The 144,179-nt window shown below is 49.8% G+C and overlaps 2 protein-coding genes, 2 long non-coding RNA genes and 1 pseudogene across 6 annotated transcripts; 3 read left to right on the top strand and 2 right to left on the bottom strand.

The window, feature by feature from the left end:
* The first annotated feature begins 10,966 nt into the window (after positions 1 to 10,966).
* Positions 10,967 to 11,335, top strand: LOC118472972 (uncharacterized). Its single transcript, XR_004851521.1, has 3 exons — positions 10,967 to 10,982; positions 11,065 to 11,177; positions 11,261 to 11,335. It is a non-coding gene; the product is annotated as an uncharacterized lncRNA (long non-coding RNA).
* A 9-nt stretch (positions 11,336 to 11,344) lies between these two features.
* Positions 11,345 to 12,076, top strand: LOC118472971 (cyclin-dependent kinase 12). The gene is made up of 3 exons (XM_035961034.1): positions 11,345 to 11,474; positions 11,561 to 11,674; positions 11,752 to 12,076. Exons 1-3 carry the CDS (start codon positions 11,466 to 11,468, stop codon positions 11,893 to 11,895), a joined length of 267 nt encoding a protein of 88 aa, XP_035816927.1. The 5' UTR covers positions 11,345 to 11,465; the 3' UTR covers positions 11,896 to 12,076.
* Positions 12,077 to 36,136: 24,060 nt separating this feature from the next.
* On the top strand, positions 36,137 to 40,150 carry LOC103632888 (uncharacterized). Of its 3 annotated transcripts, none has more exons than XR_002748881.1 (5): positions 36,137 to 36,417; positions 36,870 to 37,035; positions 37,458 to 37,652; positions 39,549 to 39,653; positions 39,728 to 40,150. It is a non-coding gene; the product is annotated as an uncharacterized lncRNA (long non-coding RNA). The 3 variants fall into 3 exon arrangements; XR_002263672.1 differs by having other exon boundaries at positions 36,137 to 36,749; XR_002748882.1 differs by lacking the exons at positions 39,549 to 39,653; positions 39,728 to 40,150 and adding an exon at positions 38,975 to 39,320 and having other exon boundaries at positions 36,143 to 36,749.
* A 1,976-nt stretch (positions 40,151 to 42,126) lies between these two features.
* Positions 42,127 to 44,149, bottom strand: LOC100272620 (uncharacterized). Its single transcript, NM_001147083.1, has 3 exons — positions 43,829 to 44,149; positions 43,364 to 43,716; positions 42,127 to 43,251 (listed from the first exon to the last, which is right to left on the bottom strand). The coding sequence occupies exons 1-3, from the start codon at positions 43,881 to 43,883 to the stop codon at positions 42,874 to 42,876; spliced, it is 786 nt and encodes a 261-aa protein (NP_001140555.1). The 5' UTR covers positions 43,884 to 44,149; the 3' UTR covers positions 42,127 to 42,873.
* A 624-nt stretch (positions 44,150 to 44,773) lies between these two features.
* LOC103634181 (dicarboxylate transporter 2.1, chloroplastic-like) lies at positions 44,774 to 104,589 on the bottom strand (annotated as a pseudogene).
* Between the last annotated feature and the right edge of the window lie 39,590 nt (positions 104,590 to 144,179).

The raw sequence follows: 144,179 nt of genomic DNA, 5'->3' as shown, positions 1-144,179 counted from the left end.
CCCCTCTCAGGGGTCACCATAACTCTGCCTCGCCCCAGCCTGCCCTCGAATAGGATGTGTTCTCGGGATAACCCTCGTCCGGTCGTCCCGGCCGAGGTCCCTTCTCTCCAGAACGGCAATCTCCGTCTCACCAAAGCCTGTCTCGGGTAAGAAAGACAAACCCAGGGCAAGACTCAGCCGAAGTCCACAAGAGACAGAAGCATTTAATGCACATACCAACCCTACGCAGGGCTGCAGGTGAACAGGAGAAACAAGATCGCGGACCTATCAAGCTTCACCAACTATGATGACGCATGCGACCACTGTTCCCACACGTCGTGTGCCAACCCTCGATTGGACATACAATATGGCAAGAGTACAGGCTGGCCCTTAGGCACAAACTCTGCCTCACCCGATGTAGACTCCGGCCTCGGAACAAGCTCCGCCTCGCCCGACCTCGGCTACCTGCTCCTCGCAAATCACGTAGGAGGCCACTCCTTCAACTATGGTGCGCACGTCTTCGAATCCTAAAACGAGCTCGATCGCGACCTCAGGCGGACTTCCGACTCGTCCGAGCCTGACTGTGACCTCGATATCCAAAACAGAAAAGGTACCCAACGTCACTATATACTGCAGAGCTGACGTATTACCAAGAGGCTTTTTGACATACTCAGTACTACATCAACCACTACGGCATAGCAACCCCTAGTCAGATCCAAAACCAAAGAGAAAATATAAAAATAAATATGGTACACATAATATCCATCTATATCCAATGCGACGATAACACGGCTCACGTAGTCACAACTCACAAGCAAGCGCCAGTGAGCTGAGCTCAGGCGCTCCGTGGAACGGAAGACGCTGGAGGACGATCCGGCCCTGGATCCATCTCTTGCTGCTAGCCCGCTCGGCCCCATGCGCCGGACGCTCGTGACTCGCGTGGTGCCAGGACACGGGGCGGTGGCGGCATGGATTAGTTTGGCGCTGAACTCCGACTGCTAGCCTAGCCAGTAGCCACTGCTTTCGCAGGTCGTCAAAGCTCGGTGGGGGCGGTCGATTCTCTGAAAGCATTAGGAAGGCGACCGGGCTGTACTTTTGTCCAAAGCTGACGCGCACTGTATCCACTACGGAGAAAAACCAGCCAAGAGCAAGTCAAATCAGACAGACGACGGACGATGGGGTGCAATGGAAGATAGATACACACAATACAACCAAAGCTGCTAGGCCCCAACTTTGTGATCGTGCCAAAGGGGGCGCTCGTTTTCTACGTCTACGTCGTGTTTTTCCCCCACAGCAACAACCAACCATATGCTCTCCGTGTCCGTGGACGTCTACTCCTACTCGTTTCTGAACGGCACGGTCTCAGGCTCTCAGCTCAGGTTGTTTGCTTTTTGGTACTGTATCCGTAACCAACCCCCCGCGGACCGATTTCGCTTCGGCCTGTGGACTTTTCGGCGGTCTTCGTTCCATTCATTGATCGACTTGTCCAGTACGTCAGTGCCGCCGTGCAAGGCGCGAGCAGGAGCCGAAAACGTCCACGGCGAGAGGCCACCTGCTCTCCCGTCTCCGGTCTCCAGTTTGAAGTGGTCAGCAGCAACATGGTCCAATCAGCGACGGCAATGGTACTTCACTTTGACGTTGAGAGTAGCGGAGCAGCATCAGCGTGTGGATCTGCCTCTTTTTTTTTTTAAAAAAAAAAGAAACGCGTGTGCATCTGCTGACGCAGAGAGATCGGACTTCGCTGCTCCGGCCCACGCCTTGAGCAATGGACCATCGCTGGACGCACGATTTTTCGGCCCGGTAACCATCTCCTGCGGATCGTCCCGTCTAGCTAGCAGCGCGATGTAGAAGAGGCGTCCCTGCCAAGCGAAACGGCGAAAGGAAAACTTCTGCAGTGGGCCAGATGGGCCCAATGTACGATTGACAGTGGGGCCAATGGACGCAGCGATAATCGTCAGGTGCTTACTGTTTAGGGAGCAACTTTTGCAGCATAGACGGACTAGTTTTGTGATCCTTGTTTCCACTTGGCCCATGGGCCCATTTTGGACTTACTATTTGTCCGTTTGAAAAGGACAACATGATTTGCTCGCTGTTCGAGCCTGACGCTTTGCTTTGCTAATCATCGAATAGCATGCCGCATGCGACATGCGTGACGCGTAGGTTTTGTGAAGGAAAAGCTTGTGGTTAGTCAACTGCTCCACTTTCCCCAGCTTGCCTCTGTTTTCCCCCTCCTACAAGCTGAGCTAGCATTTTATTAACGAGCTAGTTATGATGTATGCATAACTAGGATATAGAATCCAATAATTGATATATTTTGTGTGTTGTTCCTAGCTCTTTTTTTTTTGGTTGCTTCATCTATCTATAGTTAAACGGACGTGTCACTACCGTAGCCTAGTGTGGTTTGGATTTAGCCAATAATTGATGCATACAAATGGCTTGGTTTTGGCAATAATTACTATCTACTGTGATCGTACATCTTCTAGCTGTCGGATTTCTCCAGCAACAACCATAGGCGATCACTATCATGTTGCATGACATATATGATGTGTCGTGTTTCCTGAACAATTTCTAGGCCTAGACCAGAGGCAGATCTAGGATTGATGTCAAGAGTAGGTTGAGCTTCTTCTTCCTCGTCCAACAACCTATTCTTCTTTCTCCACTTTTCCCTTCTATCTCTCTTCTATATTTCTCTATGATGTGCAAGGACACTACTGAGCATAGTATAAAACCGTGTCGTCGTTCTTCTCTTCTTGGTTCTCTTCTCTAGATCTCATGTTTCTCCATGCTTTTGGACTAAAAAAATATAGCTAGGTACAAAATCTATTTGCAGTAGGTGGAGTTAAATTGGTACCAATCAAGAGTATTCTCTCTCGATCTTACAATCTCTACATGGATAATACATGAAACCTATTTTCTTGTGCCTCTTGTATGTCTTTAGAAAATAATAAATGTCTTCAATATATTATTTAGAGCGTCGATATATGTTGTACATTCATTGACGGTCCATTTGCATTATTTTTATAAAACATTGTTGCCACAATATCTTGTAAACTTATATTTTTTAAAAAACATACTTTGATTATCTAATTGTCACTATTATTTTATTTATAACTAAATTATATTACCTTCAGACATAATACTACATGTATAAGAGGATAAATTTACTAATTTCCCCCTAAATTATACAAATTAACCACAAAATTCAAGAAATTTAAACAAAGAAATAGCTATTTCAACTATATTATATAAGAGGATGAACTTGTTAACCTTATCTCACATATAAATTAGTGAAATCTACAGCAAGTTCTTTTGAAAATATTGGACAATGTCTTTCCTCTTTGAAGCTTATGGCAACAAGAATACATGAGAGGATTATATTACCTTCATACATGATACACAACATATGAGAGGGTTATATTACCTTCATACATAATACACAACATAACATATGGGAGGATTAACTCACACAACTCAAGAAACATTACACACTAACTCTCTTTCAAGCTTACATAGCCAATGAATAGAGCTCCAATCTGATTTGCTACTAATTTCTATTACATTCATACATATTACTATAACACATATAAGAGAATGTCCTTACTAATTTTCAACTAATAATACAATCAACCATAAAATTTAAGAAATCTAAACAAAGAAATAACTATTTCAACTCTACATATAAGATGATGAACTTGCTAACCATTTTTGCACTTAAATGAGTAAAACATTTACTAAATTCTTCAAAAAAAAATAGGACAACACCTCTCCTATTTGAAGCTTCTTGGTGACGGCTCGAGGAAGAAGAGGGTTTATAAAGCAGGAACATTAGTATCCGTTGGAGGTTCCAACCGGTACTAATGTCAAGGATTTAGTATCGATTGAAGACATCAACGCCTCGATATTACTAACGGTTGGAATCACCAACTGGTACTCATGCTTCGGTTAGTTAAAACAGGTACTGAAATTGTCGATAGGACTTCCTTCCATTAATTTTAGTATTGATTCTTAAGAAACATATACTAAAATTAAGGGATGAAGGCCCTTTTCTCCGGTAGTGTATCGAGGTTAGATTGGACTTGACAACTCCCTTCCTCCTAATTTTAATTGGATTTACCAAATGAATTGTGCTACATCTAGGTACATGGTATAATGTATGGTTGAAAACCAAGTTAGATTTAGATGGATGGTTTCAGCTATGGTATCTCTACCTCTCTGTCACCTCGATCTATGCATTTATTTGATAGCGTTGCCGTTGCATACCATACAAAGTCATCATGTCCGCATCCTTCATTAGTGTAGCTACGCTTTCGTTTATGACCTTCGACAGAGATCGAAGTATACTTGGCTACGTGCATGCAAGTTGAGCAACAACCGTGCTTCACACGTGCAATTTTAAATCGACAAAGTCAAATATATAATCTGCATTGACAGTCACGCCATGATGGCGTTGTATAAGTTATGTACTTGCCATACATCTCCGGCTGATCAGTGATTGATGAGGAGACCAGAATGTCTGCCGTTAGTTCATGATAAGTATCATTTTGAGTTAGAACTAAAATTAGCCACAAGATTAGGTACTTACAATCTCCGATTCGTGGGGTAATTAGCACACGGCAAAGCGGAAGCTGTTAGTCCGTGCGGCCAGACTGTACCAATCCACCGGCAGCTTTATTTTTCGAAGGGACAGTATCCATGTACTGACAGATTAAATTTCCGGTAAGCATACGCGTGGTAAACTGTTTCGTCTGGTGTCACAGCACTACATGAAAATGATATATTTCCGACGGCCACTATTATTTCCGACGGTTCTTAGGGTACCGTCGAAAATAGCGCTATTTCCGACGGCCCCAGGCCAGCCGTCGGAAATAAGTCTATTTCCGATGGCTCACCAGCCCCCCGTCGGAAATAGGCGTATTTCCGACGGCTGACCACCTAGGCCGTCGGAAATAAGTTTAGGCCCCCTAACGGCCGTTACCCCGCGCGGCCCCCTGGCCGCGCACACAGCCAACGCACACACGTTCTACACTCCACGCCGCCGCCGCCAGCCACCTGCGCCGGACCCGGCCGACGCCACCTTCGCCGGCCACCTGCGCCGGACCTTCGCCGGCCATCTTCGCCGGCCACATGCGCCGGACGCCACTGTGCCCCGACGCCCCGATAGCCGCCCGAAGCGCCGCCGCCCCGACGCCCGCTGTCAGCGCGCCGCCGCCCCGACGCCCGCACACAAGCGCCGCCGCCCCGACGCCCGCACACCTGCCCCGACGCCCGCACAGCGCGCCGCCACCGCCGACCCTCGAGCCGCCCGCGCCCGGCTTTGCCCGCCGCCGCCGCCTTCCGGGTAATGGCATCACTGTCGTTTAGTTTTCACTTATGTAAATAGTTTTTTTAATATAATTAGATTATAGTCGTTCGAATATTTGATGTGACATGGAACCAAAATACCCGTGCAGTGCACATTGGCACGCTGCATCGAGCCGAGCCGGCCCGGCCCGGACTGCGTGCTGCATGGCTCCAACGAAAATAGAATAGAACCACTGCTAGCTAGGTCGACAACTGGCGCCAACATGCTTGGCCATCATGCCAGACACGTAGGCAAGCTAGACGCAGTGGCGGCCTGTGACTCTCACCGTCTCCATCTACCATTAGTTTAAAGAAAAAATGGAGCAGAAGGCAGTACTGGCTGTGCGCCTGTGCTAGTGCTTCTCTGGTAGCGATAGCAACTGGCATGGCGTTAACTATTAGCTTATCCAGTTGGAAGCACTGCTCGTTTAGAGAGGTGAGTAGACAGTAGTTAACGCATCGACTTTCATCTCTATTCCAAATCCCAGGTAACGATGGGTGATAGTCGTCGCTGGATGTATGAAGGCTGGCGAAAAAATGATCCTTCGCTTGAGTGGATACAGAAAACCGAAGATTTTATCAATCGTGTTTTTTCTTCGTCAAGAAATGGTCGAGTGTGGTGCCCATGCAGTGTTTGCAAAAATTATCAACGCCAAACCAAGAAAGAGATGTCTGGTCATCTTTGCAAAAATGGCTACGTGCCAAATTATGAAGTTTGGGTGCATCATGGTGAGGAGCTTCCCCGTGGATATGCTCCAGAAGGTCAAGACGATTTTGACCCGGATTTAGACCGAATGGAGGAGATGGTTCAGGATTTAAGAGAGGATCCCGATTTAGTGTTTCCAGATAATCCTGAGGATCCTCAACCGCCGGAAGTTAAAAAATTCTTTGAACTTCTCAAGGCAGCAGAAGAGCCGTTGCACGAACACACGAGAGTAACTATTCTTGCTTTTGTGACGCGACTTATGGCTATCAAGTCTAAGTTCGCATTCTCCATCAACTGCTTAAATGAACTTTTGAATTTGATCAGCGACGTATTACCACCAGATCACAAAATGCCCAAAGACGTGTATCAGTCAAGAAAGTTACTCTCTGGCTTAGGTATGGAGTATCAAAAAATTGATGTTTGTCCAGATAACTGTATGCTTTTCTGGAAGGAAAATGAAAAATTAGACAAATGTTTGAGATGCAGCAAATCAAGGTTCGTTGAGGTCGTAAATGAAGATGGAGATAAATTGACAACAGAAGTAGCAAAGAAGCAACTTCGTTACATGCCTCTCACGCCTCGTGTAAAACAGTTGTTTCTCTCAAAAAACACCGCTAAGCAGATGAGATGGCACAAAGAACGTGACCGCGAGAACCCTCAAGTTATGATGCACCCATCTGATAGTGATGCGTGGAAGGCGCTTGATGATTTTGATTCGGATTTTGCTAGTGAAGCTAGAAATATTCGAATCGGGTTGGCGACGAACGGGTTCTCACCTTTCAATATGACCGCATCGCCGTATTCTTGTTGGCCTGTATTTGCAGTTCCATACAATCTTCCACCTCACCTTTGCATGAAATACGATTACATGTTTCTGTGTCTAATCATTCCTGGACCAGAACACCCTGGAAAACATCTCAATGTAATGTTGGAACCTTTAGTCGATGAGTTGAAAAAATTGTGGGAAGGAGTCGAAGCTTACGATTGCTACAAGAAAGAGAGATTCAATCTTCGAGTTGCGTACTTGTGGTCGATTCATGATTTCATGGCCTACGGTATTTTTGCTGGATGGAGTTGTCATGGAAAGTTGACATGTCCAATATGTGGTAAGGATACAGATTGTTTTCGTCTTGAGTTTGGTGGGAAGATCTGTTACTTTGATTGCCACAGATGTTTCTTGCCTCTCGATCACCCGTTCAGATTTGAGGCAAATCAATTTCGAAAAGACACCATTGTTACCAAAGGCCCACCGAAGCGTTTGAGTGGCGCAGAGATTCATGTTGCGCTCGATAATTTGAAACCAGACGGTACTGGTTACCTGGGATTTGGAATAGAACATAATTGGACACATAAATGTTCTTTGTGGGAACTCCCTTATACGGAGGCCTTGATTTTGATGCACAACATTGATGTCATGCACCAAGAGCGGAATGTTGCTGAAAGCATTATTAGTACATGTATGGATTTTCCCGATAAAACCAAAGATAATATAAAGGCCAGAAAAGATTTACAGAAAATTTGTAACCGACCAAGCCTAGTCTTGCTTCAGAGTGGTGCTAAGCCACGTGCGTCATTTTGTCTAAAATCTAAGCAAAAGAAAGAGGTGATGGTGTGGTTGAAAAACTTAAAATTTCTAGATGGGTATGCCGCGGGATTCAGAAGGTCCGTGAATTTGAGGACAGGAAAAATGAATGGATTGAAGAGTCATGATTATCACATTATTATGGAAAGATTACTTCCTGTAATGTTTCGGGGTTACTTGAATAATGATGTGTGGACGGCGTTAGCTGAGTTAAGCTACTTCTATAGACAACTTTGTGCTAAAGAAATTAAAAAAGATGTGATGGAGAAATTAGAGAAGGAGATTCCGGTCCTTATTTGCAAATTGGAAAAAATATTTCCCCCTGGATTCTTCAATCCGATGCAACATCTACTTGTACACCTTCCATATGAAGCTAAGATTGGGGGTCCTGTGCAGTATAGATGGATGTATCACATAGAAAGGGCACTTAAGAAGCTTAGTGCAATGGTTGGCAACAAGGGAAGAGTTGAAGGGTGTATTGCTGAAGAATTTAAATATAAAGAGATATCAGCCTTCACGAGTGTATACTTTGCAGAACAACACAATGTAAATGCACCTACATTAAGGTATAATGTTGATCAAGCTGGTCCATGCAGTAAACTCAAAATTTTGTCATTCGAGGGAAAGACAGTTGGAGCATCAACTGAATATCACATTGGACGTGAAGAAAAGTTGGATGCATTACTCTACATGTATGAAAACATGGAAGAGATGACTCCATACTTCAAGTAAGCATAGATTTTCAAAATTGAAGAGCAACATGTGCTCATTACTCCTCGTAACTCTTTTATTTACTTTTTTTCAACAGAGAGTACGAACGACAGAATAAGGGTAAACTGTCGACGAGGCTGTATGAAATCATGCTTCGCGAAGGAAAAGAAGGCACTCCCAATTTCATTAATTGGTTTCGAGTTCATGTAAATATCACATCTGTTTTCTTATGTGTTCATAGTTTATCTTTTTAATAGTTCCTCCTATTGATCTATATTCGTAACTGACAGTGCGAAAAAACTTCCAACGTTGACGAGGACCTACGTCAGATGTCACGTGCACTTGTCAAAGTCAGAAGCTATGGTCGTTATGATGTCAAGGGATATCGTTTTCGTTCAACCAAATTTGAATGTTCTCGACCTTTAGCTGCGACAACAAATACTGGTGTGGTATGTTGGTCTTTTGATGAGCAAGGAAGGGAGATGAATTATTATGGAACTATCAAAGATATATTGGAATTCGACTTCACTGGGGGAAAAAATCTGAAAGTTATGTTCTTCAAATGTGATTGGATCGATCCTAAACATGGGATACGACAAAACCAATTTGGTATGGTAGAAGTCAAACACGAGCGTATAATGACTCGTGGTTGTAGTAAATTTGTTCTTGGTTTTCAAGTGGACCAAGTGTATTATATGTCATATCCCTATATCGATCTTAAAGACTGGTGGGTAGTGTACAACGTAAATCCCCGTGAAAGATTATATTTAAAGGGTGATACAAGTTATCGACAAAATGAGGTGGAAGCTGATGTTGAAGAAATTTATCAAGAAATTGAAGTTCCACCCGTTTTTAATATAGAAACAACAATGGAGCCAGATTCAGTAGCGGGCGATCTTAATGATGTAATAGTTCCTCCAAAAAGGAAACGAAAGTCGAAGAAGAAAAAGACGCCCGAGAGAAAGTCGACGCGCTTGAGAAGACAACAAATTAATCCTGATTTCGAATATGATTAAGAAGTAAATATTTATTTTGATGAATTAAAATTTAATTTATTGTTATACTATGTTGTTATCTCTTTATTGTTATACTAATATGATTTTCAATATGCAGGATGGCGGCTCGAAAGTTGAAGAATTTTGTGAAGGGCATGACGAAGGGCTCTTCTTCTTCTTCAGGAAGAAGCAAAGCACAGGAGTGTCTGTTCCAGGGTACCGAGTCGCTCTCGAGCAACAGACGACAGGCTTTGATGGAACATCTTCCACCTGATATGCAGGGACAGGTGTGATTACTCTAAATTATTATTTTATTTCAATATAGTAATGTTTATATGAATCTAATGATTAAAGTGTTTCATGTGCAGGATGTTAACGAGACTCGAGAGGAGGAGGCGAGGGGTGAGGATGCGACCGATTACGATGCGGCTGATGCAGACTATGAGCAGGAAGATGATGCTGGAGGTGGAGCTGGAGATGGGTGGTCTTCCGGTGGTGGTCAGTTTGAGGGTGGAGGGTCAGCAGGCGGATGGGACTCATGGCCTAGCAGTGATGCTGGAGCTTCTAGTGGTGGAGGGTCTTCTCGGGCATGGAAGTCGAGGAAAACACATTGGGTGCCTCCTCCTAAAGTTCCTGCTCGTGAGGAGGATAAGATTCTGATCGTACCGTGTGGCGACGAGTGAGTTGATTCTAATCTTAAATATTTGTTCATACATTATATGAAATTTGTTAATGCTTCTTTTGTACAATGTGGTTGCAGGTCTTGGATTGATGCATCTTTTCAAGGTCAAGGACGTCGCACACAGGTGAATAAAGTTTTGGGAAGTATATGCAAATATCTCTGGCCTGGTGTAGTGATGGAGAAAGGCATTGAGGTGCCTTGTATGTCTTGGGATCAGTACGGGCTCGCGTTCAATGCGGAACATAGGAATGCCCAAGGTGCTGTGTGGCATGAGTTCTGGGTATGTTCTCTAGCCCAACTTGAATTGATTCAACTATACAATGTGCTAAAAATCTTGTTTCTTGTTTTTTTCAGAAACGTTACAAGTTGCCTGAAGATGGAAGTATGAACGATCGTGCACGTATCGTTTTTAACAAGAGCGCGACTACCTTGGTTAGGGATCAGATGTATTATGCTCGGATCCAGGTCACTTCTGATTACATATTAAGGCAGGAAGGACGTCGGCCACGTTCCAAAAGTGAGGCATCAAACAAATACTTAACCGAAGAAGAATATCTTGAGGTAAATTATTTTTATCCTAATTCATGTCCAAGTGTTAGTACTAACAATACATTGGATCGAAATAAAGTTTTCAGACTCGGTGCCATGGATGGCATCAAATGAGGCTGGTTGGCGGGCTGTATGCAAATATTGGGCAACAGATGGATTTAAAGGTGTTTCATTGAGAAATAGCTCAAATCGTGGGCATGATGTTCACCACAGATATGGTGGTGATGGCCACGTTCGTTTGGCAAAGCGCATGGTAAGTGTAACTTATGGTCGTGCATATCATGAATCTTCTATGTGTTTTATGTTATTTTCTTTTGCCTGTAGGAAGCTAGTTCTGGTGTTACGCCGAGTGATGTTCAGGTTTACCTTAGAGGCCACAGGGGGTCGGATCCTACAAATCCAGAACAGTTGTGTTCTGAGAGAGCTGCTGAGCGTGTGGTGAGACTTTCGCAACTAGTTACAATGCACTTCTATTCTAAGAGTTGAGAAAAATATAACTGCATTGTTTATTATTTGTCAGGCCTCATATGGTGCTTCCATGATGTCGGAGCATGGGCAAGACTATGATTGGATGAATCAGCCTATCGATCCTCAGGTTGTGTATGCTAGTGGAGGCGGAAAACCTCATGGACGGTGAGTTTGCTATTATTAATTCGTCGATTTGATCTTTTCTAACATGATGTGTTGCGTGTTTAACTTCTTTCTATTTTTTCTAGTTACCCCATGTTTGGTAGTGTTATCGACTCGACTCAGGTGAGGCCTGAAAGGTCTCGTCCATCGAGGTCGTCTAGTCGTGGTCCTCGCTCTAGTACCCAAGGAAACGCCGAGCTGATCCGGGTGCAGGAAGCTTTGAGGCGGCAGGAGGAGTATAACAAGCAACAACAAGAGTACTGGGCTGCTCAATTTGCACGACAGCAGGAGATGATGCAGGTAATTAGATCCTCGTGAGCCTCTACTATAATTGGAGCACATATTTTCTAATATATCCTCGTAACATAGCTTTCAATTTCTTTCAGCAAATAGCACTAGGGCAACGTCCAGATTTTTCAGCGATGACTATGCCACCTCCTCCACCTATCCCGCAGTTTGTACCGACTCCACAATTTAGTTGGCCCACACCTGCACCTCAGGTTATATTACTTGACTTTTTCTTTTGACGTTGCATAACAAGAATTTAACTACTAACACATTTTTTTGAATGTTGTAGGTCCCTCCAGGAAACTTGCTAACTCCGGGAAATGAGGACTCTGAAGATGCGGTCGCTTCTTTTGTGGACGGTCTTCTAAACAGTGGAGGAGCTAGCGGATCAAATCAACCACATCCATTTGATCAACCTCCTCCATTTGAGTAGTCTGTCTGCTTGTGTTTTTCTCGTACTATGGACTTGTGAACTTGTGGTATTGGGAACTTGTGTTATTGTGAACTTGTGAACATGTGAACTTGTGAACTTGTGCTTTAATTTGTGGACGGGTGAACATTTTGTGAATTTAATTGTGTGTTTCATGTGAAACGATGAATTATGGATATTTGTGGTATTGTATGTGATTCTGGATGAATTATTGAAAACTGGATATTGTGTGCAGATTGAATTTGTGTGATTGTTTGTAAAACAAAAAGCAGGAAAATTCTGATTCTCTGTTTTTTAATTACTTCTGACGGCCTCTTATTTCCGACGGGGCCGTCGGAAATAAGCTGTGACGGCGTCAGGCGCCGGCGACCGGCCGTCTGCGGGGCCCACCTCACTTTATTTCCGACGGTCCCACCCTGGCCGTCGGAAATAAACTTACTTCCGACGGCCCCGTCGGAAACGCGGGTACTTCCGACTGGGTATCCCCTACGACGTTACTTCCGACGGGACCCGCCTTAAGCCGTCGGAAGTAACTACTTTCGACGGTTCAGGACTTATTTCCGATGGTTTAGGCCGTCGGAAACTGGGCGTTTTCCTGTAGTGCAGATAGACTTAGGTCCCTTTGTTTCCCAATTTAGCACTTTTTTTTGCAAAAGTTTAGCTTCTAGGCTACGCCTTATTTGGTTACTTTAGCCAGTAGACTACAAAAGTTTAGTCGCTAAAGTACACCGTTTGGTTTCAATGACTAAACTGTACTAAAGACATTAATTGATGTGAATAATGACTATATTATCCCTATTAGTTAGTGGATATTTGCTGCAAGAAGAAAGTGGAGAGGACAAATAAGATAAAAATCTTACTTTAGTTCCTTTTAGTCACCCCTTAGTGACTAAAGAACTAAAGTTTAGTAACTCTAATTTAGTCACCATGTTTGCTTTTTTAGGGATTAAAAGTAACTAAACTTTAGTCACCCAAACCAAATGGAGCCTAAACGTGCTATGCTAAAGTTTATTATCCATTACTAGCACTTTAGCTCCACCAAAGATACTAAAATATGGTAAAAGTGGTCCTCCAACCTCATTCTCTCTTCTTTCTTTCTCCCCCACTAGCCCATTGAATGTCCCTTCTCTCCTCACCGGGACATTAATTAGAGGTAATATACTATAGTTTAGCACTAGTATCTAAACAACTCACTACAGTAAACTAACAAACATCCGACGGCCGCCTTATCTCCGACGGCTGTGTACGAGGCCGTCGGAGATAAGGTTATGTCCGATGGCCACAACGGGCGCTCGGAAATAGTGCTTATCTCCGACGGCCTCGTACACAGCCGTCGGAGATAAGGTTATCTCCGACGGCCTCGTACACAGCCGTTGGAGATAAGGCGTTTTAACGCGGATCCGCCCCGCGCGCCGTTTCATTTTCACCCGCGCGCCGTCCGTTTCTCTGCCCGTGCGTCGCCGCCGCCCACAACCCGCCGCCGGTCGTCCCGTCGCCTCGCCCGCCGCCGGTCGTCCCGTCGCCCCGTGCTCCGGCCGCCGCCGCCCCGTGCTCCGGCCCGTGCTCCGGCCGGCGCCCCATGCTCCGCCCCGTGCTCCGGCCGCCGCCGCCTCGTGCTCCGGCCGCCACCCCGTGCTCCGGCCGCCGGCCCCGTGCGCCCGCCGCCGGCCCGGGCGCCCGTCGCCAGCCGGCTCCCCACGCCCGCTAAGTGAGTATTCTTAACAATATTGTTTATTAGAATTGTATGCATGTATTAATGTATTTGATTAGAATTGTATGTATGAATGCATTTGATTGTTTAGTTTGTTATGTCCGACGGCTAAAATTTGATTACGTAATTAAATTAGCTTGTTTTAGTTTATTTAGTGGTGCTTTAGATAATTTAAATTTTTAATTTCTGAGGGTAATTATTATGCCCTCGGAAATAAGGTCATTTTATATGATTTGTCATCCATAACAATGTTATTTCGTATGTAATATTGTATTGTGGTTTATTAGTTTAATTATTTAATAATGCACGATGATTATAGTTAATCATAGTGTATCGTAGTGTGAACAAACGAAACCTAGGCGTCACCCGTTTCGGCCCAACACACCTTACAAGAGACGCATGTGAGGTATGTTGGGCCGGAATTGTCCCTTTATTGGACAGCCTCGGGGTGACCGACAGAGTCCGTGTTTATGACAAAAGCATGTGCTCCTGCTTAGTTTCGGCAGCATAACCTCTCTGTTCTCCAATTGCACCATTTTTAGGCGTGCGATTGGAGAACAGCGGGGTTATGCTGCCGAAATTTCGCACGACCACATGTCTTGTCATAAACACGGCCTCGTCGGTCACTCCTGGGTGGGTTTAGGACCTATCCTTTCCTACAGATGTAGGGGCGTGATTTCTTCGTAAAAACGGATGGTCCGTGCATTACTTATCTAATTAAGTTAACGTCTCGTATCTAGTATGGAGGAGAATCGTCGATGGATGTATGAAGGTTGGAAGAAAAGAGGTGCTCTATTAAGTGAGTGGGTTGCCAAGACTGATGCTTTTCTCGACCGTGCTTTTGCTCGGTCAGAGACTGGAACCGATGTTAGGTGCCCTTGTAGCAAGTGTCGGAACATTAATTTCCTTGACAGGAGGACTATGTCGATACATATTTGCAAGAACAGTTATATGCCAGGCTATGAGGTGTGGGTGCACCACGGTGAGGACCCACCTCCTCGTATTGTATCGAAAGTTCAGTCACATGAAGAGGAGGACTACGATAGGATGGAAGAGATGCTTGACGATGTACGCCATGAGCTTCTAACCGTCGATTCGGAGAACCCCGGTCAACCCACCGAGTTTGAGGATCCAACTACACCTGAGGTTCAGAAGTTCTTCGAGCTCCTTAAAGCTGCCGAAGAGCCGTTGCATGAGCACACAAAAGTGACCGTCCTTGTATTTGTGACTCGACTTATGGCTATTAAGTCTAAGTTTGCATTCTCAAACAACTGTTACAAGGAGCTTTTGAACTTGATCAGTGATGTACTTCCGGAGAATCACAAGATGCCAAAGGACATGTATCAGTCTAAAAAGTTGTTATCTGGCCTCAGTATGGACTACGAAAAAATCGATGTCTGTGAAAATAATTGTATGCTTTTCTGGAAGGAGACCGCAGGTGAGAAGGAGTGTACTGTATGTGGTGAGCGTAGATTCGTTGAGGTTGAAAACGACGATGGTTTGACCGTGACTACGAAGATTGCACGTAAGCAGCTTCGTTACATGCCTCTTATACCCCGGTTGAAATGTTTGTTCATCTCCAAGAATACAGCCAGACACATGAGGTGGCACAAAGAAGGGGTACGTGAGAATCGAAATGTCATGGTGCACCCAGCTGATACAGATGCATGGAAGGCACTAGATGCTTTTGATTCCAGCTTTGCTGATGAAGTGCGGAATGTTCGCTTCGGTTTGGCAATAGATGGTTTCTCGCCATTCAATCTAACTGCAACGTCGTACTCATGTTGGCCCGTCTTTGCTGTTCCATACAACCTTCCACCAGCTCTTTGCATGAAATATGAATTTATTTTCTTGTGTCTTGTAATACCTGGTCCGGATCATCCTGGAACAAAGATCGATGTGATGATGAGGCCCCTGATTGAAGAATTGAAAATTTTGTGGGAAGGAGTCGAGGCGTACGATTGTTACAAGAAACAGAAGTTCAACCTGAGAGCCGCGTTTTTATGGTCTATTCATGATTTTATGGCTTATGGTATCTTTGCTGGATGGAGTTGTCATGGGATTTTGACATGTCCGATATGCGTTGAAGACACTTCATGCTTTCGACTAAAGTTTGGTGGAAAGATATGTTACTTCGATTGCCATAGATGTTTTTTGCCAGAGGATCACCCATTCAGGTTCGATTGGAACGCTTTTAAAAAGGACACGATTGTGACGAGGGGACCACCCAAGCGTCTAAGTGGTCCAGAGATTCTTGCGAGACTTAATGATTTGAAACTAAACGAACATGGAAATCGTTTTGAAGGTTATGGAACCGAGCATAATTGGACTCACAAATGTGGTCTATGGGAACTCCCTTATATGAAAGCCTTGATTCTAATGCATAACATTGATGTCATGCACCAGGAACGAAATATGGGTGAAAGCATTATCAGCACTTGCATGAATATCACTGACAAAACAAAAGACAACCCTAAGGCAAGGAAAGACTTGGCCTTAATCTGTAGAAGACCAACTATGGAGATAGGAGAGAATCAGAAGAAGCCACGTGCTCCTTTCAGTATTAAACCTAAAAGGAAGAAACAATTGATGAAATGGTTGAAAAACTTAAAGTTCCCAGATGGTTACGCCGCGGGCTTTAGAAGGTCTGTGAATTTGAAGACGGGCAAGTTTTCTGGGTTGAAGAGTCATGACTACCACATAATAATGGAAAGACTCCTTCCTGTTATGTTTCGTGGTTTTGTAAAAAATGATGTCTGGAAAGCATTAGCGGAGCTAAGCTACTTTTATAGACATCTTTGTGCCAAAGAAATAAAGAAAGAGATGATGGAGAAGCTTGAGCAACAAATACCGATTTTGGTATGCAAACTTGAAAAAATATTTCCACCAGCTTTCTTCAATCCGATGCAACATCTACTTGTTCACCTACCATACGAAGCTAAGGTAGGAGGTCCTGTGCAATATAGATGGATTTATCACATCGAAAGGACACTAAAGAAGCTACGTGCAATGGTTGGTAATAAGAGACGAGTTGAAGGGTGCATCGCTGAAGAATTCAAATATAAAGAGATAGCATCGTTCACGGGCCTGTACTTTGCAGAGGAACACAATGTCAATGCCCATACGTTGCGGTATCATGTCGACGAGCCCCCTATCAGTGATATTGAAATTTTTCAATGGAGGGGCAAAACTGTAGGACCCAGCACAACATACTGTTTCACCAACGACGAATGGAAGACTGCTTTACTGAAGCGTCCCGATCCTTTGGGACTCAAATGTGAATTAATTACTAGTCCCAGGAGGCTAGTAAACACATTCCTTACTTCAAATAGTACAGAGTTTAGATAAATTTATTACAATACCAGGGTACAAGCTCGAGAGAGCCAAATAGAGAAGCGCAGAAGGAAAATACACTAGCCCAAGCCACAGGCAGAACTGGGTGCAGACACAGCCCTCTTAATCAAGCATAGCAGAAAAGAAGTCCTCGGCTGCTGAAAAACATAAATAAACCTGGGTGAATACACTAGGTATTCCGCAAGCCCACCCCGCTCCCGTAGAGAGAAAGAGACCTATGATGTACATGCTCAATTTGGTGGAGTTGTAGTCACTCATCATTTTCTTAGAGAGAGGCAGTTGCTTGAAGGTTTTCCCATGATATTATAAGTAACCAAAAACTCAACCACCACTGAGCTTCCCGCTCCAGTGGCTTTGTTTCTTCTTTAAAACCTTTTTAAACACACCTTTTTCCTTGTTAAGAAATTTAGAGAAAAAGTTCTAATTGCCATGCCATACCAGACCCATCCATACCAGTGGACACGGACTATTCGAATAGATTTCAACTCTGCGCAGAGGGGTACACTTTACCCACTAGCCCGGTTTCTGCGATCTCACTGTCGCGAGACCCGAATGCCGGATCTCTTTCCTTACTCGTGCATCCTAACCTCAACGGTTATCCGGAAGGAGTCAGGCCACCACCATGCCCAAACCGGACAAAACTTTCCCCCTCCTTATCCTCCCGGTGCTCCCCAGCCTTCTTAACCCTGGGGTCGGACCACACGAGTTCGGATTGAGTGACTGCCCACACAGTCTCGAGTGGTTGTACGACAAAGGAGTACAGGTAGTGAAAATGACAAACCGGTCCTTATATGAGGGGACAATCCTTCTGCTCACGCCTAAACCAGCTGAGCCAACACCTTAGGCCCTCCCCTAAACCAGGGAGTCCCTGATCATCCCACTCCTAGGGTGATGAGGGTGAGCACCCTTCATCGCAAAACTTAAGAAGAGACTTTATTAGGGGAAACACTTTGCCCTTCTTTCCAAACCACAATACGTACCCAGAAAGTATATGATAATGCGGGCCATCTCTCACTCACAATGCAATATTTCCCCGTGATTCCCGGCCTAGGCAGTAGTAGAGAGAATAGGTAATTTATGCATCAAGGGAAGGATGGACTTGCCTTCGTCGAAGCTTTCCTGGCACAGAAGTCCTACTTCCGGAAGTTCGGGCTCTGGTCCCTCTTCCGGGGCTACGGGTTCTGGATCAACGATCCCCGCTTCTTCTAGGAAAACAGGCAATAAAACAATACATCAACAGGGATTTACAAATTATAGTGTGTCATTTTCTAACATCAATGTTGTATGAGATCTTTAGAAATCATTTGGATAATTTTTGGTGCATAAAATATTGAAGAATACTAATTAAATGGAAAAAGGGGGTGGAAAAGAAAAGGAGAAGGGATTTCCCCTTATCTGGGCTGGGGGCAAGAATTCTGGCCCACCCCGGGCGCGAGCGCGCGCGCGGAGGCGCTTTCGGCCCAGCGGCGGCCCACGAGCGGGGAAACGGCGCGGCCGTGGGAGGGGGAGACGGCGTTGCGCAGGGCCCGCTTGCCAGTGAGAGGGGGGGGAAGGAACGGCGTCAGGTTGACGGGGGGGGTGAACCGGCCGTCCGCGGGGAGGACCGGCCGCCGGTGAGCTCGGCGGCGGTTCGCCGCCGGTGGCCCGGTTCTAGGACAATGCGCAGGTGTCTTAGCACGGGGAGGGGATGGCGGACCTAGAGGTGGGCTTAATTTGGCTAGAGGAGGTCGGGAGGGGGCTGCCTACGGGGAGGTGGCGGAGCTTCGCGGCGGGGTTACCGCCGGTGAGCTCTGGGCGAGCCGTCGAGGTGGGGGAGGGGTGTATTGTGTTCGCGGCAAGGTGAGGAAGTTGCTAGGCTAACTCAATTGCTTGCTGGGCTAACCGAGAGGGAGAGAGAAGAGGGGGATGGACTCACCGGAGAGGGGGAAGATGGCGGCGCTTCGCGGCTTGGGCTCGGGCGAGGGGAGGAGGGTGGTGGTCGAGGCTGGTGCGAGGAAGAAGGGGCTCGGGGCGAGCTTTTTATAGGCGCGCGGGGGCGAGGGGAGCGGTGGAGCTCCCTGACTCCGGCGAGCTTCCCGGTGCCGCCATTAATGGCGCACAGCGCCGCCGAGGGGACGCTACGGCGGGGCAGTACTGGCGAGGACGCTGGTCAAGGGGAGGAGGACGGAGCGGTGCCAAACTTCCCTGTGCGGCGAGGAGACGGCGATGAAGAGACGGCGATGAAGGACGGCGGTGAAGGGACGGCGGGGCGTCGTATGCGGGGAGGATGACGAAGCGGCTGACCGGTGGGGCCGGTCTGCCAGTGAGAGAGGTCCGCGCGCGTGAGAGAGGGGCGGGGCGCTGACGGGCGGGGTCGGGCTGTCAGCGGGCAGGAGTGGCGCGCGGTTTGGGCCGCCTGGGCCGGAAAGGGAGGGGAGGGAGGCGGGCGCGCGCGAGCTGGGCTGGAAGTTGGCCCAGCCGCGAGAGGGGAGAGGGATTTCCTTTTTCTTTTCTTTTTCTAATTATTTCCTTTTTCTTTTCTACTTTTGTGTCATTTTGTTTCTTTTTCTCTTAACAAAAATTCTCTAAATGAACTTGGTGATAAATGTGGTCTATGTGAGGTGCTTCAAATCAGTTTAAGTATATGCAAATGATTGGGTGACCTAGGGGTAGGGTTAGGGAGAAGAATAAAACCAAAGGGGGGGATTAGGGGGGGGTTAGGGTTTCAAACCTGGGTTGGGATTTTGGAATGTTACAAACCTACCCCACTTAAAGGAATCTCGCCCTCGAGATTTAGACTGTATTTGGGAAAAGGTAAGGGTATTCCCTCCTCAAGAAGTCCTCACTCTCCCAGGTGGCTTCCTCTTCCCCATCTCTGCTCCACTGAACCTTACAGAGCTTCACTTCTGAATTGCGGGTCCTTCTGACTGCTGAGTCGAGAATCTTCACTGGCTTTTCCCGGTACTGGAGATCTTTTTGAATCTGAATTGCTTCTGCCTCGATACGGGTTTCTGGTACTTTTAGGCATTTGCGGAGTTGGGACACATGGAACACATTGTGAATATCTGACATGGATTCTGGTAGCTCAAGACGGTATGCCACGGGTCCTATTCGGGAAATGATAGGGTAAGGACCGACGAAACGGGGTGCTAGCTTTCCTTTCATCTGAAACCTCTTGACACCACGCATTGGGGAAACCTTGAGATAAACAAAATCTCCTTCCTCAAATCTGAGTTCCCTTCGCCTATTGTCTGCGTAACTCTTCTGTCGACTCTGAGCTTCAAGTAACCTTCTGCGGATCAAAGCAACTTTTTCTTCGGCTTCTTTAACAAAGTCGGGTCCTTCTAGTGTCCTCTCCCCTACATTGGACCACATTAGGGGAGTCTGGCATTTTCTTCCATACAGTGCTTCGAATGGTGACATTTTGATGCTGGCTTGATGGCTGTTGTTGTATGAGAATTCGGCGTACGGTAAACTAGACTCCCAATCTCTGTCGAAGGCTAACACGCAGGCCCTGAGTAAATCTTCGAGGACTTTGTTGACTCTTTCTGTTTGACCATCTGACTGGGGGTGATAAGCAGTGCTGAAATCTAACTTGGTGCCCATTGCTTGCTGAAGGCCCTTCCAAAATTTTGAAGTGAACTGCGTTCCTCGATCTGATACTATCTTCCGTGGAATGCCATGTAGCCTGACTATCTCTTTAAGGTATAATCGGGCAAGGGCTGCTCCTCCAAAAGTGGTCTTTACTGGAATGAAATGGGCCACCTTGGTGAGACGATCGATGATTACCCATATGGAATCATTTCCTCTTTGTGATCTGGGTAGTCCGGTTATGAAATCCATGCCTATTTCTTCCCACTTCCATTCGGGTATTGGGAGGGGTTGAAGTAGGCCTGCAGGCTTCTGATGTTCGGCCTTTGTTCGCTGGCAGGTGTCACATCGGGCCACATACTGTGCTATTTCCCTCTTCATCCCTTTCCACCAATATCTGGCCTTAAGGTCTAGGTACATCTTGGTGGTCCCTGGGTGGATAGAGTAAGCTGAGTTGTGGGCTTCATTGAGCAGGGTTTCTCGTGTTTCTCCCACTGGTACGCACAGGCGATCCCTGAACCAGAGGGTTCCTTGATTATCTGCCCTGAGGTCCGGAAGTTGCTCCTTTCGTGCTCTTTCCATAAGCTTGGTTGTTTCTGCGTCCATGCGTTGGGCCTTGCATATGAGATCTTCTAGATTGGGCTTGACTTCCAGGCTACCGTTGTCTCCCAGACATGCATTTAGCTGAGCAGATTCTTTCTTCCAATCTTCCAGAAAGTTTGCTCCCTTAATCCCAAAGGGTTTTCTGCTGAGGGCGTCAGCTACCACGTTGGCCTTTCCGGGGTGGTAGTGGATTTCGAGGTCATAATCTTTGATCAATTCGAGCCACCTTCTTTGACGGAGGTTGAGGTCCGGCTGCGTGAAAATGTACTTTAGACTCTTGTGATCAGTGAAGATGCGGCATTTGTTCCCAATCAGATAATGCCTCCAAATTTTTAGGGCGTGCACTATGGCTGCCAATTCCAGATCGTGGGTAGGGTAGTTCTGTTCGTGCGGCTTGAGTAAGCGAGATGCATAAGCAATGACTTTCTCATTTTGCATTAAGACACACCCTAAGCCTTGCTTGGAAGCATCACAAAAGATGACGAAATCCTGGTGTATGTCTGGTAGGGTCAGGACTGGTGCAGTTGTAAGTTTCTCCTTGATGATTTGGAAACTTTCTTCACGCTTGGGAGTCCACACAAACTTATTGTCCTTTTTGAGAAGTTCGGTCAAGGGCTTTGCTATGCTGGAGAATCCCTTGATAAAATGGCGGTAATACCCTGCCATTCCCAGAAAGCTTCGTACTTCGCTGACATTGGATGGTTGCTTCCAATTTGAGACAGCTTCTACCTTGGATGGGTCCACTTCTATCCCTTCTGCAGTCAAGATATGCCCTAGGAAAGCTATCTTCTCCAACCAAAACTCACACTTGCTGAGCTTCGCATAAAGTTGATGCGCTCTGAGTCTTCCGAGGACGATTCGAAGGTGATGCTCATGGTCCTTGCGATTCTTTGAATAAATAAGGATGTCGTCGATGAAGACCACGACAAACTTATCCAATTCTTCCATAAACACCTTATTCATGAGGTTCATGAAAAAGGCGGGTGCGTTGGTTAGTCCAAATGGCATCACTGTGAACTCATATTGCCCATATCTGGTGACGAATGCAGTTTTCTGAATGTCTGCCTCTTTGATTCTCAGTTGGTGATACCCTGACCTGAGGTCTATCTTGGAGAAGTATTTGGCTCCTTGTAGTTGGTCGAAGAGGTCATCGATCCGAGGAAGAGGGTACTTATTCTTGATTGTAACCTCGTTCAAGGATCGATAATCAATACACATCCTCATACTCCCATCCTTTTTGGTAACGAAAAGAACGGGTGCTCCCCAGGGAGACGAACTGGGACGGATGTACCCTTTTTGTTGTAGTTCCGAAATCTGAAGCTTCAATTCTGCCAACTCAGTGGGGGCCATGCGGTATGGTCTCTTTGCAATGGGTGCAGTGCCGGGAATGAGATCTATATAGAACTCTACTTCTCTTTCTGGTGGCATCCCGGGCAGCTCTTCTGGAAATACATCTTCAAATTCCTTGATTACAGACATGCTTTCTACTGCCAGATTAAATATCATTGGGTCATTTGCGGGCGGTTGGGCTTGACAGGAAACTGCCTTTCCTTGGTGATCTATGAGAAGAACAGTCTTACTTGCGCAGCTGATAACACCCTTGTGCTTAGCTAGCCAATCCATTCCTAGGATTACATCAATTCCTTGGGATGGCAAGATGGTTAAGTCTGCCAGGAACACTACCCCACTTAAAAGAATTCTGACTTGGGAACACCTGAGTTTGCACAGAAGGTCTGACCCCGGGGTTCGGGTGACCAAAGGGATAGCTAGAGGTGTAGAGGGTATGCCATGTTTCTCCACAAACTTAGCGGCTATAAATGAGTGGGATGCTCCTGAATCAAAAAGCACAGAAGCGGGAGTAAATTCAACGAGGAACTCACCGAGCACTACTCCCGGGGCTTGCTGGGCTTCCTGCGCGTCGACGTGGTTGACCCGGGCCCTGCCCTGGTACTGAGTCCTGCTCTGCTGGCTGTTGGAGGGGAGCGCCTTGGGGGTGGGTGCTGATGGAACCTTGGGGCCATTCACCGAGTTGGAGTAGGTTGGCCCTGGTGCCTTCAACTGGGGGCAGTTGTTTTTGAAATGACTGGGGTCCCCGCAGTGCCAACAGGCGTTTGCTGGCGGCTGGTTGCTTGCAACGGAAGGTGCCTGATGGGAGCTCTGACTCTGCTGACTGAAGCGTGATGGAGAGGGCCCAGATTGTTTATGAAAGCTTGGACCCCTGGGTGGGAGCCCAAAGGGTCGAGCTCTCTGGTGACGTTCTTGCTGTTGTGCTCGGAGGACCTGGAACTTTCTCTTGATGTGCCCTTTTTCTTCCTCTTTTGCTCTCTCCACTTGAATAGCTTTGTTGGAAAGGTGAGAGAAGCTGTGGAAGTCCTGGCTGGCGAGGATGGTCTTAAGCTCGGGTCTTAACCCTCTCAGAAAACGAGCCATCTTTCTGGCCTCGGTGTTGACATCCTCGGGCGCGTAGCGGGCCAACTCTGTGAACTTGTGCACATATTCACTGACTGTTCTTCCGCCTTGGGTTAGCTCCCGGAACTCATCTTCCTTGAGTTGCACTATCCCCTGGGGTACGTGGTGCTCACGGAAGGCTGCTTCAAATTCTGCCCAAGTAGCGTCTCTGATGGCTTCACTGAAAGTGTCCCACCATGCTAAAGCCATTCCTGAAAGCTGATGAGCTGCCAGCTGAACACGTTGATTCTCAGGACAAGCGATGGCTTCCAACTTCCTCTTGATTGTGCGAAGCCAGTCATCTGCATCGAGGGGATTGCTGGACCCCGCGAACGTGGGCGGCTTCAGTCTCAGGAATTCTCCCATCCTGTCCTGGGGCCTTCCACCGCCTGGGCGCTGGTTCTCCAGGCTTCGAGTGAGGACTTCAATGAGTCTGGTTTGATTGGCCAGAATTTGGGCTAGGTCTAGTGGTAGTTCTGGAGGTGCGGGGAGGTGGGTCTCACCCCCTTCTCCGCCAGCCTCTCCCTCAGCTCCTAGAGGAAGTCTTGCTCCAATCCCGGAGGCGGTAGGCGTGGTTCTATCCGAAGCCATCTGCCATGGGAAGAGAGTTGCTATTATGCACATGCCATTTTTTTTACTAGTTATTTTATTCATTACATCAAGCCATTACATTACATAGCACACCACTACCACAAGCTTATTACACATGAGTGCTACCTAGGGTACCCCCGAACTCTTTCTCTAAGGTGTCACCAAATTCCAAGAGAAGGTCATCAAGACTGGCCAGGGACATGTCCTCGGGGTCGGACTGGTTCCTGGGAGGGTTCGCTTCCTGCTGCTCAGTCTGACATCCTTGGCTTTTGGTCTTCTTGCGGGTTTTTCTTGCGGGGGCGAGCTTCTTCAGTTTCTTGTCGTAGTCCAATTTGAGGGTGCGGTAAGCTTCACGGGTATTGGCCTCTTCGCCTTCAGCTAGCGAGAGGCTCTCTTGAAGGGACGCTTTTTCTTCTGAAAGTTCCCTGACTTTCTGCTCCAGGCTTTCCACCTGGGAGGTTAGGGAGGTGCAGTGGAGGGCGAGGTCATCATATTGGTTATCAAGGGTATGAAGGTATCCTGCCATGTAGACAATGGTGGGATCATTCTCAATAGGATCTCCTCCTGATAGGGCCTGAAGTCTTTTCCTCCAGGTGGGGGTATTCTTGTTGCTGGGTGGAAAGTAGCGAAGGGGGGTTTCAATGATTACTTTGTTGTAGTTCTGACAAAGCCGTCAGAGGGCTTTTCGGGCGACATTTTGGCAAGCATCTAGGAAATGGGCTCCGGTAAAAGTGACTTGGAAGGAACGTTGGTTGGGATAGCTTTGGCTCTCCCCCAGGTAGACTGCCATAGAGCATCTTATCATTCCGCCCTCGAGATGTTCCGTCCAGACGTATTCCGGCTTCTTACGGATTCCCATGCGGAGCGCACAGCTTCGCAAGAGGCGTGGGAACCCTTCCACTTCCGAGCAGTAGGATGACTTAATGGCCAGAGAGGCTTCCATCTGGAATAGGTAAAGAAGGATCTTGTTAAAATCGGGGAAGAGAAAACTTTTCTTGAGGTAAGAGGTATTTTCTTTTTAGAGTAAGTTTTAGGGTCAGGGCTGCGACCTACGGCCAGTCCTATGGGCTTTGATACCACCTGAAGCGTCCCGATCCTTTGGGACTCAAATGTGAATTAATTACTAGTCCCAGGAGGCTAGTAAACACATTCCTTACTTCAAATAGTACAGAGTTTAGATAAATTTATTACAATACCAGGGTACAAGCTCGAGAGAGCCAAATAGAGAAGCGCAGAAGGAAAATACACTAGCCCAAGCCACAGGCAGAACTGGGTGCAGACACAGCCCTCTTAATCAAGCATAGCAGAAAAGAAGTCCTCGGCTGCTGAAAAACATAAATAAATCTGGGTGAATACACTAGGTATTCCGCAAGCCCACCCCGCTCCCGTAGAGAGAAAGAGACCTATGATGTACATGCTCAATTTGGTGGAGTTGTAGTCACTCATCATTTTCTTAGAGAGAGGCAGTTGCTTGAAGGTTTTCCCATGATATTATAAGTAACCAAAAACTCAACCACCACTGAGCTTCCCGCTCCAGTGGCTTTGTTTCTTCTTTAAAACCTTTTTAAACACACCTTTTTCCTTGTTAAGAAATTTAGAGAAAAAGTTCTAATTGTCATGCCATACCAGACCCATCCATACCAGTGGACACGGACTATTCGAATAGATTTCAACTCTGCGCAGAGGGGTACACTTTACCCACTAGCCCGGTTTCTGCGATCTCACCGTCGCGAGACCCGAATGCCGGATCTCTTTCCTTACTCGTGCATCCTAACCTCAACGGTTATCCGGAAGGAGTCAGGCCACCACCATGCCCAAACCGGACAAAACTTTCCCCCTCCTTATCCTCCCGGTGCTCCCCAGCCTTCTTAACCCTGGGGTCGGACCACACGAGTTCGGATTGAGTGACTGCCCACACAGTCTCGAGTGGTTGTACGACAAAGGAGTACAGGTAGTGAAAATGACAAACCGGTCCTTATATGAGGGGACAATCCTTCTGCTCACGCCTAAACCAGCTGAGCCAACACCTTAGGCCCTCCCCTAAACCAGGGAGTCCCTGATCATCCCACTCCCAGGGTGATGAGGGTGAGCACCCTTCATCGCAAAACTTAAGAAGAGACTTTATTAGGGGAAACACTTTGCCCTTCTTTCCAAACCACAATACGTACCCAGAAAGTATATGATAATGCGGGCCATCTCTCACTCACAATGCAATATTTCCCCGTGATTCCCGGCCTAGGCAGTAGTAGAGAGAATAGGTAATTTATGCATCAAGGGAAGGATGGACTTGCCTTCGTCGAAGCTTTCCTGGCACAGAAGTCCTACTTCCGGAAGTTCGGGCTCTGGTCCCTCTTCCGGGGCTACGGGTTCTGGATCAACGATCCCCGCTTCTTCTAGGAAAACAGGCAATAAAACAATACATCAACAGGGATTTACAAATTATAGTGTGTCATTTTCTAACATCAATGTTGTATGAGATCTTTAGAAATCATTTGGATAATTTTTGGTGCATAAAATATTGAAGAATACTAATTAAATGGAAAAAGGGGGTGGAAAAGAAAAGGAGAAGGGATTTCCCCTTATCTGGGCTGGGGGCAAGAATTCTGGCCCACCCCGGGCGCGAGCGCGCGCGCGGAGGCGCTTTCGGCCCAGCGGCGGCCCACGAGCGGGGAAACGGCGCGGCCGTGGGAGGGGGAGACGGCGTTGCGCAGGGCCCGCTTGCCAGTGAGAGGGGGGGGGAAGGAACGGCGTCAGGTTGACGGGGGGGGGGGGTGAACCGGCCGTCCGCGGGGAGGACCGGCCGCCGGTGAGCTCGGCGGCGGTTCGCCGCCGGTGGCCCGGTTCTAGGACAATGCGCAGGTGTCTTAGCACGGGGAGGGGATGGCGGACCTAGAGGTGGGCTTAATTTGGCCAGAGGAGGTCGGGAGGGGGCTGCCTACGGGGAGGTGGCGGAGCTTCGCGGCGGGGTTACCGCCGGTGAGCTCTGGGCGAGCCGTCGAGGTGGGGGAGGGGTGTATTGTGTTCGCGGCAAGGTGAGGAAGTTGCTAGGCTAACTCAATTGCTTGCTGGGCTAACCGAGAGGGAGAGAGAAGAGGGGGATGGACTCACCGGAGAGGGGGAAGATGGCGGCGCTTCGCGGCTTGGGCTCGGGCGAGGGGAGGAGGGTGGTGGTCGAGGCTGGTGCGAGGAAGAAGGGGCTCGGGGCGAGCTTTTTATAGGCGCGCGGGGGCGAGGGGAGCGGTGAAGCTCCCTGACTCCGGCGAGCTTCCCGGTGCCGCCATTAATGGCGCACAGCGCCGCCGAGGGGACGCTACGGCGGGGCAGTACTGGCGAGGACGCTGGTCAAGGGGAGGAGGACGGAGCGGTGCCAAACTTCCCTGTGCGGCGAGGAGACGGCGATGAAGAGACGGCGGTGAAGGACGGCGGTGAAGGGACGGCGGGGCGTCGTATGCGGGGAGGATGACGAAGCGGCTGACCGGTGGGGCCGGTCTGCCAGTGAGAGAGGTCCGCGCGCGTGAGAGAGGGGCGGGGCGCTGACGGGCGGGGTCGGGCTGTCAGCGGGCAGGAGTGGCGCGCGGTTTGGGCCGCCTGGGCCGGAAAGGGAGGGGAGGGAGGCGGGCGCGCGCGAGCTGGGCTGGAAGTTGGCCCAGCCGCGAGAGGGGAGAGGGATTTCCTTTTTCTTTTCTTTTTCTAATTATTTCCTTTTTCTTTTCTACTTTTGTGTCATTTTGTTTCTTTTTCTCTTAACAAAAATTCTCTAAATGAACTTGGTGATAAATGTGGTCTATGTGAGGTGCTTCAAATCAGTTTAAGTATATGCAAATGATTGGGTGACCTAGGGGTAGGGTTAGGGAGAAGAATAAAACCAAAGGGGGGGATTAGGGGGGGGGGGTTAGGGTTTCAAACCTGGGTTGGGATTTTGGAATGTTACATTTACTCTACATGTATAACAACATGGAAGAGATGAGTCAGTTTCTCCTGTAAGTGTAAACTTTATTTTAGTCATTGCCGCTAGAATTTTTGTTGTGAGACTAAAAGGTTTGTTTCCTTGTACTAACAGGGAATTTGATTCTCAAAATTGCATCTCTGGCTGTGAACGTGACCAGATTCGTCGAGAGGGAAAAGATGGGGGACTTAATTTCTTGTGTTGGTTTCGAGATTATGTAGATAAAAATGACAATATACACCCGGACCTTCGACAATTATCCCTAGGAGCAGTAACTGGCAGACGTTATGGTCGGTATGATGTCAATGGTTTTAGATTCCGTTCCACAAGGTTCGAAGATGATCATCCTCTAGCAGCCACGACAAATTCCGGAGTTGTAACTAGAGCTGTCGATGATGAAGGGAAGGTGACTAATTATTATGGAGTCATTAATGATATAATCGAGTACAAGTTTTTTGGAGATAAACAACTCAAAGTGGTGTTCTTCGATTGTGATTGGTTTTCTCCAAACTCAACGCGAGAAAATCAATATGGCATGGTGGAAGTCAAACACAACGACAGATTAAAAGGCCACGACACTATAATCCTTGCCCACCAATGCGAGCAGGTGTATTATATGACATATCCATCTAAGAAAAAGGGTTTGGTTGATTGGAGGGTAGTGTACAAAGTTAATCCTCGTGAACGACTATATGCTCCTGGTGATGCTGGTTATGTTGAAAGTCAAATCGAGCACGAAGTGGGGGCTGCTGAGATTTTCCAAGACGAAGAACTTACAAGCACGTTTAATGTACAAACTGAAATGTTGGAAGAATCTTTATTAGGTGATCAAAATGATGTAGAGGTTCCTCCAAAACGAAAACGAGTGACGAGAAAGAAGAAAGCTACTTGGCGTCCATTAAATCGACGAAAGCAACTAGATCCTGATTTTGATTACGATTACGATTGACGAGTATGGAACATGATTTTATTGCATATTTTATTATTTTATTGCATATTTTATGATTTTGTTGCATATTTTATTGTCGATTTGTGTACTAACTTGTTGTTGTTAAAATAGGATGTCAAAGAAAATGAAGTCTTTTGCTCGTAGTTTGCTTGGGACGAGGAGTAGCTCGAGGAGCAGCTCGAGGGGTGAGGATTTAGTTTTTCAGGGCACAGGTTCTACCATGAGCAGACGGAGAGCGCTGGCAGAACATTTGCCTCCACAAGATGTAAGTTAGTTGTTAAATTACATTATTTGAGTTACTTAATATTGTATGATGTAAGGTATTTGTTTCATAGGATGCTGAAATTGAGGAACCAGTGGTAGAGGATCATGCAAGAGATGATGTTGAAGATGATGGTGGAGATAATGTGGGAGATGATGCTGGAGACGATGCTGGGGATTCTGGAGCTGGTGGAGATTCCGCAGCTGGGTCTGGAACTTCTCGAGTTAGGAGAATGAGGAAGCTGCATTTTGTTGGACCACCTCCACAGCTTCCACCCGAATCTTGGGTTTTGATAAAGCCTAGTGAAAAGTGAGTGACATGTCTTTGCTTAAATGTTATTGAAAGTTATGTTTTAATTTCCACATTGTTTATACTATTTGCAGGTCTTGGATCGATGACTCGTTCACAGGCACAGGACACTACAGGCAGGTGAACATGGTCCTTGGTAATCTTGTTCGTCTGCACTGGCCTGGTGTTGTGACTTTGCCTACTGGCGAGTCTGTCCCCGCCACCACTTGGGAGCATTATCGCTATGGTGTCTGTAGAACGTTTGGCAACACACAGGCACTAGTTTGGGATGTATTCTGGGTATGAATTATTTATACTATTTTAGTTATTCCATACATGTTTGCTTTTATGATAACACTAATTTTTTTTGCAGAAACGGTACAAGTTGCCGGATGATGGATCATATGATATGAACGCTCGTTACGTGTTTGAGTATAACGCGAACGATGTCGTTGCAGATGCAATGTACTATGCACGAATTCAGGCTATAAAGGCATGGTACAGAGCAAATGCTGATGATCGACCGATGCCAAATACCAAGGCCGAGTGGTCATCAATTTACTTGACGGAGGAGAAATACCTAGAGGTAAACAGGTTCTTGCCTCTCAAATCGCACGAAGCCATGTATTTGCTTGCTTTATTTAAAAAATTTCATGTAGGTGTCGGTGTCGTGGATGGCCACCCGATCGGAGGGTTATCGGGCATTGTGCAGATGGTGGGCTTCCCCTGAGTTTCGTGCCATTTCCGAAAGGAACAGGGGAAACCGTGGGACCGAGTCGTTCCACAACTACGGTGGTGATGGTCATGTGCGCTTGGCTAAGCGAATGGTAAGTCACAGTTTGTTGTAACTTTTGAATTACATAGAAATGTGTCATTGTAACTTTTATGTACAGGAAGTCAAATCCGGCCGTACGCCCACGGATGTGGAGGTGTATATGCAAGGGCATAGGGGTTCTGATCCTCAGAATCCTGATGTGTTATGCACTCAGATGGCCACCGACCGTCTAGTGAGTTTTTGATACTCTATTATGTGTTTGATATTGTTTGCAAGGGCATAGGGGTTATGCACTTATATTTGATATTGTTTGCCTCCAGGCTTCGTATGGGCAGGAGATGGTTCAACGCCATGGGCAGGAGTACGATTGGAGGAGCCAGCCAATCGACCCTCAGGCAGCATATGCTAGCGGAGGAGGACAAGCCCACGGACGGTGAGATTATTTGATTTGGATTACAAAATTATCATCATATGCTTGCGATTCAACTGAGGCATGAGTTACTATACTAAGTGCATGGTTCACTCTTGTAGGTTGGGTATTTTTGATTCTACGATTGATTCCAGAGAGCTGAGATGCCGTGGACGACAGTCCACATCGTCGTCTTCACAGTCGTCCCGTTCACGATCATCCGCCCATGAGATAGAGCTTGCAGTGTTGCGTCAACAGGCAGAGTACCATCAATCAGTCTTGAGGGAACAATTGGAGTACCAGAGGCAACAATCTGAGTACCAGAGGCAACAAGCCGAGTACCAGAAGAAGAGGGACGAGTATTATGCAAACCTCCAGGCCCAAAATCAATCTCTTCTCTCGGTAAGCTGAAGTAACATTTTGTAGCTTATTTTGCAAAACACTTGATGTGTATCTTATTAGCTCAACAATGACTTGTATATAATTTGTAGCAACTAGCCCAACAAGCGGGCGTCCCGATGCCGACATATGGGATGCCGCCTCCGGACTTTGCACTGCCAATGCCAATGTTGGCGCCTCCACCTCCGCCTCCGCCTCCGTCACAATTCCCTATGGTATGTACACATATGCGTGTGTGACATGTTCATAGATGTCTTATATGTTTAAATGAACAACTGAGTGGTTACTATTTCATGTGCTTGTGTTATAGGGATTTCAGACACCACCCGCTTCAGTTGCCGCACCTGGAGATGGATATGGTCAAGACGACACAACACATTCGTGGGTGAACAATCTTTTCAACACGCAGAGTCCAGCCGGAGGAGGTGGCGATGGATATGAGTGATAATGATGTAAAACACTTGTTGCAACCTTTCATGTGAAAGCCTATCCGTCGAATAATGTTCATTTTGGATTTTGGACAACTATGTTGATGTAAACAATTGTTGCAACCATTTGGAACTATGTCGTTATGTTAAATTTGTGAATGTGAATGCTTATGTGATTATATTTGTGAATGCGTATACTTATGTGAGTATATTTGTGAATGTGAATGTGTATATGTGTATGAAATCTGTTTTGTATTTGCAAATGTCAGATTTTTTTAAATTTCAGAATTTTGTGCAATTTCTGAAAAATGTTATGTCCGACGGCTTAGCGTAAGCCGTCAGATATAATGTGTATGTTATGTCCGACGGCTTAAAGCCGTCGGACATAACAGCAGTGGGCCCAGGCGGCGGGTAAAACGGTTACGACATCTTACCTCCGACGGTCCGGTGGGGTCGTCGGACATAATGCTATTTCCGACGCGTTATTCTCGACGGCTTAAAACCGTCGGAGATAGGTTAATGCCGTCGGACATAACCTATCTCCGACGGTCTGAATCTTATGTCCGACGGCCTTAGCCGTCGGAAATTCCTTCGTTTACTGTAGTGACTCACAAGTGCTAAAGTTTAGAAAAAAAAAAGTTTAACATGAGCGTAGTGTAGGAACGATTAGAATGTTAACGCTAAACCTTGTCCCAACTCATACGAGTTCTTTTAAAAGTTTAAAAATGTTCTACTTACCAAATCTAGATTTTAAATTAAATTCGGTGCACTATTATATTTGTTATAATAGAATCTTCAAAACAAGATCTCGCATAGATATGTGTAGATAAAATTTTAGCAACGAAACTTTTTATATAAAGATAAAATATTTTTTATCAAACAGATGCAATGTTCTAGGGTAAGAAAATAATATCCGTGCTCACAAGAAGAATGTTCTCAGTTCAAAAGAACTTATTTCAGATCTAAAAGAAAAATATGGATTCATATATTTTTATTATAATATCTATGAAAAAACGTAAATATAGAAAACGAATGACAAATTTATGAAAACACAAATTAGATAAAAAATGAATATAACACAACAAATACATAAGACACATCACAAATACATAAAATACTTTTATAGCTAAGTGACAACAAATAACAAATGATGCGGTATATGATATGACCTAGATAAATGTAGAAGGCATATATCAGATAAACAGATTATTTCTGTAATTTAGCAAAGTCAAATACTCTTGTATGTGATGTAACCTAGATAAATGCAAAAGATATGTAATAAAAGGCACAAATCATTTATACGATTGAGCAAAGAAAAATATTTTAGTACGTGATGTAACATAGACAAATGCAAAAAGGGAGAAATAGAAAAATAGAAGCAAGAAGGGGAAAATAAAATGATGAATATTAAAATAAATATAAAAATGATATATAGAAAAAGAAAAGAAAATATAAACAAAAGATTACATCGACACAAACATGCGCTATGCATCCACCTTCCATTCCTGTCACCATCTAGGGCATTGTTTGAATTTTTATGCTCAATTAGAGATTTCACAAGCGTACATAATTTTGTTCTAGCACTTCACCAAGGAGTATTACAAGGTGTCGCTATTTACTTAATCACAAGAGAAAGCGTTAGCTAGGATTATTATTAAATAGAATTTCTTTATGTTTACCCTAGCTTAGTATCAACTAGTGCATAAGGTAATCAAAATATGATAGAAATGTTTAAACTCCTCACTATTCTAGAAAAGCTTCAACGCATTCTAGGTTTCTCTCTTCAAGATCTCAATAGAATTAGTCCTGCTCTATGCATGCATCCCATCTCGATGGAACTAGGTGCTAAGGAGGTAAGCAACGTGATGACACAAGTTGTGAAGAAAGAAGTCTTGAAACTCTTACATGTGAGGATAGTACCCGGTAAAATGACCTATCTCACCACACGTAAAATACATCACCTTAGCCATGTTGTTCTTCTTCTTTAAAGTTGGTAGTTTTGTTGGACTTGTTAGATTTTTGTCTTTCCTTTGCCATTGTTGTTGTTTTTCTAAACCATGTTGGCACTGGAGTGACCATCGCCTCCTTTAGAACTCGTTTCCTTAGCCTGAGCTTTTTCCTCAACATTCATATTCGCTATCAGATTTTCAACTGATATCTCTTGTCTCTTATGTGTAAGATAAGCGACGAAGTTTCTCCATGAATAAGGCAACTTTACAATAATGCATCTAGCCACAAATCAGTCAGGAAGGACAAACTTAATGTGGTCGAGCTCCTTGGCAATACATTGTATTTCATGAGTTTACTCCACAATAGAGTGATTATCGACCATCTTATAATCATGAAAGCTCTTCATGATATACATTTCACTACCAGCATCCGATGCACTATACTTAGTAGTAAGTACATCCCACAACTCCTTCTCGTTTGTATAATGCATATTCACAATTTTGAATCAAGCAAACAGTTAACAAGGACCCTAAGAACTGCTCCCATATATATAGTATTGGTATCGTCGTATTTTTTCTCCTCTTCATGAGTCAGTACGTCCTCAGGTTTGCATTTACTAATATGGAACACATTCATAGCAGCAAGGCAGAGCGTGACCTTGGATTGCCACCTCTTGAAGTGCATATCAGAGAGTTTTTCTGGCTTCAGCGCGTCGGCAAAACCAGCCATAGTTAAATCAGGAAATTTCCTACAATTAGATTTTTGAATTGTTGAATAATTAGACATATTCCATGTTAAATTCCGAATATAAATTATGACCAACAATAAATAATCTAGGTAAATGTTACCTAACAAGTAATCAAATAGGTTATTAGCTAACAGACTAATCATAAAAATGCAGCACACCTCTACCATAAGAGATTAACTAAAGTATGAGGTTAAATCAGATGACGTGTGCTGATCAGACATACTGGTTGTCGATGTAGGTGGAAGCAATAAGGTCGACAACATCGAAACAACAGGGTCATCGAGAAGAAAGCGAGCAGTCGTGTGAAGGCGCTTCCAAAAACCTTATTTAATTTGCCTCCTTTTGGTGCAGAATCTCGAAGGCAACTGATTTCGGAGACCTGCTCTCTCGATCGTAGATACACGTCGGCGCTTGAGATAAAGAGGGCTACAACAATGGCATAGAAGAGAGCAGGGACAAAAATCTAACTCGCGTTGGGTTGGATTCAGGCAATATCTATTAGGTGTCTTATATAGGGTCGCGTACGCGAACTATAGCCTCAGGATCCAATCTGGCACGCGGTTAGATAAGGACTCAACCCTTATTCGTTCGTGATCGAAAAAGCTAACCGCGATCGGATAAGAACTATTATCCAACTATTCCCTTACGGCCTTACCCTATATGAGCTTTTATGATTTTTTTATGATTTAACTAAATTTCTAAATTGAGCCTAACCCATAAATCCAAAAGCTTGATCTAGCACTCGCACTAGAAGTCTAAACTACTACAAACTCTAGGCCTTCCATACTTGATGTACTGCGAGTCTTATTTAAACATGTGCTGGTAATCATTCCGACAGCCGCGGATTAGCAGTTAATAGTCGATGGCACAACTGCATTGGAATAATCTCTACCATCGCATACTAGGCCCGTACCGTTTAGATTGCGCTCGCACGCATCAGTACATTACATAACATGCACCTTTCCGTTGCACTCGATGACTTCCAAGAAAGAGGTCTGGACCTCCAATTATACTGGGATGCCGCACTATGAAGAATATTATAGTGTACTGTTTCAGCCATTCTAAATTATAATATATCTTAACTTTTTAATATGCTGTTTTAATTATGTATTTAAATATAACGTATATCTAAGTATATAGCAAAAGTTATATATCTAAAAAATAAAAACATCTTATAATATAGCACGGAAGGTGTACTTCTATTTTAGAGAGATATAATTCTAGTCTCTACTATCTATTAAGTTAATAGTGTAGACCACAGTTATGCCCCCGCTCCCCACGTCGACAGCCACACGCACACGATCTCCGCAGTCCGCGCTCTCAGGCACAACAGATTCCGCCACCCGTCCCCGCAAACGCCGCCATGGATGGCGGCCGCATCCTCGACCGCTGCTCTCGGGCGTAGCGGATTCCGCCTCTCTCCCGCGTCCCCATCTCGCTCACCCCCCTCCACGCATAGCCAGTCGCATGCCGCGCATGGCGGACCCACCTCCCCATCCACACCCTAACACTCGCTCCTCATGGCCTCCACCATCCCCTTCGTGGGAGCCGCATCCATGGTCGGGCCAGCCTCCCTCATCATCGGCCCCTACTCAGTATCATACCTCCTCCCCACTCCCGCCTCTGCCTCCTTCAGTCGTGTCATCTCCGGCGAGCTCTACACCCCATCCCACGCCGCACTCGCCGGGCTCGATGCCTTCGAGGCAAGCGCCTCGCCTCCTGATCATCAAACTCGTTGTTCCCTGTCCACTGGTTTGGTTTTCACATTTCCTATGACTTGCCACTCATATTTCCTATAACTTGCCACTCACATTTGTGATCTTGCTTGAAGTCTAATTTAATTAAGATTAGGGCACCAATCTGAAGCCATTTCTTATTTATTATGACTCATAATACTTGTTGCTGCACTCTTGAAATCTTCTGGTGTATACTTGCAAGAATTTCTAATATTACACATTTCCTTTTATAACCGCATATGACAATTCATCGAAGCTAACTTTTTATTTTTACTTTGTTTCAGTCTGGCAGGAAATAAGTTATTCTGCAATTCCTCAATTATACATGGTTGTTCAGATCTGATAGCAATGACTAATGGTAACTGCTTGCCATTGTGATAGGCATATTGATGTTTTTTTGTAAGTGTGCATTTTGGAATCATGAAAGGTGAAATCCGAGTTCATGATGGCCCCGGACACCATAGAGAAACAAGTTCAGGAGTATCATACAAAACTTGTTGCGTTGGAGGAACAATTATCTAAGCACTGTATGTGTTGGTTCACCATTATGCACACTGTATGAATAAGGTCGACTTCAGTAAAGTGTTAATTAGCTATATGAATTACAACTGTCATTTCAAGATATTTCAAACACTCAAACGTGACCCACCCTCAAAGATATATCTACAACAGGTTCTTTACATGCAGGAGGTAGGAAACTAGGGAAAACAAGTAGGATTGATGTTGCTTTTTGTTCTAAGCAACCTGGATTCAGATGTTAGCATTATTTTTCTCGAAGTGGAATCAACAAACTATAATTTATTTCTGTAGAGGACAAAAGGATGCAGCTCCTGGATAAACTTATGTACATGGAGTGAGAATTTGTAGCAACCAAAGGGTGGGAGAGTGCATTACAGGAACGACTACTAAAGGAGTACATGTTGGGTGACTATCAGGGGCGTATTGTGGTCAAGTAATGAAAATAAACGAACTTGAGGTTATCTTTTTACCCTTTGTTATATTCTTTTTGGTGGAAACCCTCTTTTGACACATGATCTATATATTTTCATTTGTTATATCCATCTATTCCTTGCAAGGAACTTCAATGCAGGAGTGCCTTGACTGCCTCATGTCTGCCATATTTACAATTACATCATATATAGCATTGAAATTGCTCTAGGTTGATACAACAAGTATCATGCTTCATGTTTGTTAGGGCGTTGTTTCCTTTCAGTGCATTGTGTCCCTTTCTCGGGGTGGAGGTAGCATAGAACATGTGTTTTTATTATGCAATGTCATGGTGGTAATCCTATGTCAGATCTATAAATTAGTGTTTACAGCCATATTTAAACTACACTTCGGTAATATCATATTTTTTATCAATGGACATGAATAGTGACATGCTTCATGCTAATGCAGGTACAACTCAATAGACCGGTTCTAGGATCAGTACAGAATCATCAATATCATCCGCGAAGGAATTGATAAAAGACATGGAAGGGGAATTTGCATCGATTATCTGAAAGCTCAAAAGGGGAGAAGAAAACCCTTAAGACGGAACTTTCATATGTGAAAGAAGACCTATCCAAATCTTCTTCCAAAAATAAAGCCGAGGTTCGTATGTTTATTGAAAGTCGCCTAGAGGGGGGGTGAATAGGCGGAATCTGAAAATTATAAACTTAAGCACAACTACAAGCCGGAGTTAGCGTTAGAAATATAAATGAGTCTGAAAGAGAGGGCGAAAAACAAATCACAAGCAAAAAGAATAGATGGCACGGTGATTTGTTTTACCGAGGTTCGGTTCTTGCGAACCTAATCCCCATTGAGGTGGTCACAAAGACCGGGTCTCTTTCAACCCTTTCCCTCTCTCAAACGGTCACTTAGACCGAGTGAGCTTCTCTTCTCAATCAAATGGGACACTAAGTCCACTACAAGGACCACCACACAATTGGTGTCTCTTGTTTTGATTACAAGTGTTATGGAAACAAGAATGAGGAAGAAGAAAAGCAATCCAAGCGCAAGAGCTCAAAAGAACACAAAAGTCTCTCTCTCTAGTCATTAATTTGTTTGGAGTGATTCCGGACTTGGGAGAGGATTTGATCTCTTTGTTAGTGTCTTGTATTGAATGCTATAGCTCTTGTATGAGGTTTAAAGGCTGAAAACTTGGATACATTGAAGTGTGGTGGTTGGGGGGTATTTATAGCCCCAACCACCAAAAGAACCGTTGGTGAGGGCTGCTGTTGTATGGCGCACCGGACAGTCCGGTGCGCCAGCCATGTCACCAGGCCGTTGGGTTCCGACCGTTGGAGCTCTGACAATTGGGGCCACCGGACAGTCCGGTGGTGCACTGGACAGGTCCTGTAGACTGTCCGGTGCGCCTTCTGGCGCTGCTCTGACCTCTGCGCGCGCAGGCGCGCATTTAATGCTCGTTGCAGACTACCGTTGGCGCGAAGTAGTCGTTGCTCCGCTGTCACACCGGACAGTCCGGTGTTACACCGGACAGTCCAGTGAATTATAGCGGAGCGGCCTCCCAAATTCCCGAAGGTGGCAAGTTCAGAGTCGATCCTCTCGGGTGCATCGGACACTGTCCGGTGTCATACCGGACAGTCCGGTGCGCCAGACCAGGGCTGCCTTTGGTATACTTTGCTCCTTTGTTTTGAACCCTTTCTTTTGATTTAGTATTGGTTTGTTGTGAACCTTTGGCACCTGTAGAACTCATAATCTAGAGCAAACTAGTTAGTCCAATAATTTGTGTTGGTCAATTCAACCACCAAAATTCATATGGAAAAGGTTTGACCCTATTTCCCTTTCATTTATACTATTGCAATATCTATTTGTGGTTGCATGTTCACTCATCTATTTTAAACATTTGAGGTTAATATGAGATCAGATAGTACTGCTCACCCTAGATTCTTTTCTTATCCATCTCCGCGTAGCAAAGAAACTAACCAAATCAGAGCAAAGAGATTGCACAAAGGAGGGAGCACCGGAGCAGCGACAACAGCAGAGAGATCGCCAGGGCCACTCGCCTGTCTAGAGAGAGGAAGGCAACAAGAGATGGACGAGATCATGAACAAGGTGGGTGTTTACTGGTTAGGGCCACCAGCCAACAAGGAGATCTCCTCGGCAGGCGATGACCTTGAAGTCTGTGAGACAAAACCATCCCATCCCTGCTCTTTCTTGCAGCTCATCAATTGTTCGGTTTCTTTTTGTTCTAGCATCGTCCAACATTCACACGTAGCATGTTTGTCCCTGCGCCCTCTGATGAATAGACCAGCTCAAAGTTAGAACAACCATGGATGGATCGGTTCGTGATTTTAAAAGTTAGAGCATCCATGAATGAATAACTTTGGTCTCTGTAATTTGTTTATCTTGTTAGGTTTAATTTAAGTTGTGATACTTGTGAGAGATTTTTAGATGGGGGAACAAAGGGAAAAATGCTTGTGCCCTTGTCTTGTCTCTTCTTTGCTGATCGCGTCGCTGATGTTTCCTAGCTCTAACTACATGCAGTCACTCTCGACCAGCGCCGAGGATGGAGCGGAATGGCTGGTGAAGAAGTTGAAGGGCAAGATGCAGAAGCCACTGGTGGACCTGCTTAGCACAACCTCCCTGTGGGTATGTTCCCATGCGAGACGACCAACTACGAATTCCCGCTGTCTCTAAGCTATGGTTTGACGTCACGGTGTCAGGTATGCTAGGCGAGGTCACCTCACGTGGAGGTGGACAGGATCAAGACCAAGGTGCTCGTCTCGGCTAGCGTCACCATTGTCAAGGCCGCCGCTGCCAAGGTCTACTTCACTACGAGGATCAAGTGGTCGTGCAACGGGATGCCTATGATGTCGTCAGGGGCGGCATCACCGTCGACGAGTTTGCTGCACACCAAGATGGACAAATGGTTGCTTTCAGTTGCAGGAATAAATCTACAGTCATTAGCTACCTGGGAGATCTGTGTGCACTGTACATCATGTGTTTTGTGCTTCGTTGTGAGAATGTGTAACACACAGAAGGATTCAGAATGTGTGCCCATTGCATATGATATATGTCTCGAATACAGTACATCCGAAGCAGAGCTCGAGTTAGCTCAAACAATCTATCAGATTTTAAACTGAAGAGTGGCAAGCTATTGCTCCATATATATGCGGTGGACTGGAATTGCGTGATGTGTGCTGACAGATTTGGCTAAGACAAAAAAGAATGCTTAGTTTTTTTGGTTTCAACGTAGATCATCTTTACCACTTTATGTAAAAATTAGATAAAATTACTACTTTATGCAAAAATTAGGTACAATTACACATAAATAGTAGTCATCTTTACCACTTTATGCAAAAATTAGATAAAATTACTACTTTATGCAAAAAGTAGGTACAATTACACATAAATAGTGGTTTGGACCTTTATTGGCTTTACATCCACACCCATCTAACCAACAGAACATATATATTTTTGTGTTTTGTTAAAACAAAGTCTATCAATAGGTAGTGGTTTGAATATTTGTTTGTTGTACGTCCACATTCATCTAACCAACAGAACTCACATATTTTCGTGATTTGTTAAAATAAAGTCTAATTATTTGATATATAGAAACCATAACAACGCATGGGCACTTAGCTATAATAAGATTACATATTTATCTCGCCAATATAATAGTTTTACGGTGATATTTTGTCACATGGATTTTACATATTATAATAATATTTATCGTTTCGTATCTATATTTTATACTATCTTTTTACTTCCGTAGCAACGCACGGGCATGGACCTAGTATTTATTTGAAGGATCTAAAGCTTGAGTAAACTCAAGATGCTGTCATCACTACTACCTTCGTCCCGTTTTTTTAAACAAATTTCTATATTCTCTTCATTCCAATTTTTAGATAATAGAACTAGATCTGCCTTATCTCTTGTCACCTAAAGAATCATAGCATTTATTACAAAAATGTCACCCACACAAATATCTTACTCAAAAAATAATTTTAAGAATATGAGGCTGTCCAAAGAAGCAAAAAGATTCATTGCCACCTCCTCTGGCACCTAAAGAATCCATTGTATCTCCCTGATGATGTGTGCAAAGAAAAACGAAAAATAATGGTTTTAACTACATAATGTATATCATCTAAAAATAACGAAGATAGTACAAACCTTTGTTACGTTTTGACGAGGATGATGACCGCCATCGGTGCCATCGATGCGGGTGTCCACGTCGCTAGTCACGCCAGCAGCGCCAACCATGCCTCTGGTCATGCTGGCCACGCACACGAAGCCACAAGCCACGACATCAACGCTGAAATCAGGCATTAGTTGAGTCGATTCGGCTGCAATCAATTGGGGATTAGGAGGAGGGAAAGGGGAGAATCGATTTGTGCAGTCAAATCCATGTGATCGGACTCCGAAGGTGCATCCATGGTGGACACTAGGGCTCCACGCAAGGAAGATGCGTTCAGGAGAAAGAAGAAGATGCGTTGGGGAGGAAATAACACAGGGAAAAGAAACATTATTTTCTTTATAACGAGCGTCATTGGTTGGTAATTAACACTAAACTTCATGTTTACATTTGAAAACAATTTTTGTGGAGTGCCTTTTTTTGATGCTCCGCCAAAATGGTGTTCACCCTAGCTCCATGTTTGTTTAAACAGAGTTGCTAGAGTTTATACCGTTTGGTAAGGAAATCGTGGAGCGGAGCATCAAAATATGGAGTGGAATTGTCTCAAACATCCCCTTAATACAGAGCATGTATCTGGCCGCTAGAATTCAATCTTGATTGAGTAGATTTACTACACCATAGGTTTATATCACATCAATAATAGCAAATCCTGGAGCGGAGCATCAAATCTTAATTCAGCGAACAAAGAAGAAAGATGTTACCTAGTAGTTCAACAAGGCCAAAGACTTGTATGATTGATGGAGAGTTGATGCAGATTGGATCCATAATGACGTTAGGATAGAACAGTGATGATGAAGTGTTTGGGTAACGACACTGTCGCGCATCTCAAATTCGAACCTCAAACACTCTCGTCGGTAATGGATGCGTGAGACCTGTTCCCGTAACGTAAACACAGAAACAAAGAAAACAATGGTAGAAAATCTTTTTCTTGCGTTATCTTTTATTCATTAGTTATTATAAAGGGCTACATATTTATTGGAGAAAAAGATAGAACCCCACACTAGCCTATATAACACCTCGCAGGGTTTTTTTTTATAACAAGGACAAGCATCTGCTCGAGCAAGAGGGCACAAAAACGATCGCCATTTCTCACGGCACGGCATCCAAACAGCTATCTAGCGGCGTCGGCGAGCATCCAAAATTAGATACAGAGACGCACGACAGGTCGACGAAGGAGCCAGAGCCACGCTTCCGCGGAAGAGGCCATTGGGGGAGCGCACGGCCAGACACGTTCACGTCGCCGATCCGCATCACTGACAAGTCCGGCGGTCAATTGGGCGCCAACAATGCCTGACTTTCACGTGGCCCTGGGCCCACTAACAGTGACATACAGCTTGTCCTTTACTCCCTACCTCGCTCAGCTCTTCCTCTACACTCCTCTTCCCACTGTCCCTCTCTCCCCTTTCTGCATCAGTGTTTGGTCTCATCTCTTTTTCTTGCATTTTTTTTTGCATTCGAGTCCAAACGCAACCAGGTACTGATCTCGACTGGGTTCCTAAAGACTACTGCTACTGCTAAAATATTCGCGCGAGAATTGACGAAAGAGGGCTACGTAAAACTCCATTTTACAAAATTTGCAGAAAAGCCCCCGCCTCTCGCTCCGAATTCTTTATTCCTCCACCGCTCGGCCCAGATCCCGAGTCTACGCTGCGCTGCATCTACCTCCGCCTCGGTTCAGTTCCAGTGTTCCGTGGGCTCGGTCCACCACGCCATCGGCGGCGGCTGCTCCACGGAGAAGAACCCGCCGCAGGGCTCATCGTCGTCCAGGAGCCCCGTCTCGTCCTCCTCCACCTTCAGGAAACTCCCGTGGAAGAACACGCCGCCATGGTTCGCCGCCACGGCGCCGGGCGCGTCAAGAAGAGTACCCCGTACCTCCGGCACCGGCGCCTCCGCCACGGGCGGGTCCGCGTCGTTCAGCACCGCGCTGGAGTCACTCTCGGACGACCCCACCCCTACGGGGGGAGGCCCGTCCGAGGCCGCCGGCTCCGCCTTGACCGACGTGAAGCTCGCCGCTGCCTCCTCGTCCCCGAGCTTCGCCTTGAGCTCCTTGATCTAGGAGAAATTCAGGCAGCCAACCGAGTTAGGGTCAGGCCGGCGGTCAGCCATTGCGCGCGTCATCGTGCTCGTCCAGCAGCTTGTATAACGGCATAACGTCGACAACTACCTCGGCGAGGAGGGCGTCCTTGTCGCGGCGCAGCGCGTCGTGGTCGTGCCGCAGCGCGTCGTAGGACTGGCGGAGCGCGGAGTAGTCGCGCTCCAGCTGCTTGGTCTTCCAGCGGGCGCGGCGGTTCTGGAACCAGACGGCGACCTGGCGCGGCTGCAGGCCGAGGTCGCGCGCCAGCCGCGCCTTGCGCTCCGGCTCCAGCTTGTTCTCCACCTCGAAGCTCCGCTCCAGCGCGCGCACCTGCTCGGAGCTCAGGCGCCGCTTCTTCTCCCCGCCGCCGCCGCACGCCATCATCTCCTCGTCCGCGTCCGCGTCTGCGTCCGCCTCCATCCCGACCACGCCGTAACCATCATCTGGGAACACGCAAGAGGACTCAATCTTCCGCACGCGTTCCGCCACGACATCACCCCCCCAAAAACAATGGATTCCCGCAGGAAAAACAAAACAGGAGAAGCTGGAAGTTACCGTTCGGATTGGTCATCGCAGCCAGAGGGGGACTGGCGCCGCGTGGCCGCTTCATGTCGTGTTCGATCGAGTGAAATTCGGAGGCCACCGCAGGACTACCTTATAGCGAGGACAGGATCAATGAGCTGGGGGGAGAGCGCCGACCTGCTCGTCTCTGTTCCCTGCCGTGACCCATGGCCAACACCATGCACCTTCGTCGGACGATACAGTTCTCTACTACAATTGCAAAATTTCCAGTGGATTCCTCGCGATCCAAGAAAGCTCTGGGACTGAGAGACAAGACAGTGTGTGGAGTGAGGCCTCTGTGTCTCTCCCCCTCTCTTTCTTTTTTGGTTTGCTTTCAGTTCCCGCAATACAGTGTGCTGTCCTCTGTGCGTTAATAAAGGGCGTGAGCGAGAGAGAGGGGGGCGACGGGGAGCTCGGGTCCGGGAACTCGGTTAGGTTAGGTCACGCCGGCAGTGCGGTCAAGCCGCAACCATGGTTAACCTTGCAAGCATCCCTCGCGGCTCAGTTCAGAAGGAAGCAAATCATACACGAGAGAGTAAGTTGTGCCTGGATTCGATCAGGGGGACGACACTTGAATTGAATCTTGCTAGGATTAAGAACTTTCAAGTTATGGAAGTATATTTTCTAAAATTAATTTCATGTTTACGCTGAAGATGTAGTTTCTACTATACTTTTTTCCCGGGAAACAAGCCCACTGCATTGCCTGACAACGTGGTTCCACTCTGAAAATACGGAAAACTTTGGCTCTTTAATACTAACTCCGTTCTCAAATATTTATCGTCCGCTAATTTATTTTAAACTTTGGCTCTTCTTTCACGTTCGAACCAAGTTGCCAACATCACCGTCACCCCTGTTTTTCTTTTATTGCTAGCGCTAGGTGCTAGCCGAGTAACGGACACCATTCCTAACGCTACAACGGAAACGAGACGGTGGTCAAGCTCAGGTCACGCCCATGAAGCCAAGTTGAACAGATCGACGAACCAAAGCCGGAGGAAGCAGGTAGGCTGCGTAGGTAGCAGGCAGGCAGGCACGGCAGCTGGCGGCCGGGGCCGGCGTCAGCGAACCGCGCCCCACCCAGCCACAGGTGCGGGCGCGGGACAGCGTGAGCGCGAGGCGATCAGCGCCTGTACTGGCCTGCTGGGTTGGCGGGGCCTGTTTTTTAATATTATTTTAGTTTTTTTAAGAATTCATATTTATAATATTTCTGAACCAGATAAACTAGTTTGTTTTTTAATTCTGAGCTCAGCGTTGTAGCTTATAGCGTCTAGCCCAACGATAAAGATAAAAATTGGTGTAACTAGCGACATGGGCTAGAGCTCGACGTGCGACACCGTAATTATGGCGCCAAGCTTTTGATTTAGTTAGCTCTGGATACTTATTGTGTCTTACCCACTGAAATTTTATCATAAAAATTATAAATGTTTACATGACTTAGATATAATAAAAATTCTAGTGTCTAAGTGGGTGTTTGTTTGGGATTATAATCTACCCAGATTATATAATCCAATAATTTTTGAACTAACTCTTAGTTCAAAAGTTGTTGGATTATATAATCTGGGTAGATTATAATCCCAAACAAACACCCCCTAAGTCATAGTAAAAGACTAGAATCTATCATATAAGATGTCTGGTAAGATACCGTAAATATTCTGAACTAACTAAACTAAAAGCTCAGTGTTGTAGACTAAGGAACCAAGCTTTGGCTATGTCACTAGCCACGCCAACTCCGACATCCACCCTCGACCCTCATAGGCATGGCCTATGACACTGAATCTAGAGTCCCAAACAAGTTTATTACCTATATGAATAAATATGATTTTTTTAAAGAGGGAAAAACACACAAAAAATATCAGTTAGGGGAGGTCGCAGGGGTCTAAAGTTGTATTAGGTGTTGCATTGGTGCAGTTGTGTTTGGTTTCAATGCGCACTGGCGATTTAGCTTGGATTCTTGTGTTGATTATATGCCCAAGCGATGATCATGATCCTTGAGAACACGGATAAGTCTTCAAAGTAAAAGCTCATATTAGCAGAAGTTTATATATGTATAAGGGCACGTGTGCACGTGTGCTAGGGTTGCTAGGGCACGGTGGCGGGCGAGGTCGCGAGCAGGGAGGGCACGGCGGCGGGCGCAGCGGCGGCCGAGGGCACGGTGGCGGTGTGGAGCAGAGAGCACGGCGGAGTGAGAGAGTGAGGAAGAAGAAGAACTGACCAGGCGCTATGTACGAGTGCTTTGTCGAGTGCTCATGATCTGGCACTCGGCAAAGATTTTTTTTTAATTTTAAAATACGCTTTGCCGAGTGCCAGATCGGGGGCACTCGACAAAGTCGTCTTTGCCGAGTGTCCCCTGGATGACACTCGGCAAAGATTATTTTTACTATTCTTTGCCGAGTGTCGCCCAGGGGACACTTGGCAAAGGCTACTTTGCCGAGTGTTATTTCTGGACACTCGGCAAATTAAATTTTTATTTTTTTATTTCCCAACCAAATATTTTGTGGTGTGTTTCTACACTATATAGATCTACATGTACCATTTTGACACAATTAGAAAAGTGTTTTCTATAGCTAGTAGATTTAGTTCGTTTATTTGAATTTCTTCGAAAAATCACATTTGAACTGCAAGTCACTCGAAACTTGGAAAACTGTGCATGTAAAAAGCATATCCATGCTATTTAGCACAAGTTAAGACCGATTTCAGGAACGGACCGGAAACTTCGAGCACCATGCTCACTCAACATGGCCGTGAACTTGCCATCCAGCTGTTTAAAATTTTTATAAAACACAAACAAACTCAGAAAATCATGAAACTTGTCCACGTGTCATGACATCATATGTAGAAGTTGTGATAAAAAATTTATAAGGTTTGGAGAAAGTTGTGAGACATTATGTGTAGAAACCTAAGAGAACTACACATGAAATCATAGAGTTTCAATGTGGATCTCTTAGGTTTGTACACATAGTGCGTCACAGCTTTCTCGAAACTTTTTCAAATTTTTATCACAGCCTCTACATATGATATCATGACACGTGGACATGTTTCATAATTTTTTGACTTTGTTTGTGTTTTATACAATTTTTAAACATGTGTGTCGGCGTTTCGAGACCGGGGGGTCCCTGGGCCGACGAGTGAAATGTCGCCGCGTGCCCTAGCCTAGATGGGTCGGCGCGAGGCCGAGCGCGAAGGGGGGAAGGAGTGGCAGCCGGAGGCGGGCGTGAGAGAGGTGGAAATCCCGCGGCCTTCGTGTTCGTCCCGCGCCCAGGTCGGGTGCGCTTGCAGTAGGGGGTTACAAGCATCCACGCGGGAGAGGGAGCGAGCGGCCTCGCGCGAGCGCCTGTCTCGTCCTCGTCCCCGCGCGGCCAACCCTCGTAAGAGGGCCCTGGTCCTTCCTTTTATAGGCGTAAGGAGAGGATCCAGGTGTACAATGGGGGGTGTAGTAGAGTGCTACGTGTCTAGCGGAGGAGAGCTAGCGCCCTAAGTACATGCCGTCGTGGCAGCCGGAGAGGTTTTGGCGCCCGGTTCATGTGGTGTTGTGGCCGTCGGAGGAGCGCTGGAGCCTGGCGGAAGGACAGCTGTCGGGGCTGTCGAGTCCTTGCTGACGTCCTCTTGCTTCCGTAAGTGGGCTGAGAGCCGCCGTCGTCACAGAGCGTGCGGGGCGCCATCATTGCCTATCTGGCGGAGCGAGCCAGATGGGACGTCGGTCTTGTTCCCCGTAGCCTGAGTCAGCTTGGGGTAGGGTAATGATGGCGCCTCCTGTCGACGTGGTCGGTCCGCGCCCTAGGTTTGGGCGATGTGGAGGCTCCTCCGAGGTCGAGGTCGAGTCTGTCTTCCGTGGCCGTGGTCAAGTCCGAGCCCCTGGGTCGGGCGAGGCGGAGACCGTCGGCTCAGGCCAGGGCTGAGTCCGAGCCCTGGGGTCGGGCGAAGCGGAGTTCGTCGTCTTCCGGGGCTGAGCCCGAGTCCGAGCCCTGGGTCGGGCGGAGCGGAGTTCGCCGTCTTCCGGGGCTGAGCCCGAGTCCGAGCCCTGGGTCGGGCGGAGCGAAGTTCGCCGTCTTCCGGGGCTGAGCCCGAGTCTGAGCCCTGGGTCGGGCGGAGCGGAGTTCGCCGTCTTCCGGGGCTGAGCCCGAGTCCGAGCCCTGGGTCGGGCGGAGCGGAGCTTCCTATGGTGCCTGAGGTCGGGCCTGACTGCCTGTCAGCCTCACTCTGTCGAGAGGCACAGCAGTCGGAGCGGCGCAGGCGGCGCTGTCCTTCTGTTAGGCCGGTCAGTGGAGCGGCGAAGTGACTGCGGTCACTTCGGCTCTGTCGACTGGAGGACGCGTGTCAGGATAAAGGTGTCAGGCCACCTTTGCATTAAATGCTCCTGCGATCTGGTCGGTTGGCGTGGCGATTTGGTCAGGGTTGCTTCTTGGCGAAGACAGGGCCTCGGGCGAGCCGGAAGTATGTTCGTCGCTGGAGGGGGGCCTCGGGCGAGACGAAGATCCTCCGGGGTCGGCTGCCCGTGTCCGAGGCTAGGCTCGGGCGAGGTGTGATCGAGTCCCCCGAATGGACCGATCCCTGACTTAATCGCACCCATCAGGCCTTTGCAGCTTTATGCTGATGGGGGTTATCAGCTGAGAATCAGGAGACTTGAGGGTACCCCTAATTATGGTCCCCGACAGTAGCCCCCGAGCCTCGAAGGGAGTGTTAGCACTCGCTTGGAGGCTTTTGTCGCACTTTTTTGCAAGGGACCAGCCTTTCTCGGTTGCGTTTTGTTCCGGTGGGTGCGCGCGAGCGCACTTGCCGGGTGTAGCCCCCGAGGCCTCGGAGGAGTGGTTTGACTCCTCCGAGGTCTTAATGCCTCGCGAAATGCTTCGGCTGGTCTGGTCGTTCCCTCATGCGAGCTGGCCGTAGCCCGGGTGCACGGTCGGGTTCCAAGTTCTCGGGCTGGTATGTTGACGCTGTCAACGGTTTGGCCGGAGCCGGGTTTGCGAGAGCAGCCCCCGAGCCTCTGCACAGGGCGAGAGGACGATTAGGGACAGACTCGACTTTTTTACATACGCCCCTGCGTCGCCTTTCCGCAAGGAGGAGGGAGGAAAGCGCCATGTTGCCCTCGGTGGGCGCCGAACATGGTGTCTCCGGTGAGCTGCTGGCGGGTAATCCGAGCGGACGTCTGTGCCCCATTTGTTAGGGGTCAGCTAGAGGCCCAGAGGCGCGCCCAAAAGTACCTGCGGGTGATCTGCCGGACCCGGTCCCCTGTCGACGGGGTCCGAGGGCTCGATGCCTCCCTCTGATGAGATTCCGTTACAAGATCGTTCCCGCTGGTCTCGAAAATGTCCTAGGGTACCTCAGGAGCGTAGCCCGAGCCTTGGTTATGTATCGAACGTACCCATGGTCATCCCTCGCTCTGTGTCTGAGGCGGCTGTGAACCCTTCGAGGGCCAGCCTACGAACCTCTGATCAGTAGTGGGCGCGGAGCCCAAGTGGCCTGAGGCAGCCGTTGAACCCTTCTGAGGGGCCGGCCTTCGAACCTCTGACCAGTAGTGGGTGTGGAGCCCACGTGCTCTGAGGCGGCTGTTGAACCCCTCCGAGGGGCCAGCCTTCGAACCTCTGATTAGTAGGGAGGCTCGGAGCCTGTTTCCTTCACGGAGAAGGGTCCTTTTCGGGGTATCCCCCTTTCCCGGTCCCTGTTGGAAGAGAGAGAAAGAGGAAAAGGAAAAGGACAAGAAATCGAATGACGCGGCGTACCTTTTTTGACGCGGTCATTATGGCGAAGGCGGAGCGTCGCTCGCTTCCCCTGCCAGAGTCGCCGCCTGTCCCGCCGCGGAGTTAATGCGACGGGGCGAGTGGTTCGCGGGACGGCCGTTGCGCGTGCGCGAGCCGTTCGAGGAACAGAACACGGGCGCGTCGTCTTCACGCCGTGAGAGAGGGCTCTCTCACTGCCCCACCGAGGGGAGTTCCTTCATCCATCGCTTGCCGAACTTGTTGAGGTCGTTGTAGATCCGAGGCTTGAGCCCTTGTAGAATCATGTCGTTGGCACGCTCCACTTGCCCATTCGTCATGGGGTGAGCCATGGCGGCCCAGTCCACCCGGATGTGGTGATCCTCGCAGAAGTCCAGGAACTTTCTGCCGGTGAACTGGGTGCCGTTGTCGGTGATGATGGAGTTTGGGACCCCGAAACGGTGGATGATGTTGGTGAGGAACGCCACCGCCTGCTCGGACCTGATGTTGTTCAGGGGTCGGACCTCGATCCACTTGGAGAATTTGTCGATGGCGACCAACAGGTGCGTGTAGCCCCCGGGTGCCTTCTGCAAGGGGCCGACGAGGTCTAGACCCCACACGGCAAAAGGCCAAGTGATGGGTATCGTCTGCAGAGCCTGGGCAGACAGGTGGGTCTGCCTTGCGTAGAACTGACACCCTTCGCAGGTGCGGACAATTCTAGTGGCGTCGCCCACCGCCGTCGGCCAGTAGAAACCTTGTCGGAAGGCGTTTCCAACAAGGGCTTGAGGTGCTGCGTGATGGCCGCAAGCCCCCGAGTGTATCTCTTGTAGGAGTTCCTGACCTTCGGCGATGGAAATGCATCGCTGGAGGATGCCCGAGGGGCTGCGGTGGTAGAGCTCCTTCCCATCTCCCAGCAAGACGAACGACTTGGCGCGTCGCGCCAACCGCCGAGCTTCGGCTCGGTCGAGGGGTAGCTCTCCTCGGTGGAGATATTGCAGGTACGGGGTCTGCCAGTTTCGATTAGGCGTGACCCCGCTTCGCTCCTCCTCGACGCGCAGTGCCTCACCCTCGGGGGCCGAGGGTACCTTGGGCTGAACCGAGGGTGCCTCGGGCCGAGCCGAGGGTGCCTCGGACTGAGCCGAGGGTACCTTGGGCTGGGCCGAGGGTGCCTCGGGCTCGGGCATGTCGTCGATCTTGATGGAGGGTTGATGCAGGTCTCGGGAGAAGACGTCCGGGGGAACCGTTGTTCGCCCCGAGGCTATTTTAGCCAGCTCATCCGCAGTCTCGTTGTAGCGCCGGGCGATGTGGTTGAGCTCGAGCCCGTAGAACTTGTCTTCCAGGCGCCGAACCTCATCGCAGTAGGCTTCCATCTTCGGGTCGCGGCAGTGGGAGTTCTTCATGACTTGGTCGATGACAAGCTGCGAGTCACCGAGAGCGTCGAGGCGTCGGACCCCTAGCTCGATGGCGATCCGCAACCCGTTGACCAGAGCCTCGTACTCAGTCACATTGTTGGACGCCGGGAAATGGAGGCGTAGCACGTAGCGTATGTGCTTCCCGAGGGGCGAGATGAAGAGTAGGCCTGCGCCGGCTCCTGTCTTCATCAACGACCCGTCGAAGAACATGGTCCAGAGCTCCGGTTGGATCGAAGCTGTTGGGAGCTGGGTGTCGACCCATTCAGCCACGAAGTCCGTCAAGATTTGGGACTTGATGGACTTCCGAGGGGCGAACGAGATTGTTTTGCCCATGATTTCCACCACCCACTTTGCGATCCTACCCGAGGCCTCTCGGCACTAGATGATCTCCCCCAGGGGGAAGGATGACACCACAGTTACCGGATGAGACTCGAAGTAGTGTCGCAACTTCCGCCGCGTCAGGATCACCGCGTACAGCAGCTTCTGAACTTGTGGGTAGCGGATCTTGGTCTCGGACAGTACCTCGCTGATGAAGTAGACTGGCCTCTGGACAGGCAATGCATGCCCCTCTTCTCGTCTCTCAACCACAATCGCGGCGCTAACCACCTGGGTGGTCGTGGCAACATAGATCAAGAGGGCTTCTCCGGCAGCGGGGGGCACCAAGATGGGCGCATTCGTGAGGAGCGCCTTCAGGTTTCCGAGGGCTTCCTCGGCCTCAGGGGTCCAAGTGAAGCACTCGGCCTTCCTTAAGAGGCGGTACAGAGGCAGGCCTCTTTCGCCGAGGCGTGAGATGAAGCGGCTTAGAGCCGCAAGACATCCCATGACTCTCTGTACGCCCTTTAAGTCCTTGATGGGCCCCATGCTGGTGATGGCTGCGATCTTCTCCGGGTTGGCTTCGATGCCCCGCTCGAAGACGATGAACCCCAAGAGCATGCCTCGGGGCACCCCGAAGACACACTTTTCGGGATTGAGCTTCACGCCTTTCGCCTTGAGACATCGGAATGTCACTTCAAGGTCGGAAAGGAGGTCAGAGGCTTTCTTCGTCTTGACTACGATGTCATCGACGTAGGCCTCGACCGTCCGGCCAATGTGTTGGCCGAACACATGGTTCATGCACCGCTGGTACGTCGCGCCCGCATTCCTCAAGCCGAACGGCATGGTGACATAGCAGTACATGCCGAAGGGTGTGATGAAAGAAGTCGCGAGCTGGTCGGACTCCTTCATCCTGATTTGGTGATACCGTGAGTAGGCATCGAGGAAAGACAGGGTTTCGCACCCAGCAGTGGAATCCATGATTTGATCGATGCGAGGCAGAGGGTAGGGAACCTTCGGACATGCTTTGTTTAGACCAGTGTAGTCTATACACATCCGCCATTTCCTTCCTTTCTTTCTCACAAGCACAGGGTTGGCAAGCCATTCGGGATGGAATACCTCTTTGATGAACCCTGCCGCCATTAGCTTGTGGATCTCCTCGCCTATGGCTCTGCGCTTTTCTTCGTCGAATCGGCGCAGAGGCTGCTTGACGGGTCGGGCTCCAGCTCGGATGTCCAGCGAGTGCTCGGCGACATCCCTCGGTATGCCGGGCATGTCCGAGGGACTCCACGCGAAGACGTCAGCATTCGCGCGGAGAAAGTCGACGAGCACTGCTTCCTATTTGGGATCGAGCTCGGAGCCGATCCGGATCTGCTTGGAGGCGTCGCCGCCGGGGTCGAGGGGGACGGACTTAACTGTCTCCGCTGGCTCGAAGTTGCCGGTGTGACGCTTCACGTCTGGCACCTCCGTAGAGAGGCTCTCCAAGTCGGCGATGAGGGCCTCGGATTCGGCGAGGGCCTCGGCGTACTCCACGCACTCCACGTCGCATTCGAACGCGTGTTTGTACGTGGGGCCGACGGTGATGACCCCGTTGGGGCCCGACATCTTGAGCTTGAGGTAGGTGTAGTTGGGGACGGCCATGAACTTCGTGTAGCATGGCCTCCCCAGTACCGCGTGGTAGGTTCCTCGGAACCCGACCACCTCGAACGTGAGGGTCTCCCTTCGGAAGTTGGAGGGCGTTCCGAAGCAGACGGGAAGGTCGAGTTGTCTGAGGGGATGGACGCGCTTCCCGGGGATGATCCTGTGGAAAGGCGCAGCGCCTGCCCGGACCGAGGATAGATCAACACGCAGGAGCCCGAGGGTCTCGGCGTAGATGATGTTGAGGCTGCTGCCTCCGTCCATGAGGACCTTGGTGAGCCTGACGTCGCCGATGATGGGGTCGACGACGAGGGGGTATTTCCCCGGGCTCGGCACGTGGTCGGGGTGGTCGGCTTGGTCAAAGGTGATGGGCTTGTCGGACCAGTCTAGGTAGACTGGCGCCGCCACCTTCACCGAACAGACCTCCCGAAGCTCATGCTTGCGGTGCCGAGCCGAGGCGTTCACCGCTTGCCCACCGTAGATCATGAAGCAGTCGCGGACCTCGGGGAACTCTCCTGCCTGGTGATCTTCCTTCTTGTCGTCGTCGCGAGCCCTGCCACCCTCCGCGGGTGGCCCGGCCCTGTGGAAGTGGCGCCGAAGCATAGCGCACTCCTCAAGGGTGTGCTTGACGGGCCCCTGATGATAGGGGCACGGCTCCTTGAGCATCTTGTCGAAGAGGTTGGCACCTCCGGGGGGTTTCCGAGGGTTCTTGTACTCGGCGGCGGCGACAAGGTCCGCGTCGGTGGCGTCGCGTTTTGCTTGCGACTTCTTCTTGCCCTTTTTCTTGGCGTCGCGCTGAGTTGACGCCTTGGGGGCATCTTCCGGTGGGCGGCCCTGGGGCGGCTTGTCCTTCCGGAAGATAGCCTCAACCGCCTTCTGGCCAGAGGCAAACTTGGTGGCGATGTCCATCAGCTCGCTCGCCCTGGTGGGGGTCTTGCGACCCAGCTTGCTCACCAGGTTGCGGCAGGTGGTGCCGGCGAGGAACGCGCCGATGACATCTGAATCGGTGATGTTGGGCAGCTCGGTGCGCTGCATCGAGAATCGCCGGATGTAGTCCCGGAGAGACTCTCCCGGCTGCTGCCGGCAGCTTCGGAGGTCCCAGGAGTTTCCTGGGCGTACGTACGTGCCCTGGAAATTGCCGGCGAAGTCTTGGACCAGGTCGTCCCAGTTGGAGATCTGCCCCGGAGGCAGGTGCTCCAACCAGGCGCGAGCGGTGTCGGAGAGGAACAGGGGGAGGTTGCGGATGATGAGGTTGTTATCGTCCGTTCCACCCAGTTGGCAGGCCAGCCGGTAGTCCGCGAGCCACAGTTCCGGTCTCGTCTCCCCAGAGTACTTTGTGATAGTAGTTAGGGGTCGGAACCAGGTCGGGAACGGCGCCCGTCGTATGGCACAGCTGAAGGCCTGCGGACCGGGTGGTTCGGGCGAGGGACTCCGATCCTCCCCGCTGTCGTAGCGTCCCCCACGCCTGGGGTGGTAGCCTCGGCGCACCCTCTCGTCGAGGTGGGCCCGACGGTCGCGGTGATGGTGCTCGTTGCCGAGGCTTCCCGGGGCCGCAGGCGCTGTGTTGCGCGTGCGCCCGGTGTGGACCGAGGCTTCCCGCATGAATCGGGAAGTCGCGACGCGATGTTCCGAGGGGTACCCCTGCCTTCGGGAGGCGGAGCTTTCGGCTCGTCGGACCGCGGCGCCCTCCAGGAGATTCTTGAGCTCTCCCTGGATTCGCCGCCCCTCGGTGGTTGATGGCTCCGGCATCGCGCGGGGAAGTATTGCTGCTGCAGCCAGGTTCTGGCCGACCCCACTGGAAGCGGGTGGCGGCCTCATCCTGACATTGTCGGCGATGCGGTACTGGATACCCTGGGGTAGATGACGTATTTCTCCGGCCGGAGGCTGGCACACCCATTCCTGCCCGACGTCCCGGCGGACCGGCTCAAGTGCTCCTGCTCCCTCGTCGAGCCTGGCCTGCACCCCGCGGATTTGCTCAAGCTGTGGGTCATGACCCTCCGCCTGAACGGGGACCACAGCTAGCTCTCGTGGGATGTCAACGCGAGGCACAGGCCTAGGGAGATCACCGTCCTCCGGCATACCGAGATGGTTGCCCTCGGAGGGACCCCGTAGATCGACGTGGAAACATTCACGACTTGGGCCGCAGTCCTCGTCGCCGAGGCTACGGCTACCGTCGGAACAGTCGGAAAGGCAGTAGTCGCATGCGGTCATGAAGTCCCGCATGGCACTGGGATTACCAAGCCCGGAGAAATCCCAACAGAAGTCGGGCTCGTCATCTTCCTCGGACCCCGAGGGCCCGTAGGTCGAGACGTCCGTCAGCCGGTCCCAGGGCGACCGCATACGATACCCCAGAGGGTTTGGACTCGCCTCTACGAGAGCGTCCGCCAAAGCGAAGCCGCTTAGCGGGTCGAGGCTGAATCCAAGGGGCGTGAGATGGGAATCGGTCGGTACCTCTTGGTCGACGGGCGTTGATGAAGTCACGTCAGGGACTGACTGCACCGTCGTCACAGGTACGAGGGTGACGCCCAGCAAGCCTTTCGCTAGCGTGCTGGCGTCGTCCGCTTGCTTGGGATTGGCGCGTTGCGGGGAGACGGCGCTCGTATTCGCCTCAGACGCGAGGTCGATGCCCGACGCGCCCCCCGTTGGGCGCCGGCACCGTCGACTTGCTCGATAGTCGATGAGGTGCCGCCTCCTGCTTGGCCTTGCTTGCCCCGCCTCCTCCTCCGTCGACGGGGGAGAGGGCGGGGTGAGCTCGAATGTTGTTCTTCCACCACGCGGGGAAGACGTTGTCGATTCCGCCGCCGGCGGGCGGGCTGTCGGCCGCCATTGTCGTTGTCGCACGGCGGGGGAAGGAGTATCATGTCGTAGCTGTCGTCGAGGGACATGAACTCAAGACTCCCGAAACGGAGCACCGTCCCGGGCTGGAGAGGTTGCTGGAGACTGCCCATCTGGAGCTTGACGGGAAGCTGTTCGTCAACACGCAGCAGGCCCCTACCTGGCGCGCCAACTGTCGGTGTTTCGAGACCGGGGGATCCCTGGGCCGACGAGTGAAATGTCGCCACGTGCCCCAGCCCAGATGGGTCGGCGCGAGGCCGAGCGCGAAGGGGGAAGGAGAGGCAGCCGGAGGCGGGCGTGACAGAGGTGGAAATCCCGCGGCCTTCGTGTTCGTCCCGCGCCCAGGTCGGGTGCGCTTGCAGTAGGGGGTTACAAGCGTCCACGCGAGAGAGTGAGCGAGCGGCCTCGCGCGAGCGCCTGTCTCGTCCTCGTCCCCGCGCGGCCAACCCTCGTAAGAGGGCCCTGGTCCTTCCTTTTATAGGCGTAAGGAGAGGATCCAGGTGTACAATGGGGGGTGTAGCAGAGTGCTACGTGTCTAGCGGAGGAGAGCTAGCGCCCTAAGTACATGCCGTCGTGGCAGCCGGAGAGGTTTTGGCGCCCGGTTCATGTGGTGTCGTGGCCGTCGGAGGAGCGCTGGAGCCTGGCGGAAGGACAACTGTCGGGGCTGTCGAGTCCTTGCTGACGTCCTCTTGCTTCCGTAAGGGGGCTGAGAGCCGCCGTCGTCACAGAGCGTGCGGGGCGCCATCATTGACTATCTGGCGGAGCGAGCCAGATGGGACGCCGGTCTTGTTCCCCGTAGCCTGAGTCAGCTTGGGGTAGGGTAATGATGGCGCCTCCTGTCGACGTAGTCGGTCCGCGCCCTAGGTTTGGGCGATGTGGAGGCTCCTCCGAGGTCGAGTCTGTCTTCCATGACCGTGGTCGAGTTCGAGCCCCAGGGTCGGGCGAGGCGAAGACCGTCGGCTGAGGCCAGGGCTGAGTCTGAGCCCTGGGGTCGGGCGAAGCGGAGTTCGCCGTCTTCCGGTGCTGAGCCCGAGTCCGAGCCCTGGGTCGGGCGGAGCGGAGTTCGCAGTCTTCCGGGGCTGAGCCCGAGTCCGAGCCCTGGGTCGGGCGGAGCGAAGTTCGCCGTCTTCCGGGGCTGAGCCCGAGTCCGAGCCCTGGGTCGGGCGGAGCGGAGTTCGCCGTCTTCCGGGGCTGAGCCCGAGTCCGAGCCCTGGGTCGGGCGGAGCGGAGCTTCCTATGGTGCCTGAGGTCGGGCCTGACTGCCTGTCAGCCTCACTCTGTCGAGCGGCACAGTAGTCGGAGCGGCGTAGGCGGCGCTGTCCTTCTGTCAGGCCGGTCAGTGGAGCGGCGAAGTGACTGCGGTCACTTCGGCTCTGTCGACTGGAGGACGCGTGTCAGGATAAAGGTGTCAGGCCACCTTTGCATTAAATGCTCCTGCGATCTGGTCGGTTGGCGTGGCGATTTGGTCAGGGTTGCTTCTTGGCGAAGACAGGGCCTCGGGCGAGCCGGAAGTATGTTCGTCGCTGGAGGGGGCCTCGGGCGAGACGGAGATCCTCCGGGGTCGGCTGCCCGTGTCCGAGGCTAGGCTCGGGCGAGGCGTGATCGAGTCCCCCGAATGGACCGATCCCTGACTTAATCGCACCCATCAGGCCTTTGCAGCTTTATGCTGATGGGGGTTACCAGCTGAGAATCAGGAGACTTGAGGGTACCCCTAATTATGGTCCCCGACAATGTGGATGTCAAGTTCACGGTCATGTTTAGTGAGCATGTTGCTCGAAGTTTCCGGTCCGCTCCTGAAATCGGTCGTAACTTGTGCTAAGTAGCATGGATATCATTTTTGCATGCATGATTTTTCAAGTTTCGAGTGACCTGCAGTTCAAATCTGAATTTTCCGTAAAAATTCAAATAAACGAACTAAATCTACTAGCTATTGAAAACACTGTTATAATTGTACCAAAATGGTACATGTAGGTCTACATAGTGTAGGAGCATACCACAAAAAGTTTGGTGGACAAAATAAAAAAATAAAAATATGCTTTGCCGAGTGTCCACAGAAGACACTCGGTAAAGACCCTCTTTGCCGAGCGCCAGATATTTGACACTCGACAAAGAATCTGCTTTGCTGAGTGCCGGCTTTTGGCCCTCGGCAAAGGCCCTTTGCCGAGCGCCATCTTTGCCGAGTGTTTCTCTGTGCCGAGTGTCCTGCACTCGGTAAACAAGCTCTTTACCGAGCGCAGGACTTTGCCGAGTGCGGCGCTCGGCAAAGTCTTCTTTGCCGACTGTCCGATAAAAAGCACTCGGCAAAGCCGCCGGCTCTCGGTAAAGGCCCGGATTTCGGTAGTAATTAACAGAAGTTTATATATGTATAAGGGAACGTGTGCTAGGGTTGCTTGACTACAATATAGCTATTATTATCATCCATCTCTCTAGGTTATACGCCTTGTTGGGCCCATGCTTCGTTGCGCCGAAGGTCTTGCGTGAAGAAGCAGCTTCGGCTGAAATCGTCCCCAGGAAATGGCCGAAGGTTCCTTTTTTATAGAGCTTCGGCGTTGCAAACCGACATAGAGATAGAATGACCTTTTTATCCATAGAGGTCTAACATAATGTTGTAAACTTTTGCAAAGGGCATAATTGTAATTCGTCACAGGCTGCGTCCTGTGTCTATAAATAGATGAACAGTACCCCCGTACTGTTCACGCTGACTTGGCATTTGCTTTGGCGTCACGCTTGTACTTTTCACCTTCTCTCAGGACCGAAGGTACATTTGTAATTCGGAATTATTTCTATTTTTCCATGTTAATAAAATAGAAATGATTCTATGGTGATGCTTATATTATATTTCATGCTTTATATGAATTCTTCGTCATTATTTGCTATGTTAACGAAGATATGTCTCTTATGACCTTCGTCCGAAACTCATTATTTCCCGAAGGGACATAATGCTTCGAAGGACGAAGGACTTTAACACTTAACACTTTTTATGTTGCCTTGTTCTTAACTCTTAACATTTGAGAACAAGTCCCCAACATTGGCGCCCACCTCCGGTGAACTCACTTCCACTTCGAGTTTTTTTTTGAATACCTTCGGAAGCTATAGACCCTCGCTATGGCGCCGAAGAAAGCTTCAGCGACTGGGGCTGCAGCACTGCAACCGCTGGACCCCAACCAGCTCAATACTTTGCTAGGAAGCCTCCTCAGACCCTGGAGAAGCTGCTCCAAAAGATGGACGAGTACATTCGTGCTGACAATGACTTTCGCCAAAGAAGGGAGGAGGCCTTCAGATTTTCTGAAATGACCAGGGGCTTCGGAGGAAGATCCTATCCGAGGCATGTCAGGTCCATCCACAACTCTACTCAGAATGATGATAAGGGGAGTCAGCAGAACAGACCGCAGTGCTCCTCACAGGCTTCGGGGCAACAACAAACTTTCTTCCGGCCACCAGCTCCAAAAGGCAGAGGCGCCAGGGGCTTCGGCGGAAGATTCGGAGATCAACCAAGGAAACTGTTTTGCTTGTTCTGTGGAGAAAGCAAGGGCCATACCACCAGGACGTGCCATATTACAATCCAGAAGCAAAAGGAAATAGCCGAAGCTGCATCTCAACAAGCTCAGCCGAAGCAGGTCATGCATACTGCTTCGTATCATCCACCTTACATCCCACAATACATAGACAACCACCCTGCAGCTTCTGTAGTTTCGGCAAGTCAACCTCAAGCTTCCTGGCAGCAGCCTCCGCCTCCACCTCCACTGCAACAGGGTCAACAGCCAGAAGGGAGTCAATATGCCCCATACCAAAGGGATTTCAGAGAACAATCCGAAGCTCGCACAGTCAGAGAACAGCACTGTGCCAGAGTCGAAGCACATTTATTGACACATATCCTACCTTTGATAGCAGTCTTTTCTATTCAGTTTTATTTTCTGTGAAACAAAGAACATTGTTAGTTTTCATGTAATAATTTCGTTGTTTCCCACGAGGAAAACCCATTTTCTTCACAGGCTTTACCCCATTCAAGTTATTATTCGGAGACGAAGCAATAACCCCGGAAGAAGCCAAAGCTGGATCAATAAGAGTAGTAGCTTCGGCAGAATCAGGTCCCAAAGATGCTTGCCTTGTGGAAAAGGATGCTTTAGAAGGGATCAGGCTTCAGGCCGTGGAGAATATCAATAAATATCAGGCTGAAACAGTTAAATGGCGAGATAGAAAAGTCCGGCTAAAAAATATTGAGCCGGGACACTTGGTGCTTCGGAGAGTGGCTAACCCAGATACAGTGGGTAAGCTACAGTTCAAATGGGAAGGACCATTCTTAGTAGTATCTTCGTCAAGGCCTGGATCATACAGATTGAAGGACATGGATGGCAACGAAATTCCAAGGTCTTGGAATGCGGATGAGCTTCGGCGATACTATGTATAATATGATGTAATTTTTTATGCTTTTTCTTTTCATTTTCATGGCACCCTTTTCCTTTCCGAAGGGGGAGAAAGGTTTTTTAATGGGGCCATCATATGTAATTTCCTTTTTAGTTTTATAAGAGCAAAATCCCCCAAAGAATGTAAATGTAAAAGCTGAGAGCGCACCATCGAGTGCCGAAACTAAAAAAGAGAAGAAGCTCCAAAGACGTCCCTAAGGGGATGCAGAGCTCACAGCGAAAAGTCAACGCTGATTCCGCCGAAAGTAAAAGGCGAAGAAGCTCCAAAGTCGTTCCTAAGGGAATGCAGAGCTTATACCGTCTAAGTAAAAGACGAAGAAGCTCCAAAGACGTCCCTAGGGGGATGCAGAGCTTACAGCGAAAAGTCAACGCTGATACTGCCTAAGTAAAAGGCAAAGATGCTCCAAAGTCGTTCCTAAGGGAATGCAGAGCTGACGTGTGTTTGCTCCTAAGAAAATGATGGATGAGTGTGGCTTCGGACATACGCTTCGGACATTCATTTGCACATTACATCATGGCATTTGCATGCATAAGCATTCATTCATAGCATTTGTGTTCCTAAATGGTTGCTTCGGCACAGAGAAAAGTTTCGGATAAATGGTTTGTTATGATTCGTTATGTAAAAGAAAGGTTTCGAAGAAGTGGTTTTTTATGAATCGTTGTGTATAAGAGTAGCAGTCTTTTATGTTTTGTTATGTAAATAAAAGCTTCGGCAGATAAGAGTAGCAGTCTTTTATGTTTTGTTATGTAAATAAAAGCTTCGGCAGATAAGAGTAGCAGTCTTTTATGTTTTGTTATGTAAGGAAAGGCTTCGGCAAAAAGAGGAAGCGGCCTTTTATGCTTCGTTGTGTACGAAAAGAAGGGAAGGTGTTTTTTCGCCTTCGGCTCAAAAAACTGATTTCGTCCACATCAAAGCACCTCAATCGAAGGGTAAGAATATATTACAAGGTATGTACAAAGTTCCTTGAAGAACAGTTTAATTCTATTTACAAGAGTTGTTACAAAATTATCCTGAGTTTTTCTAAAGCACACTTCTGCTAGTCTTCATTAAGCTTCAGCTTCGACGACAACTTCGGCGACATATCCTAGGCATCATCTTCACCTTCGTCATCCTACATGAGTCAAGGAATCATAAGAATCAAGCCCAAAGGAAAAGGTAAGCACGAAATGTCATTTCTTACTGGTTCAAGATGACTTCGGGCTTCGTCTCCAGCTTTCTCTCGCCCGCCCTTTGTCCATACCATTTTTATAAATCTATTGGAGATACTTCGGGCGAGGTCGGGCATATCATCCAGGATTGATGAAGATAAGGTGAAGTTGGGCCTGTTGACAACCTTTCCATGTTCGCAGCCGGCCTTCAGAAATGCTGCAGCAGTACCCCGAGAAGCTACCCAGGCACAGAAGTCACCGTGCCCAGCTATAACTTCGTCAAGTTCTTCAATTTCAGCTTCGATATGATCGAAGGCTTTTGGTAAATCTTCATCCGAAGGGGTAAATTTCCCGCTGCTGGCTCCAACTGAGTAAAAGATCTTCTTTAGTTGTTGGATACAATTGTTGCTAAAATTCAAACATTTATCCTGAAGGCTTGTTAATGATTTCTTCAAATTTGAGTTGGCTTGGACTTCGGCTTCAAGTTTCGAGTCAAGTCTTAGCTTCTCTTGTTCAAATTGTTTCGATTGGCAGAGAAGCTTCGAATTCAATTCTGCTACTTTGGCTTCAGTCTCTGCCAGCAAGCCTTCGGTTGATTGAAGTTCGAAGTCTTTCTTTTCAATAATAGCTGATTGTTCTTTTATCTTGCTCTCCAAATTCTCAATTATAGCTTCGTGCTTTTTATCTTCTAGATCTTGCTGCATCCTCAAAGCTTTGCTTAGAAGCATGCTCTGCAAATAAACAATCTTCGTTAAAAAATATTGCCATTATTAAAAAACAATAGAAGCTAGAGAGAAGGATGTTTACCTTGAAATTTGAATAAAATAAGCTGCCGACGATATGTTGTCGTCGGTAGCGGCTGATGTCTGTCTCTAGTTTCGGAAAACCGATACTCTTTGATAGAGTACCGATGATTTTAGCCCCAGCTGAGTCCCGGATGCAGCCCAGTTTTTCATCATCAATGCCTCCAAATAGAAGAGCTCCTTGCTTGTATCCGCAAGATTTGGCGTATTCCTTAAGCTCTTCTTTTTCGGCCTTCGACAGTTTTTGCCCGACTAAATTCTGAAATGAGTAGGCTTCGTCGTCCGAAGTGTCTTCGGCTATTTCTTTCCCTTTCCTAGGCACTGTGGCCATGGTTTCTTCAGCAGTGGTGGCAGCTTCTTCTGCAGCCATGCCTGTTAAAATTTTGTTGATATCTTCAATAGTAGAATCTAAGTTTACATCTTCGGCTGTAGCGGCTTCGGTAGCCGCGACTTCCGAAGGTGCGACTTCGACATTTTCTGTGCCCACAACAGCTGGTGTTTTCTGGATTGACGCCCTCGGTGGCGTCTTGTCAATAACTTCTGTTACGGCAATAATTCTTTGCCTTTTCGCTTTGGATATCTTCGTTTTTTCCGGCTCTGCCACCTTTTGAAAAAGCTTCGTCAGTCGAGGCCCTAATGGACTTAGCTTCGTGGGCATGGGTTCAGTCATTACCTTTAGAATTTCCTCCACGTCGCTAGTAGAAGGTGGTGTGGGGGTCCCCTCTTCTTCGGATAGTTTTCGCTTTGGAGTTGATATTTTTCTCTTGACAATTTTCTTCTTTTTTGGTGGTTGTTCTTCATCCTTGTTTAAAGCTTCGGCCGCTCTTTTTCTTCTCTCGCCCTCAGCACCCTTGTTCAGCTGCGCATAATCAGGATATTCGAAACCCAGAGCATCAAGCACTCGGTTCAGCCTTCGCTTCGGACGGGTGCCGAAGGCTGCTGTCATCAGTTGGTCTTCCTTTTTCGAGTAATTCCCAAGAATTTCATTACACATCACCTCAACTGTATCCAGCCACTCTTGGCAGGGCTTCTTAAAATATTTCTTGAATTTGAAGTGGTAAGGAAGCCGGACAAGATCCCCTTCCTTCTTCTCCCCCTTTAACTTCGGCATTTCCCATTTTTTCAGAGTAGGGAAGACTCTGAATGCTAAGAATTCTTGAACCAGATCCCTGGTACCAATATGCTCTGCAACGATTCTGAATTCATCCATTGCCCGTTGAGTTTGACCCTCTGGTGTCATGTTGCAGTGAGGTCGGGTTTCTCCGAAAGTTAGCTCGAGTGGACTTTGCACAAGCTTCTCCTTATCCTCATCAACCTTGACATAGAACCATTCTGATTTCCAGCCTGCCGGCCATTTGCTTCGGTAGCTAATTACAGGAAACTTTGCGGTTTTCCGGTAGGCAAAATTGTAGCAACCGAAGTTTTCATGAAGCCCATCTTTTCTGGCCTTTGTTTGATAATGCAATTCATGAACTCGACAGAAACTGTCAGCAAAAGGTTCCACTGCTTGGCTTCGGAGGGCCCAAATATAAACGCTAAGCCTAACGATAGCGTTAGGAGTTAACTGATGAAGGTAGATGCCAAACCTCTTCAGTATCTCTGCAACAATCTCATGAACAGGGAATCTTAGCCCAGCCTTTAAAAAGCTTTTGAAGATGACAACCTCGTCCTTCTCTGGCTTCGGGGTGGTCTCTTCTCCCCCGAAGCGAAGTAGCTTCTTCTGATCTTCACTGAAAAAACCTGCTTTCACCATCTTGGCGAGATCAACCTTTGAAACAGTCGATTTTCCGAAGTCTAGGTGGCTGGGTTTGCTGGGCATGGCAATACGGTAGTCATCTTCGGAGTCGGTTTCTTCAATGTTCCCTTCTCCTTCGGCAGCTGTCGGGTTTGCTTCGGCAGCAGGCATTTCTTCCGCAGTCACCAGTCCGGAGCGCTGCATCGCTTCGGAGATGGGCACAGTCTCCGAAGCTTCAGTTTCGTTCCCCTCACGCTCAACTCTAGCTGTAGAGCGAACTCTGGCCATTTAATTATGAACTTGTGAAACTTGGGTACTTTTTTCTCCGAAGCAGGCTTCAAGATGGAGCTTCGTTCAAATCTGACAAACTAGCTTCGGTGGTGGTTAAAAATTTTGGCAGCAAAACAGTGCAAATAGCAGTAAATGCTGTGGTAACTTCACACCTACTCGTCTGTTTATATAGTGCTGCAGGTAAGAAGGCGAACCGGCAGGGCTTTTACACCAGGCGGGCAGTAACTTGTACTCGTTGCGCAGTGGACCGCAAAGACCAAACAGTGACTCTGCAAGGTGGGACCGACACGATCTCGGGAAATGAATCGTTTCTCGGCAACGAGCTCAGGGAAGGTGTTTTTTGGACCTTCGGCTTCCCGAAGCTTGAGAGGATTTTTTCACGGTTCAAGCTCGTTACGAAAAACGATCTAGTGCCGCGAAAGGGGCTACTGTTGGGCCCATGCTTCGTTGCGCCGAAGGTCTTGCGTGAAGAAGCAGCTTCGGCTGAAATCGTCCCCAGGAAATGGCCGAAGGTTCCTTTTTTATAGAGCTTCGGCGTTGCAAACCGACATAGAGATAGAATGACCTTTTTATCCATAGAGGTCTAACATAATGTTGTAAACTTTTGTAAAGGGCATAATTGTAATTCGTCACAGGCTGCGTCCTGTGTCTATAAATAGATGAACAGTACCCCCGTACTGTTCACGCTGACTTGGCATTTGCTTTGGCGTCACGCTTGTACTTTTCACCTTCTCTCAGGACCGAAGGTACATTTGTAATTCGGAATTATTTCTATTTTTCCATGTTAATAAAATAGAAATGATTCTATGGTGATGCTTATATTATATTTCATGCTTTATATGAATTCTTCGTCATTATTTGCTATGTTAACGAAGATATGTCTCTTATGACCTTCGTCCGAAACTCATTATTTCCCGAAGGGACATAATGCTTCGAAGGACGAAGGACTTTAACACTTAACACTTTTTATGTTGCCTTGTTCTTAACTCTTAACATTTGAGAACAAGTCCCCAACACGCCTCGAAGCCACCACCCTTTATCTCAATGCACCTGCGGTGCTAGCACACTGATATTGCGGTGTTTATCCCTACACGTGTGAATACCATAGAGATGTTGCTGCTATTGCTATATTGTTAACCATCAATAAATGTGAGGAGCACAACCAAATGTGTCATCAATGCTGGTATGTGAGGACTTGCGACTACATCCACTATATCGATGTGACATTCTTCTATTGTATTGTACATCAATTAGTAGCAATTCATGGTCATCTACTCGCATGATATCTTGGTTGAATATGATAGATATGCTAGTGCATAGTGTAGCCATTTTCTATAATGGTATCAAAGTCGCCCATGCATATTTTTTGTTTGGGTGGGTTGCATACAAACAATATGTTATTAGATTTGATTTACTTTTTTTATTGTAGCATGGATGGGACAGGTAAGGTTATAGATGGTCATTTGGCACTAACGCGATGGGCAGCCCAGGCACGACACAAAAAACATGGCCCAGGCACGACCCGGTCCGACTAGTATAGTGCCAGTGCCTGGCATGACACAGCTATAGTGCCGTGCCTGGGCCACCATCTCGACCCGTAGTGCTGGCACGGGCACGACTCAGTTACATTTTTTATTTTAAAAATAATAGTTTACATATATTTAGTATAAGAATTCAACATATAACACAATAGAGCTGTAGCCACACCGGGTAGATGGGTGCATTTAAGTCTCTCATACATTAGGTTGTGTATTCAAACCCCTACACTACACATTTTTTTGCTAAATTATTCAATATACTCAGATGGGCCAACGTGCCACCGGGCCGGCTCGGCACAGCTAGCAGGCTGACGGGCCATGCCTGGGCCACTACCGCGGCACGTGGGCCCATTTGGTACGACACAGTTCGCTAGACGAGCCTAACGGGCCGTGCCGAAAATGGGTCGGGTCGGGTCGGGCCGTGCCAGTCCGTTTGGCCATCTATACATAAGGTACTTGTTGGTATAGTCACACAACTTATTTGTCTCTACTGGCTGGAAACATCATCAGGGCGTAAGATCAGTTTGCTTTTCTTTTTGACCACTTGCACCTCTTTTTCTTGTCCATGGGTGTGGACTTGTTTGGACATTCTTGCAAAAAAGTGTTCCTTCTTGACACACCCAAAATCCCTTTTTTGTTATTTCCTATCAATATTAAATAGTATGTATTGAACATGAATGAGCACACCCATAAGTTTCAGCTTGTGACTCATGCTCATCACATTCTCGACTATTCTTATTGTATCTTCATCAACTTTGAAGGATGAGGTGGAGGCTTGATCCTCAACTTCTTTGTTTTCATTTGAGGAGCTTGAGCTTAAGCGTTCAACTTGCTTCTTTCCCTTCACCTTTTTGCACTCTTCACATGTGAGAGTCATGCCTTTGCTTCATGGTGTGGCTTTTATTGACCCACCTTTCATGACATTTTGAATGTCACTGCTTGCCAATGACAAGCCCCAGAGTCATTGTGTTCATGTTCTCCGTATTGTGAAGGATGATGATGGTACTTTCATATTTATAGTGCGGTGGGACGGACATGATCTTCCTCATAATGTCCGCATCACCTAGCTCAGTTATGCCAATAGAGTTGAGCTTATTGATGATTAGATTTGAATGAGAATATATAGCTTTAACAAGATTACTTTCATTCATTTGAAAAGAATTATAATCATACAAAACTAGGCGATATTTTTGCCTAGGAACATGGCTTGTGTCATCATGTAGCTCATATAATTTAAACCAAAGTTTATTAGCTTTTGTAAGCATAAATATTTGGTAAAAAATCACACTGAGAGATTCAAACAAGCAGTTTTTTCCTTTAACATTTTGATGAAATTTCTTTTTATCACTTGCACTTGGTCTTGTGGAATTCCTTAGTTGTTTCATCTTATCACGAGTGTCTTCAAACATCTAGATCAACAACTTCTATGTCGCAAACCGTTGTAGCACTATGTATGGGAATTTGGTGTCATCAAAGTGAGGTATCCCAAAAGTATCCATTCTTCCCTCTCTAAAACGTGTTGGCTCAACGATAGTTAAACCAAAAGTTACAAATTGAGCCACTATCTCTGATACTAATTGAAGGAACAATTGATGTCTAAAACGGGGATGAATTAGGCAATCTAATTTCTCTCTAAACTATAGCCTCTATTTTTCCCTAGTCAATACATGCACAATAAATTAACTATCTTATGTGCAACCATGATTTTAATTAATTATTGTTATTTCTATCACAAAGAGTTATACAACCTAGGTTCCAAATATATCCACTAGCCTATAACTAAGCTAAAAAGATAAAAACACGTAACCAAGGTAAAATAATACTCCCTCATTACCAAATTAAAATTGGTTTTAGACATATAATATATTCATACAATAATTAATGTATGTGTTTTGTATATGTGTCTAGATTCATCAACATCTATTTGAATGTAGACATAAAAACTAAGTGCTAGAGTGAATACTAATTTGGAATGGAGAGAGCACGATACAACAACTTAATTATGATGGAGAACAAACCTTCATTGGTGTGTCAGTATTTTTACTAAGGTATCAAAAGACATGTAAGTTTTTTCCTAATCCTTATTGGAGCTCCATGCAAAGGAATGCCCACATGAGGGGCTAAGTCCTAGATAGATAATTCCATAGATAGTCACAGACCTTCTCCATATATAAATAGTGCTACGGTTGTAGCCTCCTTGAATGCACCTCGATGTCTTCACTTTCGAGTTTTCCTAACTAAATGTTACGAGCCTCGTTTCCTCCAGTATATGGTGAAGGCCAAGGAAGAATCATAAACATCTAAATTATATAGCAAATTTAATAATTTAAAATAGATATGCATAATCTCGGTGCTGATTTTAGTTATGTTGTTAAGCAATTTATGAAAAATAGAATGAAATTTTGTATAGTTTTTTTGTGCGTTATTTGCTCCCTACAACAAAAAAGTTGAAAACGTCCTAATCTAAATTCATATCCATATTCGAATTGTATATCTATTATTTGGAAAAATATAAGATAAATTTGAGGTTTACTTTTTATGAATAATAACAAGTTTAATGCTAAAAACAAAAAAATACAACTTTGCATGATAGATTTTATATCCCGTTTATTCTTAATCGAAGAAAAAAGACCAAAAACTTAACATTCAAATAAGTATCGGGATCCATCCCTAGTGGAGGCCACACCACAAACGCAGTTGATATAATATTACAAGACTTACAAAACCTACTCGGGATAACTATCACAATGACACATGCAACTATCAAGGGGTAAGTGGTGAGTCTAACCTCAGTTCTAGTCCCTTTGGTAAAACCTAGAGAAAGCGCTAATGAAGTAGTCTAACTAACTTATACTTCACAAACACCCATGCTCATTATAGAGTGATTTCATAAGCACTTCACTATGTTGAGCTATTGTATTTGGTTCTTAACTCCATGGTTATCTTTCTTAGCTCCCACACATTTCAAACGGTTGGTTTGAGATATTATTTATAGCCCCAAGGGGAGATATTATTGTTGTACACTCAATGGCCAACTCTATACACCACTGAACCATCTAACGGTTGCACTGTTAGACCATTGGGCATGGCCTTATGCCTTAGAACAGTTACTATATTAATACTAGCCATTGCTGATCATTGGGTACTCTTGTACCGTATGGCACCTCATCGGCGCTATATGGATTGGTCTGATGTCTATGAATAGTTATAGTCCAACGCTATTGCAAGATGAACAGTGCAACCAAATAGTCCAATACTCTAGCTGCTTTGGGTCTGATGCTTCTATTTGCTGTTGGTTAGATGCCTCTGACTATATGATTTGACACCCCCTCTAGATGCATGATGGCTAATAAACCCTTTATTTACTTTGTTTCTTTATGATCGTTGTGTCCTTCTTGGTTTTATCTTGCATCTTATGAGATGAGGAGTGTGACGCATAGTAAACACTTTCTTCACTCTGGTGAATGTAGATATGTGAGTCTTCTTGTGTAGTTCTTGAATTATATCCATAAGCATTGGCAAATAATGTTAGTTGAAATAGTTATGTTAATCATCAAACAACAAAACTTAATCATCAAATAAGATTTGGTTTATTTTTCTTACATTCATAAACCAGAAACATATTTTTAGTTTTTGTTAAGTACTTTTGAAACCACCCACCAAATCTTACTAGAATTATATTAATTGGTATGTACTCATAATACATAGAGCGTAAACAACATGCAGATGTATACTTATATAGCATGATATATGATAGATACAAGCATGTCACGGGGCGCGTGAAAGGGCACCATGTCTAGTTTTAATCATGGGCCATCAGACCTGGCCTGTCAAAAAAACTTGACCTGATCTGTTCAATGCTACGAGCAGGCACGAGTCATAGTTTTTGTCACGTAACAATTTACGGGCCAGATATGGGCTTAGAGATGGCAATGGGTACCCTCGACCCGATACCCGATGGGTATTTACTCCATTAGGGTATGTATGTGGGCTAAATATTCTACCCATGGGTATGTTATTGGGTACAAATCTTCACCCAATAGGTAAACGGGTATTAGAACGTTCTGTCTTCACCCATACCCATTAACCCGTGGGTATAAAATACCCAATATAAACTTAGCCCAAGCATGAACTTTGACTTTAGTCATTCATCTTTTTTACTATTTAACAACCTTTTAGGCCATAATATTATAGAAGGCTTAACGACAATTTAATAACCATGTAATGGAATATGTAATGTGCTATGTAGTATTATCTTAGTGTTACTACTTTATCCAATTATCTTTAGTGTGTTGAATGGATGTTTAGCTTTTGTGGGTACGGGTGGGTGACCCATGCCCACATGGGTATGGGGGTAAATCCATACCCGACAGTGTATATGGGTGACCCGATGATGTTATTTTTGTGTCGTGGGTATGTGTATAGGGTAGTAATACCCGGTGGGTATTTACCCATTGTCATCTCTATATGGGCTATTGTTTTTTTTTTACCAAAACCGGACATAATAAAAAAAAACTGATCCAAAGCAACAAAAAAAAGGACCAACCCCAAAAAAAACTATGATCCAACGTGTCCAAGAGAAAAGCATATGCCAACCCAATCCGATACTATACACGGTTCAGGTCCAGACCATATCAAAGTAACGATTCATGATCTGATCTTAACCCTCTCTGAATCTGGTACGACCCGGCGAGGGCCGAGTGGTGAGGGATTAGTGAAATGTAAAAAGCTCGGGTCCCTTCCATTGGTCGGAGGATCAAAAGGCAGGTCGGTAGAAGCCCAAACCATGCGGCGGGGCACCGTTCTGGGAAACGGACACGGAGGACGGGCGGGGTGGAGTGCTGGACCGGTACCGTGGTACAAGTAGAATAGGGAGGGAGTAGAAAGCTCGATTTTCGCACTTGGATCACTCCTCGTCGAGTCCTCCACATCTGGCTGGGCATCCTCATGTTCGGCGTTGCACTTGTGCTCAAGTTCGATGGCCAAGAAAACCAGCATCCTTCGACCCTGGCTGGGATTTGTTTTTTTTTCCAGCGCAGAACGCAATCACGGAAGATCCTGCGCCCCATCTCCGCAGAACAGCGACCCGAATCGTTTTTTTTTTTCAATCGTCGTGTCGTCGTCGTCGTCGTCGTCGATCGCCCGCCGGTGGAGAAAGGTGATCGCGGCTTTTTGGTACGCCTCGCCTTTCTCTTTGTTTAGTAGTAACGCCCGGCTGCATATTCTAACCTCCGCCAAATCCCCGGCGAATCCTTTTGACGCAAAAATGTCCCCGGTTCTTTTTTAAAATAAGATCGTCAGGGAGGGGCTTATACAATTCGTCCTCCCCGAAAACGACGTGTCGCGAAAGCTGGGATTCCTTGGACGCTCCATCGGCCTGGCCTCGCCCCGTGCCGTTGCGAACTGTTGCCCCTTTTTTTGCGCGTTGGTAATGTTTTCTCTTAGCTTAGGCGCTTAGCTTAGCTTAGCAACGTGTAAAGCGAGCGTGTGGTCATGAACCACCGTGCCCGGGAGAAGAAACAAAGGGTGACGAGGAGACCGTAGTGCTAGTGGCCGTCCAGTGTGGCGGTTTTGGGTCGCTGTGCCCTTCTTTTTATTAGCGAGGAACTACGAACTAGTGTGCTACCCGCCCCTGGAATTTGGCAGCGGCGGGCTCTCTCGGTTCTGTGTCTCCTCTCCTCTGCGTAAGCGTAACTCATGTGGTAAAGCTTGTTCAAGTGCTTCAAGACCGGGTGGACGAAACCGGGAAGACGAAAGGTACGTCTCACCAACTGGATGCACACCTGAGGTTTGACAGAAGTTGCACGATCTAGTACTTGCAGATAAAAGTCAGTCTGTGTGTGTGGGTGGCACGGCAGGGATACAATACAACTTAACAGTGTATATATATACCTCTGTACGCACGCAAAGTCTTCATTGGTGACGAACGACCGAGTGATGAGCAGAGTATCGACATCGGTATCTGTGTATCACCACGGTATATGGCGTTCTGCCATCATTTCCGTCGATCGGCCGCTCACGGCATCATCGGCGGCTCGGCGCCGTACCGCGCCGCAGCGGCAGCCAGCAGCAAGTTGATGTCCGGCCCCTCGGGCCTCGGGCTCGGGTCCTTCTCACACGGCTGCTTCTGACGGAGACGGACAAAGGATCGGTCGGGGGGCCCTGGCGTGGCGTGTGATTCCTGAACAAACAATGGTGGTGTCAGCCGTAGTGTGATGGGACTCGCTGCCAGGGCCGCCCGCCAAAAAGGGAGCTCACCATTTCACACAGAGAATCACTGGACTTCCTTCTGCGCCAATGGAATGGAAGCAACTTGCGTGCACACCTCACTGGACGTATCAGCAGACTGCCAGGCTGCTACGTGTTTCGGTGCTTGCGCTTGCACTGAATGAGCGATGAACCTAGGCATGCCTTCCTCTTCCGCGGCTGCCCGTGCACGGCGTTTGGTATTTTTTCATGTACGGATGATGCGCAGCAAAGCAAAACAACGTTCGTCGTGTGGGCGCGGGCGGCACCATGGACGTACGTACGAACATAATCTTTTTCGTTTCCGAATTTACAATGTCTTGCTTATGTGCACTACATGAGATGAGATCATATTTTTCTACCACCTATATCTTCTACCCAATCTGCATCAGAGAAAGCATTAAAAAGAGTAGAGTTTGACTTCTTAACTTTTAGTCCTAAACTACTAGTGGTCTACTTGATATATCACAATATCCTCTTGATTGATGTTCAATAAATAGTGGCACGCGTATGCAGAAATCGATATACTGTATTTATTGAGAACGCAGTATCAGGTTTAGTGGATAGAGCCCGACTCGGTATCTTGTTGATTGAGCATCACCCAATAGTTTTGGGAGAGAATTTGTGTCACCTTCCAAATTTGACATCTTAAATAGAGGCTCCGCTGTATTTGACGAAGCTACAGCTTAGCGCCAGCGTCAGTTGACATTGATGATTTTCAAAAAGTATAGTGTAAAATATCGTTTAAACACTACCTATAGGATTCTTGACACCTGTGTATAATGATGTTGACACCAGCGATTATGGAGGCTGGCTTCGCCCCTGGTCTAATTATCTATACTTGCTATGGTGAATCAAGTAGGGGCTATACTAGGGTTTCCCTTAGAGCGTTTGAGTAATGTTTTGAGATAAAGGGGGTTTTGGTATATTTAAAGCTCGGTAATCTGTTTCTAAACAGGCCCTTCTTCTGCAACAATAAGACGACGGTGGAGTGGGGCCGGGGTTGGACCGGAGGAGAGGAGGGGACGAATTCGCTATCCGTCTAATTGGTTGTCTGTCTGTCTGATTGGTTGTATATACCATTTTATCCTGATTCAGCGTATATGTTAATTTTATCTGAACGTGTTGTCTGGAGATATGAGCTGTATGAGACCATGAGTAAATACAAAACAATCCATTTTAAGACAATTTCTCTCTTTACATCTGCCTATACACCCAAAGCATCCGTATCCCCGACCAGGCTCGTGCAAAGCTTTGGCCTCTCGCGTGCAGCGAACCAATCGGGTGGTTTGCGTCTGTGCCGGCCGCAAACCGGTGACGTGCGCGCATCCCGGCTCGCGCAGTCTGAACAGGCAGGGGCTACGGCACAGGAGGACGGGTACCGCGCGGGAGCGCGGGCGCGGCAGGCAGCACCGCAGCGATGGTCCCCGGGCCACGGCATCAGCTCTGCTCAGCTCGGTGTCGCCGTCTGTGTGTGTGGCCAGGAGGTGAAAGCCACATGCGCCCCACCACCGCGCTCCCCTGTCCCTCCCATAGTCCGCTACGCCTACCCCTACCTGCCTTTTCGCTCGCCCAGCCATGCCGCTCGCCTCGGGCGTCGGGCGCCGGCTGCTCTAGACTCTAGCCGGCGGCGGCGTCGAGCCGTCGATCATGTTCCCGTGGAGGTTGGGTGCGTGAGGCTCACTTTCACGCAGTTCCATGCCCCTTTTTCCTACCTGTGTGAAGCTCCACCGGCGGTGTCGAGATCTTTTAGGTTCACGGCGTAGTCGTAGTCGTTGTCGTCGCGCCAGGCCAGCGATCGATCAGGCGAACCTCGATTCATGTGTTCGTCAGATATCGTCTTGATCGCGGGATGCCGCCGCTCCGCTAGCTTGTCAGCAGGTGGCCAATGGACGGTCGCGACTCAACAACTTGGAGTGGACACTAACACAAGCGACCAAACTCGATCAGCACAGCCTCGGCCTCAGCGGACGAGAACGCACTGTTCGCCGTGCGGAGAAGACAGAGAGGGAAGGGCGGCAGCGAGAACTGCAGAATTGAATGGGTGCCTGGGATCTCACTGCGAGGCTGCCGCTGTGGCGCGGCAGCGTTCAGGCACAGTAGCGGCAGCGCCCTTGGCTTGGCAGATGGCAGCCAGCAGGAGGAGAGGACCGGGGGAGGGGGGACCAAAGGTGATCTCGCGTCGCGGTAAAAAAATAAATAAAATAAAAGGATGAACAAAAATCCCAGAACATGACGAGGAACCGAATCGTTACGGGACGAGATTCCAGCCCAGCACATGCTCTTGCTCCGATGAAGCACAGCACAGGGCAGCAGGCAGCGCGTACTGATTTGAGAATTCTGTCCTCCTCTGCGTGCCACGGAGTCTTTTCGAGTGGTGGAAACAGCCTTCGGTAACTTGTGTTTTACTTCTGTCTACTTCGGTAATAAGGCTTGGTTAAACTGAAAGTTGCTCATCCCTTGAAAGTGAAACATAGTACCCTGCTCACGTACTGGACGCCACATGCGTCCGCTGAAATCCCCGGACATATTCAAAGACCGGGACCGCGTGCTTGCGCTGCCCCCACGACGCGAGCTACCTGTCCCGGAGGAAGGAGGGAGGAATAACGACGGACTAGTCTATCTAGGGCTCCATAGTTATCTTCTTACCAGTTTAAAGAAAATAGATTGATTGTCATGATAATGTTCTTTTATAGGACTAGGTCTAACAATCAACCGAGACATAGTACAATATGAGATTAATATAAATTTAAGCTCGACAGCTTTGACTTGATAGGCTCGTTAACTAACAATATGAACTAATATAAAAAATACTGGTTCCGCTGGTTGAACGAGCTACCCAACCTTTTTGGCTCACCACTGTTCTTATCCCCAACCGCAGGCTCTGTACCCTTTCCGAGCTGTCAGGGAATCGTGCAGTGCTGCATCCAAAACCCAAACGAGGTGCTGGCTGCTGGGCGCTGGCGGTGAGGGAATGGGGCGACAAGCCAAGGCACAGCACCTGCCCGAAAGACACAGGCGACCCCCCCGCCTAGGGCGGCTAGGAAAGCGATGCGAGCCAGCAGGGTTGCCTTTGGCGTGGCCTGTGGGGGACGGACGACGCTGCTCGCTGCTGGAGCTCGGCTCCTTTTCCGCTCTGGTCCATCTTCGCCTTTTTCTGCCGACGTCCGTCCATCCATGGACGGCAGTACGGCACTGGAATTGCAAGCACGGAGCACGAGCCAACCCGAAGCGGCAACGCCACAGGCAGGCACCACCCTAGTGCCCGGCCGGACGGACGGCCGGGTTCCCTTCCTTCCTTCCTGCGCAGGCGGTGGCGCGGACGTACGGCGGAGTAGCGACGTAGCGTCGCTACCCCTTTGGCCCTTTCGTTCCGGTCCGACCCGGCCGCGCCGCGCACGAGATCAGAGGTGAAAACGCGCGCGCGGCCGCGGCAAGCCCGCAAGGGTTTCGAGCTGTTGGCAAAGGCGCGGGCTAGTTGTGTGTGTGCTCCGTGCAGTGCGGTGGCCGGGGAGCTCGCGCGTTTTCACGGTCACGGTCACGGTCACGGTCACTGCTCGCGAATCGCAAATTGCAGCCTTGCAGGAGGGGGCACTAGAGCACTAAGAGCAGGGAGCCAAAAGCGCCTGGACTTTTTGTGGCGATCGGTGATGAGTTGCATTGCATTTGCACCGGCCATCCACGCTTTCACTGTTGCGAAACGAACAGGCCGGCACGAGTTGCTAGCAGCAGCAGGCAGCTGTTGTCAAACTGGGGCAAGGGGGGGCGCTCTGGTCGAGATCACGGCGTGTATCGCTGGAGCGGGAGCGAAAGCTCCTTTTTTTGTTGTAATTTCCTTCTGATGTTTTCGAGAGTGGTGTTAGGTTTCCCATTATCTGCCACCGCTAGTAGGCTTTTCGGCAAGCAGATTTCGTGTCTGCCTCTCCATCACTTGTCACGATCGTATGTGCCGTGCTTCTGAGTCTCGGGTGGCTGTCGTCGTCGGGCTCGGGCATGGGTTTGGAAGGAGGCTCTTTGATGCCCGCCGGGGGCGCACCGCAACCGCGCAGAGTTTTAGTTGGTTGGAAGTGGAAGGTCCGAGTCGAGTCGACTCGACGCGCGCGTCCGCGCCTACGCTTTTAGGCACCTACTAGGTGTTGCATCGCCCTAGGCGACGCTGGCTAGCTATTATGTATGTAGTAGGAATACGTACTAGCGAACAACGATAGCGTGCAACCAGCACGATGAAAGATCGAATCTTGCAGCGGCCTACTACTACTACGTGCGCTAGCTACGGGAGTATGTTCTGTTGTGTTGCCGTGTCGCGCGCGTCGTCTTTCCAACGGCGTCAACAGCATCGCGCTCCTGCTTGCAGAGACGTCGAAACAGTTTCTGTTTCTCCTACTGGTGCATGCATGGAACAGATTCCCCCCGTGGGCGGTCGTCTCGTGCCCTGCCGTGCGCCCCTCGCGTCCGGCCACCACAGCTGCAGTGCGCATGGGGCGCGGGATGGGGGGTGAGTTGTGCGCGAGCACGACGCACGCGATGCGTCGGGTCGGGGCCAGGCCAGGATATTTCGGCGTCGCGTCGCACCAGCCAGCAACAGACAGCGGGAGCTGGGTTCGGCGTGGACCGGACGTACGTGGCGTCGCGGCACGGCACGGCACCCGTCGCGTCCGTGGGAAAAAAAAAGGGTGGAGGGGGGAAAAACACGGGTGCGTAGGGACCATGCCTTTTGAGTTGGTTATGATCAGGTGGTCCACCGGCTGGACCAGGCCCATTCGTCCCCGTCTCGGACAGTGCAGACGCGCAGGCGCAGGCGCAGGTGTAGGCACCGACGTGGTGGTACGGGGCCGGGCCGGGCCGAGGTGGTCGCTCGCCGCCGTGTCAAGGGTTTGCTGCGAACGCAAGGAATCATCCATCGGTTCTTTCGGCCGGCGCAATGTGACGCGTTAATGCTGTTGCCGGGCCTGGGGTCATCCATGTTGATCGTCGCCGGGGTGCGTCACGTGTGCGTTTGTGTGTGACATTCCCATTCGGTGCTCTTGCTTTCTCTCATTGTTGTCCAGTGAAACCGTCTTCCCTCCTAAGTTGCAAGCTGTAAGTTGGGAATTGTAGTTTGTTAGAAGCTGTAAAATGGAGCAAACATGTTTTGAGAGCCGCAAGGTTGTATGCTGCTTCAGACCTTCAGTGCAGCTGCCCAGCTTTTACAGAGCGGACCGTATAAGCGTCGAAGAGAAACATACTGCAGAAAATTTGCTAACAACTTCCACGGAACCGAAGAGAGAAAAAAAGGAACTGTACAACAGGGGCGTAATTGCCTGAGAGAACTCCACTGTGCTGACTGCTGACCACCTCAGCGAAAGCTAACCAGAGCGAGCAACGGTAGCTACTCTGCCCCCTCCTAACCATGAGCAGGAGCAATTCGACGAGTGCCAAACGATTTTTTGGTGATTTAGTCAGACACCGTCAGTACAGCCCCAAAATTTTGGGCCAATTCCCTGTATGCCACTGGAAAATATACTCATTCCTTGTATGCCACTGGCCCCACATGTCATAGACACCAAAAAATATACCTATATGCCACTCAGTGGCACACAAGGGATGAGTATAAAATCTGATGGCATACCAGGAATTTTCTCCAAAATTTTCCACCGAATGGTTCCAACAACTCCCCAGATTAACGTGTTGATCAGGGCTGTTATAAAACCCAGCCTGAAACACATCTGGAAGCCCGCTTGCCCAACAACTATACCCGGCTGCAGAACAAAAGTAACAGGTTAAAAAGCATACCAATCTCGAAGGGCTATCTATATATTCAAAAGAAGGCCCGCTTGCCCACTTAGAATAATAGATCTTATCCGTGGTAAGTGCTTTTTTTTCCCTTTCATTATTTTTAGTACTACCAGATCCCATGTGTGATTGCAGAGGGAGACCAAAAATTTTAATCGGCAGGGTTAGTAATTTGAGCTGAAGAAGAGCCAGCATTTTCAGGGAGAGGGAAAAAAAAGAAATTACCTCCAAAGTATACTGCAGCCTGCCCACTACTATAATGAGTGATTGCACCGAACAGATTTGTGTTAAATGCCAAAGCAAGTGCTGACAGCGCACGAGGAACACCGGCGGTTATATGCATAGCCAGAAATGCAGAGTATAAGGCTCCAACATGTCGAGTTTGGCTTGCAATTAGGTAGTGGATCAGAAAGTCGGAGTCCTCAAGAACACAAAATGCCACTGGCTAACTCTACGAGAACGATTCAAGCAGCTTGGCAACACAGCTTGACATCTAAGAATTGAGTTGTGCTGCCATTCCAACCAGAAGTCCAGAACCGCAAACCAAGCCAATGTATCCCATGCTGATTTCTCATTCAAGCAATCATCCTAATACAGCACACCGACTCACCGAGAATGAGAAGAACGGAGCGAGAGACCAAGCATTGCAGCCACAACACTAGACACACCAATAGCATCCCTAGACGGAAATCGTGCAACAAGGTATTACCAGAGGTACAAAACCAGCCCCCCACCCCCACCCAAAAAAAAAACAATGAGGAGACCAAGCAGTACTGTTTCTAGGGCACCGTGCATCACATCTCTCTACCTAATTTAGTCACTTGAGCGAATTATAAACTATCTATGAAGTATTACATGTACTGATGGGTACAGTGGAATATGATCACCAGAGATATATCATGAAAACCATTTTATAACAAAACGCAGGAACCGGAATATAGATGCCAACTATCCTGAAGATCAGGTGTTGTCTGTGCACACATCTTAAACAGCGAATGAGAGAAATTTATATGATTTTATTCAGCGATCGAACCCAAGTAGGGGGCTGGCAGGGTCATGGCACCCTCACGATCCATGTTTTTTATATTGATATTGAACTCTTCGAGAGTGAAGAACTTTAGTGCATGTTTTTGGTATTTGGTTCCTGAATCAACTTAGCTGCCCCCTTAATCATATAATCCTAGCTCTGTCACTACCTTTATCAACAATGTTGAACCACACCACGCACATCTACAAAATTGCAATGGAACAGACCAAATTTCCACTTACTAAACTAGCCAACTAGGTGTCTCAAAAAGAAAACAAAGGTGAAATATTCACAAACTACGAAGGTAAAATAGAAAGAAAGAAGGAATGTAACAACACGACTATCAAACAAAATCTACCCAAAAACCCATAAGAAAACTGCAAAAATCATTGTGCCAATCATAACCTATTCGTTTTTTGTCGCAACCTCACAGGGCCCATGCGCTTCAGGTTCTCTTCAGCCAGTTCTAGGGCATCAGGAGCATCCTTTGTTTCAGGCGGGAAGAGTTTGAGCAAATATGGTGTTGCTATCAGAGAAACAAAAGCTGGCAAACTAGCAGCTTTGAGCCATGACACCCATGGATTCGCAATGATTACACCAAACTCCTCTGCTAGCTTCAAGCACGACAAGTTTTGTGCTGCAGCAGTGAGGAATAAAGCACTCGAGTTACCAGTTGCCTGTCAAGCAACATAAACCATCAATTTGCATGCCATACAGAAGAATTATAAAACATAATCCCGCAATTACATGTAACAGAAATTAGCCATAATAATCTCAAAATTTCAGCAGTGAATTTCAAAATTGGGTGCATTTTCATGATTTTCTATCTCATTTGTTAGCACTTGATGGATCACTACCGGAATCCACTTAATTCCCGTCGGCTAAGAACCGACGGGGACTACTAATTCCCGTCGGTATATGGTTAATTCCCGTCAGCCCTAAGTCGACGGATATAAGATGTCAGGGATACCCTTATTCCCGTCGGGCGCTGACGGGAATAATTAATCCCTGTCAGCCACTTACAAGCCGATAGACATTATGGTTAATCCCCGTCAGCCACCGCGGGCCAACAGGGATTAACATTTAATGTCGTCGGCCCAGTAACTCCCGTCGGCCACGGCTGACCGATGGGAATTAATTGTTAATCCCCGTCGGTCCGCCGTGGCCGACGGGAGTTACTGGGCCGACGGGCATTAAGTGTTAATCCACATCGGTTTGACCATAGCCGACGGGGATTAACCTATGCTGCTGCAAAACCGGCACCAAATGAGGTCATTATTTCTCCACAATTACACACATAACATATATATATCATCACACAGAACAGACACATTACAAACACATACATTGATAATCAATTCACACATCACAAACTTCACATCAACAACATAGTTTACACAAACATTTCAAATAGGAACAACGAGATAAGTTAAAGTGTTTAGTTCACGAAAAACATAGTGTGCACGAGTTAAGAAATAAATACGACATAACACCATATTTAGAGATAACCACCACTTGGGTGGTGTAGCATTCCAAAAATTCAAATCTTGAAATTTTCTCAAACTTGCTCTAAATTCAAAATGAATTTCAAATTTCATTTCAAAATGTTTGTTTGCGAGTTGATATCAACAAATAAAATATAGTGGTCTATATTTTCTCCAAAATTCTCCTCAAAATATCCTACAAATATTTTCCCAGTGACCCCCCTCAAATTCTTTCCAGAAATACTGCCCAGATATTTTCCTAGTAACCCCCTCAATTTCTTTCCAGAAATACTGTCCAAATATTCCACCGATATATCTCCAAGTATTTTCCTCTTGAGAAGTACCTTCAGAATCATTTTTCAAGTCCCTCCAAATATTTTCTTCATAACTTTCCTCATGCTCATACGTATATGTATGCCTCCGATGTCATACAGTGAGCTCTACAAGCTAACCTCACTTATACAAGACAAATACATGCTAATCTCCCACTAATCCTCTCATCCTCCCACTAATCCTCTCATCCCTCCCCCTAATCCCCCCACCATGGCTATAAATAGAGGGGCAAGGGCCTCCTCTCATCCCACCCCAAGCCATTTCATGGCAACTCTCTCCCCCCCATACACCCACTCCATGTTCCACACAAGCACACACTAGCACAAGGATTGTTCGGTCGTTCTTCGATCGTTCGTCCCCCTGTTCTTAGTTTGTTTGTTCGTTCGTCCAATCGTTCGATCGTTCGTCCGATCGTTCATGGTTCGTTCGTCCGTTCGTCCGATCGTTCGATCGTTCGTCCGTTCGTTCGTCCAAATAATCTTTGTTCAGCCGTTATGCTGCCGAAATTCCGATCGTTCATTCGTTCGATCATTCGATCGTTCGTCCGTTAGTTCATAGTTCCTATTCATCGTTCATCGTTCATTCATAGTCCCTATTCATCGTTCATCCAGACAATCTTTATCCTGCCGTTATGCTGCCGAAATTTCGATCGTTCGTTCGTCCGATCATTCGATTGTTCGTCCGTTCGTTCATAGTTCCTATTCATCGTTCATCGTTCGTTCATAGTTCCTATTCATCGTTCATCGTTCGTTCATAGTCCCTATTCATCGTTCATCCAGATAATCTTTATCCTGCTATTATGCTGCCGAAATTCCGATCGTTCGTTCGTCCGATCATTCGATCGTTCGTCCGTTCGTTCATAGTTCCTATTCATCGTTCATCGTTCGTTCATAGTTCCTATTCATCGTTCATCGTTCGTTCATCGTCACTATTCATCGTTCATCGTTCGTTCATACGAACTATCCACCATCACTATTCACCATTACTATTCACCGTTACTATTCACATACACTATTCATCATTGTTACTATTTATCATTACTATTCATCATCGTTACTATTCATCGATGATATCTATAATTAGTTTTACGTCGCCACTATTCATCGTTACTAATCATCGTTATTATTCATCGGTCATCCAGTCATCCCAAATTTCAACTACTCATCCATCATGCTGTCCAGTCCACCTAAGACCAGCCAGACCCATGTTCCAGTCATACGAACTCCGGTGACTGTGATTTTCCTTCCAGTAGGAACTTCCCATCTGGTCACCCATCTAGGTTTCTCCAAGTTGAGCACGCTTAACTTTGAGATTCCTTCGAACCAGGCTTCCAAACTCAGATTCCAATAATTATCGTTTCTAAATTCTTATCAAACTATTCCCTATCCAACCATGTCATCCCTTAAGCATGGTTCATATTCCAGAAAACTCCCAAAATACTCTTGTCCCATATTCTGCCTATACCTCTCCTGTTCATACTAAGTCAGACGATTCATTCGTCACTATTCTCACCAACAGTGAACTTCACTGTGCTACACCACATACACCCGGCTATAAATACACCCAGCTACCCTCTCCCTCTCCACACACACTCAACACCCTTAGCTAAGGCAAACACCCCACTCACTCAGTTACCCCGCTCTGCCGGCTACACGCATAGTGTCGCTTCGTCTCCAGTCCACCCTCCTGGTAAGCACCTCCGCTCCACCACCAGTAATATCACAACACCACATGACACAGATTCTACTCAAGACTCTACCCATCCATATATCGTATTATGACCACTATACTAAATATTTGTTGGTATACTTGCTGGTTTGTATGTTTGCTTGTTCATGTTGCATAGTTATCGGAGTGTTCGTGTCGTCTCGTGGAGGCTAGATCTGCAAGTCTACGCCAGGCGGTGGAGCCAGAAGCCAGTTCCGTGAGCTCCCCTTCCCCCTTCGCCGAATAAGCACGACAAGCTCACTGGATCCCTTTGATGCATAAATTACCTATGATTTTTCAACCACAACCCTCAGCCTGTTATTTTATGCATAATATGATTTTGAGACAAGTTATTATGGCCACCCAACCGCTTGCCGCAATCAATCCCTGCTATATTTGTTACAAATGATTTGAGGAAAGGTGTGAGTTTTCAAAAGAAAATGCTTTTCAAAATGTGTTTTATGAAGGGTTTTCACCCTTATCACCTTATCAACTGGTTTAGGTGTGAGCAGAAGGATTGTCCCCTCATATAAGGACCGGTTTGTCATCCTTCACTACCTGTACTCATGATAAGTACAACCACTCGAGACTGTGTGGGCAGTCACTCAATCTGAACTCGTACGGTCTAACCCCAGGGTTATGATGGCTGGGGAGCACTGGGAGGATAAGGAGGGGGAATGTTTTGTCCGGTTTGGACATGGCGGTGGCCTGACTCCTTCCGGTATAACCGTTAAGGTTAGGACGTGCGAGGAAAGAAAGAGATTCGAATTCGGATCTCATTGGCCATGAGATCGCAGAGCCAGACTAGTGGGTAAAGTGTACACCTCTGCGCAGAGTTTGAAAACCTATTCGAATAGTCTGTGTCCACAGGAATGGACGAGTCTGGTGTGGTATGGCAATTAGTGTTTGTTTTAAAAAAAGGGTGTGTTTGAGAAAAGTGGTTTTTAAAAGGTCCAGCGGTTAAGCCGTGAGCTATGGTGGACGGGAAGTCGAGTTGCTGTTTTTGAAAATGAAAACTAGTGGGAAACTGCTGAGATACCTGGATGGTTTAGGGCAGAGGATTTTGTTCTATACTGAAAAACTTCCTGCTCCTTTTGGAGAGGATGTGCTTTGCAAAATACAAAATGTTTTTCAAAACAACCCTGCATAAAATATTGTTGTTTCTGCAAAATATCCTAAGCTCCATATATTCCATGCATTATATCTGATTTCCCCATTCCGCGGGTGAAGGTGGGCTGCTGAGTACGTTTGTACTCACCCTTGCTTATTTGTTGTTTTTCAGAAAAAGGAGATCGGGTAAGAGTTACGACTGTTCCCAACCTTGCCTGTGGCTGTTGGACCACCGATTTGCTTCGCTGTGTATATCGGGCTGCTTCAGCCCCACTCTGATGATATGTCCCGAATTGTGGACCAACTCTTAAAGTTGATCGCCACCTTTATAGGTATGTCTCGTTTAAGCAGATCTGGAATCATCTATTGTACAAATGTGTTTACTAGCCTCCTGGGACTAGTAATTGTATCACATTTGAGTCCCAAAGGATTGGAGCGCTTCAGGTGGTATCTGAGCTGTTAGGTTGGCCGCAGGACGTAACCCTTAGCCTGATCCAAAATTTTTTGAGTCCAAACTATTTTCTTAAAAAAATTCTTGCTCTCATCCCTTCATTTCAAAAATGCTTCCCCTTTCCTTCTCTCAGAAGTCAGATGGAGGTCCGCTGCCAAACCAGCTTGTGCCAGAATGAAGATGGTTTCCCCAAGTTGCTGAGAGCATGCACAGTTCACCTCGGAATCAAGAGCCAGCCAGAGTATGATGGTCGTGAATTCTTCGAGCATGGCACAGAGAAGTGTGTCGTGACTGTATACATTGGATCCAGTCTGCACCATGTGGAATGGAGTGTCACTGCTGCTAGGCACAGATTCAAAGACACCTGCCAAGTCGTCGCCCGCAAGGCATTGAAGGCCCTGTGTCAGATTTATGAAGAAGAAGTGGCCGACACCCCACTCAGATTCTTTCCGCCCTTTCGGAGAAACTGTCCCGTTTGGATGGCCAGGATGCGTGCATTGGAAGGGCAGCAGCTGCTTGAGGATGACCCCACAGTCATGTACCTCACTGCATACCTGCTCACCCTAGATGCCCAGTATGATTTCTTGGCTCGACACCACCGTCAGATGATTGCCTGAGCAGAAGATGTAGAGAAGCGCAACCGTCAGCTCCATGTGGATCTCACCACAGCTCAAGCCCGTGCAACTGCATTGGAAAGTCATGAAGTCATTGTGGTTGAAGCCCTGAAGCAAGCTAAGGATGAGCATGTCCAGAAGTTGATGGAGGCCTACTTGGTAACCCACAACCAACGTAGAGCCCTATGGATCCAAGAGCCCGCTTCATCCAACCCAGTTCAACCCAGGAGAGCTGAAGATCCCCAGATTCTTGAAGGTCACCCGGTCTGTATCAAAGGAGATAAGAAGACTTGGGAACTCACGGAAGGAGCCATAGTCTTGGAAGGTATTCCAGTCTTCCCTCAGGCTATGGATAAGCAAGAGCACCCTGAGTCCTCTGAAGATCCACCGCCAGAGTTGTTTGAGCCCCTCACCATGAAGAAGATTCCAGCACCATCCCTTGAAGTCAAGGAAGAAGCTACAAGCACCCTGCCAGCACCACCGCCCTTTGAGGAACTACAAGAGCTAGTCTAGCTTGAAGAAGAGTTCGACCCGTGCTGCCATCTCAGTCGCCGCTAGAAGAAGTCATCAACATCAGCTCCCTCTTGACCCATCCAGGAGATGTCTCAGATTAAAGTTGTGTCAGGCTTGCTAGAAGAGAAGCTGCCAGATCTGAGTTAGTTATGCCCAGTCCTCTGCATGCATTGGGTAGTGAAGTTTTTCTTCACTTTGGCTAGAGCCCTGCATGTATGATAGGTAATCATGTAGACTCGTGTTTTGCAAAACTCTAATTGTGTGTCCCCTAGGGCATTTCAAAATGAATTTCGCTTGATGTTTTCTTCCCTTTTGAGTGCATATGTGATGCTTTAATGTTAGTGCTCATAAGTTGCATTTAGCCAAGCAATAGTAGTTATGCTTAGCCCCCGAATCTGAGTAGTACGTGCTTTGGAAAACTCTATTCTTCCCTTATTCAAAACATTTGATTTGTTTGTGCTTATCATTGTTGAGCTTGTGTGTTCTCTTTCTTTTTAAGAAAGGTTTTTCTCTAAAAACGTAGATCACAAATTAGAGCTAATCCTCACCTTATGCTTACATTCTCATCTTAACCCATCTTAAGAGAAAAGCACCTTACCCAAGAAGATACCAGGAAGCTTACCCTTAAAGCCACAATAAGCTACAGAAGGAACCTATCCAGCCGCTCAGTCAAAAGGACCGACCGTGAGAATCAAAGCACTACCCCTGAGTCAAAGTAAACAGAAAAAGAGGACAAAAGGAGTTATTACCATACAGAGAGGCAAAGATTCTTGGAACTAGAGACCACAAACATCAAGGTCATTGACCCCACCACTCACCCGTGCCCCTCGCACGCGTGCCCGCCTCCATGCGCACTACCACCGCCCCACGCCCCCTTTGCAGCGCACTACCGCCACCCACGCCCCCTTTTGCAGCGCACCCACCGCCATCGTCGCCGGCAACAGGCCCCCCCTTCCCCTTGTCGCACCTGCTACCTCGTGTCACCTGCTCCATCACTACCACTCCACACCCCCCCGATCACCCCCGCTCGCCTATAAACCCCCCACTAGCAACCTCAACTCCCATCTCGCTCAAAGGAAAGCACACACTAGATAATATCCCCTCTGCCAAATCGCAAGCAACTCCATTTTCCACTCCATCGCCCCTAAGATCACAATGCTTGGTGATTCTTGGGTTGAAGACTGTTGTACATGGTTCAACATCTTCAGTTTCCTCCTCTGTATGATGGTAATACTCTTTGATAGAATCCTCCAGTGGGAAGAGCAAAGAGAAAGAAAGGGTCAGTGAAAAGAAGATAGTGAAGAGAAGATGAGAAGAAGGTTCTCCCAGAATCAACCCTGTGTCAGTCATCTCTCCGTAGCCTGCTCATGCAGCAACAGCAGAAGAAGGCCCCGTAACACTCTTGTTATGAGGTACTTCAAGGAGTTCAAATCCCCAAGGTTCAAGAGTTCCACCCTCATTCATTTTAAGTGGGGTAGTGTTCCCGCAAGGTTCCTGCTATGGAGAAGAAGAAGAAGGCCTGTAGCAAGCTTGTGGAGGACCAGATCATCGAAGCATATAAGTTTCTGGATGAGAAGTGGTCACCCAAGTTTTGTTGATGAAGCACTAGAAGACCAATCAAGGAAGGAATCCATGTGGGAGTTCACAAGAGAAAGGTTTGTGTGTTGGCATCGATGCTTCCTCAATAAGCTAGCTGCCAAGTGAAAGCTAGACACCTGAAGATGATCTTTGAGTGGTCAGAATCAGTGTTTGCAATCTGTCGGCGTTTCGACCCCGGGGGGTCCCTGGACCGACGAGTAAATTGTCGCTGCGTGTCCCAGCCCAGATGGGTCGGCGCGAGACGGAGCACAAGGGGGGAAAACCAGTGAGGGGAAAACCGTGGCCTCGTGTTGTCCTGCGCCCAAGGCGGATGCGCTTGCAGTAGGGGGTTACAAGCGTTCGCGAGGGAGAGAGAGAGAGAGGGCGTGAGACTGCGCGTCAGCCCGTTCTCTCACGCGACCACCTTTTCGTACGAGGGCCCTGGACCTTCCTTTTATAGACGTAAGGAGAGGGTCCAGGTGTACAACGAGGGGTGTAGCAGTGTGCTAACGTGTCTAGCAGAGAGGAGCCAGAGCCCCATGTACATGCCAACGTGGCTGTCGGAGAGGTGTTGGAGCCCTATTCATGTGGCGTCGTGGCCGTCGGACGAGCGCTTGAGCCCTGTAGAAGCACAGCTGTCGGGGCTGTCGGATCCTTGCTGGCGTCTCCTTGCTTCCGTAGGGGGCTGAGAACCGCCGTCGTCATGGAGCACGCGGGGTGCCATCATTACTTATTTTACTGGGGCGAGCCAGATGGGATGCCGGTCTTGTTGCCCATAGCCTGGGCTAGCTAGGGGTAGGGTAATGATGTACCCCCCTGCGACGTGGTCGGTTCGAGCCCGAGGTTGGGCGAGGCGGTGGCTCCTCCGAGGTCGAGGCTGAGTCCGAACCCGGGGGTCGGGCGAGGCGGAGACCGTTGTCGGAGGTCGAGGTTCAGTCCGAGCCCTGGGGTCGGGCGAGGTGGAGACCGTCTTCCAGAGTAGAGGTTGAGTCCAAGCCCTGGGGTCGGGCGAGGCGGAGACCGTCGTCCGAGTCGAGGTTGAGTCCGAGCCTGGGGGTCGGGCGAGGCGGAGACCATCGTCCGAGGTCGAGGTTGAGTTTGAGCCCTGGTGTCGGACGAGGCAGAGACCATCATCCGAGGTCGAGGTTGAGTCCGAGCCCGGGGGTCGGGCGAGGCGGAGACCGTCGTCCGAGGTCGAGGTTGAGTCTGAGCCCTGGGGTCAGGCGAGGCGGAGACCGTCGTCCGAGGTCGAGGTTGAGTCCGAGCCCTGGGGTCGAGCGAGGCGGAGACTGTCTTCCGAGGTCGAGGTTGAGTCTAAGCCCTGGGGTCGGGCGAGGCGGAGACCGTCGTCCGAGGTCGAGGTTGAGTCCGAGCCCTGGGGTCGGGCGAGGCGGAGACTATCTTCCGGAGCCGAGGTTGAGTCCAAGCCCTGGGGTTGGGCGAGACGGAGACCGTCGTCCGAGGTCGAGGTTGAGTCCGAGCCCTGGGGTCGGGCGAGGCGGAGACCGTCTTCCGGAGTCGAGGTGGAGTCCGAGCCCTGGGGTCGGGCGAGGCAGAGATTCCTATGGCGCCCGAGGCTGGACTTGGCTGCTGTCAGCCTCACCCTAGCGGGTGGCACAGCAGTCGGAGCAGCGCAGGCGACGCTGTTTTCCTGTCAGGTCGGTCAGTGGAGGGGCGAAGTGACTGCGGTCACTTCGGCCTTGTCGACTGGAAAGCGCGCGTCAGGATAAGGTGTCAGGCGATCCTTGCATTGAATGCTCCTGCGATCCGGTCGGCTCACGAGGCGATCTGGCCAAGGTTGCTTCTCCGCGAAGCCTGCCCGAGCTGGGCCTCGGGCGAGTCGAAGGTGTGCCCGTTGCTTGAGGAGACCCTCGGGCGAGGCGTGAATCTGCCTTGGTCTACCGCTCCTGCCCAAGGCTGGGCTTGGGTGAGGCGAGATCGTGTCCCTTGAGTGGACGGAGCCTTGACCTGAATTGCACCCATTAGGCCTTTGCAGCTTTGTGCTGATGGGGGTTACCAGCTGAGATTAGGAGTCTTGGGGGTACCCCTAATTACGGTCCCTGACAGTAGCCCCCGAGCCTCAAAGGGAGTGTGGGTACTCGCTTGGAGGCTTTGTCGCACTTTTTTGCAAGGGGACCAGCCTTTCTTGGTTGCATTTCATTCCGGTGGGTGCGCGCGAGCGCACCTGCCGGGTGTAGCCCCCAAGGCCTCGGAGGAGTTGTTTGACTCCTTCGAGGTCTTAATGCCTTTCGTGATGCCTCGGCCGGTCTGGTCGTTCCCTTATGCGAACTGGTCGTTGCCCTGGTGCATGGTCAGGTTCCGAGTTCTCGGGCTGGTATGTTGACGCTGTCAACGGGTTGGCCGAAGCCGGGTTTGCGAGAGCAGCCCCCGAGCCTCTGCACAGGGCGAGAGGACGGTCAAGGACTGACTCGGCTTTTTTTCATACGCCCCTTCGTCGCCTTTCCGCAAGGAGGAGGGGGGAAAGCGCCATGTTGCCCTCGGAGGGCGCCGAACATGGTGTCTCCGGTGAGTTGCTAACGGGTGATCTGAGTGGACGCCCGTGCCCCGTTCGATAAGGGTCGACTAGTGGCTCAGAGGCGCGCTCCAAAAGTACCTGCAGGTGATTTGTCGGACCCAGTCCCGTTCGATAGGGTCCGAGGGCTCGATGCCTCCCTCTGATGGGATTCCGTTACAGAATCGCTCCTGCTGGTCTGGGAAACGTCCTAGGGTACCTCGGGAGCGTAGCCCAAGCCTTGGTTATGTATCGAACGTACCTAGAGTCATCCCTCACTCTGCATGCTCTGGGGCGACTGTCGAACCCGTCAGGGGGCCAGCCTACGAACCCCTGATCAGTAGTGGGCGCAGAGCCCGAGTGGCCTGAGGCGGCTATCAAACCCTTCCGAGGGCCAGCCTTCGAACCTCTGACCAGTAGTGGGCGCGGAGCCCGAGTGCTCTGAGGCGGCTGTCGAACCCTTCCGGGGGGCCAGCCTTCGAACCTCTGATCAGTAGGAGGGCTCAGGGCCCGCTTCCTTTGTGGAGAAGGATCCTTTTCAGAGTATCCCCCTTTCCCGGTCCCTATAGCAAGAGAGAGAAAGGGGAAGAAGAAAAGGATACGAAACTGAACGACGTGGCGTACCTTTTTTGACGCGGTCATTATGGCAGAGGTGAAGCGTCGCCCGCTTCTCCTGCCAAAGGTGTCGCCTGCCCTGCCGCAGAGTTAATGCGACGAGACGAGTGGATCGCGGGGCAGCCGTTGTGCATGCGCGAGCCGTTCGAGGAACGGGCGTTCCGCCTTCGAGTTTTGGATTTCGCGGCGGGTTCGGGCGGAGTGTTGAACGGGTCTTGCCCGGGCCTTTATATATTCGGAAGAGGGTCTGGTGGTGGTTCTTTGCTCTGCTGCTCGCCTCTGCTTAGGTTTCCGCAACCTGAGGGAATAGCCAGAGAAAGAAAACCTCACACCTTGTCCGCCCCGCCGCCACCTTCTTCGCTTGGTGATGGCCGACCGGGTAACCGTCGTTCCGCCGCGCGACCCGTGGCCTTTCTCCACCATCACAGCGGACGATCTAGAGGCCCTTGTTGCCGACGGCTTGCTTCGTCCCCTTTCCAGTGACCCGCAGCCGGAGTGGATGGCTCCTCCGAGCAGAGCCGCCCCGTCCCCGCCGCCGCGGTATGTGCTGAGTTTCGTCTCTTTCCATGAGCGGGGGTTTGGAGTGCCAGCAAGTCGTTTCATGCGGCGATTCTGCATTTCTACGGGGTGGAGCTGCATGTGGGGGACAAATATCCCCCAGGTCCATTAGAAGGATAAAAGACCTCACGAAGAGCCCAAGGGTCCGATAGATCGTAAGGTCACTCCTTCATGGGCCTAGGGAGGAGCAATCAGTGAAGCAGATCGATGTGGGGCCGGGTCAGTGCAAGCCCGGATGACTCCGCGACGTCGAGCAAGTGACCACAACAGGAGAACCGACTTTCCCACGCTGGGGCCCCGCACAACGGAACCGGGCGAGGATAAGTCGGCCGAATCGTAGGAAGATAAGCTCAAACAGTTCACTATCTTTTAGGTGCACGTTGTTATCATATCAGCTTGTATTGCCTCACGGTCAAATATATAAGGCCTAGGGGGCACCCCTTCAAGACAATCAATCCCAACTCTACTACTACTTAGCCATCCACCTCAACTCTCTACCTTGTAACCCATTACACAAAGCACTTTCGCCAGGACGTAGGGTGTTACGCATCTCAAAGCGGCCCGAACCTGTAAACACTGTCCATTGTCTTTCGTGCATCTAGCACGAACCATTCAGCTACAGTCGCCGACACCGTCCTACTCCTAAAACACCTCGAGGGGCAACCCCAGGTGTGCGGTCGGACCCAAAACACCGACAGCTGGCGCGCCAGGTAGGGGTGTGTCGACGATCTAAGCTAGCTCAATGGCCGTCACCTTCCACAGCAAGATCACCTTCCTTCCCGGATCCATGTTCTGCTTTGGAACGATCTCATCCATAGCCGACGAAGAGGGAACTCTACACCGCATTGCAGATCCGCCAAAAAAGAAGTCTCCTCCAACAAACTCCGAAAATACCAGAGAAGCGCGACCTCCAATTCTCCGAAAGAGGATCGCCGCGACAGCCACGCCATTCTACCCCGACGTTCTTTTCATCGGGAGAGTGGAGTCGCCTCCCGTCTCCGACGACGAGCCGACCGCGCCTGGGGAAGAACCACCTCAGCGGGAGTCCCGTCAGCGAAGAAATCGACGCCAAAACATCCGGCGACATCACGAGGCCGGAGAACGGGATCCGGAGCAGCCTGTCTCGTGAGACGAGGTCTCGGAGATGGGAGAAACTCTGGAGGAACGCGTCTTCAGAGAACGAAGGAACTCCCGACGGCGTGATCGCCGACGAGCTCAGGAACAAGCCGAGCAAGACACAAGGCAACGCCGGGAAAATCCACTCTTCGGTCGCAACCTGAACCCCGACTTCGCCCGAGCCATGAACACGCCGAGTGAAGTCGGAGGAGTACTAGCTCGGATAGCTGATGGACTCCCTCGGACTCCTGACGCCGAGGGCTATCGACGCCTGTTCACCCAAGCAGCTAACCATCTTCTACCTCTCGCTCACCCGCCGAACGATCTGCGACACGCCATCAACAGTCGCCGGGACGCGCGAATCTCCATCAACGCTTCGCGTGAACGATGGCATGAGAACGAGATCCGCTGCCGGGAGGAGTACGACAGGGCTCATGGCATCCCAACTCAGAGTCAAGCCACCATAACCGAATCAACGACGGCCTCGACTGGCGGTACTACCCGGGGACGGTCGAGGAACCTCAACAACTACTCCCCTCCCCGGGACAGATATCATCTCCGACGACAGGAGGACACATGTGGAGTGTCTGCCCTCACTCCACGCCTTAGGGCCATTCAGTGGTCCCCTAACTTCAAGGTATCCAATGTCGATAAATATGAACCTAAGCAGGATCCAGGAGGCTGGCTGGCCGTCTACACCACCGCCGCTCGAGCCGCCGGAGCATCCGAAGACGTGATGACTGCGTACTTACCCATTGTCCTCGGGCAAGATGCACTACAATGGCTACAACATCTACCCCGACACTGCATCGACGACTGGAGCGACTTCAGCCGACGTTTCACCGCCAACTTTCAGTCCTTCTCCGACAAACCGGCGCAACCATGGGACCTCAAATCCATCAAGCGCCTAGGGGACGAAACTCTCCGGTCGTACCTCAAAAGGTTCCAGACCATGAAAAATCGTAGCCCCGAGGTCACGAAGGCGGCTGTGATCGAGGACTTCTACAGAGGATCCAATGACTCGGCCTTCGTCCGAGCCATATTGCAGAAAGCGCCGACTACCTCTGAGCAGCTGTTCCGGGAGGCCGACCTCTACATCACCGCCGACGAGCGAGCTCAAGACCTCATCGAAGGAGCGTAGCCCGCACCGGCAGCACCACGACGCGACGCGAACCAGCAACCCGACAAACACTGGGAGAAGAGACCGCGCGAAGAGGTGCATGCCGCCAGACCACCTGCCTCTCGCGCTCGGGGAGGACCCCGCGGAGGCGAGCGTACGCTGGACGACATCCTCGACGCCCAGTGCCCGTACCACAAGGACATGCGCCACACTCTTCGGAACTGCAAGGACTTCAAACACTCCGTCGGGCACGACCGACCCTTCCAACCTCTACCTCCTCCTCCGCCGCGGGGAGGACCAGAAGAACCACGACAACCCCAGCAGCAGGAGGAGGGAGGAGGAGGAGCCTTCCCGCGTGTTGACAGGGAGGTCAACGTCATCTTCGGCGGACACGGATCACAGGAGAACAGAAGACAACAAAAGCTCAACGATCGCCAGATACTGGTGGCAACCACCGGTCCTCCCGCTCCGTACTGATGGTCGGAGCACCCGATCACCTTCACTCGGGTAGACCAATGGCTCAACTTCGACCACCCAGGCAAATACCCACTCCTCGTCGATCCGGTGATCCGAGAGAGCAGGGTGAAGAAGGTGTTAGTAGACGGGGGGGGGGGAGCAGCATCAACGTCACCTTCCCTGGACACTCCGAGGCTTGGGAGTTCACCTCAAAGAGCTCCACGAGTCAGACACTCCTTTCTTCGGCATCGTGCCGACTGAAGGGGAATACCGCTGGGCCACATCTACATGCCCGTCACCTTCGGAACTCCGGAGAACTACAGAACCGAGTTCCTTAGGTTCGAAGTGGCGAACTTCGACTGCGGGTACAACGCCATCATCGGGAGGCCGGGATTGACAAAATTCATGGCCATTCCGCATTACACGTACATGATATTGAAGATGCCGGGACCGCAAGGAATCATTACTGTGCGTGCTGACCTCCAAGGCACCGCAGAATGTTTCCGAGTGGCCATCCAAGCGGCCCTCACCACCAAACCGTCGGCGACTTCTTCGATCCAAGCAAACTCTAAGCCTGAGGAAGACCTTACCACACCAGCGAATGAAGCTCAAGCCGCGACCTCTATGCGACCCATTGAAGAAACCAAAAGAATCAACCTTGGATTCGCTGATGAGCGCAAGACTGCCATCATCAGCTCCAGCCTGGACAATAAATAGGAAGACGCGCTCGTCCGGTTCCTGCAAGATAACCGAGACGTATTTGCATGGCAACCTGCGGATATGCCGGGAGTCCCGAGAGAACTGGCCGAGCACAAACTGAAGGTCTATCCCCAGGCAAGACCGATCCGACAAAAACTACGTCATTTCACGCCCGACAAGAGAGAGGCCATTCGCGCTGAGCTGGCCCGCTTGGTCGCGGCTGGGTTTATTAGAGAGGTGTTACATCCCGAGTGGTTAGCCAACCCGGTTCTTGTACTCAAAAAGAATAAGGTGGATTGGCGCATGTGCGTCGACTATACAGATCTCAACAAACACTGTCCAAAGGATCCCTTCGGGCTCCCCAGGATAGATCAGGTGGTAGACTCCACCGCTGGATGTTCTGTGCTGTCTTTCCTGGACTGCTATTCCGAGTACCATCAGATTAGTTTGGCAAAGGAAGACGGGGAAAAGACAGCGTTCATCACTCCCTTCAGTGCTTTCTGCTATACCTCCATGCCGTTTGGCCTCAAAAACGCTGGAGCGACTTATCAGAGAGCCATTCAAACATGCTTAGCCGATCACTGGGGCAAGCGTGTGGAAGCCTACATAGATGATGTGGTAATCAAAACGGAGAACTCGGAAAACTTCATCGAAGACTTACAAATGGTTTTCAACAGTCTACGGCGGTATCGATGGAAGCTTAATCCCGAAAAATGTGTCTTTGGGGTACCAGCCGGAAAGATACTCAGATTTATTGTCAGCCACCGGGGAATTGAAGCTAATCCAGATAAGATTGAAGCTATCATGAAAATGGAAGCACCACAATCACAAAAGAAGGTTCAGCGACTTACTGGATGTATGGCAGCTCTGAGCCGATTTATATCCAGACTGGGAGAAAAAGGTTTACCATTTTATAAACTAATCAAGAAAGTGGATAAGTTTCAATGGACTTCAGAAGCATAGGAAGCTCTAGATACACTGAAAAAATTCTTGACAACGCCACCAGTACTGAAGCCGCCACGGCGAGCCACGTCAACTCAACCAGCTAAAGATCTGCTGCTGTATATCTCTTGCACGACTCACGTGGTAAGCACCACGTTGGTAGTCGAGCGAGCAGAAGAAGGACATGCCTACCCAGTGCAACACCCTATTTATTTCATCAGTGAAGTTCTAGGTCCCTCGAAGAAAAAGTATCCTCAAGTCCAGAAGCTGTTATATGCAGTACTTCTAACTGCCCGCAAGCTACGTCACTACTTTGACGACCACAAAGTCATAGTAGTCACCGGTTTTCCGATAGGGGATATTCTTCACAACAAGGAAGCCATTGGCCGAATAGCCAAGTGGGCCTGTGAACTGGGATCTCATGACATCGAATTTCGACCTCGCACTGCCGTCAAAACTCAAGCATTGGTTGACTTCGTGTTAGAATGGACTGAACAACAAGTACCGGATAACCCAGAGACTACAGAAGCATGACGAATGTATTTTGATGGCCCGCTGAAGCTGCAGGGAGCAGGTGCAGGAATTCTCTTCACCGCACCTGGAGGCGAGCACCTCAAATATGCCCTCCAGTTGCTATTTCCAGCCTCTAACAACGCAGCCGAATACGAAGCTCTGATCCATGGACTAAACATCGCTATATCATTAGGCATCAAGAGACTGATGGTATACAGAGATTCTCTGGTAGTCATAAGCCAGATAAACAAAGAGTGGGACTGTTCGAATGATTCAATGGGAAAATATTGCACTGCCGTCCGAAAACTAGAAGATAAATTCGAAGGCCTGGAATTTCATCATGTAGAAAGGGATCGAAACACGATAGCTGACGTATTGTCCAAGCTAGGATCCGGTCGAACTCAGGTCCCACCCGGAGTCTTTGTGCAAGAAATACTACAGCCAAGCATCTCAATGGATCAAGCAGAAGAATGTAATATCGTGGATCAACCAGAGTCAGACTCTGATGACTGGAGAAAGCCGATCATCAGATATATAAAGAATGAAGAGGAACCAGCAAAAATGTAGCCGAGCGCATCGCCAGACAGTCAGCCCACTACACACTCATTGGGGAGACATTATACAGACGGGGCGCGTCAGGCGTCCTCATGAAGTGCGTTCTCTCATCTACTGGAAGCGACTTCTAGATGAGGTCCACGCTGGGCAATGTGGAATACATGCAGCATCCAAGACGCTAGTCGGGAAGGTCTTCAGGTCAGGATTCTATTGGCCAACCGCGAAAAGCGATGCAGCCGAGTTAGTGCAGAGGTGCGAAGCTTGCCAGTACTTGTCAAAGCAGCAACATCTACCAGCACAGCAGCTGCAGACCATACCAGTGACATGGCCGTTCGCATGCTGGGGACTGGATATGATTGGACCTTTCAAGAAAGCTCAAGGAGGATACACTCATGTACTGGTAGCAGTCGACAAATTCACCAAATGAATAGAATTCAAACCCATTGCTTCTTTAACCTCAGCCAAGGCCGTGGAATTCATACAAGACATAATATCCAGATTCGGAATACCAAACAATATCATAACTGACTTAGGATCAAACTTCACGAGTTCAGAATTCTTCGATTTCTGCGAGCAAAAAAGCATTCAGATCAAGTATGCTTCGGTAGCGCACCCGAGGGCCAACGGGCAGGTCGAACGAGCTAACGGGATGATATTGGAGGCACTCAGGAAAAGGGTCTTCGAAAAGAATGAAAAGTTTACAGGGAAGTGGATAAGGGAATTGCCCTATGTTGTTTGGAGCCTAAGAACTCAACCTAGCCGAGCTTTGCATGGAAACACCCCCTTCTTCATGGTCTATGGGTCAGAGGCAGTATTACCCGCCGATCTCAAGTTCGGGGCGCCGAGATTGGTCTTCGAAAGCATAGCAGAAGCCGAAGCTACTAGGCTAGAGGACATTGATGTACTCGAAGAAGAACGACTGAATGCAGTAATTCAATCAGCACGATACCAGCAGACTCTGAGACGCTATCACGACAAAGCCGTGCGACAACGATCCTTCTCAGTGGGAGATCTCGTCCTCCGCCGAATTCTAACGGGGGAGGGATGGCACAAGTTGTCGCCCTTATGGGAAGGACCATTCATAGTAGCAGAAATCACTCGGCCGGGGTCATATCATCTCACTCAGATGGACGACACAGAAATCGGGAACTCCTGGAATATAGAACACCTCAGGAAGTTTTACCCCTAGCTGAATTTCAAAAGCTACCGGGACGACAATGTACTCTGTAAAATGGGAAATATGTCATCAATAAAAAAGGCTTCAAGAGTACTCAGTTTGCTCATGATGGACGTGCATTCTTACTTAACTCAGGGTGACCACTATGCCCTTCTAACGGAGCAATCGGCTTAAGTCGGCGACGACTTAAGACGGTGCAACATGCTCGCGCTTATTCAACTCAGGGTGACCACTATGCCCTTCTAACGGAGCAATCGGCTTAAGTCGGCGACGACTTAAGACGGTGCAACATGCTCGCGCTTACTCAACTCAGGGTGACCACTATGCCCTCCTAACGGAGCAATCGGCTTAAGTCGGCGACGACTTAAGACGGTGCAACATGCTCGCGCTTACTCAACTCAGGGTGACCACTATGCCCTTCTAACGGAGCAATCGGCTTAAGTCGGCGACGACTTAAGACGGTGCAACATGCTCGCGCTTACTCAACTCAGGGTGACCACTATGCCCTTCTAACGGAGCAATCGGCTTAAGTCGGTGACGACTTAAGACGGTGCAACATGCTCGCGCTTACTCAACTCAGGGTGACCACTATGCCCTCCTAACGGAGCAATCGGCTTAAGTCGGCGATGACTTAAGACGGTGCAACATGCTCGCGCTTACTCAACTCAGGGTGACCACTATGCCCTTCTAACGGAGCAATCAGCTTAAGTCAGCGACGACTTAAGACGGTGCAACATGCTCGCGCTTACTCAACTCAGGGTGACCACTATGCCCTTCTAACGGAGCAATCGGCTTAAGTCGGTGACGACTTAAGACGGTGCAACATGCTCGCACTTACTTAACTCAGGGTGACCACTATGCCCTTCTAATGGAGCAATCGGCCTAAGTCGGCGACGACTTTAGACGAAGTGACATGTTCGCGCTTACTTAACTCGGGTTTCCCGTACAGGGGTGATCTCTATATCCAGTAAACAAGTTTCAAAATCATCACACAGCGTTTTACTACTGCAAGTTTACGTATTACAGAACTCTAAAACAATAGGAGAGTAGCAATATCATTCAGATGTTGAACTAGTGTCCTCTAACAAGCATCCGATCATGATAACCGCACACTCAAAGCGCACAATGTCTCTCTATTTTGCAATATCTTTCTCAGGAGCAACCGACTAAGACGGGCGACTTGAGGAATCAGGAGCAGCATTCACATCAGCCCTTACGTCGTCGGGAACAACTACGCTGGGTCTCCTCATCAAGATCCGCCCCGCGCGAATGGCTTTATCCATAGCCCTGTCGCACTGGGCCCTCAGAGTAACGGAAGTTTCTTCAGCAACTTTGATGGCCAGCTGAGCGGTCTCTAGCTCCTGGGCGATGGACTTCTTGGAAGCGCGCAGTTCCTTGATAGCAACATCCTTAGCCGATATCAACTGCCTGAGACAGATCACGTCATCCGTGGATTCCTGCAGCCTACAGCGAAGATTATCTAACTCCTCCATGGTGAAACGGTGACTCCTTTCCAGAATGGTCAACGAGTTGCTAGAGTCACGATACAATCTGTCCAGATTATCGCGAGAAGCAACAAGGGCACGTTTTTCTTCCTGCAAGCAAGAATCAACTCCTTCAAACATCAGGCCAGCAATAAAAACATAGCAATACAAGGCGCAGTTTCACAAGTCACCTTTTCAGAATCAAGCTGAACGCGAAGAGTAGAGTTCAACGTGTTAGCAGCATTTAGAGCAGCAGAGACCTGGGCCAGCTCAGTTTGGCTTTAGGAATACTTTTCCTCAAAATCAGAACACCGCTGGACCAGTTCAGCCTGGCCTTGAGAATGTTTTTCTTCAAGAACAGAAATCTGCCGAGCCATGCCTGGCGAGAAAAAATCAAGCAAAGGGGGTCAAAATTTGAAACAATTCAATAAGGCAAACGAAAGGAATCAAAAGAGCACTAACTAGTATTCGCTGCGTCCAAGTCAGAGACACGTTGTTGAAGCAACACCGGATTCCAACGTGCCAGAGACGAAGCTCCTTCTGGAACAGACACACCTCGCGACCTCAGCTGACTAGCCAGCCCGTCCACCAATGCCTGATATTGAGAACAGATAAATGTAATAATAACAGTTCATGCGGTATAAAAGTCAAGCTAAAATATATCACAATACCTGGAGGTTGGAGAAGAACGAAGGGACTCCCAAATCGTGAGAAATCAATTGATGGCCTGGCATAAAGTCGCCACCCGACGCAGCTTGCAATGAACCAGCAGGGACCAACTCAGTACCGTCAATGGAACCCAAAACTTGGTCAGCGGGAACGCTAGCCTCTAAGGTGACTCCCTGACCAGAAACTTGGGCCATCACCATGCCACTAGAGTGTGGAGGAGATCCGACGTGAACATCCATGGAAGTACAAGAGGGAGACCCCGCTCGGACACCCTTGGGGGCTAGGTCATAGCTCGCGCTGCCCACTTGAGCCGGATCGTCTCCGACAACACCCTCAGCAACACCCTCGGGGGCTGGGTGAGCGTTAGCACCATCCCTGAGGTTCAAGCTTTCCGCGGCAGCCGCCTCTAAGGCTGAAGGCCCCTCAGTTACTTTCATGAGAGCAAGACGATCAAAGTCAGTTTCCTGGCCCTCAAGACCGCGCTCTAAAGTCGATGAGGCGCGGGACGCTGCCCGGGATGACCCCAACTCGACGTCGAACACATCAGCACAAACATCCATCGCGTCACCATCCGCTGGCTCTGATAATAGGTCCTCTGGAACCATATCTTCTAGAGTCTGATCAAAGTTTGCCAGAGATAAATCCTGTAAACCGACGAGGGCTGACAGAGCAGGAGAAGGAACCCCACTACTTTCCCCACTGGCAATATACTGCCGACTGTTCTTCCGAGTCAGAGGGACCTCATTTTCTTCCCCCCTGTCGTCTTTATCAGCAACACAGGCAACACCCCCATTGGGATCAGCGACAGATGGAGTACACCCATTGGGATCAGCAACAGACATACCACACCCATTGGGGTCAGCGCCAGTAAATTCAGGCACGGGAACCTCCTCAACGGCAGGAACCGAAGGACCAGCACCCTGATCCAAACTAGATACTTGCCGAAGACGTCTCTTTTTCTTTTTCTGCTCATCAGCAGAAAGATCAAGTTGATTGGCTCGGCAAGGATGTTTCGGGCGAACCCTGACAGGTCTCTGAACATCCAAGGTTGTACCAGCTTCTGGGAGAGGCGCCACCGCCAATGTCCCAGCAGGAGCAGCATCAGAAGAATCTTCGGCCAGCATATCAAGCATAGCACTTATTTCTGCATCATTAGGATCTAAAGGCACCTCAAAGTGGACTTGCCGTTCATCATCGGGAATTTCTCCAATCGAGGCAACCAAAACACTAACTTCTTCAGTAGAGGGTCGCACTCTAAGGCCCAAACTGCCATCGGCGACAGGTGGATTCGACACAAAATGAGTAAAAGCCTTGGAAGGAGGCAAGTTCCAGGCCGAGTATGCGATAGGGGCACCAACATTGGACACCTTGCCTCTAAGTATCATTTCAAGCCGGCTCACCAAGTCTACAGCAAGAATTCTTCTATTGGTGACCCGGGTTGGGTCAGCTAAACCTCGGTACAAGTAGGCTGGGTATGCCCTATCCTTCAACGGTTGAATGTTCTTAAAGACAAAATCGGCAACCACAGCCTCTGCAGTCAGACCCCTCTCTTTCAGCAGTCCAACTTCAGCTAGCAAAGCCCCTGCCTCAGCCACCTCCTGATCCGTGGGGGACTCGGTCCAACTCGGAGTGCGAACATCCGGCTGTCTCCCCGACCGTGGGGGGAGAGAGTTTCCATGGTTCTCAACAATAAACCATTCCAAGCGCCATCCTTTAATACTGTCCTTGAGAGGGATTTCAAGATATTCAGTCTTCCTCCCACGGCGCATCTCCAAACTAGCACCCCAACCAGCTGGTGCTGCCCCCCGGCCATTCCAGGGCGACAGTGATACAGATACTTCCACAGTCCAAAATGGGACAGGACGCCAAGAAAAGCCTCGCACAAATGAACGTAAATGGAAATTTGCAGAATAGAATTGGGATTCAGATGGGTCAAGTTAAGGCGATAAAAATCAAGGAGGCCGCGGAAAAAGGGAGAAATGGGGAGAGCGAGACCGCGGAGAAGAAAAGGAACATAAATCACGGATTCATGGGTATCCTCTGTCGGGACAGTGACCCCATGGCAAATCCGCCAAGAACAAAGCTCCCTCGGGGGAAGGACCCCGATGGACACGAGGTGGAGAAGGTCAGGCTCGGAGACAACAGACATATGGTTACCTGCGAAAGGCAACTGGCTGTTGGGGTCGATGGGGGGAATCACCGTAGCAGATGAACTCGAGGCCTTTCTCTTGGGCGCCATCTCAACTCTACTGGCGAACAGAGCGAGAGCCGAATTGCAGAGAGGATCTGGAGGCAGGAAAGCAAGAACTAGGGCACAGAAAGCATTGGCGGCTAAAAGCGCAGTATATGCGGGATATTCCCGAGTCAGATACCATCTCCAAAAGCGCCCAGTCAGCACCCGGTGGTTACTTCTAAAACACTGGCGTGCCACGTCGTCACCCGGCGGCTACTCCTAAAAACCTCGGTGTGCCACATCGTCACTCGGCTATTATCCTCAAAGTGGCCGACACGGCCCGTTTTAACTCGACTGTCATTTCTAAGACGCTGACGCTATCACCAGTCGCTCGACATTTATCTCTAAAGTGCCGACGATGTCTTCAGTCGCTCGGCGGTTACCTCTAAAGTGCCAACGATGTCTCCAGTCGCTCGGTGGCTATCTCTAAAGCGCCAACGATGTCTCTAGTCGCTCGGTGGCTATCTCTAAAGTGCCAACGATGTCTTCAGTCGCTCGGCGGTTACCTCTAAAGCGCCAACGATGTCTCCAGTCGCTCGGTAGCTATCTCTAAAGCGCCGACGATGTCTTCAGTCGCTCGGCGGCTATCTCTAAAGCACTGACGATGTCTTCAGTCGCTCGGCGGCTATCTCTAAAGCGCCGACGATGTCCTCAGTCACTCGGCGGTTATCTCTAAAAAACGCTAGCGTTGTCACAGGACACTCGGCTGTCACATCTAGGAGCGCAGACGTGGTCAACAGTTATTCCGACGCTGACACGGTTTCGTCATCACTCGGACTCTACTTCAAATGCGTAAATATCGACAATAATAGCTCGGCCATCACCCCTGATGCGGTGATATGATGCCCGAGTTATTTAGTTACTATTCCGAATGAGTCAACTTCACAAATAAGAGATCGACTTACTACGAAGCAAAGTAATTGGTACAGGAGGAGGCAAAGTCATTCTTCATTAAGGGAAGTAACAATACTTACAAATCAACTCATTACGAGTTGATACTTCCCTACTACTACGCTACACTATACTACTCTACATTACTAATACTACTACATTATTTCACTATACTACTTCTAATCTATACTAATATCTAAAAACCAGTGGCATCTAGCCACTGGTCTTGTTGCTGCCCTTGCTGCTGCCGCCGTTGCCACCCCTGCCGCCGCCATTGCCGCCCCTGCCGCCGCTGTCGCCGCCATCGCCTCCGTCGTCGTCGTCGTCGTCGTCGCCTTCGCCATCGCCGCCACCGTCCTCCTCAGACGAGTCCTCCTCGTCCGAGGAGTACTCCGACTCATCCGAGCCTGCGAGCCCGGAGCGCTCGACGGCCCAGATGTAAGTCCAGACCTCCGCGACAATCCCCTGAGAGTCGTCCGAGTCATCGGACGACGCTGGGGGAGGGACGAGAGCTGGAGACCCCTCGGACTTAGAGGAGAACTCTTCCTCTGAGTATTCCGAGTCGCCAAAGTCCTCTGATGGGGCAGTTGGCTCGCGCTTGCGTTTATTGTTCTTGCCCATGGTGGAAATGCAAGGAGAGAAAGAAAGCAAGCAGCAGAGAACAGCAAGAGATGTGAAAAACCAGAGAGGCAAAGGCACTATTTATAGCAGAAGAAGGCAACCGCTCACCTCCAACCACGGTCACCGAACAGTCGCGAAAGCATTCAATACACACTTCAGCCCGTCTGAAGAGACGCCTGGCGGCTGATGCCGTTTCACGCAACGCAACACCCATTGGGACTCCAGTCAACAGCGCAGATGATATGATTACGCCCGCCGTCACATCACATTACTACTCAGAAGCAGCCGACTAAAACACTCAGCGTACCAAGCCGTCCCTTGCCCACACCCATTGGGGGGGGACGCCCAGGAATTATCAGTATATTTTTCAAAACTGTCACATCCGTGCAGGGCATGCAATGAACACGTCAAGACAAAAATGAGATATCAGTAAGGATCAAAGGAAAGCCAAATATAGCCGGTGAAGTACAAAATCTGACCGACAGAAGCGACGTGAAGACTAGCCAGGGAACGTCCATCAAATGTCCAATCAGTCGCAGAGCAAATAAATTGCACCACCTAGCAAGATATGGGCGGATCACGAACTCGGCTGCAAAAGACAAAATACATGCTGACCTCTGAAGCATAATATTGATGACATAATGCTGACCTCTGAAGCATAATATTGATGACATAATGCTGACCTCTAAAGCATAATATGGATGACATAATGCCGACTTCTAAGGCATAGGGCAAGATTAAAGACAAGGCTGACCTCCAACCAAAGTGCAAGTGGGTAATAAAAGTGATTTCTGATGAAGACCTTCAAGTGGATTATTATCCAGAATCCACTCAAAGCTCGGGGGCTACACCCATTGGGTGCACCTCCAGTGCACCCAATGAAAGCCAAGGTCATGTAATACAAAATGCCGATCTCCAAGGCATGAGTATGAGGCAAAACTACAGATTTTGAGTGAAGCAAAGCAGAAGAAGGCAGTAAGAAATCGTTTTTACCAAACTGCCCGAGAAGCATTTCTTATCGTAAACGAAGCCCGCAAGATGGGCCTAGGATCTTTGGGCCGATTATCTCAAAATCAACCCAAAGATCAGGGGCTTGTGGGGGACAGATATCCCCTGGGTCCATTAGAAGGATAAAAGACCTCACGAAGAGCCCAAGGGTCCGATAGATCGTAAGGTCACTCCTTCATGGGCCTGGGGAGGAGCAATCAGTGAAGCAGATCGATGTGGGGCTGGGTCAGTGCAAGCCCGGATGACTTCGTGACGTCGAGCAAGTGACCACAACAGGAGAACCGACTTTCCCGCGCTGGGGCCCCGCACAACGGAACCGGGCGAGGATAAGTCGGCCGAATCGTAGGAAGATAAGCTCAAATAGTTCACTATCTTTTAGGTGCACATTGTTATCATATCAGCTTGTATTGCCTCACGGTCAAATATATAAGGCCTAGGGGGCACCCCTTCAAGACAATCAATCCCAACTCTACTACTACTTAGCCATCCACCTCAACTCTCTACCTTGTAACCCATTATACAAAGCACTTTCACCAGGACGTAGGGTGTTACGCATCACAAAGCGGCCCGAACCTGTAAACACTGTCCATTGTCTTTCGTGCATCTGGCACGAACCATTCAGCTACAGTCGGCGACACCGTCCTACTCCTAAAACACCTCGAGGGGCAACCCCAGGTGTCCGGTCGGACCCAAAACACCGACACTGCACAATCTCAACCCCAACTCCATCGCGCAAGTAGCCATCTTCGCGGCGGTTTGCGAAGGATTTTTGGGGATTGACCCCCACTGGGATCTGTGGACCCACCTCTTCTCCGCGGAGCCTTTTTCCTCGACGACGGGGGAGAAGAGAGTCTGCATGGCGATGCGGGCCGGTGGCTGCATCCTCCAGTTGAGGCAGCCGCGCGCGCAACTGTACATCCCCGCCATCCTTGTGTCTTCGAAGAAGGGGTGGCAGCGCCGGTGGTTTTACCTCCGGAACGATGATGGGAGGTTCCCGTTGTTTTCTCAACGAGTGGTGACCGCCGCCAGCAGCAACTGGCGCTATGGGGCTCCGCACGAGAGACAGAAGAACCTCCAGCCCTTTCTGGAGGCCTTGCAGGAGCTGCGGGATGGAGGGCTTACCGCCGCGGGGGCGGTTGCCGCCATCCATCGCCGGAGGGCGCTCCCCTTGACGGAGTGGCGGCTGCTGCTTTCGGAGATGATGCCGGGGGTAGACTTGGGGGGTTCGCAGGTGTCCTCGGTCCCCCTCCCCGCCGATGACCTCCACAGGCGGGTAGCCAGCACGGTAGGGAGGCTAGACGCCGGCGCCCTCATCCAGCTCCCGATGTGTCCCGAGCGCGGTTGCATGTCCCTGGTGAGTGTCCGCTCCTTCTTCTTTCTTGTGTCAGATTGCCCTTGGTTCTCACAGTCGAGACCTTTCGTCCGTCTCCAGGAGCTAGGGTCTCACAAGCCTTCCCTGCCACCGGTCCCGGAGGACGCGGTGGACCGAGCCACGCGGAGGGTTGCTGCGGAGAAGAAGAAGGAGAAGAAGGACGCGAAGAAGGCTCGGGCCCACGAGCGGATGCAGGCTCGGGACGCCTTGGAGAAGCGTCGTCGGCGGCAGGAGAGGGATGGGCTCCCGAGGGAGCCGTCGCTGGAGATGCCTGACGATGACGATGGCGACGATGATGATGAAGACGATGACATGGCCGCTCACCTTGGCCTCAGCCCGGATCTGAGGCTGGGCCAGGGGTCGTCGAGCCAGCCCCCGAGTGGGCCGGTGCCGTTGGTATCCGGGGCCGAGACATCAGGGTCCCGATCCGAAGAACAGGGGCAGGCCGAGGGGGTACTTGACCCCTTAGCCAAGGTAGTTGAGGTGACCCCGGGGAGTCAGGCCGTCCCGCCTGTTCCCCAAGAGTCGTTGCCCGTGCCGGCGGCAGAGGAGGCTGATCCTCAGGTCGCCGTGTCCACGCCTGGGCGGACCGTCCCTTCGGCGCCCCGGGCGCCCGAGGCAGGGATGGTGCCGAAGCCGGCAGCGGGGCAAACCTTGGTGGTGCCCGCGGGGACCGAGGCTCGAGGGGCCTCCCCGCAGGCACGATTGGTCGTGGCCCGGAGTGGGTAAGTATCTGAGGATACCTCTGTCCTGGCTCCTTCTTTGTGTGTCTTGATCCTGCTCTTCCCTTTCTTCCTAGCAAACGAAGGCACGGTTCGACCAGTCTGGCTCCCCGGAAGGCCCTTAAGACGGCGCCAGCTTCTACAGCTGGTGCCGCACCGGGCCTCGCCGGCCGGCTGGCCTCTGCACAAGGTGCCCCCGAGCAGGGGGTTCAGGCGGCACAAGTTGCCATGGGGCAAGCTCCTGAGGCCGACCCCTCCGTCGAGGCGGCCGTCACGTCGAGGGGGACTGCTGGTGCGGCCGAGGCCTCGGGCCCACCAGACGTGTTGTCGGTGCTGGCACCGGCTTCTGCCGAGGCTGTTGCCGCTCTGGCCATGGAGCCACCCGTCGCCGCCGATGCTGAGATGGCCGGCGATCGGAAACCTGCCCCCTTAGCCGAGGAGGTTCCCAATGCGCCGACTGCAGGGGGTGCCGATGCCTTGGAGGAGTGGGGCGCAGAACCATGGCCCGTCCTGGGGAGCGGCGACCTCGTCCTCGCGCGGCGCAGTCCCAACGAGAGGCGTCGGCCGCTCCGATTCTGGGCCCATGGTGCTTCGAAACCCCTCTTCGTTCTCGGCGATGAGCGAGAGGAGCAGTCTTGGGACGAGCTTCGTGAGTGTGCCGAGGCAACGGTGGGGTCGCTTCGGTCGACCCTGGAGGTCCTTTCTAGGGACGTTCCCAGGACCTCCAGGCAAGGATTTCAGGCATACCTTTCACGTGATCAAGGCATTCTTTGTGACGCCCCGCTTCCCTTCCTCAGGATCTGACAGATCTGAGCACCGCCAAGTCGTCGTTCATCCACCGCGAGGCCGACGTCTGGGGTTCGCTGCGGTTTCAGAGTACCGCGCTTGCCGAGGCTACCGAGCACCGAGGCGGCGGACCTTTGGTTGCTCTGCGACGAGCTGGGGGCAGAGGCAGCGGCGGCACGCGCGGAGGTGCAGTGGCGGCAGTTGGAGCTTGGTCAGGTCATCGGTGAGCGGGACCAATCTCGGGGCCGGGCCGCCGAGGCTGAAAGCCGGGTTAAGGCCCTTGGGGGCCAGCTAGCCGAGGCGTCCGCTCGGTCTGGAGCCCTTGCGGCGGACCTGGCCGTGGCCGTCGGGTCTGCTCAGTCCGCCCAAGCCGCAGCCTCGGAGCAGCGTGCCCGGGCTGAAGGTATGTCTTGGCTGTTTTGAGATTTTGTTGCTGTTTCATTCTTCAACTTGCGTTTGAATACTTCTGCTTTGGCTGTTTGCAGAGCTCAAGTCTGCCCTCAACGAGTCTGCCAAGGCACTTGCCCAGGCGGCTGAGCAGAAGGAGGCCGACCGTGTGGCCATGCCCGAGGCTATTTCGGCCTTCTGTCAGATCTTTGGTCTTGACGACATCCCCTCGGGAAGCTCCCCTCAGAGTCGCCTGCGGGCCTTGGGTGACCACGCGCGCGGCAGACTCTGCGAGGCGCTGCATCACGGCGTTAGGCGGGCCTTCGCTGTGCTCGCTTCCCACTATGATGTGGATCTGGAGTGGATCAGCAAGGGGTACTGCCTTCCTGACGAAGACGAAGCTGCCCTGGCCGAAGTTTAGAGGCTTAACGAGGCCGCTGCGGGCCCAAGCGCGGTGCTGGCGTCCACCTTCGAGGTGGAGATCCTTCCGCTTGCGCCACCGTTCGAGGGCGGGACGGATCTCGCCGAGGGTGGAAACGAAGCCGAGGGTGCAGCTCCTCTCCCGGGCGATGCCTGATTTTGCTGGAGCAGTTTATTCTGAATTTGTATGTGTCCTTTGCGGCCGCCGAGGCCCGAACACTTTGTCGTCGTGATATAAAGCTGTGTCTCTTTTCCTCCTGTTTCACGTATCCGGACTTGTTTACCAGTAGCAGGATCGCTTACCCAAGTAAGAGTTATTTTTCGCGATAGGTGACGAGTGAGGTATCCGTATCCCGGAGGCGTAGGAGTCCCTCGGCTCGGTCGGCCTTGCCGCTTACATGCACTCTTATTCGTTTCTCGGGGTTCTGTTACTGATATAGCCGGGAAACACGAAAATCGTTTTGGCGAAAGACTTTTTTCGAGGAAAATCTGTTACTGATATAGCCGGGAAACACGAAAATCGTTTTGGCGAAAGACGTTTTCTGAGGAAAATTTTGACGCATAGGGGGTTCCCCCCTTCTAGCCCCCGAGGGAGGGTCGGGCTTTGCCCGGGCAAGGCTGAGGTACATGAACGACTTGAAAACATCTTAAGGGTTGAAGCGACGTAGCTGTCGGATGTTCCAAGCATTGTTGTAGACCTCGCCTTGACTGTTGGCCAACTTGTATGTTTCGGGCTTCAGAATCTTGGCGATGATGAACGACCCTTCCCAGGGAGGTGTGAGCTTGTGGTGCCCTCGGGCGTCTTGTCGTAACCGAAGCACCAAGTCGCCCACCTGGAGGTCTCAGGACCGAACCCCTCGGGCGTGGTAGCGTCGTAGGGACCGCTGATACCGTGCCGAGTGTAGTAAGACCATGTCCCGAGCCTCTTCCAGCTGGTCCAGTGAGTCTTCTCGGTTTGTCTGGTTGCTTTGGGCGTCGTATGCCGTCGTCCTCGGGGAGCCATATTCTAAGTCCGTGGGCAAGATAGCCTCAGCCCCATAGACTAGAAAAAACAGCGTGAAGCCCGTGGCTCGGCTTGGCGTCGTTCTCAGACTCCAGACCACCGAGGGGAGTTCCTTCATCCACCGCCTGTCGAACTTGTTGAGGTCGTTGTAGATCCTCGGCTTGAGTCCCTGTAGAATCATGCCGTTGGCACTCTCTACCTGCCCATTCGTCATGGGGTGAGCTACGACGGCCCAGTCCACCCGGATGTGGTGGTCCTCGCAGAAGTCCAAGAACTTTCTGCCAGTGGACTGGGTGCCATTGTCGGTGATGATGGAGTTCGGGACTCCGAAGCGATGGATGATGTTGGTGAAGAACGCCACCGCTTGTTCGGACCTGATGCTATTCAGGGGTCGGACCTCGATCCACTTGGAGAATTTGTCGATGGCAACCAGCAGGTGCGTGAAGCCCCCGGATGCCTTCTGCAAGGGATCGACGAGGTCTAGACCCCACACAGCAAATGGCCAGGTGATGGGTATTATTTGTAGAGCCTGAGCGGGCAGGTGGGTCTGCCTTGCGTAGAATTGACACCCTTGGCAGGTGCGTACAATCCTAGTGGCGTCGGCCACCGTGGTTGGCCAGTAGAAACCCTGTCGGAAGGCGTTTCCCATGAGGGCTCGAGGTGCTGCATGGTGACCGCAAGCCCCCGAGTGTATTTCTTGCAATAGCTCCTGACTTTCGGTGATGGATACGCATCGCTGGAGGATGCCTGAGGGGCTGCGGTGGTAGAGCTCCTTTCCGTCACCCAGCAAGACGAACAACTTGGCGTGCCACGCCAGTCGCCGAGCTTCGGCTCTGTCGAGGGGTAGCTCTCCTCGGTGGAGATATTGCAGGTATGGGGTCTGCCAGTTTCGATTAGGCGTGACCCCATTCCGCTCTTCCTCGGTGCGCAATGCCTCACCCTCGGGGGCCGAGGGTGCCTCGGGCGGGGCCGAGGCTGCCTCAGGCTGAGCCGAGGCAGCCTCGGGCAGAGCCGAGGCCTTCTTGGGCTCGGGCGTGTCGTCGGTCTTGACGGAGGGCTGATGTAGGTCTCGGGAGAAAACGTCCGGAGGAACCATTGTCCGCCCCGAGGCTATCTTAGCCAGCTCGTCAGCAGTCTCGTTGTATCGTCGAGCGACGTGGTTGAGCTCGAGCCTGTAGAACTTGTCCTCCAGGCGCCGAACCTCGTCGCAGTAGGCTTCCATCTTCGGGTCGTGACAGTGGGAGTTCTTCATGACTTGGTCGATGACAAGCTACGAGTCGCCGCGAGCGTCGAGGCGCCGGACCCCTAGCTCGATGGCGATGCACAACCCGTTAACCAGAGCCTCATACTCGGCCACGTTGTTGGACGCCGGGAAATGGAGGCGCAACACGTAGCGGAGGTGCTTCCTGAGGGGTGAGATGAAGAGCAGGCCCGCGCCCGCTCCTGTTTTCATCAGCGACCCGTCGAAAAACATGGTCTAGAGTTCCGGTTGGATCGGAGCTGTTGGAAGCTGGGTGTCGACCCATTCAGCCACAAAGTCCGCCAAGACTTGGGACTTGATGGCCTTCCAGGGGGGCGAACAAGATTGTCTCGCCCATGATCTCCACCACCCACTTTGCAATCCTACCCGAGGCCTCTCGGCACTGGATGATCTCCCCCAGGGGGAAGGATGACACCACAGTCACCGGATGAGACTCGAAGTAGTGTCGCAACTTTCGCCGTGTCAGAATTACCGTGTACAACACTTTTGAATTTGTGGGTAGCTGATTTTGGTCTCGAATAGTACCTCACTAATGAAGTAGACCGACCTCTGGACGGGCAATGTGTGCCCTTCTTCTCATCTCTTGACCACGATCGCGGCGCTGACCACCTGAGTGGTAGCGGCGACGTAGATCAAGAGGGCTTCTCCGGCAGCGGGAGGCACCAGGATGGGCGCGCTTGTAAGGAGCGCCTTCAAGTTCCCGAGGGCTTCCTCGGCCTCGGGGGTCCAAGTGAAGCGCTCGGTCTTCCTTAAGAGGCGATACAGGGGCAGGCCTCTTTCGCCGAGGCATGAGATGAAGCGGCTCAGAGCCGCAAGTCATCCCATGACCCTCTGTACTCCTTTCAAGTCCTTGATATGCCTCATGTTGGTGATGGCCGCGATTTTCTCCGGGTTGGCCTCGATGCCCCGCTCGGAGATGATGAACCCCAGGAGCATGCCTCGGGGGACTCCGAAGACACACTTCTCGGGATTGAGTTTTACGCCTTTTGCTTTGAGACACTTGAATGTCGTTTCAAGGTCGGAGAGGAGGTCGGAGGCTTTCCTCGTCTTGACTACGATGTCATCGACGTAAGCCTCGACCGTTCGACCAATGTGCTGTCCGAACACGTGGTTCATGCACCTTTGGTATGTCGCACCCGCATTCCTCAAACCAAATGGCATAGTAATGTAGCAGTACATGCCAAAAGGTGTGATGAAAGAAGTCGCGAGCTGGTCGGACTCTTTCATCCTGATTTGGTGATACCCTGAGTAGGCATCGAGGAACGATAGGGTTTCGCACCCAGCAGTGGAATCCATGATTTGATCGATGCGAGGCAGAGGGTAGGGAACCTTCGGACATGCTTTGTTTAGACCAGTGTAGTCTACACACATCCGCCATTTCCCACCTTTTTTTTTCACAAGCACAGGGTTGGCTAGCCATTCGGGATGGAATACCTCTTTGATGAACCCTGCAGCCATCGGCTTGTGGATCTCCTCGCCTATGGCTCTGCGCTTTTCTTCGTCGAATCGGCGCAGAGGGTGCTTCATGGGTCGGGCTCCAGCTCGGATATCCAGTGAGTGCTCGGCGACATCCCTCGGTATGCCAGGCATGTCCGAGGGACTCCACGCAGAAACCTCGGCGTTTGCGCGGAGAAAGTCGACGAGCACTGCTTCCTATTTGGGGTCGAGCTCGGAGCCGATCTGGATCTACTTGGAGGTGTCGTTGCTGGGGTCGAGAGGGACGGACTTAACCGCCTCTGCTGGTTCGAAGTTGCTGGCGTGGCGCTTCGCATCTGGCGCCTCCTTGGGGAGGCTCTCCATGTCGGTGATGAGGGCCTCGGTTTCGGCGAGGGCCTCGGCGTACTCCACGCACTCCACATCGCATTCGTACGCGTGTTGGTACGTGGGGCCGATGGTGATGACCCCGTTGGGGCCCGACATCTTGAGCTTGAGGTAAGTGTAGTTGGGGACGGCCATGAACTTGGCATAGCATGGTCTCCCCAGCACTGCGTGGTAGGTTCCTCGGAACCTGACCACCTCGAACGTGAGGGTTTCCTTTCGGAAATTGGAGGGAGTCCCGAAGCAGACGGACAGATCGAGTTGTCCAAGGGGCTGGACATGCTTCCCAGGAATGATACCGTGAAAGGGCGCCGCACCGGCCCGGATCGAGGACAGATCGATCTGCAAGAGCCCGAGGGTCTCGGCGTAGATGATGTTGAGGCTGCTGCCTCCGTCCATGAGGACCTTGGTAAGCCTGACGTTGCCGATGATAGGATCAACAACGAGCGGGTACTTCCCCGGGCTCGGCACGCGGTCGGGGTGGTCGCCTTGGTCGAAGGTGATGGGCTTGTCGGACCAGTCTAGGTAGACTGGCGCCACCACCTTCACCGAGCAGACCTCCCGGCGCTCTTGCTTGCGGTGCCGAGCCGAGGCGTTCGCCACTTGCCCACCGTAGATCATGAAGCAGTCATGGACCTCGGGGAACTCCTCTGCCTTGCGGGCTTCCTTCTTGTCATTGTCGGGGGCCCTGCCATCTTCCGTCGGTGGCCCGACCTTGTGGAAGTAGCGCCGAAGCATGACGCACTCCTCAAGGGTGTGCTTGACGGGACCCTGGTGATAGGGGCACGACTCCTTGAGCATCTTGTCGAACAAGTTGGCGCCTCCGGGGGGCTTCCGAGGGTTCTTGTGCTCGGCGGTGGCGACAAGGTCTGCGTCGGCGGTGTCGCGTTTCGCTTGTGACTTCTTCTTGCCCTTCTTCTTCGCGCCGCGCTGAGCGGACGCCTCGGGGACGTCATCCGACTGACGCCCCTGAGGCTGCTTGTCCTTCCGGAAGATGGCCTCGACCGCCTCCTGGCCAGAGGCGAACTTGGTGGCGATGTCCATCAGCTCGCTCTCCCTGGTGGGAGTCTTGCGACCCAGCTTGCTCACCAGGTCGCGGCAAGTGGTGCTGGCGAGGAACGCGCCGATGACATCTGAGTCGGTGATGTTGGGCAGCTCAGTGCGCTGCTTCGAGAATCGCCGGATGTAATCCCGTAGGGATTCTCCCGGCTGCTGGCGGCAGCTTCGGAGATCCCAGGAGTTCCCAGGGTGCACGTATGTGCCCTAGAAGTTGCCGGCGAAGGCTTTGACCAGGTCGTCCCAGTTGGAGATCTGCGCAGGAGGCAGATGCTCCAGCCAGGCTCGTGCGGCGTCGAAGAGGAACAGGCGGAGGTTGCGGATGATGAGGTTGTCATCGTCCGTTCCACCCAGCTGGCAGGCCAGCCGGTAGTCCGCGAGCCATAGTTCCGGCCTCGTCTCCCCCGAGTACTTTGTGATGGTAGTCGGGGCCCGGAACCAGGTCGGGAACGGCGCCCGTCGTATGGCCCGGCTGAAAGCTTGCGGACCGGGTGGTTCAGGCGAAGGGCTCCGATCCTCCTCGCTGTCGTAGCGTCCCCCACGCCTGGGGTGGTAGCCTCGGCGCACCCTCTCGTTGAGATGGGCTCGATGGTCGCGGCGTTGGTGCTCGTTGCCGAGGTGGCCCGGGGCCGCAGGCACTGTGTCCCGCGTGCGCCCGGTGTGGACCGAGGCTTCTCGCATGGATCGGGAAGTCGCGGCACGATGCTCCGCGGGGTATCCCTACCTTCGGGAGGTAGAGCTTTCGGCCCGTCGGACCATGGCATCCTCCAGGAGATTCTTGAGCTGTCCCTGGATACGCCGCCCCTCGGTGGTGGATGGTTCCGGCATCGCTTGGAGTAGTATTGCTGCTGCAGCCAGGTTCTGGCCGACCCCACTGGAAGCCGGGGGCAGCCTTGCCCTGGCATCGTCGGTGATGCGGTGCTAGACGTCCTGAGCCAGATGACGCGCTTCTCTAGCCGGTGCTCGGCCTGCTCGCTCCTGCCCGATGTTCTGCCGGAGCTGCACAAGTTGTCCTGCTTCCTCGTCGAGCCTGGCCTACATCGTGGATTTGCTCGAGCTGTGTGTCCTGACCCCCCGCAGGGACTGGGACCACAGCTAGCTCCCGAAGGATGTCAACGCGAGGCACATGCCTAGGGGGATCGCTGTCCTCCGGCATACCAAGGTGGTTGCCTTCGTCGAGACCCCCTAGATCGACGTGGAAACATTCATGACTTGGGCCACAGTCCTCGTCGCCGAGGCTTTGGCTACCATCAGAGCAATCGGAGAGGCAGTAGTCACATGCGGTCATGAAGTCCCACATGGCACTGAGGTTATCGAGCCCGGAGAAATCCCAACCAGAGTCGGGCTCGTCGTCTTCCTCGGAACCCGGGGGCCCGTAGGTCGAGACGGCCGTCAATCTGTCCCAGGTTGACCACATATGGTACCCCGGAAGGTTTGGATATGCCTTTACGAAAGCGTCCACCGATGCGGGGTTGCTTGGTGGGTCGAAGCTGAATCTAAAAGGCACAAGATGGGAAACGGACGGTACCTCTTGATCGACGGATGGTGACGAGGTCGCATCGGGGACGGACTGCACTGTTATCTCAGGTACGAGGCTAACGCCCAGCAGGTCCTTCGCAAGTGTGCTGGCATCGTCCGTCGGCTTGGGGTTAGCGTGTTGCGGGGAAACGACGCTCGTCTTCGTCTCAGACGCGAGGTCAACGCCCGACGTGTCCCCGCTGGGGCGCCGGCACCGTCAACTCGCTCGACAGCCGATGAAGCGTCGCTTCCTGCTTGGCCATGATTGCCTCGCCCCCTTCCTCGTCGATGAGGAAGGTGACGGGACAGACTCGGATGCTGTTCTTCCGCCACGCGGGGAAGACATCGTCGATTCCGCCGCCGGCGGGCGGGCTGACGGCCGCCATTGTCGTTGTCGCGCGACGGAGGAAGGAGTATCATGTCGTAGCTGCCGTCGAGGGACATGAACTCAAGACTCCCGATACGGAGCTTTGTCCCGGGTTGGAGAGGTTGCTGGAAACTCCCCATCTGAAGCTTGACGGGAAGCTGTTCGTCAACACGCAGCAGGCCCCTACCTGGCGCGCCAACTGTCAGCGTTTCGACCCCGGGGGGTCCCTAGACCGACGAGTAAATTGTCGCTGCGTGTCCAAGCCTAGATGGGTCGGCGCCAGACGGAGCACAAGGGGGAAAACCAGTGAGGGGAAAACCGCGGCCTTGTGTTGTCCTGCGCCCAGGGCAGATGCGCTTGCAGTAGGGGGTTACAAGCGTTTGCGAGGGAGAGAGAGAGAGAGAGGGCGTGAGACTGCGCGTCAGCCCGTTCTCCCGCGCGGCCACCTTTTCGTACGAGGGCGCTGGACCTTCCTTTTATAGACGTAAGGAGAGGGTCCAGGTGTACAACGAGGGGTGTAGCAGTGTGCTAACGTGTCTAGCAGAGAGGAGCCAGAGCCCCATGTACATGCCGACGTGGCTGTCGGAGAGGTGTTGGAGCCCTGTTCATGTGGCGTCGTGGTCGTCGGAGGAGCGCTTGAGCCCTGTAGAAGCACAGCTGTCGGGGCTGTCGGATCCTTGCTGACGTCTCCTTGCTTCCGTAGGGGGCTGAGAACCGCCGTCGTCATGGAGCACGCGGGGTGCCATCATTACTTGTTTTACTGGGGCGTGCCAGATGGGACGCCGGTCTTGTTCCCCATAGCCTGGGCTAGCTAGGGGTAGGGTAATAATGTACCCCCCTGCGACGTGGTCGGTCCGAGCCCGAGGTCGGGCGAAGCGGTGGCTCCTCTGAGGTCGAGGCTGAGTCCGAACCCGGGGGTCGGGCGAGGCGGAGACCGTTGTCCGAGGTCGAGGTTGAGTCCGAGCCCTGGGGTCGGGCGAGGCGGAGACCGTCTTTCAGAGTCGAGGTTGAGTCCGAGCCCTGGGGTCAGGCAAGGCGGAGACCGTCGTCTGAGTCAAGGTTGAGTCCGAGCCCGGGGGTCGGGCGAGGCGGAGACCGTCGTCTGAGGTCGAGGTTGAGTCCGAGCCCTGGGGTTGGGAGAGGCGGAGACCATCGTCCGAGGTCAAGGTTGAGTCCGAGCCCTGGGGTCGGGCGAGGCGGAAACCGTCGTCCGAGGTTGTCACACCCGGTTTTGGAAGGCAAACCGAATGCGAACTATGTACGTGCCAGGATCAGAACTCACGTACACAGCGATTACATAAATGAACATCATCACACAATGCTCGAATAATAACATAAAAGAGTACTTATTACATCATGGAGTCATAGACATCCACATAGTCATTGTCTTAACAGGTGAATCAAAGTGCTAGCGAAACGCAGTAAAGATAAAGCCTCCACAGGCAGCTGACTGGGGGTTGCCGCCAACCCACACCTAGAATTCGTCGTAGTCTTGGAACTCCTGGAAGTCTCCTTCCACGGCTTCACCTTCTCCTGAGCAGTGATTACAATGCGGACAACCTGGTGTTTTGTGGTAAAGCAAGGATGAGTACACATCAACGTACTCAGCAAATGTCCCGTTTGGCTGAAGTGGACTAGCTTTATGTGGGGTTAGGCTCAAGCAGTTGCTTTTAGTTGGTCAAGTATTTATCATTAGTAGAAACCAGATTTTAGCATCAACCAACCCGTAAACCATTTCCTCATCGAGGAACATCATCATCATAGTCGAACCAAAACCATGTCATAATCCTTGTATCTCGAACCATCTGTATCTCTAATCAAAGAGGATCCCAAGGCTGCTCTTAACCGTGAGCACGGCTGATATACCAGTTTCACTACCCTCTGCAGAGGTTGCACACTTTACCCACGAGTCATGATTCCCTTTCTACCCGGGGAGAGCTAATCCCCATTGACCACTACCTAGGTGGTCCGGCAGGGCATCACTACGTAGCTTTTACAAAGATTCCCTAGAGATCATAGCTGCCCGTTAGGTTTCTCCAGTTTGATAAACACAGTACCCCTCCCCGCAGGAGAGTGACTAACAAAGAGCAACACGAAAGAACCTCGGCACTCAGCCTCGGCAGAGCAAGCACTGTGCCTGGACCCCATTGACGGCACGACGGCTAAGCAACTACACCTCTAGTTCATCTAATTAATCAGCTAAGGGCATCCCATTTCACCCTCATGGTTGCACTGTTATCCCGGGTGGTCTCTCAACGAACCAGTCCTTACGGAGAGGTACTCAGGAAACAGCCTGAGCCCCCTAGAGTATCACAAGATCATCAACATCATCAGGATAACAGTATCATAAATAGTCACATCATGTTCATTGATTAAGTTAAGGCAATAGCAGAGTGCTAACCATAATAGCCCATAAGGTCATCAAGGATAAAGTAAAGTGTAAAGCTAGTCAATCCTTAGGTTTCAAGTAAGTAATGCGGGGTAGTAAGTTATAAATGAATAGGACATAATGGGACAGAGGACACTTGCCTTCACCAAACTGCTGATCAGGGACTTCCTCTGCAACTGCCTCGGGAAACACAGACTGCTCGTTGTCTATGTAAAACAATCATTCACACTATGCACTTGGGAAAATAACAAACAAAAACAATATACCAAACATATGCAGCAGAGAGAGGTCACATGTTCATAACAAAAAAGGGATAGGCACTCTAGTGTTCCCTAGGTCTGGGGTAGAGGACTATACAAAGTGATTCATTATCCACTAATCAGGTTCAAGTCAGTGGTGGGAATAAATAATTATCTGGTTTAAGTTCCTAAACTTAAGTGTTTGAGTCCATAAACTTAAGTGCTCCAACTTTTATTAAAGTCTACTATCTTTTATTTATCTCAAATAGGGTTCCCATAACATTAACTTTATCCTAATGATTAACCATTAATTGGGACATGGAAACAGCAGGGAAACATTGCATAAACAGATAGATAATAATATTATGAACATTTTGCAATTTGAAGCACCTAATTTGGAGTTCATATGACAAAGTTATGAATTTTACAAGTTTAGGGGTTAAAATTATACCCTAAGGACCTATTTTGAATTAAATAAAAGGTCCGAGGACCTAACTGCGAGAAACCAGGGACGGCGGGCGCAATTTCCAGAAAACAGGGGGGTTCTTTAAGAAAACGCGCGGGCGAAGGGGTATCGGGCGCCTACAGCCGTTGGATCTCAGATCGACGGCCAGGATTAGATCCCGCGGCGGGCGCGCGGGCGTGCGGTGGCGTGAGCGGCTGACAGGCGGGGCCGGGTGGACAGCGCGGGCGCGGGCGACTGGCAGGCGGGACTGGGCGGGCAGAGCGCGCGGGCGACTGACAGGCGGGGCCGGCGGGCAGGGCGAGCGCGCGGGCGAGCTGACAAGCGGGGTCTAACGGGCAGAGAGATGGGGTGAGGGGGCAGTGGGCCTGGGCCGCTGGATCTCCGGCGGGCGGTCAGGATTAGGTCCGGGCGAGTTGAATCAGGGCCGCCCGATCTGGGTTGAACGGCGGAGATCGGGTGGGCGGCCTGGGTCTTTCCTACGGCTAGCTGGGGCGGCGGCGCTCGTCCCCGCGGCGGAGGGCTCGCCGGAGACGAGGGGCGCGGGCGATTGGCGGGGCTCTGGGGCGACCCGAGTGGCCGGGGAGGTCAGGGAGGGCGCGGGGAGTTCTCTGGTGGGGTCTGGGTCGGGGCAGAGGCACCGGAGGGGGGCGATTCACGGCGGAGCGGCTCGGCGACGGGATTACTCTACTCCGGCGAGGAATTACATGCGGCAGAGAGCAAAACAAAGGGCGATAGGGGCGGGAGAGGTCCCTTACCTCAAGGCGGGCTCCGGGGACTCCTCGGCGGCGACGGAGACGCGACGGTGGCCCGGGGCGACGGTGGCGGCTGCACGGAGGACGGCGGGTGAGCGCGGGCAGAGCGAAATAGGGAGGGGAAGGGGAAATTGATGCGCGTTCCGGGTTACGGACGTCGGGGCGAAGCTCACCGTGGCAATGGACACGGCGGAGCTCCAACGGCGGCCGGGAACCGAGCTCGGAACGGCGGGGTTTACGACGGCGGCGCTCTGGCGTGCGCGCAGCGAGAGAGAGGTGGAAGAGGGGGGCCGGTTGGTGCGCAAATGAGGGAGGGGGAGATGGCGAGCAAGGCTCGGGGCTCAAGTGGCCGAGGGCGAGGTGGGGCGAGCCTCACGCGCGACGTGGGCGCGGAGACCACGGCACGCACGGCGGCGGTTACGCGAAGACGGGGAAGCTGACAAGCCGGGCCCACGGCGTAGAGAGAGAGAAGAAAGCGGGTGCGGGCGCGAGGGAAGCGGGGCTGACGGGCCGGGCCCACGGGCAGAGAGAGAGCGAGGGAGCGGGCGCGCGCGCGAGGAAGCGGCAGCGCCGACAGGTGGGGCCGGGCGAGCAGAGAGAGAGGGAGGCGGGTGCGCGGAAGGCGGCCGCGCCGACAGGCCGGGCCCGCTGCGCAGAGAGAGGAGGGGGGGGGGGAGAGGTGCGTGCGCGAGGTGGGCCGACTGGGCCGAAAGGCCGAGGGGGGCGGGGAAGTGGGCTGCTTTGCCTTTTTCTTTTATTCTGAATTGTTTTTTCCCTTTTCTTTTTACTTTCCCTATTTGATTCAAATTCAAACAAGCCTCAAATTCAAACCAAACCTTCCAAGAATTATGCACCAAGCAAAAGTGAAATCTAGGGTTCAACATGATGCAACAATTCATACTCCCTTAAGGTTTAACATAATAAACTATAATTACAAATAAAATAAGCACTTTACTCCTATAGAAATGAGAAAGAAAAGAATGAGGAAGGATGAGAAAAGGAAGTAACACCTGAATTTGTGAATATGAGCAAAGAAATTTTATACCCCCAAATTCAGGGTGTTACAAACCTATCCCCCTTAAAAGAATCTCGCCCCCGAGATTCAGGGTTGGTCAGCAAAGAGTTCAGGGTATTTGGCTTTTAGATCATCTTCTCGTTCCCAGGTTGCTTCTTCCTCCGAGTGGTGACCCCACCTGACTTTGCACATTCTGATGGTGTTTCTCCGGGTGACCCTGTCTGCAAACTCCAGAATCTGCGTTGGCTTCTCTATGTAGGTCAGATCCTCCTGGACTTCCAAACCCTCCACTGGCAACTGTTCTTCTGGTACTCGCAGACACTTCTTCAATTGCGACACATGGAACACATTGTGCACTGCTGACAAGCTCTCTGGTAGGTCAAGCTGGTAGGCCACTTCTCCACGCTTTGCTTGAATCTGATATGGTCCGACGTATCGGGGTGCTAACTTGCCTTTAACTCCGAACCTTCTGACTCCCCTGATAGGTGACACCTTCAGATAGACGTAGTCTCCCACTTCAAAACTCAGTTCCCTTCTCCTTCGGTCCGCATAGCTTCGCTGTCTTGACTGGGCTGTCTTCAGGTTCTCCCGAACCATTTTGATATTCTCTTCGGCTTCACGCAAGATGTCGGGGCCAAACACCTGTCTCTCTCCAGGCTGGTCCCAATGCAGCGGAGTCCTACAACTCCGTCCATAGAGTGCCTGAAACGGTGACATCTTCAAGCTGGCCTGGTAACTATTGTTGTAGGAGAATTCTGCATAAGGTAATCTTTTGTCCCATCCTGACTTGTCTTGCAACGCACAGGCTCTCAACATACCTTCTAGGATCTGATTAGTTCTTTCAGTCTGACCGTCTGTCTGCGGGTGATAAGCTGAGCTGAAGTTCAAATGCGTGCCCAAAGCTTCTTGTAGTTGCTGCCAAAAATGAGAGGTGAACTGCGTTCCTCGATCGGACACTATCTTCTTCGGCACACCATGAAGGCAGACTATCCGTGACATGTATAACTCAGCTAACGTTGCCCCGGTGTATGTTGTCTTCACGGGTATGAAATGGGCCACCTTTGTTAAGCGGTCCACAACCACCCAGATGGAATCATAACCGGCCCGGGTACGAGGTAGGCCAACTATAAAATCCATCCCGATCTCATCCCACTTCCACTGAGGAATCCGCAATGGCTGCAACAATCCGGCAGGCCTCTGATGCTCTGCTTTGGTTCTCTGACAGCTATCACAGATGGCGACATATTCTGCGATCTCTCTTTTCATACCATACCACCAAAACCTCCTTTTTAAATCCTGGTACATCTTCTCGCTTCCCGGGTGTATCGAGTAAGCTGTCTCATGAGCTTCCTTGAGGATTAGTTCCCGAATAGGTTTGAGGTCGGGAACACACAATCGGTCCTTGAACCATATTACTCCCTCTTCATCCTCTCGAAAGTCTTTGCCTCTTCCTTCTAAGATCAGCTGCCGAATCTTGTTGATGTTTTCATCATCCTTCTGCCCTTCTTTGATCTCCCGCTCTAGGGTGGGCTCTAACTCCACCGTTACTCCTTGCGTACTGTTTAGGAAACCAAGGCTCAGTCTGTCGAACTCTTTGGCTAACTCATACGACATCGGGTACGAGGCCAACATATTAACTTGACTCTTCCTGCTCAGAGCATCTGCAACAACATTGGCTTTGCCTGGATGGTAATGTATCTCCAACTCATAGTCTTTGATCAATTCCAACCATCTTCGCTGCCTCATGTTTAACTCTGACTGGGTGAATATGTACTTCAGACTCTTATGATCTGTGTAGATGTCGCACTTCTGCCCATACAGGTAATGTCTCCAGGTCTTTAAGGCATGAACCACTGCTGCCAACTCCAGGTCATGTGTGGGGTAATTCTTCTCATGGATCTTCAGCTGTCGAGATGAGTATGCTACAACTCTTCCTTCTTGCATTAGCACACATCCCAATCCGGTGTAAGAAGCATCGCAGTACACCGAGAATGGCTTGTGGACATCAGGCAGGACTAACACAGGAGCTGTAGTCAATCTATTCTTCAGTTCTTCAAATGCTTCCTGACACTTTTGAGTCCACTTGAACTCAACTTTCTTCGCTAACAACGCTGTCATTGGTCTAGCAATCTTTGAGAAGCCTTCAATGAAACGCCTATAGTATCCGGCCATTCCAATAAAGCTCTTGATCCCACGAACATCCTTCGGTGCTTTCCAGTTCAGGATATCTGCTACTTTCTTTGGATCCACTACTAACCCATCTTGATTTATGATGTGACCCAGAAACAAGACCTCGTGAATCCAGAACTCGCATTTGCCCAGCTTGGCATACAACTGATGTTCTCGAAGCCTTTGCAATACCATCTTCAAATGCTCCACATGATCTTCCTCATTTTTGGAATATATGAGAATATCGTCGATGAACACTACCACAAACTTGTCCAGATAATCCATGAACACACTGTTCATCAGGTACATAAAGAAGGCTGGCGCATTTGTCAAACCAAAGGACATAACTGTGAACTCATATAATCCATACTTGGTGATGAATGCTGTCTTCGGTATGTCCGAGGGTCGGATTCTGAGTTGATGGTAACCTGATCTCAGATCTATCTTCGAGAATACGCTGGCACCTCTGAGCTGGTCAAACAGATCTTCTATCCTTGGCAGGGGGTACTTGTTCTTGACAGTGACTTCATTCAGGGCTCTGTAGTCTATGCACATCCTTTTAGTACCATCTTTCTTCTCTACAAACAACACTGGAGCGGCCCAAGGCGAGGTACTTGGCCTGATGTAACCCTTCTCTAACATCTCATCTATCTGCTTCTTGAGTTCCACCAATTCTGGTCCGGACACTCGGTAGGCTCTTTTGGAAATGGGGGCGGTACCAGGGATAAGCTCTATGGCAAATTCAACCTTTCTTTCGGGTGGCATGCCCGTTAGCTCCTCGGGAAACACATCCGGAAAGTCCGACACAACCTTGATAGTCTCGAGCGGGTTGGGCTCCTTACTATCAACTGAAATCTGATGACAGGCTCCCTCCGCTGATTTAGGCATCCATAGCTCGGCCACTACCTCTTCTCCTGACGGGGACTTCAATGTTACGGTCCTCTTGTCACAACTAACATTCGCCTCATACTTCATTAACCAATTCATCCCTAGGATGATATCTATCCCGGGGGTGTTTATTACTATTAGATCACTGGGGAATCCTATCCCCCTTATTTCCACCATTATGTTTGAACATATTTTATCTGTTTGCACCTTGCCACCAACCGAATTAATCCTCATGGGCGGCATCATTGCCTCTACTGAGATGTTATGCAATTCTACCCAGGTTGCAGTGACAAATGAATGAGTTGCACCAGTATCAAATAACACTTTCGCGGGATGAGATTCGACTGAAAACATACCTACTGCCACATCTGGTGCATCCTGGATTGCTTCGGCCTCCAAGTGGTTCACCTTTCCACGGTTGTACGCTTGGTTACGATTGCCTGCTGCCGGCTGCAGTACACCTTGCCTTGCTGGAGCATTGGGGTTGGTCTACTGCTGAGCCGTCTTCTTTGGGCACTGCATCGCCCAGTGGCCTTGATCTCCACAGTGGAAACATCCTCTGCCTCCTCCTTGTGCTGGGGCTGCCTGGTTGCTCTGATTCGCTGCTGGGGCAGGAAGGCGAGGTGCCTGGTTGTTCTGCTTCTGATACTGATTACCTCCCTGTTGGCTGTGCTGACGATACTGCTGCTGCTGCTGCGGGTACTGCCTCTGAAACTGCTGCTGATGCGGACGCTGATTCTGATTCTGATATCCCTGTGGGTGACCAGGTCTGCCTTGCTGAGATGAACTGCCTGAGAAGCGGGGACGGCTGATGCTTCCGGACTGGGGTCCACTCATCTTGCGCTTCCGATCTTCCATATCTTTACGCTTCTTCTCAGTCATGACGGCCCTATCGATCAGGTGCTGGAAGGTGGGGAAGGTGTGATTCATCAGCTGGTAATGCAGGGGATCCACCAAACCTCTCATGAACCTGTACTGCCTCTTGGCATCAGTGTTGACATCCTCGGGTGCATAACGAGACAGCTGCAGAAACTTGTCTCTGTACTCACTAACAGACAGGGGTCCCTGCTTCAGAGCCAGAAACTCCTCCTTTTTCACGATCATCAGTCCCTCTGGCACATGGTATCTGCGGAAACTCTCGCTGAATTCCTCCCACGTGATGGCTTCAGGGTCAGCATGGGTGGCGAGGTAGGACTCCCACCAGGACTGGGCTGCTCCCCTCAGCTGGCGGGGACCATACAGAACCTTCTCCCTGTCGTCGCATTGGGCGGTGCGCAGCTCCCTCTCCACTGCGCGCAGCCAGTCTTCTGCATCCATGGGGTCAGCAGAATGGGCGAAGGTAGGAGGGTGCCCTCTCATGAACTCACCACGCTTATCTCGTGGCATCTGGGGCATCTGCACTTGCAATTGGGGTTGGGGCTGCTGTTGAGCCTGCTGCATGGCTGCCAGAGTCTGCCCAATGGCCTGCACTGCCTGGGTCTGCATCAAGAACATCTGCTCCACTCACATCGGGGGTGGTGGGGGAGGCTGCCTCTGTTGTTCCTCCTGCTGGTCATGCTGCTCTTGCTGAGCACGCCTGTTGCATCGGCGCCTGTTGTCAGACATCTGTGGAAGACATTCATACATCAGCATTGATCTTACAATCTTTCAGCATAAGAAAAGAGAATACAGAATTCTTCATGACACTGAGTGAACAAAGAGCTTCACTGATCCTCATTCATGATTCAACACAGCTTCTCAGATAAGAAAGGAAAGTAAGAGTAAATGGCTTCCCAACTAAACACTGACTTCATTAATATTACTAGCTAAGCCAAACTGCAGGGGAAACCCGCATGTTGGCTACAGTCATTACAAAGATCCAAATCCAGCACAAGTTCATCATAACAAGCATGAAAGCAACTGATAAGCAAACTAAACTAAACAGAAGCAGCTGATAAGCAAACTAAACTGACTACCTAAGACTGAGACATCTAACTTAAGAATTATTACAAACTTCAACGCTAACGATCTAAGGATCCAAATCTATCCTGGTCTTACAGACAGGGGAACCATAAGTGTGGTGACCACGTGGCGGCGAGCGGTATGGGTGCTGAGTCCCAACAGGAGCGGGGGAACCACCCTCCTGGTGATGGCGCTCTGCCAACTCAGCACGCAACTCCGCAATCTCCATTCGAGCCCTGCTTAGCTCGTCCAGAGAGTGGTCCAGCTCGGTGTTAAGCACTGCGACTAGGTTGACTGTGCTGCTCAACCTAGGGTTAGCCTCACTAACAGGTGAGACAACCACACTCTCGGTGCTGCCAGTAGGGCGGCGGGGGTAGTACCGAAGGTTAAGACCATCGGCCACACCACCGAACAAAGAGCAGTACTGAGAGAGTGCACGCCGTGCTGCGTCCTGCATAGCCGCCTCTGCAGTGTCCCTCTCGGAGATGGAGTAGTGCTCCGAAACAGCCTCTGCACCCCGGAGGTCATCCTCTGGACGGCGAACTAGGCAGGTAGCCTCCCAGCGGTTCGGGTACCTCCCGCGACTGTGCTGGTAGACTACACAACGATACTCGATCGACCAGGTGTGCCGGTCGAAAGCCTGGTGCAGCAAGGTGTCGAGTGCGTCGTGGAAGTGACAACCGCGAGCGGCGTCACGGGTGATGGGTCGGGCGACCCATCCTTCCGCCTCCTGCGGCTCAGAGGACTCCGTACTGTGGTCTGAGTCGTTGTCGTCGGGATCTCCTCCAGTAGCTCCTCCAACAGCCGGGGCGTCCCACGGTGGTACAAGGGGCGCCTCCAGCTGGGGAACAGAGGAGCGGGGCCTCACGGTCTCCACCTCTCGCTGGGGTGGGGAGGAAGAGCCCTGCTGCTCTCTGTGCTGGCGCCGGCGTTCCTGCTCCTCACGCAGGCGGTGGTGCAGCCTCTCCAGGTGACTCGACTGACCGGACACGGTGCGGTGCAGAGGACGCTCCGCAAGTCGAGACGGCAGGAAAGGAATCACCGACTTACGTGCAGTGTGTCTAAGACGAGCCATCTACAAAAGACACCGTAAGCATAAGAGTAAGAGCAGAACTAATATGACAAGTGAATAAACCAAAGACAGAATAAGATAAAAATTTTAACAAGGTATTGTATAGATAGATAGTAAAATATGGGGTTGGTCGAGGTGACCGACTTTTTGAAGTAACATCAGATGTCAAGGTGAGGGGGAGGGTCAATAGTCCTTAGTACGACCAGTGCTACTCTAGGTCAGCGGTCCTACAGTCAGCATGGGCTTTGATACCACTTATGTCACACCCGGTTTTGGAAGGCAAACCGAATGCGAACTATGTACGTGCCAGGATCAGAACTCACGTACACAGCGATTACATAAATGAACATCATCACACAATGCTCGAATAATAACATAAAAGAGTACTTATTACATCATGGAGTCATAGACATCCACATAGTCATTGTCTTAACAGGTGAATCAAAGTGCTAGCGAAACACAGTAAAGATAAAGCCTCCACAGGCAGCTGACTGGGGGTTGCCGCCAACCCACACCTAGAATTCGTCGTAGTCTTGGAACTCCTGGAAGTCTCCTTCCACGACTTCACCTTCTCCTGAGCAGTGATTACAATGCGGACAACCTGGTGTTTTGTGGTAAAGCAAGGATGAGTACACATCAACGTACTCAGCAAATGTCCCGTTTGGCTGAAGTGGACTAGCTTTATGTGGGGTTAGGCTCAAGCAGTTGCTTTTAGTTGGTCAAGTATTTATCATTAGTAGAAGCCAGATTTTAGCATCAACCAACCCGTAAACCATTTCCTCATCGAGGAACATCATCATCATAGTCGAACCAAAACCATGTCATAATCCTTGTATCTCGAACCATCTGTATCTCTAATCAAAGAGGATCCCAAGGCTGCTCTTAACCGTGAGCACGGCTAATATACCAGTTTCACTACCCTCTGCAGAGGTTGCACACTTTACCCACGAGTCATGATTCCCTTTCTACCCGGGGAGAGCTAATCCCCATTGACCACTACCTAGGTGGTCCGGCAGGGCATCACTACGTAGCTTTTACAAAGATTCCCTAGAGATCATAGCTGCCCGTTAGGTTTCTCCAGTTTGATAAACACAGTACCCCTCCCCGCAGGAGAGTGACTAACAAAGAGCAACACGAAAGAACCTCGGCACTCAGCCTCGGCAGAGCAAGCACTATGCCTGGACCCCATTGACGGCACGACGGCTAAGCAACTACACCTCTAGTTCATCTAATTAATCAGCTAAGGGCATCCCATTTCACCCTCATGGTTGCACTGTTATCCTGGGTGGTCTCTCAACGAACCAGTCCTTACGGAGAGGTACTCAGGAAACAGCCTGAGCCCCCTAGAGTATCACAAGATCATCAACATCATCAGGATAACAGTATCATAAATAGTCACATCATGTTCATTGATTAAGTTAAGGCAATAGCAGAGTGCTAACCATAATAGCCCATAAGGTCATCAAGGATAAAGTAAAGTGTAAAGCTAGTCAATCCTTAGGTTTCAAGTAAGTAATGCGGGGTAGTAAGTTATAAATGAATAGGACATAATGGGACAGAGGACACTTGCCTTCACCAAACTGCTGATCAGGGACTTCCTCTGCAACTGCCTCGGGAAACACAGACTGCTCGTTGTCTATGTAAAACAATCATTCACACTATGCACTTGGGAAAATAACAAACAAAAACAATATACCAAACATATGCAGCAGAGAGAGGTCACATGTTCATAACAAAAAAGGGATAGGCACTCTAGTGTTCCCTAGGTCTGGGGTAGAGGACTATACAAAGTGATTCATTATCCACTAATCAGGTTCAAGTCAGTGGTGGGAATAAATAATTATCTGGTTTAAGTTCCTAAACTTAAGTGTTTGAGTCCATAAACTTAAGTGCTCCAACTTTTATTAAAGTCTACTATCTTTTATTTATCTCAAATAGGGTTCCCATAACATTAACTTTATCCTAATGATTAACCATTAATTGGGACATGGAAACAGCAGGGAAACATTGCATAAACAGATAGATAATAATATTATGAATATTTTGCAATTTGAAGCACCTAATTTGGAGTTCATATGACAAAGTTATGAATTTTACAAGTTTAGGGGTTAAAATTATACCCTAAGGACCTATTTTGAATTAAATAAAAGGTCCGAGGACCTAACTGCGAGAAACCAGGGACAGCGGGCGCAATTTCCAGAAAACAGGGGGGTTCTTTAAGAAAACGCGCGGGCGAAGGGGTATCGGGCGCCTACAGCCGTTGGATCTCAGATCGACGGCCAGGATTAGATCCCGCGGCGGGCGCGCGGGCGCGCGGCGGCGTGAGCGGCTGACAGGCGGGGCCGGGCGGACAGCGCGGGCGCGGGCGACTGGCAGGCGGGACCGGGCGGGCAGAGCGCGCGGGCGACTGACAGGCGGGGCCGGCGGGCAGGGCGAGCGCGCGGGCGAGCTGACAAGCGGGGTCTAACGGGCAGAGAGACGGGGTGAGGGGGCAGTGGGCCTGGGCCGCTGGATCTCCGGCGGGCGGTCAGGATTAGGTCCGGGCGAGTTGAATCAGGGCCGCCCGATCTGGGTTGAACGGCGGAGATCGGGTGGGCGGCCTGGGTCTTTCCTACGGCTAGCTGGGGCGGCGGCGCTCGTCCCCGCGGCGGAGGGCTCGCCGGAGATGAGGGGCGCGGGCGATTGGCGGGGCACTGGGGCGACCCGAGTGGCCGGGGAGGTCGGGGAGGGCGCGGGGAGTTCTCTGGTGGGGTCTGGGTCGGGGCAGAGGCACCGGAGGGGGGCGATTCACGGCGGAGCGGCTCGGCGGCGGGATTACTCTACTCCGGCGAGGAATTACATGCGACAGAGAGCAAAACAAAGGGCGATAGGGGCGGGAGAGGTCCCTTACCTCAAGGCGGGCTCCGGGGACTCCTCGGCGGCGACGGAGACGCGACGGTGGCCCGGGGCGACGGTGGCGGCTGCACGGAGGACGACGGGTGAGCGCGGGCAGAGCGAAATAGGGAGGGGAAGGGGAAATTGATGCGCGTTCCAGGTTACGGACGTCGGGGCGAAGCTCACCGTGGCAATGGACACGGCGGAGCTCCAACGGCGGCCGGGAACCGAGCTCGGAACGGCGGGGTTTACGGCGGCGGCGCTCTGGCGTGCGCGCAGCGAGAGAGAGGTGGAAGAGGGGGGCGGTTGGTGCGCAAATGAGGGAGGGGGAGATGGCGAGCAAGGCTCGGGGCTCAAGTGGCCGAGGGCGAGGTGGGGCGAGCCTCACGCGCGACGTGGGCGCGGAGACCACGGCACGCACGGCGGCGGTTACGCGAAGACGGGGAAGCTGACAAGCCGGGCCCGCGGCACAGAGAGAGAGAAGAAAGCGGGTGCGGGCGCGAGGGAAGCGGGGCTGACGGGCCGGGCCCACGGGCAGAGAGAGAGCGAGGGAGCGGGCGCGCGCGAGGAAGCGGCAGCGCCGACAGGTGGGGCCGGGCGAGCAGAGAGAGAGGGAGGCGGGTGCGCGGAAGGCGGCCGCGCCGACAGGCCGGGCCCGCTGCGCAGAGAGAGGAGGGGGGGAGAGGTGCGTGCGCGAGGTGGGCCGACTGGGCCGAAAGGCCGAGGGGGGCGGGGAAGTGGGCTGCTTTGCCTTTTTCTTTTATTCTGAATTGTTTTTTCCCTTTTCTTTTTACTTTCCCTATTTGATTCAAATTCAAACAAGCCTCAAATTCAAACCAAACCTTCCAAGAATTATGCACCAAGCAAAAGTGAAATCTAGGGTTCAACACGATACAACAATTCATACTCCCTTAAGGTTTAACATAATAAACTATAATTACAAATAAAATAAGCACTTTACTCCTATAGAAATGAGAAAGAAAAGAATGAGGAAGGATGAGAAAAGGAAGTAACACCTGAATTTGTGAATATGAGCAAAGAAATTTTATACCCCCAAATTCAGGGTGTTACAGAGGTCGAGGTTGAGTCCGAGCCCTGGGGTCGGGCGAGGCGGAGACTGTCTTCCGAGGTCGAGGTTGAGTCCGAGCCCTGGGGTCGGGCGAGGCGGAGACCGTCGTCCGAGGTCGAGGTTGAGTCCGAGCCCTGGGGTCGGGCGAGGCAGAGACTGTCTTCCGGAGCCGAGGTTGAGTCTGAGCCCTAGGGTCGGGCGAGGCGGAGACCGTCATCCAAGGTCGAGGTTGAGTCCGAGCCCTGGGGTCGGGCGAGGCGGAGACCGTCTTCTGGAGTCGAGGTGGAGTCCGAGCCCTGGGGTCGGGCGAGGCGGAGATTCCTATGGCGCCCGAGGCTGGACTTGGCTGCTATCAGCCTCACCCTAGCGGGTGGCACAGCAGTCGGAGCAGCGCAGGCGGCACTGTTTTCCTGTCGGTCGGTCAGTGGAGGGGCGAAGTGACTGCGGTCACTTCGGCCTTGTCGACTGGAAAGCGCGTGTCAGGATAAGGTGTCAGGCGATCCTTGCATTGAATGCTCCTGTGATCCGGTCGGCTGGCGAGGCAATCTGGCCAAGGTTGCTTCTCCGCGAAGCCTGCCCGAGCTGGGCCTCGGGCGAGTCGAAGGTGTGCCCGTTGCTTGAGGAGACCCTCGGGCGAGGCGTGAATCTGCCTTGGTTTACCGCTCCTGCCCGAGGCTGGGCTCGGGTGAGGCGAGATCGTGTCCCTTGAGTGGACGGAGCCTTGACCTGAATTGCGCCCATCAGGCCTTTGCAGCTTTGTGCTGATGGGGGTTACCAGCTGAGATTAGGAGTCTTGGGGTACCCCTAATTACGGTCCCTGACACAATCAGCAACCGGATGCTCCTCAAAGGCCAGATTTTGTTGAAGCTCCATCTCCTTAGAGAGTCTGCAAAGTGAATATATGTAGCTGAAGTAAATCTATACCCATAACCCTTCTAAGCCGAATCTCGGGGACAAGATTCATTTTAAGTGGGGTAGATTTGTAGCATCCCAAAAATTCAAATCTTGAAATTTTCTCAAACTTGCTCTAAATTCAAAATGAATTTCAAATTTCATTTCAAAATTTTTGTGTGCGAGTTGATAACAACAAATAAAATATAGTGGTCTGTATTTTCTCCAAAATCCTCCTCAAAATATCCTACAAATATTTCCCCAGTGATCCCCCTCAAATTCTTTCCAGAAATGCTGCCCAGATATTTCCCTAGTAACCCCCCTCAATTTCTTTCCAGAAATACTGTCCAAATATTCCACCGATATATCTCCAAGTATTTTCCCCTTGAGAAGTACCTTCAGAATCTTTTTTCAAGTCCCTCCAAATATTTTCTTCATAACTTTCCTCATGCTCATATGTATACGTATGCCTCCAATGTCATACAGTGAGCTCTACAAGCTAACCTCACTTATACAAGACAAATACATGCTAATCTCCCACTAATCCTCACATCCTCCCACTAATCCTCTCATCCCTCCCCCTAATCCCCCACCATGGCTATAAATAGAAGGGCAAGGGCCTCCTCTCATCCCACCCCAAGCCATTTCATGGCAACTCTCTCCCCCCCCTCCACACACACCCACTCCATGTTCCACACAAGCACACACTAGCACAAGGATCGTTCGGTCATTCTTCGATCGTTCGTCCCCCTGTTCTTAGTTTGTTCATTCGTTCGTCCAATTGTTCGATCGTTCGTTCGATCGTTCAAGGTTCGTTCGTCCGTTCGTCCGATCGTTCGATCGTTCGTCTGTTCGTTCGTCCAAATAATCTTTGTTCAGCCGTTATGCTGCCGAAATTCCGATCGTTCGTTTGTTCGATCATTCGATCGTTCGTCCGTTCGTTCATAGTTCCTATTCATCGTTCATCAATCGTTCATAGTCCCTATTCATCGTTCATCCAGATAATCTTTATCCTGCCGTTATGCTGCCGAAATTCTGATCGTTCGTTCGTCTGATCATTCGATCGTTCATCCGTTCGTTCATAGTTCCTATTTATCGTTCATCGTTCGTTCATAGTTCCTATTCATCGTTCATCGTTCGTTCATAGTCCCTATTCATCGTTCATCCAGATAATCTTTATCCTGCCATTATGCTGCCGAAATTTCGATTGTTCGTTCGTCCGATCATTCGATCGTTCGTCCGTTCGTTCATAGTTCCTATTCATCGTTCATCGTTCGTTCATAGTTCCTATTCATCGTTCATCGTTCGTTCATCGTCACTATTCATCGTTCATCGTTCGTTCATACGAACTATCCACTATCACTATTCACCGTTACTATTCACATACACTATTCATCATCGTTACTATTTATCATTACTATTCATCATCGTTACTATTCATCGATGATATCTATAATTACTTTTCCGTCGCCACTATTCATCGTTACTAATCATCATTACTATTCATCGGTCATCCAGTCATCCCAAATTTCAACTACTCATCCATCATGATGTCCAGTCCACCTAAGACCAGCCAGACCCATGTTCCAGTCATACGAACTCCGGTGACTGTGATTTTCCTTCCAGTAGGAACTTCCCATTTGGTCACCCATCCCAGGTTTCTCCAAGTTGAGCACGCTTAACTTTGAGATTCCTTCGAACCAGGCTTCCAAACTCAGATTCCAATAATTCTTGTTTCTAAATTCTTGTCAAACTATTCCCTATCCAACCATGTCATCCCTTAAGCATGGTTCATATTCTAGAAAACTCCCAAAATACTCTTGTCCCATATTCTGCCTATAACTCTCCTGTTCATACTAAGTCAGACGATTCATTCATCACTATTCTCACCAATAGTGAACTTCACTGTGCTACACCACATACACCCAGCTATAAATACACCCAGCTACCCTCTCCCTCTCCACACACACTCAACACCCTTAGCTAAGGCAAACACCCCACCCACTCAGTTACCCCGCTCCACCGGCTACACGCATAGTGTCGCTTCGTCCCCAGTCCACCCTCCTGGTAAGCACCTCCGCTCCACCACCAGTAATATCACAACACCACATGACACAGATTCTACTCAAGACTCTACCCATCCATATATCGCTATTCTGACCACTATACTAAATATTTGTTGGTATACTTGCTGGTTTGTATGTTTGCTTGTTCATGTTACATAGTTATCGGAGCGTTCGTGTCGTCTCGTGGAGGCCAGATCTGCAAGTCTACGCCAGGCGATGGAGCCAGAAGCCAGTTCCGTGAGCTCCCCTTCCCCCTTCGCCGAATAAGCACGATAAGCTCACTGGATCCCTTTGATGCATAAATTACCTATGATTTTTCAACCACAACCCTCAGCCTGTTATTTTATGCATAATATGATTTTGAGACAAGTTATTATGGCCACCCAGCCGCTTGCCGCAATCAATCCCTGCTATATTTGTTACAAATGATTTGAGGAAAGGTGTGAGTTTTCAAAAGAAAATGCTTTTCAAAATGTGTTTGATGAAGGGTTTTCACCCTTATCACCTTTGAGTAGGGATGATCAGGGACTCCCTGGTTTAGGGGAGGGCCTAAGGTGATGGCTCAGCTGGTTTAGGTGTGAGCAGAAGGATTGTCCCCTCATATAAGGACCGGTTTGTCATCCTTCACTACCTGTACTCATGATAAGTACAACCACTCGAGACTGTGTGGGCAGTCACTCAATCTGAACTCGTACGGTCCAAACCCAGGGTTATGATGGCTGGGGAGCACCGGGAGGATAAGGAGGGGGAATGATTTGTCCGGTTTGGACATGGCGGTGGCCTGACTCCTTCCGGTATAACCGTTAAGGTTAGGACGTGCGAGGAAAGAAAGAGATTCGGATTCGGATCTCATTGGCCATGAGATCGCAGAGGCGGACTAGTGGGTAAAGTGTACACCTCTACGTAGAGTTTGAAAACCTATTCGAATAGTCTATGTCCACAGGAATGGATGAGTCTGGTGTGGTATGGCAATTAGTGTTTGTTTTCAAAAAAAAGTGTGTTTGAGAAAAGTGGTTTTTAAAAGGTCCGGCGGTTAAGCCATGAGCTATGGTCAACGGGAAGTCCAGTAGCTGTTTTTGAAAATGAAAACCAGTGGGAAACTGCTGAGATACCTGGATGGTTTAGTCCAGGGGATTTTGTTCTATACTGAAAAACTTCCTGCTCCTTTTGGAGAGGATGCGCTTTGCAAAATACAAAATGTTTTTCAAAACAACCCTTCATAAAATATTGTTGTTTCTGCAAAATATCCTAAGTTACATATATTCCCTGCATTATATCTGATTTCCCCATTACGCGGGTGAAGGTGGGCTGCTGAGTACGGTTGTACTCACCCTTGCTTATTTGTTGTTTTTCAGAAAAAGGAGATCGGGTAAGAGTTACGACTGTTCCCAACCTTGCCTGTGGCTGTTGGACCGCTGATTTGCTTCGCTGCGTATATCGGGCTGCTTCAGCCCCACTCTGATGATATTTCCCGAGTTGTGGACCAACTCTTAAAGTTGATCGCCACCTTTATAGGTTTGTCTCATTTAAGCAGATCTGGAATCATCTGTTGTATAAATGTGTTTACTAGCCTCCTGGGACTAGTAATTGTATCACATTTGAGTCCCAAAGGATTGGGGCGCTTCAGGTGGTTAGAGCTTTGACCGCTGCCGCCACCAAGAGGAGGGAACGCGAAGAGGGACTCAACAAATCCAGTCCCTGCTGTGGGATCAGACCCACTACCACCCTCTTTGGGCGTAACTTATGCAAATTAGGAAATATCAGTATTTTTAATGCAAATATCAACATGTTAAATGCAAATATCAGCAAGTATACAAGTGTATAAATTCATCGAGAGTTATCAAACGTATCCTATCTCCAGGTGCAGGTATAATGTGTCAGAGGGGTGTTGAACTGTTGAGTCCCCAATCCCTATTTAATGAATATTCAACAAGTTAAGTATACGGTTCATGTTTTGCTAACTAGATGAATTGCTAGTTTAGATAATGTTATTAACCGAATTGGCTAAGGTTAACGTACCGGAGCTGGTGTGGATGCAAACTGGCATTGTGGTGGCGGTGGAATATTTGGTGTCATGCCCTGTTGCTGCATTAACTGTTAAACATATGTGTTACTGAAAGTCGCCTAGAGGGGGTGAATAGGCGGAATCTGAAAATTATAAACTTAAGCACACACTACAAGCCGGGGTTAGCGTTAGAAATAAAATCGAGTCCAAAAAGAGAGGGTGAAAACAAATCACAACCAAATGAAGAGTGTGACACGGTGATTTGTTTTACCGAGGTTCAGTTCTTGCAAACCTACTCCCCATAGAGGTGGTCACAAAGACCGGGTCTTTTTCAACCCTTTCCCTCTCTCAAACGGCCACCTAGACCGAGTGAGCTTTTCTTCTCAATCAATCGGGACACTTAGTCCCCACAAGGACCACCACACAATTGGTGTCTCTTGCCTTGATTATAAATGACATGGGAACAAGAAATAGGGAAGAAGAAAAGTGATCCAAGCGCAAGAGCTCAAAGAACACGAGCAAAACTCTCTCTCTAGTCACTAATTGCTTTGAGTGGAATTTGGGAGTTGGAGATGCTTTGATTCAATCTATTTGTGCCTTGTATTGAATGCACTAGCTCTTGTATTGAATGTGTTGGCTGAAAACTTGGATGCCTTGAAGTGTGGTGCTTGGGGGTATTTATAGCTGAAAGGGAAATAGGGTCAAACCTTTTCCTATATGAATTTTGGTGGTTGAATTGCCCAACACAAATTATTGGACTAACTAGTTTGCTCTAGATTATGAGTTCTACAGGTGCCAAAGGTTCACAACAAATCAATACAAAGTCAAAAGAATGGGTTCAAAACAAAGGAGCAAAGTATACCGAAGGCAGCCCTGGTCTGGCGCACCGGACTGTCCGGTGCACCAGGGAGGAACGACTCTGAACTTGCCAGCTTCGGGAATTTGGGAGGCCGCTCCGCTATAATTCACTGGACTGTTCGGTGTAACACCGGAATGTCCGGTGTGCCAGCGGAGCAACGGCTACTTCGCGCCAACGATCATCTGCAGAGGACATTAAATGCGCTATAGTGCGCGCCTACGCGCGCAGAAGTCAGAGCAGGCGCCAGAAGGCGCACCGGACAGTCTACAGGACCTGTCCGGTGCACCACTGGACTGTCCGGTGGCCTCAATTGTTAGAGCTCCAACGGTCGGAACCCAACGGGCTAGTGACGTGGCTGACGCACCGGACTGTCCGGTGCGCCATACGACAGAAGCCTTCACCAACGGCCATATTGGTGGTTGGGGCTATAAATACCCCCCAACCACCACTCTTCAAGACATCGAAGCATTCACTACATCTCATTCAATACAAGAGCAATACACGACACTCCAAGACACAAATCAAAGCCTCCGATTGAATCAAAGTCCCCAATTCAACTCTAGTTTTTAGGACTTGTGAGGAGATTGACTTGTGTTCTTTTGTTGCTCTTGTTGCTTGGTTGGCTTTCATCTTTCTCTCATTCTTGCTCTCAAAACCTTGTAAGTGAAGCAAGAGACACCAATTGTGTGTGAGAGCACCTAGAGGGGGGGGTGAATAGGTGATCCTGTGAAACTTCAAAAAACTTAAGCCACAAAACTTGGTTAATCGTTAGCACAATAATTGCCAAGTGGCTAGATAGGAATCCTCAACAAAACACAATAACCAACAAGGATCAGTCACAGAGATGGCACGGTGGTTATCCCGTGGTTCGGCCAAGACCAACTGTCACACCCGGATTTCAAGGGTCCAAAACCCGGGCGCGAACATAATCACCAGGTGTGCTGGGACCAAGTCTCACACATATGATGAGTCATGGCACAGGATCGAATGTCACATCTTTACTACATAATAGGAGTTCTGTACAAAATAAATAAATAATTACATTATAAGGAGACAACGGTCCAGCAACCCAAAGTTGACTGGGAGACGACGGCCTAGACCTCTCACGAACTTGCCACAGCATCCTCCATGCGCCCCATCCTGCGGTACCTGTTCTTGACCTGTGTGGGGGGGGGGGTGTGAGACAGCAAGAGTGAGCTCACATACGTTCATTGCTCAACAAGTTGTGGGGAATAATGTGAATGAACTCGCCAAAGGTGGGAGTTCATGTGAAGTGTAAGGCTTACCAAAAAGGATGGTTAGAGCTGAGCATTGCTTTTAAAGTTGGTCAAAATTTTATTAACAATTACTAAGTATAAGTAAATACCAACCCAATTAAGTAGCAGAACAAAAGTAACAACCTCACCTGCGATGCAATGCATATGACAAATTGAGTTTAAGTTCCATAATTTAATCATGTGAGGGTCCGAGCTGCTCATGACCGTGAGCACGGCTAGTATACCAGTTTTACACTCTGCAGAGGTTGCGCATCTTTACCCACAAGTCATGTTACCCATCTGCCAAGGGATCGCGACTTCCCATACACCTCTACCGAGGAGGCGAGGCAGGGTAACACTACGAGGCCTTTACAAAGTTCCACTAGCTTCAGAAAACCCGCTACAGTTTATAGGAAGCTCCAATGCAGGAATCCCTTGCAGGACCGCCATCGCAGCAAAATCCTCCCGAGGGCCTCCCTACACTGACCACTCCCCTACTGCCCTTGCCCCTTTCGGGTAAGGTAGTCTTCCACTAGCTTTCCTAATTAATCGGCCAAGGGCGTCCCATTAAACCCTTGTGGTAGCACTGTTTTCCCGGGTGGTCGCTCCATGTTCCAATTAACATAATGATCTTATCATGAACGATAAATAACAACGGATAACAAAAGTATAATCATGAGTAATGTATCTTCATACCCAAAACCACATAAAGCACTAGCAAGTACTACCCAAAAAGTTCAGTGGTAACAAGGTATAAAGATAATCAAACTAGGGTAACCTATTGGGTCCCATCAAAATTAACCTATGCAGATCATTATGATTAATCAGAACATGAGTAGGTAAAAAGAAGTGATCAAGGGCACAACTTGCCTGGGACTTGAGATTCCAGGTACCAGGATGATCTTCAAGATTCGTAACCTCGCTGCTAATCGTAGCAATACAAACAAACATGGTATAGGAAAATTTAACATCACAACAAACATATATGCAAAATACATATTAATAATCTACATATTAAAATAAGATCACAGGAAAAAGAATTATTAATTTTGGAGTTGTAGATTTTAAGTTATGAATTTTCAAAGGTTTTATATGCTTGGAACAGGATTAAATGAGAATTAAATTTTCTTACTGTTTTCATGACAAAACAGAGACTCTAAGTGATAGACAGTAATATTACAAAATTTTAGAAACTGGAATGGAGTGATTTGGAGTTCATATGAATTTCCTATGAATTTAGCAAGTTTCTGCAATAAATTTAATACTAAAATTCGTTTTCTAATTGATTTTATGAATATTATCCACTGTCTGGACCTCGCATCGATTTCCATAGAATCCAGGGGTTCATCTACAATTCTCCCAAGACACAGACTGCCTCCCTACAGGACGGCGGGTTTATTATAGGGATCTACGGGGTTTCTTTTGCATGATGGCATGGCCGAAGGGGTATGGCGAGATCCCAGCCGTTGGATTAGATACGGGCGCACCAGATTAAATCATTATTCCTGTGAACCGGTACGGAATCGCATCCGTTGGATCCGAATCAAACGGTGAGGGTTTTATTACTCTAGATCTATCGCTGTCCGTCCGATCCAGATCGACGAACCAGATCGAAACGTGGTGAAAGGGTATGCGCGGACTAATCACAGCCGTTCGCGCCGATCCGACGGCGCACGATCTCCGCCCCAACAGGGCACACACGCTCGGCGGCGCCGCCCCACGGCGGTGCGCCATGACCGGCGGAGCTAAACCCCGTATACACGTACCCGTTTTCTAATTCAGCTCAGATACTCAATGCGGAAGGCTTAATGAAGATGGGGGTAGGTTTATTACCGCGAATTGATGACTCGACGGCGCTGGCCACGGTGTACAGCGGATTTCGCGGCAGTGCCCTATGACGGCGAGCAATCGCCGATGGTGCAGTTGATCAGTTGTCGTGCTCGGTGCTCGGTGAGCATCAACGGTGTCCACCGAAGACCCTGGACCACTTCCCGGAGCTTGGGTGATGCCTACGGCCCAAGGCAGCGACGGCGGAATCGTCCCTTCCCAGCTAATGGTGCGCGGCTGCGGCGACTGGCTACGGTGCCTAGGTCTGCGCGAGAGGATGGAAGAGGGGTAGTTAGGCCAGAGGACGGGCGGCGGCGGTACTTGTATTGCCGCACGAGGAGGCAGTCCGCGCGCGACGCGCGGTCAGTTGTAACAGCCCGGACTTCGCGCGGAGGACGACGGTCAGACGATGCGGGGTCCGTGGCAAGGTGGGCCACGGGGATTTCGGTCGGGGAGGTTGGAGGTCAGGTCGCGGGCGCAGTCGGCCGAGCCAGCGCGACCCCGCGCGGAATCCGCCGTCCGCCGATCTCGGCGAGAGATTTCCGCCCGCTGAGTCGCGTTCCGTTGGGAACGAATGACCTGACCAAGGGGCCCACCCGCCGGTGGTAGCGTGACACAGGCGCGCGCGAGAGAGAGAGGATGACTAGCGGCCCCGCGGTGTCGGCGTGCGATAGCCACAGTTGGGCCGCGCGCAGGCATTTGTTACATGGGCCGGAAGCGGGATCAGTTGGCCCACGCAACAATTCTGGTCTTCTTTTTATTTTCCTTTATTTTCTTCTCTCTTTATCCACAATTCAAATTTGAATTTGAATTTGGTTATGAAGTTCACCCTTGATTAAAAAAGTATTGATTCATATTTTAGTAGAAGGCAGTTATATTCCTATTCATATATTTATTTTTTTATCTCATTTGCATAGTATTTTTCTCTCTTTTCTCAATTTCTAGGGTTTCCTTAGAACTTAAATTCTAATTGAGCATTAACGCCTTTTTACATTATTTTTTATATTATGTCACAAAATGCACACCACCAAAAGCCTTAGCATGATGCACAATTTATTGGCCTACCTTTTTATTAATTATTTGCTTTCCCAATGAAGTGTTCACATGTGATGATACATAAACGTCAAACTCACATATAGATAAAGAGAAATCATTTTCTCCATTTATTTTGTCCCTAACAATTACAAATTGGGTATTACAAATCCTACCCCCCTTAAAAATAATCTCGTCCTCGAGATTAGTTAGAAAAGGGACATAGAAAGTCATATGTTTGGTTATGTTTAGCTTCGAATTTTCTCAAGTGGTGTTAAGCACAAAATTTTTTTAGTCATCAAATGAGGAAATGGTTAGGGAAACATGGGTACATTATGTTTAGTTATCAGGCAATAGTAGATAAGGTTGGGGTAAGAAGGATTAAGGCATGGAAAGACTTCATCTTGGATGGTGGATCTTGATTCATCTGAAGTTCTGATTCTATATTCACATTCTTCCTTGTCAAGGTTGACCTTCTTTCCTTTGGTCTTGTTGTGATCATCCGAGTTAGATACATGTGGTTAAGCTAATTGTGGGTAGGATAGATTTCACGAGGTAGGTTGGTTAGAATCTCTGTTTTGTTGTTAGGTTGATACAGAGGGGTTATGCAACCATATGATGGGTAAGGTAGTTGCATATAGTCGGGAAGTTGTATATGGTCAAGTCGATCTGTCATTCTTAATTTAGTGCAGGGTGAACTAAGTTAAGACCCGCTCTATAGGAGTAGAGTTTAATCTATTTCATCAGTATTATCTAACATGTTTGATAAGTCACTTTAGATTAGATCAGATCTAGGTTAGATTGGTGTGACTAGTTTGACTAGATAAGATCTTATTTATTTTAGGCTAGATCATGGTTGTTACACTAGCGTGGGATAAATATGCTTATTGGGGTAAGATGAATCCATAAGGATAAGGTAGAATCTTTTGAGGTCAGATAGATCTATTAGGATAAGGTAAATTTTCAAGATAAGATGAGAATCTATTTTTTTAGGATAAGATGGATCTATGAGTGTAGGATAGACTTTTTCAAGATAAGATGGATTTTGCTAGGCTAGATTCTTTGATGAGGGATAACCTAGATCATTTAGATATTTTTATAACCGTTTTTTTTCTATATGTATATGCAGATGTGATTGTGGACATTACTCCACAACTAATCACACTCAATCAAAGATCCAAATCAAACAAGTATCATAAGAACAAACATTCAAGCATACAAATACCTATAAAAATAGTTTTGTTTTTGTTCCTAAGAGTAGGTCTCCTATTCCTAAAGTCACTTTAGGCACAGGATTTCAAAGTGTGAAACCCACATTTGTCTTTAGAAAGAAAAGGTAAGATTAATCAGAGTAAAGCGGAAATAGATGAGGAAAGAATTAAGAAAAGTTTAAAAAAGAATCAGAGTAGCAAAGGTAAGTAAGTATTGGTTGTCCAGTTCTATCTAGGTTTCGTCCTACAGTCAACATTCCTTTGATACCACTTCTGTCACACCCGGATTTCAGGGGTCCAAAACCCGGGCGCGAACATAATCACCAGGTGTGTTGGGACCAAGTCTCACACATATGATGAGTCATGGCACAGGATCGAATGTCACATCTTTACTACATAATAGGAGTTCTGTACAAAATAAATAAATAATTACATTATAAGGAGACAACGGTCCAGCAACCCAAAGTTGACTGGGAGACGACGGCCTAGACCTCTCACGAACTTGCCACAGCATCCTCCATGCGCCCCATCCTGCGGTACCTGTTCTTGACCTGTGGGGGGGTGTGAGACAGCAAGAGTGAGCTCACATACGTTCATTGCTCAACAAGTTGTGGGGAATAATGTGAATGAACTCGCCAAAGGTGGGAGTTCATGTGAAGTGTAAGGCTTACCAAAAAGGATGGTTAGAGCTGAGCATTGCTTTTAAAGTTGGTCAAAATTTTATTAGCAATTACTAAGTATAAGTAAATACCAACCCAATTAAGTAGCAGAACAAAAGTAACAACCTCACCTGCGATGCAATGCATATGACAAATTGAGTTTAAGTTCCATAATTTAATCATGTGAGGGTCCGATCTGCTCATGACCGTGAGCATGGCTAGTATACCAGTTTTACACTCTGCAGAGGTTGCGCATCTTTACCCACAAGTCATGTTACCCATCTGCCAAGGGATCGCGACTTCCCATACACCTCTACCGAGGAGGCGAGGCAGGGTAACACTACGAGGCCTTTACAAAGTTCCACTAGCTTCAGAAAACCCGCTACAGTTTATAGGAAGCTCCAATGCAGGAATCCCTTGCAGGACCGCCATCGCAGCAAAATCCTCCCGAGGGCCTCCCTACACTGACCACTCCCCTACTGCCCTTGCCCCTTTCGGGTAAGGTAGTCTTCCACTAGCTTTCCTAATTAATCGGCCAAGGGCGTCCCATTAAACCCTTGTGGTAGCACTGTTTTCCCGGGTGGTCGCTCCATGTTCCAATTAACATAATGATCTTATCATGAACGATAAATAACAACGGATAACAAAAGTATAATCATGAGTAATGTATCTTCATACCCAAAACCACATAAAGCACTAGCAAGTACTACCCAAAAAGTTCAGTGGTAACAAGGTATAAAGATAATCAAACTAGGGTAACCTATTGGGTCCCATCAAAATTAACCTATACAGATCATTATGATTAATCAGAACATGAGTAGGTAAAAAGAAGTGATCAAGGGCACAACTTGCCTGGGACTTGAGATTCCAGGTACCAGGATGATCTTCAAGATTCGTAACCTCGCTGCTAATCGTAGCAATACAAACAAACATGGTATAGGAAAATTTAACATCACAACAAACATATATGCAAAATACATATTAATAATCTACATATTAAAATAAGATCACAGGAAAAAGAATTATTAATTTTGGAGTTGTAGATTTTAAGTTATGAATTTTCAAAGGTTTTATATGCTTGGAACAGGATTAAATGAGAATTAAATTTTCTTACTGTTTTCATGACAAAACAGAGACTCTAAGTGATAGACAGTAATATTACAAAATTTTAGAAACTGGAATGGAGTGATTTGGAGTTCATATGAATTTCCTATGAATTTAGCAAGTTTCTGCAATAAATTTAATACTAAAATTCGTTTTCTAATTGATTGTATGAATATTATCCACTGTCTGGACCTCGCATCGATTTCCATAGAATCCAGGGGTTCATCTACAATTCTCCCAAGACACAGACTGCCTCCCTACAGGACGGCGGGTTTATTATAGGGATCTACGGGGTTTCTTTTGCATGATGGCATGGCCGAAGGGGTATGGCGAGATCCTAGCCGTTGGATTAGATACGGGCGCACCAGATTAAATCATTATTCCTGCGAACCGGTACGGAATCGCATCCGTTGGATCCGAATCAAACGGTGAGGGTTTTATTACTCTAGATCTATCGCTGTCCGTCCGATCCAGATCGACGAACCAGATCGAAACGTGGTGAAAGGGTATGCGCGGACTAATCACAGCCGTTCGCGCCGATCCGACGGCGCACGATCTCCGCCCCAACAGGGCACACACGCTCGGCGGCGCCGCCCCACGGCGGTGCGCCATGACCGGCGGAGCTAAACCCCGTATACACGTACCCGTTTTCTAATTCAGCTCAGATACTCAATGCGGAAGGCTTAATGAAGATGGGGGTAGGTTTATTACCGCGAATTGATGACTCGACGGCGCTGGCCACGGTGTACAGCGGATTTCGCGGCAGTGCCCTACGACGGCGAGCAATCGCCGATGGTGCAGTTGATCAGTTGTCGTGCTCGGTGCTCGGTGAGCATCAACGGTGTCCACCGAAGACCCTGGACCACTTCCCGGAGCTTGGGTGATGCCTACGGCCCAAGGCAGCGACGGCGGAATCGTCCCTTCCCAGCTAATGGTGCGCGGCTGCGGCGACTGGCTACGGTGCCTAGGTCTGCGCGAGAGGATGGAAGAGGGGTAGTTAGGCCAGAGGACGGGCGGCGGCGGTACTTGTATTGCCGCACGAGGAGGCAGTCCGCGCGCGACGCGCGGTCAGTTGTAACAGCCCGGACTTCGCGCGGAGGACGACGGTCAGACGATGCGGGGTCCGTGGCAAGGTGGGCCACGGGGATTTCGGTCGGGGAGGTTGGAGGTCAGGTCGCGGGCGCAGTCGGCCGAGCCAGCGCGACCCCGCGCGGAATCCGCCGTCCGCCGATCTCGGCGAGAGATTTCCGCCCGCTGAGTCGCGTTCCGTTGGGAACGAATGACCTGACCAAGGGGCCCACCCGCCGGTGGTAGCGTGACACAGGCGCGCGAGAGAGAGAGAGGATGACTAGCGGCCCCGCGGTGTCGGCGTGCGATAGCCACAGTTGGGCCACGCGCAGGCATTTGTTACATGGGCCGGAAGCGGGATCAGTTGGCCCACGCAACAATTCTGGTCTTCTTTTTATTTTCCTTTATTTTCTTCTCTCTTTATCCACAATTCAAATTTGAATTTGAATTTGGTTATGAAGTTCACCCTTGATTAAAAAAGTATTGATTCATATTTTAGTAGAAGGCAGTTATATTCCTATTCATATATTTATTTTTTTTATCTCATTTGCATAGTATTTTTCTCTCTTTTCTCAATTTCTAGGGTTTCCTTAGAACTTAAATTCTAATTGAGCATTAATGCCTTTTTACATTATTTTTTTTATATTATGTCACAAAATGCACACCACCAAAAGCCTCAGCATGATGCACAATTTATTGGCCTACCTTTTTATTAATTATTTGCTTTCCCAATGAAGTGTTCACATGTGATGATACATAAACGTCAAACTCACATATAGATAAAGAGAAATCATTTTCTCCATTTATTTTGTCCCTAACAATTACAAATTGGGTATTACACCAACGCTTGCCTACTCCACGTTGTGGCGTCCCAACGGACGAGGGTTGCAATCAACCCCTCTCAAGCGGTCCAAAGACCCACTTGAATACCACGGTGTTTTGCTTGCTTTATCTC

Source organism: Zea mays, chromosome 7 (genome assembly GCF_902167145.1).
Source record: "Zea mays cultivar B73 chromosome 7, Zm-B73-REFERENCE-NAM-5.0, whole genome shotgun sequence".
NCBI lineage: Eukaryota > Viridiplantae > Streptophyta > Magnoliopsida > Poales > Poaceae > Zea > Zea mays.
Note: the sequence above shows the minus strand (reverse complement) of the source record. Positions and strands in the feature narration are given on the sequence as shown.

Coding starts and splice junctions, on each gene's coding strand:
- LOC118472971 (XM_035961034.1), top strand. Junction 11,675..11,751: donor GGCCCACACCTGCACCTCAG/GTTATATTACTT, acceptor TGAATGTTGTAG/GTCCCTCCAGGAAACTTGCT.
- LOC100272620 (NM_001147083.1), bottom strand. CDS start 43,883: ATGAAGCGGCCACGCGGCGCCAGTCCCCCTCTGGCTGCGATGACCAAT. Junction 43,717..43,828: donor TGCGATGACCAATCCGAACG/GTAACTTCCAGC, acceptor GCGTGTTCCCAG/ATGATGGTTACGGCGTGGTC. Junction 43,252..43,363: donor AGGACGCCCTCCTCGCCGAG/GTAGTTGTCGAC, acceptor AATTTCTCCTAG/ATCAAGGAGCTCAAGGCGAA.